Source organism: Hesperophylax consimilis, chromosome 7 (assembly GCF_061612785.1).
Source record: "Hesperophylax consimilis isolate HC1 chromosome 7, BYU_Hcon_1.0, whole genome shotgun sequence".
NCBI classification, from domain to species: Eukaryota; Metazoa; Arthropoda; class Insecta; order Trichoptera; family Limnephilidae; genus Hesperophylax; species Hesperophylax consimilis.
Window position 1 is genome coordinate 6,053,021 of NC_142842.1, and position 144,179 is coordinate 6,197,199.

General features: G+C 34.5%; 1 protein-coding gene across 2 annotated transcripts; it reads right to left on the minus strand.

Moving 5' to 3' along the window:
• Positions 1-4,936: 4,936 nt before the first annotated feature.
• Positions 4,937-108,392, minus strand: LOC149422212 (uncharacterized). 2 transcript variants are annotated; one of them, XM_089633158.1, is made up of 4 exons: positions 108,070-108,392; positions 27,340-27,769; positions 14,427-14,664; positions 4,937-13,950 (listed from the first exon to the last, which is right to left on the minus strand). In XM_089633158.1, the coding sequence occupies exons 2-4, from the start codon at positions 27,759-27,761 to the stop codon at positions 13,588-13,590; spliced, it is 1,023 nt and encodes a 340-aa protein (XP_089489284.1). In that variant the 5' UTR covers positions 27,762-27,769; positions 108,070-108,392; the 3' UTR covers positions 4,937-13,587. The 2 variants fall into 2 exon arrangements, with proteins under 2 accessions (XP_089489284.1, XP_089489283.1); XM_089633157.1 differs by having other exon boundaries at positions 14,427-14,682.
• Between the last annotated feature and the right edge of the window lie 35,787 nt (positions 108,393-144,179).

The following is a 144,179-nucleotide window of genomic DNA, read 5'->3' on the forward strand; positions in this document are numbered from 1 at the left end:
TGTATAGCGCCGTTTTTGTGCAAAATCACCTCAAGGGCGCTATATAAATATATAATACATTTCTACAATGATCTATCTTATAACTACGATTTGACGATTCTGACTCTGAATTGAAAACGAATATAGGATAGTCTATAAAAACTATTATTTTTATTATATGAAATCAAATCTAATTAGGATAAGTACGTTTATTATCTGCCGAAAACAATATAAAAAATAACACTAGATAAAACTCAACTAAGCACAAGGGCGGATCCAGCTTTGGCGCCAGGGGGGGGTCACGTAGTCGTGGTCAAGTTTTTTTTTTTTTAAAGAAAGACAAACATTCCCGGGTTACGAATAACCCAACAATAACTCCTACCACCACCACAGAAAGCCGAAAATGCTTGCTTGTGTTGTGATGGAGGACTTAGGTCCGGTCAGTTACAGTTAACATAAGTTATAATTTAATTTTGATAATAATATATACAAGTAAAAAGTAGGTATTGTTGGATATGGTAACACTAGGTATATCATTAAGATTGTCTTTTGCTCCGCAAGCCCGGGCGGCGTAGGCTCGTGTAATGTCAATTGTCAACCAATACAGTACAGATTACAATTATTAATCGTGTTCTTATTTCACCACAGTATAACATGGTGTCAGGTGTGTCTTCAACATAGTAGGAATCTTGCAACTTTTTGAATTTCCTTTTCCTCGTTGTAGTTATTCGCCATCATATATAAAAGAGTAAATATTTACCTACGACTACCGTTTTTACTACTACAAATTGCCCCTTTAATAACACCTGCTCGCGTCCCCTTTAGAGTTATATCCCAGTTTTCAAGTAGTTTGTGGGCTACGCTAGGTTTGTATAGACTGGTTTGTGATTTAATTCTACCTAATCCAACCTAACCTAACATGTACGGAATATTTTCTCAAACGGTAGTCGTAGGTAAATAATTACCAAAGAAATGATTGCTTAAAACGTTTCCACTCGCCAACCATATCCGTAGCATTCTGCATTTGCAGAATTTGACTTGACATTATTATTGTAACACTTTGCTTGTCACGACAAAATAGACAAATAATAACAGCTTGTTGACCGTTATTTCTTTGTTAAGAAAGACAAAAAGGCCCAAATAAAGTGTTGAAATAGATTTTGGCTTTAATTAAACAATTATCTATGCGCTTTTGTTCCGTCAAAGGCGACAATTAATTTCGTTTTATCCGAATGACAGCTACCTACCTGACATCTGCTGACGGCAACCGGCTTCGTATTCAAAATTTCAAATACGTAAATGTTAAAAACAGAAACATTAGGATTAGAAAGGATTGGACCGATAATAGGCCACATGCATCACATTTAAAAAAAATCCGGTTTAGGCAAATATTCTAAGACGTTCCGTATTTTTTTTTAATCGTATTTTTGAAACCCTGGTGATTTTTTAAAAATTTCAACTCGAAAAATCAGACCATTTTTTATAAACCGGAAAGACGGGACATAATTTTATATGTGCAAAAAAACGGTAATTAACTAGCCGAAAGTCATTTAAAAAAGAACGTTTTCCACACGAATGTCACAAAAATGGCAAGATATTGTACGGAGTTTTGTTCATAACATCTGTCAAAACACCGCCATCTTTAGCAAAAAGCATAAATATACCAAACCACCTACTCATGCAAAAAGTCAAATCAAAGGTTAAGTCATAAATATACCACTCTCTAGATCGATATCTTCCGGCTTTTTGTATCCAACAGAATTATACAGTACTTAACCACAGATATACAAGCAGTACCTACCGTGCGGAGCAGAGCAGTAGACAAGGTAGAGGAAACTCAAGGCCATTTAAAAAAAGATGCGACCATAGACAACATAATTGCTCTCAGCCTACTCTATTCATTCACTAGCCCAAAAAAACTATTATAAAAATAAAAATGTCCTTGAAGCAGAAAAATGTCGAAATGTTTTCCAAGGGCAAGGTTCATCTGACTAAGAAAATAAACTTTTACAGTGCATTTCCTTAAGATGAAACTTGTTAATCTGAGAAGAAGAAACCCAAAATGACAAGAAATTTGCAAAAACACTGAAGAAAATTTCCAAAACATGATTGTCCGACAGTACGACGAAAAATTCCGACATTTGTCAGCCTCATGAACTCATGGTTACATATGTTTAAAAATCTTTAATTTCACCAAAACAATAAGATAATACAGGATAACACTAATCAATAACATGAATAAGTTTATCGATATAATAAATAACATTTATACGTTGTGGAGGACGACATGTAAAGTATGAAGCATTGTTCAAAAAACCGAACGAATAACCTAAAACTGTTAATTCACTTTAAACTTGAACTTACGTACGTAGTTTGAATATAATATGTTTGTAACTCGCTAACACTATACTGGCTTATATTGTATTTTTATCACGAACAACTTTAACACGCAATATTTTCGACGGAAATGATAGTATTTCGGCAGAAAATGACAACCCGCGTGTATAAATAAACCACTCTCAATTTGTTTGAATGATTTGAAACTGTCAAACGGGAAAATTCCGTCATCTCTTTCTGTTACACGAGTCATTATGGTAGAGAGCGAGAGATCAAACCAATCCTTCTGTTCTCACCAATGAGATCTGAGCTTTTAGCCATATTATTCGTTTTCTATAAGAATTTTGAGGTGGGCGTGGCGGTTTCAAATGAGTTTCGAGGCCAAAGCTTAGTTAAATGCCCCTGGGTTAAGTGGTTAAGTTCGCAGAGAACAAACAATAAATCTAGTGAACGCTAAACGTCAAAATCAAAAATTCGCCGGATATCAAAGTGTTGCCGTATAAAAAAAATAATCAGTGTGGAATTTTACAAAATTAAGGGAACATAATCGGAGACGGAACATTTTCATGTAAATCATTCAAAATCCATCATTAAAAATAATACTATACATTTCTAAAAAAAATTACTAACGTTTTCGTAATCTTAGTAAAAAAATCTATCCACACTTTTAGCCTTCATTTTAATTGATTCTGAAAAATTTGTTACAAATATTAAAAATGTGTCCACTTCCGAAGTTATTAATTCATCATCTAGAAAAATAAAATCTGGTACTTACCGCTAAGTCCGCTAACTTTATAGTTATACACGGGTTATAAAGTTTTAAAATCGTTGAACGTAAAATATATTAATTGTAAGGTATTGTTTTATTAATCTAAAATATAAATAACTTGCATCCCTCGTGCGGCATAATTTTCTTTTTTTAAAATTCAATTATAATTTCGCCGAAATAAATTAAAATGTTAGCCTTGGGCAAAACCTCGATGAACGAGGTTGTGTCTCGCCTTAAGAATTGCTTTAGGAAGTATAGGAAGGCTGGTAATTCGCGCGGGCGCGTTAGACCTGTCCAGACTTGTCAAAAAACTTCCGAAAGAATAAGTTCTGTAACTTACTAAAATTACGTTAAGTGACTTTTGGTGTCGTTTACATTGGGAATTTGGCCAAACTCGCCTTCAAGAGCGATTTACAGGAAAAAAACTTACGAGTCTAACCCCAGCCTTAGAACATTAACAAATAAAATTTGAGTTTAAACACACATACACTGGCATAATGAAGAAACTGATTAGATTACTTACCATTTCTTGTAATGAATTGAATTTGCAGCAACAATTTTTAAGAACACTATTACTTATATTGGAACTTATTTTTTTTAACTTAGTAAACAAATAAAAGTAAACACTTTATTAATAAAGTTTAGTCGTTCCGATTGAGGTTAGGTTTTGCTAGACGCTAGACGTTAGTCGAAACAAAGCGCGCGTAAGCGTCACACGTGGTTACACGAAATGTGTCATAATAATATGAAAGGTGGCGGCCGAAGCGCGCGCCGGTGGCGGTGCGCGGTGACGCGGTAACATTCGAATTTTCGATGCGTTCGTTCCCGAATAATGCGTTTGCCGTCAAACAAAGTATTATATTAAATTAATTAAATATTGAAAGTACTTAAATAAAAATTATATTGTGACAAAAAATATATAAAAACATTATGTTTAACAATTTTAATTAGTGGTCCACCTTGGTCCTGGATGGGCCCAGGACCTAGGTAGTCATGACCCCCCCTGGGCTGGGGCCCAGGGGGGGGGTCATGACCACCGTGACCCCCCCCCTGGATCCGCCACTGACTAAGCACTTGGTACCTTTGAAAACGAACATAAACGGAAAGAAAATTTTCCGATTCCAAAAACTGAAGAGATAGATTTTTTTTTCTGAAAATGAGCATCCTTTTTAATTATCGGTCCAATCCTTTCTAATCTCAATGTTTCTGTTTACAACATGACGTATTTGAGTTTGAAGTCGGTTGCTGTCATTCCGATAAAATTAAAGAACTCCATTCAAATCCGCTGTTAACGGAACAAAAGCGCGTGGAGAATTGTTTCTCTCAAGCCAACTTCTCTATTATTTGGGAATTTTCGTATTTATTGACAAAATTGCGTAAATTTGACAGCAGCAAATCGTTGTTGACAAGAAGCCATCTTCTTACCACAAATAAAATTACGATTGTAGCGGTCGCTGTGAGCACTTACGTAAGTTAAACTTCCGAACAACTTCCATTAACATTAACTTTTTAAATGCCAGTAGGTAGAAGTGTAGATGTGCACAGCAGGCCGTGAATTTTTAATCAAAATAAATCATTTTTAAATATTATTTTTATAAATTAAAAACATTACACCTTGAAAGGATATTTAAATGACTTACCAAATTTATTCAATATTCGACGTTTTTGCTTCCCTTCACTTAGATAAATATATTTAAAAAAAAACGGGACATATGTATGATACAGAGGGCTCAAAGAAGAGCGAGTAAACTCGCTATTTTTCTATGGCTGGCCTGCTGGGCACGGCCAAGAATGCGAGTAAACTCGCTCTTGGCACAGAAGCGGTTAATTACCATAGGTCGGATGCATAATTTGTAAATGCTCCTGTGAGTAACTTATCAAAAACTTACGTATGTCGTAAATTTTACTTACGAGTGTAGAGGCAGCCTTATAACCAAAAATTCAACTACCTGTAGACCAGTGGACTGCGGCACCTTTATTGGGTAATTTGTTTTAATGCGAATACCGCGCAAGAGTCCCAACTGCTCCTAACCATCTGGAGCAAGTGAGACTGTAAGGTATGTTGTTATTGAAGTGAAGGTAGCAGGGAGAGGAAGGAGATGGGTAAAGTAGACAACTGTTTTACCTCCGCGGGGTGTTACCCCAAGGTTAGGAACTGTTGCTCTAAAAACTCAAACTTCGAACATACAAGAACATAATAAAATTAAAAGAATGGGCTTCACAGTGAAAAATGAACTCAGTTTAATATTTACATATTATGTTTATTATTGGCTTTCGTATTACATCATTATAGAAAACACCCCTTTGCAATGGCACTCCTCAATTACACCATATCACTATACAGAATATATTATAACATAGATACACTCTATCAGCTCTTGCCTATGTTCCCAGTAAACCCTCAAGACATAGATTCAGATAATTATGTCACAATCTCAAGGCACTTGTTCTGGCCTATTTGGGTTTTGTCATACCATCCCCACATTCCACTCTAGAAAACAATACGTTCTGTGACACATTATCATTATGTTATACAAGAATTTATATATTTAGATCGATAGATTAGATAATAGAAACAACGGAGTAAGCCATGAACCAATATAAGTATGAAACCATTCTAATGCAAATTGCATCTACGCACAGCCTTCGTATATCTATCTGCCTGCACACCAAACGCAGTACTTTCAATGGTTCCGCCGCTTTGGTAGTTGATGCAGTTTGGTTTTAGCTCGGCAACAGTCCATGCCATATCCCCCTTTGTTTCTATTATTATGATTGGGACTGATTGAATCATATCTGAAGACATTGATCTCTTGTTTCAAGTTACAAATCTCAAATAAACATAAATTATCTATTGTATCAGTGACGGTCTGTGAATTTTCAGTTAATATACATTTTTTTACAACCTTACCACTCTAGCTAACTAAAAAGTCACGGACCGTCACTGCTATGTATTTGTAAAACACAATCGATGTAGTTTTTGCATGGCTGTATCGACGTGCGTACAATCGCGTTGTCCTTGCTCCACTTAACCTAACCTAACCCAACAGGTTCGGGATTGGCCGAATGGGGCAATAAAAAAAGAAGGGAAACGCGGTTAGGTCAAGGGCATGTACAATAAGATTTTCAGCATGTCGATACAGTCGGGAAAAACATGCAGTTTTATTTTTGATTTTACGGCACCTCTGTATAACAGTTATCATTTATTAATCATTAAGACTGAGAGGTAAAACACAACAACTGATATCTTCAGGTATGGTTCTATCTGTACAGTAAAAAAAATATGTTAAGTTGGCATGCAAAACTGGAAATGCTAATTTTTTTTAGATAAAAATAAATACACTTATCAAAACAGTGATCTATTATCGGTGGTTGTCTATCGTAAAATTGGGACAATTCAACACACCTTTAAAAAGTGATATAGTCATTAAAAATGAAGAAAAAACTTCACTTTTCATGATATATCATTTTTTTAAAGTGTGTTGAATTGTCACTGTGTTGAGTTATCCAGTTACCCAAATCAACATCTAATTTAGACTCAAATAAATTTTGAAAGCAAATTTCTTTGAGGTTTTGCATGCCAGAAGAAAGCATATTAAGTTGTTTTATATTGAAACTTTTCCTTCAATAAGTGACAGAAATTAGAGTTTAGACGTCAAACATGGAACATGACACATACCTAAACAATGAAAGCACATCTCACAAATACTTCCATACAACTATGTACTGACAATCTCTGACTTTAAGCATTATTTGCAAAAATAATAATATTAATCATTATCACAATTAGAAGGACCGAATGTTTGCAAATATTTTACAAGTGGACGACACTACCCGTCAAGAAAAAATAGTTTTAAATCATTTTCTATCTAAGTTTTGGACCAGAGATGACACATACCAGATGCGATTTGATATCTAAATGTTATTCATTATCTACATTATTTGTTTATCTGATTTGAGAACAGCTAAAGAATGTCTTTAAAATCTCTCTATCTAATTTTAAAACGATTAATGGCCTGCATTATAATCTGTCATACTACGATCTTATTCAATAATCACATCATTGGCATGACTCTTGATTGCAACAGAAGCAGATAGACACCTTTTATAAGAAAACCACCAACAGGATACATTTATTATCCCTTGTTATTCTGCAATAACAAGGGAGTACAAAAGCAGCCCGTCTATTCTAGCTGTTGCCGCAATTGTTGGTCACCGCAGCCATTTTAATTGCTATAAAAAGATGCCATGCTGCTTTTGTAATATTAAACTTCCCTTGTGAATGCGGCCATAATGGAAAATACATACTGACAGATTGATACATTGCATGTTACATCATTGAGAACAATGATTGCACACCAATTTTTATAATACATACATATCTCACAACATGCGGTATGTATCGTAAGTCTTACGACATAAGAAATGCGTATAATTTTAGTATACACGAATTGAAGAGGATTCGTTTGAAGTGTCTATCTAATTGTTACAATAGTTGTCCATTTCAATTGAAGTTCAAAGTTGCTGCAACGTCGTTAGATCTACATAATATGTAGTTTCAATTATGAAACTTTAAAGCAATGTGTTTGTATATTGAGATTGTGGGAAAATTTTTCTAATACAAAAGATGTGATATGAGGTTTTAAGTCCGACGTTTCGGATTGCGTTTGTACTGAGAGTGTTCAATTTGTTAATTTACTTTATAAAACTTTGTAATATTAGTTTTTATACACATAGAATTTTACAATATGCATGACATATTAATGATAAACTATTTATGAAGCACCAAGTTTATAAATCAGAATGTACAAATGAATACCATTTCTGGCAATAACAATTGAGAAGCTGGATGCAATAATAACTTTAACGCAGATAAACTGTTTTTGCTCCCATTGCTTTTCAGGTAGTTAAGGGGTTGAACTCTTCTTTATCTGCTGTGTAAATACTACTTCCATAGGTTTTACACAGATGAAGCTACACGCAAAAAAACTTTTAACGCTTTTTACTCAAAACTACAATTTTCATCATACTAGTAATGAACACATTACAGCAATGTCAAAGTAGTTTTATCAAGCATTATTCCCAGTGGCCAAATGATAGTGAGAAACATTAAAACAATTTTTTTTATGTTGAACTGCCAAGTAAAAGTTGAGTATAAAAATATTGTATTCTTGATTTTAACCTTTACAATGCTGGATCTATCCCATCATGCGGCATGTTTTGATAAGGTTAAAATTTATTGATACAACTGATTGTATTTGGTTGAATTTAAGAACATATAAAAAAAGTTATTTGCAAGGAATGGAGCATGACAGTTTAAACAGATAAAAACTTTAAACCAGGGTTGCAACAACTGGATCCTCACGAGGTATTGTAAATAATCATTTTCAACAGGGCTAACCTGCCACATTTATAGGGAAGCTGTTGATTCTCTGAATACATATCTATCTGTCAACAGGTAATATAAAACATGAACAAAGCCGACAATAATAAAGTAAGATTTATCATTTCTAAATATATAACACTTCCAAGTCGCTATATCTTCTACTCATCACAGCCAAAACAAAATACATATAATATTATGTAATCCAAGTGACAATATACAAAGGTAAGAAATATCATTATACATACATTGTTTTTAAACAAACATTCTAACAAACACGTATGTACACGTCATTATATCAAAAGTTTTAATGTCAAAAAAATTACTATGTAAATGCTCAGATTAACTAACACATAACTTGAATACATTATAAGACATTTATTTTAACATTGTTATGTTTTGCGATGAATTCATCTTAAGTGATATTGATAGCATATCATCTGAATACATAGCGGGCCTTTCTAAGTTATTATATTTCGTCGTTGAGTTAGTAATTTCATCAGTTAAGTGACAATATCTTCGAAACATCTCTGGGAAAAAAGTCATAAGTAAATTATTAACAACCCACCACACTAGTGGTAAAAATCTAAGATTCAATTGAATAACTAAGCTATGGATCGGAAAAAATCTATATTTTTAATTAATATCCGTGTATTAATTTCAGATATTTATTCACTAAATATCGTGTTAAATAAAACATGGAAATTGAAAGGAAAATATATCTTTGCTAAAGGCTTATTCACATATAGGCGATATTCGTTGCCACTGTGGGTAGCGAAAACCGAGTGGTTATGCATTATTCTCACTGTTCAAACTTAGGCAGATTCCGCTTCTGCTATGGGTAGTGAAACATTGACTTTAACCTTTCTAGTCAGTCACATTTGTGCTGTCCATGAATAAATACATACACAGTAATCATGCATGACTAGTGAAAATAGCACTTATTATTGAAATGGATAGCGATAGCGCCTGTTTTGTAAAACAAGCGAAAAGATAGTATGCCTAGCCGAGAAGTATGGTGGAATTGGCGGGGTTCCAGAAATAGTCTAGCTAGGCTTATGCAAATACCCGGCGGAATCCCTCTTGATGTTTTTCGCTACCCACAGCGGCAGCGAATATCGCTTATATCTGAATAGACCTTAATAGCTTAGCGGCATTTTTTATTTTTTGCGAATGAATGAATCTCAGATTTCCCAATATCTCAATAATAATTTGGAGACCAGTGTGGTGGACCATTAATACCACTGTTTGCTGATTTCTGTTAAGTGATAAAGCAACAGCCTTTCAACATTAAAAAAATTCAATTTCTTTAAATCAGTTGGAAAAATGGCTCTTGAACAATTTTATTGACAGTGTCACTTAACATATTATATTATCGGCGAAAAATGTAAAACATTGAAAAACTGAAAGGCCTCGACATCTTCATATATGGTTTTACTCGTAACACAAAATAATGAATACACACTCATTAAGGAAGTTAAAACAGATTACTTATATAAAAATTACTTTCACTCACAGTTAAATCACTCAGTTCTGATAAAATCTTAATTTCATTTATGTAGGTACTAGGTACCTATCATTCAACCTTTATCTTCTAATTGTGTCACACTCAAGTTGAGTTCATTCCCTTTGAACAACATTTGCACATGAATTATACTAATAATAATAATATATCATAGTGAGCCGCATAATGGAAACACAATAATGATGGTTACTGGGAAATGATTTTATCTTATTTTTAGCTAATCCAAATCTTCACTCTCTCTTTTTTCATGTTTCTGCTAAATATTTAAATTTCAATTTATTGAAACAATACCACGGATTTTATAATATTGAAATATAACAAAATGGCTGCATGACATCTCTTTGTTACACTGAGTATTTTGGGGCCGCGAGGAATATTAAAACATTGTTAATTTCACCAAAATAGATTGTATCTATATATTGGTATTGTCAGTGGAGGGATTTCAAATTTCTCTTTATAAAAGTTCTGCAATAATTCATAATTCGCACTCTTATTAACCTGTATTGACATAATTTAGAAAATAAATTATGCAAAAGTGAATAGAAACTACGAACATGAGTTTGTCTGTGACATGACATTGTTAAATCAAACGGCTATTGATAACTTAACCAATATTTTGGTAACTTTATAATGAACCCTTTAATTATTAGGAGACCAAATTTGTCCCAAAACATCATACGAATTTGGGTTCCTGATATTTAAAGGGTGAAAGGAGGTAAGTACCTGCATAATTTCAAATAATTATTTTAAATAAATCTTTAAAATTTGGTTCTTACCCGCCTATCTGCACATTACTATTTTTTATAGATAAAAGTTAACAGCAGTAACAAACCTCGGAGCCCATTGTAATAAATTCAGGTGAGAGACGTGATTACAGTATTGTGTATATCGTATATCGGGTTTAATGTATATCCCTAACGAATGGCAGAATGGAGACATGACTACACAAGGTGGGGGGAATCCTCCCGAGATCTTAGAAAAGCAGTTATGTTAGTCAGTGAGGTACACGGAGATATGATATATCCTGTAGCTCGCAAGCTACTATACCATTTTATGAGATCTTTACTTAAACTCGGATAAACATATCCTAAATGGTTTCACTTGATCCTAACTCAAGTATTTTGTGTATGAAACATCGCTAGTGCAATTGGATGATAAAACAACCAGGTGGACTATGAAAAAATATTTATAATAAAACAAAAACTCATCATTGATATTATAGAACAGGCAACTTTTTACAGCCTCTTGCCAGACCTGAGTGCAACAAATACAGACCGAACTCGAGAGCCAAGAGCACAGAAATTATATCTATATTAAACAAATGCTTACTGATGCAACCCTTGAAAAATCATTTTTTTTGCTCAAATCAAAAGGTTAGTACATAGCAAGAAAAGGTGTAATTTATGACATATTTTTTTAACCTTTAGCGGAGATTGGTACTTTTCATTTCTCTCGAAAAGTAAAGTTACAATGTCTGTGTGCTCTACACAAGCATTCAATGATCAATGTCATTTAAAAAAAAGGGAGGCCAACTAAATGTCATTGTTTATTTTAATAACGCGGAGTGATTACTACAACTATGTAACTCTCATTCAGCATTTTTGATATACACAAAAAAAACCATGCATTTATTTACTCACTTATGCGTCCCACAAACACGTAATAAGGTGTTGTAAAAACACTGATTTCGGAGTTACCAAGTTGTATTAATTACCCCTGGATATTATATCGAAGGTTCTTCATTCAAAAGCATCAGGCTAAACTATTTGGGTATAAAATTATGTTTGGCACGTCGAACTTATAGGTAAACACGGGCAATTAAAAGCTTTTTTATCGAATCCGAAAGACGCATAATTTTCTTTGTTAAGGCAAGTTATTAAAGCTTTATGAGAATAGATTAGTGTATTAGTTGATGTTACTCTGGACAACTACATATTAAATTTATGCTCTTTTCACTATTAGTGATCCCTGTATTGTAAAAGGTATCATTCTAGATTAGACATTCATTCCCTTAAACTGTAGTTTATATCAAACCATGAACCTGAGTAATTATTTATACAAATCATTGGTGTGACAGAGATCATGCTTAAGGCAAATTAACCTTTGCAAATTTAATAAATGTTTTGAATAATAATTATTCGTAAACTTGATTATGACTTATTAACACTTTTAAATTTGAAAGCTTCTAAATATAAGTGGAAAGATATTGAATTAAACCAGATGACAGGTTGTGAAAAATATGATTATGCTTGCTTGATTCTAAGTCGTATCAGCTTATAAAGAGGTATATGAATAACTTTTGTTAAAGAAAGTATGTACTTATTGTCCACAGTGTGAAATAGATCATTTTAGAGATACATAATCAAATAATTAATTACCTTCTGGAATTTTATATTGTTTAAATTGCATGACATAATAAAAATACTATGATTATTTACAGAATAGTTCGGCAACAATTTATTAATAGCCCTAAATTCTTTTTCAATATAAATTTCCATTCTAAAACAACATTCCTTAAGCAAGTAAGTAACAGATTGTATACATTCAAATTATTAATCTTTTTCAGATAATTGATTTATCTACGGTTTCGTAAAGTTTCAATATGTCGTCGCCTTTGCCAACGGGATAAAAATATTTATTAAAAACGGCGATTCGACCGTTCCTAAATTTCACAACATTCATTTTTTATTTTTTTATAAATTTTGTACACCAACACTCTAAATCACAATAATGGTGCCGAAGTGTAAAAAATATGTATATTATATTCACAAAATTTCAACACAACTACTACTTTAATAGAGTAACTAAAGAATTTTAAAATCACAGTTATTTAGTCAAGTCAGCCATAGTATGATACACCTTTAAACCTCCAGTACAAGAATAATATCTCCCCAACTAAGTCACTGGCGAAACTATCCACGAACCAATCCATTGATCGATCACTCGACGGCTGCTGCCTGCTTTAAACTCTTGGCGAGACATTTAGCGAGACTTTTGAGCCGATGTGACGATGCCCAAGCCTTAACTCTCCACTCTCGTATTGCACAGTTGTTAATATTATAATTAATTGGGTAGTGGCGGCATTCGTCTGTTATCCGGAATCCATGAGACTTTTCACAAGAAAGAGAAGCTCTAGTACCTACTACCTCTTTACTTTGGTGTTGTACTTTTCTTTTTCTTTTATGTAGTGGTTATTTTCATCTATTACCAGTACCCTCAACAAAGTATTACTCCTCCCACGGTAATGATTTGATCAGGTACAAATAACGGGACGAAGCGCATGCGGGGAAACTACTTCAATTGTACTCTTGCACTCATCGATATATGAACTCAAACGGGCACTCTCGTCTGTTGGGGCACTCTTTTGGGTAGTATCACCGAGCATGTATAGCAGACACTAACCTCAAAACAAAAAGAAAACCATCACTTAATGACGCAGCAATGTTCTGGGGCACTTGTTATTCTCTTCATTGCAGGCATTAACCTCAAAAAATAAAAGAAAACCGTAACTTAATAACGCAGCAATGTTCTGGGGCACTTGTTATTTTCTCAATTGCAGTCATTAACCTCAAAAAAATTAAAGAAAACCACCACTTAATGACGCAGCAATGTTCTGGGGCACTTGTTGTTATCTTCCGGGCAGATGTCGGGGGCGGACGATCTCCGCTTCCTATCCTCTCTGAGGCTGAGGTTCTCAGGGTACCGCTGGGGCGCCTCAGCGGGGCGTACCGTCATGGCGGTGGTGGTGGCTGTGGTAACCACGGTGTGCGGGTGGGGCAGGGGAGCGGGGGGTGGCGGGAGGGGCACCTCGCGCGGCATGAGTGACACGCACACGTCGCCCACCTGCAGGCGGTTCACGTGCAGGCCGTAGCAATGCATGGTGCGTTCTGGGGAGCACGAGGCCCAGCCCTGGCCGTACACGAAGAATGGGTGCTCCACTGGAGATTCCATGTCCACCTGGAAAATTTTAAATTTCATTTTAGAAGTGGTCACAGGAAAAGACAAGTCCTGAAGGTGATACAAACAATGGTAAGTTAACAAAACAGAATATTGAAGAAAAGCGAAGAAAAATAACAAGCAAAACAAACCGAACCTATTATTATAGCAATATATTCTGGTATTGAACCCTTGACCTCTGTTCTGTATCTAAATTTAAGCATCTTACCGCTCGCTCACGGAAGTCTAGTTGTTTTTTAAGTTAGTGTAAATGGCAAATTCTCAAGGTAGACGGATAAAAGAGAATTCCATTCTGTTTTTTCACTGTTCTGTTTTGTCATGGAACCAATAATAATTCTCCCCAGAGGTGTGATGTGTGATGCACTTTACACACCGTGAACATTTTTTTTATAGCTGGTGGTTGAGAACCCAAAGCGTGTTTCGTAACTTTAGCGAAGAGAGAGTTTGTGCATTAAAACAGCAGCAAAAATACCAACCTGCGCCCTGTTCCTGTTGTAGCTGAGGGTCAGCGTAACGGTGTCGGTATCTGGCCTCCTCAGCAGGCGCACGACCGTGCTGTCAGCCAGCCGGAGCTCGGCACTGCGCTCTGCCGACAACACAAAGTCCTCGGTGCGCATGTCCTCGACGCGACGCAGCTGCCCACCGTCCAGCTGGATGAGCGCACCCCGGGTAAAGCGACCAGCGGCCGGGGCGGGACGCTCACGTGACAGCAGCCTGCGGACATTGTGCAAACTGCTCAGTTGAAAGACGATTTAGTTAGAAGTACATTGTAAATGACAAGCCAGGATAACATTATGCAAACTGCTAGGTTGAAAGACGGTTTAGTTGAAGTACATTGTAAATAACGAGCAACGGTAAAATCGCACAAACTGCTCAGTGGTTTATTTATGTGCTCAGTTGAAAGAGGGTTCAGTTAGAAATACATTGGGGAATGAAGAAGGCTTTCAAGGTGCTCAGATTAAAGTGACAAGCAAAAGGTAATATTGTGTTAACTGCTCAGTTGACTATATTTAGTAGAAGTACATTTAAAAATTGATAAGCGCGGTTCCATGACACATCAGAAATTTGTAAAATTGACAAGCAACTAGTAGTGGCTCGTTACTTTTGAGTGGACTAGACTGCTAATATTGCAAAAATGGCATTATTGATGTTGTTGTATCTGAAAATAATTGGTATTTTTTTTCGAAAGTTCGGTTTTTTGGATGAAGATTTTCAGGAAATCCGTGCCAAACTGAAATTTCCTTAAAATCTTCATACAAAAAATAGAATTTTCGAAGAAAAAAATCTAACTAAACAACACCAATAATGTCGAATTTGTCAAACTTAGCACCCTATCACACTCAAAAATGACGAGCCGCCACTGGAAGCAACCCAACCCAACCCAAATCAAACCTAACCTAACCTATTTTTAACATGTTCTGTCACTGAAACTGAAACCTAACCTAACATATTTTTTATTATGTTCTGTTTTGGCACTGTTATGTTGATGAAAAAGACAGGGAATACTCGGACTGCAACAAGCTGTAGATATTCGAAATATGTAGGTACACGGAGAGCCGTGCTGTTTTTTTTTAAGAACTATGCAGTCATTGTTTGAAGCTGGCGGTTATCGATATCGACTGCTTGAAGCCTTTGACAGCTAGAGCAGTTCGACATAACAACTTGAAGCTGTTGACAAAATATAATATCTTTGAAATTGGCTACTAGCCGGCCCAAGAGATGGTGCAACTAGGGCAAACATTGAAAATAGATGTTATAAATCTGTTATTTTATTTTACTTCTTCGGGAAGACTATTAATACTTTATCAATTTGTAAACATAATTATTCTGCATTTGTTGTGTACAAAATAAACGAGTTTTGATATTATATTTATGCCGTAATGATGCATTTAGTTGTGATTGTAATGAGTTATATTTGAATATTTGTAACATTGATAGAGTCGTCTTCAATTTTAGAACTATAAATGTATCACTTCCAACAACCATTGAAATATATTTTACAGGCAAGTAGTACCTAGTATTATTTATCTGACAGCCATTGACAGGTTATATCAGTTGACGGATTGCGTCTACTCGGCAGAGGTCAACGCAACCAGTAAAAGATATTTAACAACCAGGTAGTACCTATATATATCTAACAAGTGAGATTAAGTGGCACTCGCTTACGGAGATGGGTCGACGCACCTGGCGGGTCGTGCTTAAGATGCATTTACCATTGAATTAACAACCAAGTCGTGACACAGTAAAGTTACTGGGCCCGCCGCTTACCGCAGACTGCCCTAAGGTCTTAGACAGTCAACAGTCGACAGTCAACAATCAACAGTCAGTCGTGCAGCCTTTAATTTGACCATTTTGCATAATAATAAAGTCTGGAATGGAGCAATATTCAAGTGTCCAAGATAATTATTAAGAAACTGATCTAAATACACTAAAATAACCGAAACTGGAGAAATTTTTGGTAGGCCAGAATTCTCAAGAAGAGCTTCAGAATTCAGGAGTAATCGATCACATATTCGTTGTGCAGGTCGGTTATAGGTAAAATGATCCTGAACAAAATGATCGTATACAAAAAGATCGAAAACAAAATGATCGTATACAAACTGATGGTAAACAAAATGATTGTAGTCAAATGATCGCATACAAAAAGATCGTAATATATAATATATAATCGCATACAAAATGATGGTTTACAAAATGATCGTAAACAAAATGATCGTTTACAAAATGATTGTAATCAAATGATCTTATTATTTCTAATGATAAGCTAATGTTGATAATGATGGTATACAAAACAAAAGTAATCAAATGATGGTATACCACAGACATAATATTCATATGTCTATGTGGTATACAAAATAATCGTAATCAAATGATGGTATACAAAATAATCGTAAACAAAATGATCGTTTACAAAATGATCGTAATCAAATGATCTTATTATTTTTAGTGACAAACTAATGTTTAAGAGACGAGGTTTTTATGCATAGCACAAAGGAAAAATATTATTTTTAAGCAATAATTATTAGCCTGAAACGTATACCTATATACATAGAAAAAAATCTGAGAAAAAAATACATGCCGCCGAAAATCAGATTTAAGATAATTTAATCTTAAATCTTAAGATTAATTATCTTAACTCTCAAATGATCGTAAGCAAAATGATCGCAGGCAAAAACTAAACAAATTCTTATTTAAATAATTTAAAGCAAAAATATGATAAAATGTACTTACGATCAAATGTGCTAACGATCAAATGGTCGCATACTCGTATATACCAGACGCATTATCCATTCCGGATATTTTGGCAGCGCTCGGGCGCTCCGTAAATGCCCGACGTCTCATGACGATTTGTCAGCCATTTACCTCTCTCAAGGAGTATTGTTTTGAAGATCAAAGGCCTATTTTCGTCGATTGACCGCAGGTACTTAACAATATTATGAATACAGAAACGCCGCTTACGGTTGCTAAGTTCCATTCTCATGATTAGTGGTTCGGCTTGCGCTTCGGTTGGCAAATGTACTCGTACCATTAGATACTAAAAAACGTAGTTCGTTTAGCAGGTCAATCGACAAACTAAGCTAGAAAAAAAACTAATTTAGAAGAAATCAATGAAGAGACATTTAGACACCCACTATTTATATCAAAACAAGCATCCAAAGCACTGCCAAAATATCTTGAATGGATAACGCGTCTGGTATTTACGGATATACTGCAGGTCGGTTTAAGGTTCAGATTGAGGTAGTAAGCTCAGGATCAATTTTTGATTATTTTTCAGAGAAAATTGTAAAAAAAAGTAGGTACTACATTTGCCACATTATACAACAAAAACTGTAATAACTCTGTTCGAAGTCGAAAACAGACAATTTGAAGGACAAAATTTACTAGATCAGCTAATCAAAGACGTGTACGAATCGTGGTATTTTATTATAAAACAAGAATAATTCCAAGTAATTATTTCAGACGATGAAAGCAAGATCGTGGTTCTCAAAAGTACAGGGTTTTCCAATAAGAGGTGTTATTTTGATAATCAATCGTAAAAGATCAATGGTTTCGTTGCTTGTGTGGCACGTAGCGTCGTCTTGTTGAAAGTAAACGTTGTCCAGATCAATACCATCCAATTCCGGCCATAAAAAATCATTAATCATTCGATAGCGCAATCCATTCACCGTAATTGTTGCTCCAGCCTCATTTTCAAAAAAGTAAGGTCCAATGACTCCGCCGGACCATAAACCGCACCAAACAGTCACACGTTGAGGATAGAGAGGATTTTCAACAATAACTCTTGAGTTTTCCGAGCCCCAGATGCGACAATTTTGCTTGTTGACTAAGCCACCGAGGTGGAAATGGGCCTCATCACTCAAGATGATTTGCATTTGATTCACTCAAGTGATTTTTTATAATTTCAATGCGTTGTTGAAGCGTGTATCGTTCCATTTTTATTAATGGCGTAGTTTCTACTTGTCAAATGTAAAAAAATGACAGCTTCAAAAGTAACATCTACCGAAATAGCGGGCTATTCAAAATAACACCTCTTATTGGAAAACCCTGTATAAGCCGAAAGGTATTCGGGAGCGGATAAGAGAAAATGCTAAAAGGCGACACAAGACTCTAATAACGAGTTATAGTTCTAATAACATTTTAATTAAATTTATCACCAGAAAAAAATGAGTTTTATAAACTCATTGGGAATAATACATTATTACTTTGTTATCATTTTGTAATGTATTATCTTGTAATAAAAAAAAATAAAAAAAAATTTGCAACGAATTCGCAAGGATAATATATATTTTAGACCGATATCTACGGTTGTAAGTTATTTATATTTAAGATTAATAAAAACAGTACCTTATCACTAAAATGTTTTATGTAAAACGATTTGAACATTTTGTAAAACGCTTTTTAACTATGAGATTTCATTTATCTATACGATGAATTAGTAACTTCCGAGGTGTTTTTCTAGAAAAAATCTGAGAGTAATACGTTCATCAGAAATAATAAAAAAAACCCACGGAAATATCAATTTTCTGGGTCTGTTAGAGCAAATTCGACTGTAGGTCCGTCCATTACGCCTGGCCGCGCGCCGAATATTTTTTGACACGACTTCTTCACTTATGTCGTTAAGATTACCATTTTATTTTAGAGATTTGCTAGGGCAAATTCAACCGTAGGCCTGTTCAATACTCCATGGTCGCGTGTCGCATATTCTTGTGCACGGCTTCTTCACTTACTTCGTTAAGGCGATGCACTAAGTCGTGTAATATTTTAAATTGAGCCGCTATCAATAACAGCCCTTACTTACGTAGATGGCGATAAGGTTTAAATTCCCGCTTAACACCATCCGCCTGTTCTGATTTATGTATGAAAAAAACATGGCCAAAAAGTGCCTTTTATTTTATTTTGTGGATGTTCAGGCATAATTTTTTTTTTCGATTATTTTATAAATAACTTAATTTGCCACATTATACAGTAAAATCATAACCGAAAATGGGTATATGAGATTTTGAACTTTAAAGCAGTTTTCATAGGCCTTTACATTATTTTTTTCTGGGCTTATAAAAAGACTTATCTAAAAAATACTCGATTATTTCAAAGGCCAAGAGATGTATTCTACTCGCAGTATTTAATTAAAGCATCTGAAACATTTTTAAGCGACCAAATTTTCAAACCAAAAACACATGATTTTGCATTACTACGTATGGCATCGCCTTACGTTTCCGACATTATTTTAGGGTATTATCCCGTCTTAAGAAGTTTTGGGCATCCGTCAGAAATAGCGCCCGGGTGCATTGTATTAGATATTGCATCCTGGATTCAGATCTGATACTAGAAAATAGTATTAAGGATGGGTTACATCACCTATAAAAATATATGCTTCATTCTACGTTTGCCAACTGCTGCGAATAATCACTCCCTAATTATGAATTAATTACTCCAGGCACGTGTGAGAATGTTTGCTCAACTGGTTACTAGTTTTGTTTGCCGAATTCTGTGCGCAATAATGCTGTATGCTTTCTGCACAATGCTAATATTAATATTGTTTTAAAGGCATACTATTCGTATCAATGCAATCTCATTACAGAATTTTTTACGCAAATGTGTGTTTGAATTCGTTGTTGTGGGCAGAACAGGTGTCACTTTCCAGGCTGATCATACATTCAAATAGTAAAACAATATTGATTAATAAATTACCCATGTTAGGCCGTCGTCCATGGGTCGGTAAAGAATCGACATAAACCGAGTGCTGTAAAAATCTATCCAGAAAAGTCAAGTTTACTAAAGTAGGATAACGGTCTGCAGTTGACCTAACTCTAAATCACTGCGATATCGATGTAAAATAATATATTATACAGGGTGTCCGGGGATAAAGGGTTGTTTTTCATGTTTATTTTAAATATTGAAGAATATTTATTTTCCCATACAAACAATTCATCTTTTTTACCTAAAATCTACCTTAACACATCAGAATTTCGAAAAAAGTATTTCATTTTTTTATATTGATTATAAGTACATTTACTAATATTGTTTTGCATTTACTTTATCAGTATTGTTATTTCATATTTATTTTCGATAGCTCACTAGGTATACTATTCTATTCTTATAATTGATGTAAATAATAGTACTATTATATATAAGTAGTGGATGCTATCAGTATTGCCCAAGTGAAACACGACCATTTGGAATCGAATTGGATTTAGCCATGTTTAATAGCCTACCTATATTTCTGTAACCTTCCTCTTTCTCATCTCCTTCCCCTCACCCTTCCCTTCAGTTTCACGAGATACCTCAATTGGGCATGCATAGTCCCACTGGCCCGGACAATTGGGACTCTTATTCGTCATCTTTCTATACAAAGAAGAGTGTCTGGGAGTGTGTTTGTTTTTTATACAAATCTTCAGTTTTTTTTGGAGATTGATGAAATTTTGCACACTTGACCTTCAATACAAGAGGAAGGTCACTGTCTATGTGAGGTTTAAAAAAAACATCCTATTTTCCTACCCCTCAAAGCAGAATTGATTCTTAACGAATGATACATGAAAGACTTTACAGGGAAACATATGATAATAAATAGGAGGAAAATGAATGTCTACATCTGATTTCGAAAAGTTCAGCGTAAAGACCGGTCAACGCCGGGAACTTCAGTGCCAGACTCGGGTATGAAGTATTTAATGTGCCTTTCCTTTACACCTGTTAGTGTATATTTATAATATTACCAGCAAACAGCACACAGCAAACGGTCGCGGTCTCGTCTGTCTCAAGGCCGGTCATTCTGCCGGCCATTTGACTGGACAAAGTCGTAAAACGTGTTGGATTAATCATGAAATGACGAAGCCGTTGGTAGCAATGCATCTGGTTCCGTGATAAAACAGAACACGATAAAAGAAACAATGTACAGGGTCTTCCAATAAGAGGTGTTATTTTGAATAGCCCGCTATTTCGGTAGATGTTACTTTTGAAGCTGTCATTTTTTGATATTTGACAAGTAGAAACTACGCCATTAATAAAAATGGAACTATACACGCTTCAACAACGCATTGAAATTATTAAAATTCACTATTATCAATTATTAGAATTCCATCGAAAAATCATCTTGAGTGATGAGGTCCATTTCCACCTCGGTGGCTTCGTCTACAAGCGAAATTGTCGCATCTGGGGCTCGGAAAACCCTAGAGTTATTGTTGAAAAGCCTCTCTATCCTCAACGTGTGACTGTTTGGTGCGGTTTATGGTCCGGCGGAGTCATTGGGCCTTACTTTTTCGAAAATGAGGCTGGAGCAACAGTTACGGTGAATGGATCGCTATCGAGAGATGATTAATGATTTTTTATGGCCGGAATTGGTTGGTATCGATCTGGACAACGTTTACTTTCAACAAGACGGCGCTACGTGCCACACAAGCAACGAAACCATTGTTCTTTTACGAGAAAAGTTTCTTTGAATATCAAAATAACAGCTCTTATTGGAAAACCCTGTATGTATATGTACATAATATATAAAGATATGACGTTAGGCTAGGTTAAGGACTGGTTAGGTTCGGTTAGGTTCTTTTCTTCACTGCTCTGTTCTATCATGTTCTGTCTAATAATTTTCTGTTATATCATATAATGTTTTATGATATCCTGTTGCAACATGTTTTGTTGTATCACGTTCTGTTTCATCATGTTCTATTATATTATGTTATTTTTTTAATTGTTTTCTAACTAACTAACTAACCATCACGCCGTTTTCCCGCAGGGGTAGGCAGAGAGGACTCGGTCTTGGCACACACTCCTTGCCTCATTCACATTCATCCATACTCTATTATTCTGACTCTTGACATGGCCCGACTCGAGTATCTGATTAACTTGCCATGTCTTCCTCGGGCGTTCCCGATTTCTGCTACCGTGTTCTATTTTATCATAATCTGTTTTAATCATATTCTTTTTCATCGTATTTTGTGTTTTCATAATCTATTCATCTATTGTATCATGTTCTGTTTTTATTATGTTCTGTTTAATTATGTTCTGTGTTATTATATTTTGTTGAATCATGCTCTGTTATATAGCATTCGATTATACCATGTTCTGTTTTATCACGTTGTTTCGTTGTTTCGTTGTGTTCTGTTTTAATGATATTCTGTTCTGTTTGATCGTCTTTGTCTTATCGTGTTCTGTTTCTCGTGTGCTGCTTTCTCAAGATGTTCTCTTTTCTGTTTTATAATTGTGCTTGTTTATCATGTTCTGTTTGTGCGGGTTACTAATACAACTATATACTACGAGCATCGATGATAAAACTCCTATATACACTTCATAGAGTTTGTCCACCGGCAAAAACAACAATTTTGGTCAATATTTACTCTTGAGTGATAATAATTTGAAGTGCAAATAGCGGCCGTATGAGGTTACATGCGATGACAAACAAAAGTATTTATTGACCAGTATCGATTCTGTCGATTACGTTATGGAAGATGTATTGAATTTCGTTGAGCCAGAAGCGATCCAGACATGATTATTATTGTTAGTCAAACCAGTGACATTTGAGCACTAAGCGACCTTGGTGAAAGCCTCTTTATTGAGTTATTATTAGAATCAGTTATTCAATACGTGCATCGGATTATAACTGTGAATTATAATCGTAATATGTATGAATGGGTAAGAATGGGTTTTGTCGTTTTGGCCAGGAAGGCAGAGTTTTTGGATATCTAATTAAAGAAATGTGTACATTTTGAGATTTCGTAAAAGATATCAAGTTGTAAACCATTTTAAATACAGCAGTCCATTTTAAATAATTGCCCTGTTCATATTTGAAATGAAAAAGGCTCCAAATGTTTTTTTCTAGCGAATTACAGCTGCTGAGAGACCATTGATTAGTGATACTTGAAAACAAACCGGGGAGCTTTTTGGCTTCCAAATTGATTACTTTCATAATAACTTGCAAAATGATGTATTTGTAAATTATATCGTCTTACAAGGCGATGTGTTCGTATATTTATTAATCCCTCAGACTAACTTTTTCGCTTTTGGGAACAGCTCATATAGTCTCACAGAAATCGTTATGTCTCCCTTACTGTCATGGTTAGAAATATGATCTGAACTGTGTTAGAAAGAGAAAACACCACGCTTTATATTCAAATATAAAAATTAACCACAGAAGAATTAAAATGTGCATCTTTATGAAACCAAAGGTTCCGACCGCAATTTGAGAAAAATTTATGAAAATTTGTGATTTTTTTTTATATGAAACGAAAAAGTGAGGTGATGATAATGTTTATAATACATTTGGCTAATAAATAGTGTGTTATTTCGTTATCATTAATTTTAGTGCAGTGGTTAGACGAAAAACGTAAGGAGAATTATTTTTAAAACTTTTTATGTTTGCATTGAAAATATTGATATTAAAAAAAATATATGTTTACTTCTAATAATACAATTTGAAAGAGTGTTTCATTACCTTTCAAAAACCTTTTTTAGTTTTCGGATAGTTCAGACCATTGATGTATTATACATCGTTCAGACTTATGCCATTTATTTGGATTTTATTTCAAAGCGGAAATACTCGACCTTCTGATTACAGGGCCTTGAGGGGTTAAAAATGTATATATCTCTTCTATGTAGTTTCCTTGGGTAGCTATTCCTATTCAGAAAAATGCGCTTCACAAATTTGTAACAATTCACACAGTGAATTATTCAACTTAGCTCATCACAACATCAAACCTAAAAATCAGTTAATAGCATGTGTCACATTACTGTACACACTACACAGATTAGATCTATCCTATTCCCTTTCCTTCTTTCCCACCATCCCAACCCCATAGATTAAACCTACAACTTTTGTATGCATTAATTTAAGACACTTAAGCCCCGCATACCCAATTTCTAACAAGTTTCTGGTTAAATCTTTAAGTTTTTAAGATCTAAAAAAATATATGTTATTTTTAAGATAATATCAATACATTTGTTAGGCTGAAAAGTTAGTTTTAAGAAAATTTCTAAGCTGTATCTAATGTAAAAATGGCAAAGTTAGCTCCGAAAATTATTAAAAACACGATTTGTTATAGACATGAAAAAATTCGTAGTGCATCTTTAAATGCAACTAAAGCGTTTGTCGGGGGATTTTTGCTCTGTTTGCAACGAGTCGTGTTTTATTAAACGTTATCACCATTTTCGTTTAATTATTATCGATTTTTAATATTAGCGCGCTCCCGCTAACATTCGTATTTACATATGGGCCTAAAGTGAAAACCTATTTATTAGTTCATTTTATATTTACCATGAATAAAATTGAATCACATTAAATGAAGTTAAATGAAATTAAATAAAGAGAGATCCAACTCGCAACAGCCTGAAGGTAGTGGGGAGGGAAAGGAGACGGGGAAGAGTAAAGTGGGAAAGTACCTGGCTATTCAGATCTGGTCATCAAACAAAAGCCATTTCAAGCAAAGTTTCAATTCTGAATGGTGTTCATACACCAGGGCGATACTGAGAGTATCTTACACTCTGTAACTTGCCACAAATATACCATAAAATAATAATTTGAACCCCCTACCTCCAGCTTGGTAGTCGAGAGTCTAACCCCTCGACCACGGAGGCCGTCAATGAAATAAAACTAGCCTAGGTTTCAAGGAGGACAATTGGTATTTTGAGTAAGATAAAACTAGCCTAGGTTTCAAGGAGGACAATTGGTATTTTGAGTAAGATAAAACTAGCCTAGGTTTCAAGGAGGACAATTGGTATTTTGAGTAAGATAAAACTAGCCTAGGTTTCAAGGAGGACAATTGGTATTTTGAGTAAGATAAAACTAGCCTAGGTTTCAAGGAGGACAATTGGTATTTTGAGTAAGATAAAACTAGCCTAGGTTTCAAGGAGGACAATTGGTATTTTGAGTAAGATAAAACTAGCCTAGGTTTCAAGGAGGACAATTGGTATTTTGAGTAAGATAAAACTAGCCTAGGTTTCAAGGAGGACAATTGGTATTTTGAGTAAGATAAAACTAGCCTAGGTTTCAAGGAGGACAATTGGTATTTTGAGTAAGATAAAACTAGCCTAGGTTTCAAGGAGGACAATTGGTATTTTGAGTAAGATAAAACTAGCCTAGGTTTCAAGGAGGACAATTGGTATTTTGAGTAAGATAAAACTAGCCTAGGTTTCAAGGAGGACAATTGGTATTTTGAGTAAGATAAAACTAGCCTAGGTTTCAAGGAGGACAATTGGTATTTTGAGTAAGATAAAACTAGCCTAGGTTTCAAGGAGGACAATTGGTATTTTGAGTAAGATAAAACTAGCCTAGGTTTCAAGGAGGACAATTGGTATTTTGAGTAAGATAAAACTAGCCTAGGTTTCAAGGAGGACAATTGGTATTTTGAGGGCAATAAAACTAACCTATGTTTCAAGGAGGACAATTGGTATTTTGAGTTAGATAAAACTAACCTATGTTTCAAGGAGGACAATTGGTATTTAGAGGGCAATAAAACTAACCTATGTTTCAAGGAGGAAAATTGGTATTTTGAGGGCAATAAAACTAACCTATGTTTCAAGGAGGAAAATTGGTATTTTGAGGGCAATAAAACTAACCTATGTTTCAAGGAGGACAATTGGTATTTTGAGGGCAATAAAACTAACCTATGTTTCAAGGAGGACAATTGGTATATTGAGTTAGATAAAACTAACCTATTTTTCAAGGAGGACTATTGGTATTTTGAGGGCAATAAAACTAACCTATGTTTCAAGGAGGACAATTGGTATTTTGAGGGCAATAAAACTAACCTATGTTTCAAGGAGGACAATTGGTATATTGAGTTAGATAAAACTAACCTATTTTTCAAGGAGGACTATTGGTATTTTGAGGGCAATAAAACTAACCTATGTTTCAAGGAGGACAATTGGTATTTTGAGTTAGATAAAACTAACCTATGTTTCAAGGAGGACAATTGGTATTTTGAGGGCAATAAAACTAACCTATGTTTCAAGGAGGACAATTGGTATTTTGAGGGCAATAAAACTAACCTATGTTTCAAGGAGGACAATTGGTATTTTGAGTTAGATAAAACTAACCTATGTTTCAAGGAGGACAATTGGTATTTTGAGGGCAATAAAACTAACCTATGTTTCAAGGAGGACAATTGGTATTTTGAGGGCAATAAAACTAACCTATGTTTCAAGGAGGACAATTGGTATTTTGAGGGCAATAAAACTAACCTATGTTTCAAGGAGGACAATTGGTATTTTGAGGGCAATAAAATTAACCTATGTTTCAAGGAGGACAATTGGTATTTTGAGGGCAATAAAACTAACCTATGTTTCAATGGGGACAATTGGTATTTTGAGGGCAATAAAACTAACCTATGTTTCAAGGGGGACAATTGGTATTTTGAGGGCAATAAAACTAACCTATGTTTCAAGGAGGACAATTGGTATTTAGAGGGCAATAAAACTAACCTATGTTTCAAGGAGGAAAATTGGTATTTTGAGGGCAATAAAACTAACCTATGTTTCAATGGGGACAATTGGTATTTTGAGGGCAATAAAACTAACCTATGTTTTAAGGAGGACAATTTGTGTTTTGAGGGCAATAAAACTAACCTATGTTTCAAGGAGGACAATTGGTATTTTGAGGGCAATAAAACTAACCTATGTTTCAAGGAGGAAAATTGGTATTTTGAGGGCAATAAAACTAACCTATGTTTCAAGGAGGACAATTGATATTTTGAGGGCAATAAAACTAACCTATGTTTCAAGGAGGAAAATTGGTATTTTGAGGGCAATAAAACTAACCTATGTTTCAAGGAGGACAATTGGTATTTTGAGGGCAATAAAACTAACCTATGTTTCAAGGAGGACAATTGGTATTTTGAGGGCAATAAAACTAACCTATGTTTCAAGGAAGACAATTGGTATTCTGAGGAAGGTAATACTAACCTATGTTTCAAGGATCCCTCCTTGCCCCTAGGCGCAGGACGGGACGGTGGCGAGGGCGGAGGCGGCAGGGCTACCGGCTGCGGCAGGTGCTGAGACTGGTGCTGAGACTGGTGCTGCGGCTGGTGGTGCTGATGGTGCTGGTGATGCTGCTGATGGTGCTGCTGCTGCTGTTGATGATGCTGCCCCTGCAGCTGGTGGTAGGCGGCCCCGTACCCGCCATAGAAGGGCGGCAGGAAGCGCGCGTAGGCGCCGGGCACGGGCGGGTAGGCGGGGGCGGCTGAGGGCGCCTCTTCGGGGGAGGGGGCGGGCGCCTGGCGCGCGTAGGGCGGCGCTCGGGGCAGGGGGCGCAGGAACTCGGCGGCGGGGAAGGGCGGGGGCAGGGCGCGTGCTCCGCCCTCCACCGCCACGCTGCCCGAGATCATCTCGTCACCTGGAAAACAAGAAACACAGTCATAAGCCACACCACCAACATAATATACAACATGCTTCCTTCAAACTCCACAGCAACTTACTTCTTGTAATTATTTCAGACCTGATTGTATTAATCATTAACAACTTAATTGACAGGTCTGTCATCGTCGCCACCATTAAATTCCAAGTACCGACTAGGAACACAAGATAAAACACATACACAACCAACTATCAGACACACTCACTAACCAATAGGATGCGTGGTCTAGAATTATTGGTATATTTATAGAATAGCGCAATCTATTCAAGAACTTTGTGGGTAATGTAGTTTTAGTGATTTGTTTTATACATCGGATTTATTATTTTTTTAATTTAATATAAATATAATTTAATAAGGTTATAATTATTAAGTTCTGCAAGTATTTTAGTTTCTTTATTATTTCGATAGCCAGTACAAAGCCATTTTCAAACTGTGGTTAGACCATGTTGCAATGACTTATTTATATGGTTCTATTTACCCCCGCCCAATTTCAATATTCATAGAACCTATTTACTGAGAAAGAAAGGGGTGAAAATAGACAAAAACTTGCAGAACTTAATAATGACATTATTAAATTTGATATTAATAACATAACATTTTTAAGTACTAAAAAAAATTTTTTTATAAGAAAAGGTTTTTATGCATAGCACAAAGCATAATAAATTAATATAAGGAATAATTAGTCGCCTATAATATCAATACAAATTGAAAATAAAATAAATAGTAAAAATAAATGAACCCGCGCCTTCTGATGTCCGGCCAGACGCTTTGGACCACTGAGCCACGTCGGCTTATTTCCAACACGCCAAATAATTCAATATGTATTGGTACTTCAATCAACAATTAGTGGTTATTATATTTTTTTCACCTGCAAACAACCAACTTTATTTTTATAGGAAAGGCTTTGTTAGTGCTAATAGTCTCGATAGATATAATATGTCTCGACGCCATCTAGTGGGAAATTTAGCACTAACAAAGCCTTTCCTACAAAAATAAGTTGTTTACAGGTGAAAAAAAAGACAGACTATATCATCACCAGGACTAGCCCACATTTCAGAACACCTTCGTAACCTCCACTGGCTCAAGTGCTCTGAAAGAATCCAGTACAAACTGTGCTGGATGGTGTTTAAAACTATCAATGAAATGGCCCCACCCTACATCTCTGAACTATGCGTCCCGGAAAACACTGGTCTGAGGCAGTCAACTCTTAGATCAGCAACATCATCAGCTGTAGGCAGACTGATAGAACCTATGCGCAAGCCAAATACTAAGTTTGGTGATCGCGCTTTCGGAGTATCTGGGCCGAAGGCTTGGAATAAATTCCCTCCCGAACTAAGATCCATAACAAGTCCAACAGAATTCAGGTCTAAACTAAAACCTTACCTTTTTAAGCTGTCGTACTCTTAAATTAAATATACCATTCCTAAGAGAAAGTCCAGTTATATTCAATTTTCCAATTATGTCCCAAATCCTGTATCTAAATTTCGCTAATAAAGAATTAGATACTGCTAATTAAGTGTTAATCTCAAGTGACCTACCAGGTAAGTATTGTACTGTATATTATCTCCATAAATAGTTACGTTATAACATAGATCACTGTAGAAATGTATGATAAGTTTGTACAGCGCCCTTGAGGTGATTTTGCACAAAAACGGCGCTATACAAGTCATCGGTAACGGCAGTGCAGGCGGTATTTGACCCCAGGCCCGGAGCCCGCTGGTGATTTACGCTGAGCACGTGACTGCAATCGATAAGGGGGATCAACTGACTATTACGGCATCTAATGTTCATTATCGTACCTCATAACACGAGATAAACCGATATAGCACCATGCAAACAAACTTAATGTGCTTTTATACTATACAGTGCTGCTTTGGGTTATCAAGAATCAAGATACTGAATGATGAAGCTATAAAGGTTAACTATCCACTTAAAACTACGTAGTAAGCGATCAAAAAGAAGAAGGTGGTTTGAAGGGGATATATATAGATAGGAATGTTAGAGGGAGCGCAGAGCCAAAATCTCTTGACATCTCAGAATTTAAAGAAACAGATGTGTTTTTATAGTTTTCTGAGCAAACTTTGAGATTTTTTTGTTGTTGAGGAAATTCTATGTAATTATTTTTAAACTCGGGTTCTCAATAGAGCTTATGTTCAAAAGTAACATTTTTTATGCAGGTTAAAGGTTTAAAACTTCAAATTTTCAAGGGAAGTATGTAATATGTAGATAGAAAATCATAAAACTAAAAATTTAAAATATTTTAAATAAAGTAACAAAATCATTTCGTTGTGTTTATTAGGCATTAACTATGTAACAATTAAATTTCAAATTTATTTAAAAAACAAAATGTCTACAAATTTAAATTAGTTGAGTTCAGGGATAAATGACCGACAAGGTCGCAAACAACGGCGTGGTGAAAAGTTGTTGTAAGATATTGGAGATAATCGAAGCCTTTTAATAGCCGAAGATTTTTTTATAGCCGGACATTTATTAATATCTAAATATTTTTAGAGAAAAAACATTGAAAAAGCAATTTTATGCAAAAATTTGGGATTCAAACCAAACCATTTTCGCTCCAGGAAAATCGTAAAAATTGTAAGAAAAGCCACGGCACGCCCCTGCAGTACAGGAAATCTGCTACAGTGGGGAGGGGGAATGCTCGGAGGCTCCGTAATCAGGGATGCGGAAGAATGATTAAAGGGGTCCCTTTTTCCTTGATTTTAAACAAGTAATATTAAAAATAAATGTTTTCATTATCAGAATTTCCCCCGAAAAAATTGTTCATAAATATAAATGTTCATTTCCCAAACATCACATGCTAATTAAATTGATGATTTAAAGAGAAGTAGGTACGCATTTTTCTATAAACCGATTGCGATGTACAATAGATCAAGTCAAATAAAATATAATTCTTCATTTGAAAATAACATATAATAAAGTACTCGTATATCCCAAGAACAAACACAGACATATAACGTGAGTGATAATACATATAAACAAAATAAACGATTAGTTACGTCATCCCCCGCAAAAAATCTGTTCCCAACGTGCCACAACCCCTCCTACAAATACACGCCACCCACTACCACCCCACAAACACGATATTTTCTTGCAAACAAAGTAATTTAATAATAAACGCCAAGAAATTAACTCGGCAGCCATTAATCCCGTACGTAATAAAATCACCGGAGTCGTTTACGTAATTATGTTCGATTTTCAAGCATAAAAGTTTGCAGTTCGCCAACAACACGGGTTTCAATGTCAAGCTTTCACGTGGTAACTCCAGACCCCTCGCATCCCCACAACCACCCAATCCACCCTGCCCTCCACACTGGGGGGGGCCCTGTCCCCGTCCCCGCGTGACCTTGCCCTTGCTCCCCCCTACCCTCCAGGCAGAATCGATTTCAACCCCCGGACGTACACCTAACTTACTACCTCCCTCTCCCCGGTACTATAGATAGTCCAGATTTCTGTAGGGACTGTTGGCAGCGATTCTATTTTTACTGTGTAGCTCTTTCTCCCAACGACAGCTCGAACCACTTACTCTACACGAATCAAATAAACAAAAACACTTAATATTTAATAGCACGACACAGAAATAACACCGTTTAATTATTAATTATTACGATACACATGTGTTTAGCTGTAGTCTTTGCCTGGATACGAGAAATTAATTTTTCTTGCAGACAAAATTTACGCAATTTAGTGGGGGTGTTTTTTTAAAATTATATTCTGGTAAAGTTGCGAAATGAAGTTTGAAAAAGTTTTTTGCTTATAATATCAAAGTTTCATAATTTTGCATTAAATCTAAAAAGTACTCTAAATGTAAAACGGTTTCCTTGCAGGAGTAAAGTTACAAAGTTTTTTCGTAGCTACGCCATAAATTATATAAAAAATTGACATTTATAATTTTACTCAAAAATATAATTCTTTAAACCTGTATCAAATATTATTATGGAAAGGGGAACAAACCAATCTGCGAGGTGCGCGAGAGGAGGAGTGACCGTCTCCTTTTCTGAGATTTGTAAATAAATGAATCTGACAGTTTACAGGCAACTCGCATTATAATATCACTATTTATTCCCGAAAACAAAATCTGCTTACGAATAGCTAGTCATTTTTACAAAGGTGCGCAAATTGCTGGCCGCGTAAAAACTACGGTAAACAAAAGTTTACGCATGTTTTCAAAATTGAATATTTTGTTACACTATGTAGTTTTACAAATGGGTTATAAATTACCCATCTCACAATTTTTTTAGCGTCACTCCACCAGGCGCGACGGTTCGTTTAAAAAATAATATTCAGATCCTACACATAAAAGTCTCATGATGGACTGCACTGGAAACCTTTGCCTTAATTTACTTTTCAGCGCAAAGTATTTAATACACACCTAATTATTAATAATAATATGCAATCATGAAAATATTGAGTCCGAGAAGCTTTTTGTCACTTTTTCACGTGTTTTTCTTGGTGATCGGATAACACATCAAAATGACAATTCAACACACCTATAAAAACTGTTATAAAGTTATGAAAAGTGATGAAACAAAAACTAGTTTAAATAGGTTACATATGTCGGTTAGGTTAGGAAATAAATATGTACTGGTTAAATAGGTTACATATGTAATTATTTAACCTAGTTTTTGTTTCATTACTTTTAACAACTTTATATCACCTTTTAAATGTTTGTTTAATTGTCATTTTGAGGAGTTATCATGGAATCGTTTTTCTTTTGTATTTACAAGACATTGTCATTACAAAATACGTAGTTTATAATGTATAAGTAATTAATATTATTACAATTGTTGAACAGATACATTAGTATCTAAAAGTGTAGTTTTGCAGATAGATTAGAGTATGAAAGATAAACGTATAATTTTTACCTTAATGGGGGCAAATGGTTTCACCCAAGCGATTATATTTAATAATGAATCAGTTACTTGAAACATTCTGTGATCAATAATATTATAGAATGGGTCGTTCAATTAAAACCATACAAAGGCTTCGTCTTTTTAAAGTTCTAACCAGTAAACCTACACTGAGAAAACTTACTGATATTAAGTATTGCTAATTTATTAAGAATCTTTTCAAATTATTCGTAATCCGGTTAAAAACGGGATTGCAGGCACAAAAGGTTTTCACCTTGGCATTTCGTAATAACGTTCTTCACACATTTCGGAAAAGTGATGGATTCATACAGGAGAAGTCAAGACTTAAATTAATCAATGTTTACACTTGAAGAAGCTACATCCATTTATCATGTCTTTTTTCGTCAGCATTATTCGTTCATTTAACGATAACACACTGAGAAAAATTAGTAATATTGAATATTGCTAATTTATTAAGAATCTCTTCAAATTGTTCGTAATCCTGTTAAAACGGTTTGCAGACCCTCAACGAATGAATTTTTAGGTTTCCTAATAAATTTCTAAGATACGAAAGTATTATCACGATGCCGGAAAACGTTTTTATAAAAAAATCATAATATTTCCGCATTTAGTCATTGTATATTATCAAGGCAAGTGCAGTTGTATGAACACGTATTCCGATATGTTAGGAATTGACCAACAGTTTATCAGGATACGGCCTGCAATCCGCTTTCTAACCAGATTACCAATCATTTAAAGAGATTTTTAAATAAAATAGCAATACTCATTTTTCTCTGTGTAATGCAATATTTAAAAATGTAGGGCTATTATGCATTTTATAGTTGCATAAAACCTTTATTTTATTTTCTGTTATTTTTGTAAAAGTGAACTGCATTTAGGAAATAAGATTGTGACAAAATAGATTGAAAAATGCGCGATTTATCGCTGTAACAGTGCATTTAACAATGTTGAATATAATATTATTAAGTTTGTTGCATTATTATTACAGATTGAATTTTCGCGACATGCCTCGAATCGAGTATTTGGTTAAATTTATCTTGTCTTACTCGGACGACCCCGACTCTTCTACGATTCACGTTCGTGTCATATACGTTAATTCGCCAAACATGCTCAAACCATGTGGTGTCTCTTTCTCAATATTAACTCTTCGACATCATCGACGTTCGTCCTGTTCCTTCTCAAGCGTCTTGTATGAAAACGAAAAGGATAGAAGATACTAGAACGATGACGTCACATCACTCGCTGAGACTGGTATATGTTCTAAACACCCAAATATTTAACTAACTAGCGACAAGCACACGCTCTATGTAAACTTCTCGTGTATGTATTGGCGTCTCCCGCGAAACTACAGGCTACGCGGGAGTGTGGGTGTCGGTAGTAAAGTCAGCTGACGGCACAACTTTGGCTAGGTTTGGGGGTGCGGGGCGGGGCGGAGGGGCCCACCCCACGCGGCAGAAGCATCGAGAACGAGGTGACACGCGTCCCGGATTCCAGATTTTCACTGCCGGGGGCTATACGGAAAACATCAGCTTTTTATACTCTTTTTTACAAAACCATCTCACTTCAAGCCGGGACACTGAATCGAATCGGCCTTTTCACAAAACCTCCTCACGTCAGGCCGGGACACTGAATCGGATAGGCCTTTTCACAAAACCTCCTCACGTCAGGCCGGGACACTGAATCGGATAGGCCTTTAACAAAACCTCCTCACGTCAGGTCGGGATACCGAATCAAATCTGCCTCTTATTTCTATTACTTACTGGTAATAAACATGGAACAGTGGTTCCATGCCAAAATAGAACATTATTAATAGTTTAAATGCAAAGAAAAAAACATACCTTTTCTAACCTAACCTTTTATAACCTTTTCAGCTTTGCCTGTTTCGTCCGGTTACTTTTCTTCCTAAATATTATATAATTACACGGTGTCCGCACAAGCGGTACAAGCGGGAAATTTGTGAATCTGATATATAATAATTATATGGGAGGATCTTGTCGATGGAGGATATTGACTTGTTCCTAGCGCACACATGTGTTAAGTGCAATTTTCAATAAAACAATTACGTGTTTTGTAAAGCATTTATAAATATTACTACTCACTTTGTAAATAGATGTTTCGAGGGTAATTTACATTACTTGTGTCATCTAGAATGAATAAAAAGCGGATTTTCACATTAATTTGGTTGCTTTACATCTCATAATTAACCTCGAGTATTTTTATAAATTAAATTATCAAATTGCAATTAACTAATTTACGCTAGGCCATCGTTGTAGAAATAAGAGGCCGATTTGATTCAATGTCCTGGCCGGATTTGAGGAGGTTTTGCTTTTTGTCGGGTGAAAACCTTTTTAACCGGGCAGTATCAGATACTGCCCGGAATTGCGCGCAATTCTTGTTTTTTGTGAAAAATGATCACTGAACAATTGAAAAATACGGACAATAAATAATACATATTGCGTTAAGTCTAATGGTATTTGACAGTTAAAGTAAAATAATTCAAGGACATCCAAGTAAGACACGATTAAGTGAATGCATGCCATTAAGTTGTGTGGCGGTTCTTCATCTCTCTTTGCCTAGCCCTTCGGGAAACAGCTTAATGGATAGTTAATTAATTAATTGATATTTAAAGATTCCAAAGTTTATGGCGGAACTGCAATTTGAAGTTCGTTGCGTTGGGCCTTGATTTTTTTATGGTAATTATAGCAACGATTTCAGCTATTTTTAGGCAGAAATTTCAAATAAATGCCGTTATAAAAATAGCCAAGTATTAAATCAATAGACATCGTGACAAGTATATTTTAATCGATTAATTTGTTTTATTATTTCACAGTTATTTTTCAATTGAAAATAATACCTATTTAGCATATTTGCGACACGTTCCAGAGTGGTAGATACTTTCAGTATCGCCCTGGTGAAAAACCACAATTCAGAATCGAAACATTCCTTTAAATGGATTTAACCGTGTTTGGTGACCAGATAGGAATAGCCAGATACTTCCCAACCTTCCTCTACCTCATCTCATTCTCCTCCCCGCTACCATCAGATTGAACACACCCCAAGTGGAAATGTCGTAGTCTCACTGGCTCCAGACGGTTGGGAGCAGTTGGGACTATTGTACGGTACTCACATAAAAAAATAATTTTAAAATTATATTAAAATACACGGAGAAAAATGAGTCGGTATTGCTAATTTGTTAAGAATCTCTTCAAATTACTGGTAACCCGGTTAGAAACGGGATCGCAGGCCGTTTCTTCATAAACGTTTACTTTCGTTTGATCGCTACTGCAATCTCGTTTGTAATCGGATTATGAAAAAATTATTTTTCTCCGTGTGTCATCGTTAAATTAACAAATAATGAACAAAGTAGAAAAAAAGAGATGATAAATATTTGCTGTAAAAATCGATTAATTTAAGTCGTGACTTGCCCCTGTTTGATTCCAGATATCACTTTTCCGAAATGCGTGAGGAACGTTATTACGAAATGCCAAGGTGGAAAATCTTTCGGCAACACTTTACACAATTTGTTCTCCCCAGCCTTAATATTAAATTTCCCTGACAGCTTTTAAATTTGTCGAATCCTCCCCTCGCTCGCTCGCTCGCTCCTTCGCTCGGGCCTAAACGGGAAGATTTAATTCAAATTAGAATCGGTGTAGGAACAGCTTTTTCTTTCAGATATCAAACGGTAAAATTTTTTGAAAGGTTTTCAGTCACAATTATAAGATTTTCTTCAGCATGAAGAAGTCAAGACACATCGAAATTATTATTTTTACAGTATGATTTAAGCTTTTTAAAGTCCAAAAGCCTAAAATTGGTTGTTTATTGAGGTGTTTTCTGGGGTTTGTTGTGATGTTGAATGGATCGGGAAAGTGCTAACAACCTTCTGGAGTCAGTAAGGCTATGGCATCCCCAAATGGGTATGTTGTGAGGCTGAAGGTAGTAGGGAGGGGAGATGGGGAGAAGAAGGTTGAGAAGTTTCTGGCTATTCAAATCTGCTCACCAAACACGGCTAAAGCCATTTCAAGCAACGTTTCGATTCTAAATTGTGAACTTTTACCTAGGCAATATTGAGAGTGTCTACCGATACACGGAGAGAAAATGATTTTTGTCCTCATAAGTAACATAAATTAACAGGCCTAAAAACAATTTCAGGTCTTGGAACATCAATTCAAGAATTTTTTTATCCATTTGCTTTGATCATATATCATGACCAGTCCCATGATAACTCAACACAGTGACTATTCAACACACTTTTAAAAAGTGATATAAAGTAATTAGAAACGATGAAAAAAAATATTTTTTAACCTAACCTAACCCAGTTAATAAAGTTTTTGTTTCATCACTTTCCATGACTTAATATAACTTTTTAAAGATATGATGAATTATCATTGTGATGATTTATCCGGTCACCATCATGACCATACAAAGAATTTTCGTTGTAATGTAATGTAACACGTGTTCCGATATCACGATAATATATTCGTAATTTTATAAAAGTTTATCAGGAAACCTGCTATTTCTTTCGTAAGGCCTGCAATCCTACATTTAAACGGAATTACCAATAATTTGATGAGAATCCTGATAAATTAGCAATAGTCATTTTTCTTCGTGCACACGAATAAACGTACAAAACGTATTGCTCTGATGGTGGATACAATGAGACACGGGGAAACGAAACTGCGCACAACAACCCAAAAAAACAACGTAATGTATTGTTTAGCTTATATCAGTCACTGACTTTTTAAAATATTAACGTTCGATTAAACTTTTAACAATACGCATTCGTGAATAGTATTTTTTAGACGTATTATGCTCACATACAACGTATTCGAGTTATTTTATTTGACGGGAAACCAATCGAACTTGTCCCTATCAGGAAGCAAAAAGTTGTATGAGAAAAAACCCATTGTGCCTTTTTCGTGCCGTTCAATAAAAACGAAATGTCTCAAACAAATTCCTCAACTGAATGAATCAATGAATCGGAACGAAATAGGTTCATAATAAATAGTTGACTACCGAAAAAAGCAGATTTCTACGAAGGAGTCGAAAACTGTCAATTATACCTATGCTTTTTAGTAGTTTTTTTATTTATTTTTTTTATTGTGTTTATTTCTTGCTAGAGCAATCCCGATGAGTAACAGAACTCAATTTAGGACAGGAGGAACTTACAATTCATATGTAGGAGGTAGTAGGAACAATTTTCAACGGTATTTTGATATCAAATATAAGTTTCACATTCAATACAGCATAAAAATTAAAAATTAAAATAATGACACGTTAAGTAGAACAAACAACAATAGAAAACAAGTACAGAAAGAAAAAAAAACATGGATAAGATACAACAAGAAATGACAACACAGTTACATATTTTCATTTTTAAATGTAGTTAAAAAATATTCTTTTAAAGCATTGCTTTGCAATTTTTTATTATGGTGGATGTGTTTGTACATATCTGGAAGCGAATTATATAGTGTATAGGCAATATAGTTCAGTGATTTTAACCCATATTTTGTAGTGTGTGTTTGAGGAATGCGGATTTTATTGTTATTTCGAGTATTGTGGTTGTGGATGTCTTGATTGTAAAGTGGCTTGATGTTGGTGTGAGTTGATTTTTGGGTAATTTGTAGGATGGTGCTTGTGATTTCATATTTAGGAAGGATTGTAATTGGAAGGATACCAGAAACTGAATAGATGTCCCTAACATGAGTGTCCCATGGAAGTTCAAACACATTTCTGAGAGCTCGGTTTTGAGCCACCTGCAGGTCAGCTATCAATTTCTTTGAGGCAAAACCCCAGATACAGCAGAGATAGGAAAGGTGTGAATGTACCATGGCATAGTATACTGAAGTTAGTAAAGGAATGGGTAGTAATCCTTGAAGCCTATATAGTACACCAGTTATAGGGGTAATTTTCTCTTTTATATGATTTATATTGAGATCCCACTATTACTAGTTCTTACACTATAATCGATGAATAGCCGAAAACTATATTATAACCTGTTATTAAAATGATTTCTTTGTACACAATAAATATGCTGTACTTTATTTGACTGGATAATTAGTTTCGGTCGTATACGTGCCTTCTCAATTGCAAAATAGCCATTTTTTAACAGATAAAGTGGTTATTAACCCTCCAGGCCTCAGAAGGACATTACTAGCCACACACCTTATATACCATTATAGCCCCTGAAGGACAGATCTGACCGGAGCGTCAATACATTACAAAAATATTTTCATCTTTTTTGGATATGTGACATGTTCGTCATTGGAAAGATAAATAATTATTCTTCACAGTTTGAATCAAATATTCTAAGTCTGAGACAGAGGTATGAAATCGCTGGACAACGACACAATAGAAGATAATGTAATTTTGAATTTTTTTATTCTTAAGGTCAGGAAGAGGCAAAATAGGCTAGGATAAGAAGTCAGCTAGAAGAGATAATAATAGACTAGAAGACGAACCTAAAAGGTTCGAGAAGATGCAGTAAGTGGCATGAATAACTAAGAAGTGACTAGAAGAGACTAAAAGAGACTAGGAGAGATGTGGTGATTTTGCTCAAGAGCGGCGTTATATGGATCATTCAAGTGTTATTATTATTATTATCAATAAAAAACTAGATAAGATGGACTCTTCGAACGTCACAGCGGTGCTGCCAAGGTCTGTTATCTATGTGAGGATAATGTGTCAGCTCTTTATTAGCAGCAGACACATACCTGGACGGATGACGAACCTCGTGCTGGCACTGTTGGTGGACGCGGTGGACTCTCTCGCTGCAGCAGCTGGTCCAGTTTCTTCACCACCTAGGATTCTTGCTGCAGAGTCTCACCTATTCCTGTTCTTCATTTTACTTAACTTAACTTTATTTTTGTAATATTTATATTTTGTGTAATACCTGCATCAACTGAAAATCACTCCTGAGGTGATATCTCACAAAAGCGGCGCTACACAAAATGTCTAATATTATTATTATTATACATTATTCATGGATAAAAATTTTTTAAATTGTCAAAGTGCATGATTTCAAATTTCGGCATTTTTTCATTGACTGTTGTTGAAAGTTAAAAAATTATTAGTATTATTTTATTGTATGCACGATATAAAAAATGAAGTGACTGTTTTATTACTTATTACCTACACCAAAGGAATATATTTTATAAATATCGAATTACTTCAAAATTATGGACGTTCCGAGTCAAAATGTTCTGGTAAGTTTTTTTGTTAACATTTTCATGTTTGATATTAAAAGTTAACTTTTTAGAAAGATCGATGTTTTTTTCAAATGCAAATATTTCAAAGATAATTTTATCTAGTTTCTAAAATAGTATTTCTTTTAACAACAACTTAAAAAATAAGTAACATGTTAGATATCTAGGGAGCATTCCGAAATTCCAAGAAATTTCACCATGTGGTTGGGACTTGTTGGTAAAAATATTTAAAAACCTGAAGGTTTAAGAAGATTTAAAACTATTTACAAATTTAACGTACGAACTACGGATAAATCAAAAGCACACGTGCTAATCATTGAACATTGGATGCATTATCCCCGAGACAAGAATCAGATTCGCTCAACGTCAATTCTGGTTCGTCGCCTCCAAAATGTTCAATGCACTGCAATGCACCCAAATTTTGCTGTTAGTGTTCAGTAGTATAATTGAAAGGGGACGAACCTATTTTAAGTAGTATATGGCATCTCAAAATAGAATTTTTCTAACCATATTGTTTCTTATTTTATTTTGAATATTTTTGTTAAGTATCAAAAATTTTTTACGTTATGATTATTTTATCTTCCGATATGAGTTGGTTTATATTTTTCTTTACCTATGTAACAATCCTCGGACACCATAATACGGGCTGTGCCTAGTTTGGTGACCGAGAAAAAGTAAAATTATTGTAAAGGTAAAATTATCCATTTGGATACCAACCCAAAACAATCCTCCGGAAGGATTAAAAAAACAGCCATCTATCAACAAAACTAATAATACAAATATACGAAGGTCATACACTTGTCAAGGAAATATACCAAAATATCGGTCACATTTAAGTGAAGAAAGGAGTACATCAAGGATGCCTTCTGTAACCAATGTTATTTAACATAAACATATGGCGAATAAATAATTATTTCTTAATGATATTCTTGACGGTCGGGAAGGTTGAATAAACATTGGTTGCCAAAAAAACCTCAAATATCCGTTACGCAGATGACGCTACCCTAATCACATATCCTGAAGAAGAAATGAATCACCTTCTTGTTACTTGTTAGTTAGTGACAAAACATAACATGAACAAAACATATAACTCTACACAGACTAGATCCATCCTCTTCTCTTCCCTTCCACCATTCCATCCCCATATTAATGTCTTTTCTCTTTAATAATCACTAAATTATGACACATTAGTGAAAACCTATTATTGGTTGAATTGAAGTATTTTACCATAAATCATACAATATTATAACTGTTCATTTTCCAAATTCCAATTCCATTTACGGCCTCCGTAGTCTCCGTAGTCAAGGGGTAAGGCTCTCGACTAGCAGGCTGGAGGTCGCGGGTTTAAATCCTGGCGTGCGCAAGTAAAATTTTATTTGATTAATTTGTGTTATTTCACAAATTATTAATTTAAAAAATAATATGTTATATATTTGCGGCACGTTCCAGAGTGAAATATACTCTTGGTATTGCCCTGGTGTAAGACCACAGAATTGAAACGTTGCTAGAAATGGCTTTAGCCGTGTTTGATGACAAGATCTGAATAGCCAGGTACTTCGTCACCTTCCTCTTCCCCATCTCCCATCACCACCACCTTCAGCCTCACAACATACCCCAATTGGGGATGCCATAGTCCTCACTGGCTCGAGACGGTTGGCAGCAGTTGGGACTCTTGTGCGGTTTCACATAAAAATAAATAAAATCAAAATGATAAAACAAGAGGCAGGTTCATGGTTTTTTTCAATTTTCTGTTTTGTCGTGGATATAAAAATACAACCTGATTCTGCTTTTGTTGAAAAGGTAAAAATTATCCGTTTTCCATCAATACACCCTTGAACACCAATACACCCCAGTTCTCGACTCCTACACACTCTAAATTCTACCCACTGAGCAGTAAGCAGTGAATAGTGAGTGAACAGTGTGAGCTTCGGTGCGGTAGAGTTGCGCAGGGATGGGGGGGCTGTGGCTGGGGGCGGCGGGGACGGCGGGGGCGGTGGAGCAAGTGGGCGGCCGGGGGAGAGGTGACCTCGCAAGGCCGCCCGCTGCCGCCCCCCCACAGCCGGGGGGGCGGGACACCCAGAGAAATAAACTACGCTGCACGTTGATTCATGGGTTGGAGAGCTCGGTTCGGCATTCATTCATATTTTACTTGATACGTTACGTATTGCACATTAGAATAATTTTCATATTTTGCCAATTACAAAGCTGCAAATAGAAACTGAGAACTTTTCGTCCCATGATAAAGAACAGGGCGTTGTTGGCAGAATGGGTTAAACTGTTACCAAATAATGTTAACTGACCATAAAGTCTCAAAAGTCGTGTGTCCTAGTAGATTTTTTTTTAAAGAAAGTCAAACATTCCCGGGTTACGAATAACCTGAAAATATTTGAAAATCTCCTACTACCACCACAGTAAGCGGAAAATGTTGCCTGTGTTGTGATGGAGGACTTGGCCAGCCGAGGAATAAAACACACAACACCTGGGTGGGACCCAAACGCGATGTCAACTCAGCCATCGACCGGTCGATCTAGGACAGAATAATCTAATCTGGAATAGTAAATACTCTCAATATTGTTTTGGTAAAAGAACACTATTCAGAAACTAAAAGCTGCTTGAAATGGCTTTAGCCGTGTTTGGTGACCAGGTCTGAATATCCAGGTACTTCCCCACTTTAATCTTCAACATTACCTACCCCTCCCCACTACCTTCAGCCTCACAACATACCCCGATTGGGGATACCATAGCCTCACTTGCTATGGCTCCAGACGGTTCGGAGCAGTTGGGACTATTGTGCAAAAACATCAACAGCATCAAAGGCTGTACTAGTATTTGATTTGACAAAATCCGCCAATTTATTCATGTCAAACTGTATAAAACTTGACGCGACATCTAACGATAAATTTATGAAGATTAGTTGGCGAATGAAGACTCGAAGCTTTAAGCTTTCGGCAGATAAAAAGCCGGAGTTACAGAACGTTGTAACTTTTATGGCACCAGTGTTTGTGCCTTTACTCGAGGCAACGGTAAACACGTTGGGCGTGGGTCCCCCAACGACTAAATAAATAATATTCAAATAGGTACTCTTTGAAGTAATCTCCGTCCTGGGAATTCCCGAGTCACGCCGTCACCGTGAATCATTATGATTATTGTGTCAAAACACTTTTCAGTCTGGGCGGGTAATGATGGACATAAAATATAATGGAGTAACCTTTTGGATGGGTAATTCTGTAGAATTTTGAGCTATGTCTATAATATAAAATACATCTGACTCCACTGTCAAACGTAAATACTCAACCAGGATAAAATCCAAAATATACTGGTTATTCGCAGCTTGAATACGTCATCTTTTGGACAGAGAAATATTAAATTTCATGCTACGAACTATTATAATGCTCATACAATCAAATCATACAAAAAATAACAGATAGGCTGGGAGAATATAGTGATCAATTTGCAAACATTATGAAGACAATGTAAAGACTCAATAGATACAAAACTATAAAAAGTACAGTCGCTTGAGAACAGGAAACCCTAGTGAGGACTGTGACATTATTCGTATACATATTATGATTACATCATGTACAAACTTTGTCACAGAAAGTAAACATATGTATCGTACTAGTGTGAAAGCACTAAATCCTCAGTGCAAATGCTTCCATGTAGATTTTAATTAAAACCAATGTCGCCACAGAGTTAACACTTTTTAGCTCTTGCCCATTTAGAACGCGCTCTGCCTCTCTTACATCGTGTATGACTGACATCATACAGGGTGTCTGGGGTGAAGAGCACAAACTTCGGGACGTGATTTAAAATAATGGTAGAAGTAAAAAAGATAAATAACTTTTTTCGAAATTCCATTGTTTTTTCCACAGAAGAATATTTATTTTTCCATAGAAACAATTCATATTTTTATCTGAAAACTACCCTTAAAGGTTGGAACTGCGTATATCGTCATCCTGTACAAATCTTATAATGATGAAAACATGAAGGCAATGTATCAGTTGTCTGATAAATCAAGTAGTCTAATTTTGAAAATTTTAATTTCATTTTTTCAGATTGCGCTCTAAGTTCAAAGCGTTTTATATAACTCCATATTTCTCGCCATAAAATCACATACAGACCTGTCACACCTAAAAAGATGACGTGTTATAAGTGTGGGCGTGGCGACGATGTGTTCTGTGATCTGCTAGCCAGGCTACATTTGAAAATTATGCAACCCCCTCTCCTATCTACGGCAGGAGAAGGGGTCATATGGTATCTATCAAAGTGATGGATACCATACAAATAAATGATATTCCGTGGCAGTCCCCCAATTAATCTACCCTCTCTCCTAACCAAGATTATAGCGTAGTTTGTCAGTCCAACGTATAATACGTACATGTCACGCCCGATTTATGCGCGCATAATAAATTGAAATGTGTATAAGGCTTGAATTTGAATAATGTTACGCATTACGAAGGAATATTTCACATTACTTACTTACCTATGCACCAACAACCGAAATTAGTATGTTTAATAGTTAATTTTATACCAATGAGGATAGGGGAATAATAATTCGGTTAGCATTATTATATATTATTATATGATATGTTGTGGTTGGGGTATTTAATATTTAGCATCGCGTGCGGCAGGAGACCAGGTCAAAGTGATTTAGGGTGGCCACTGACCAGTGCTCATAAGAGACTAATTATAATCAGGTTTTTAGGGTAGGGAACCTAATTAAACATGTCTTATAATACAAACAATCTGAAAATAGAAGGGAAAAATACAGGATTAAAATATTACATACCAAAAGGCATAGAATACGGAAGAAAAATAGAAGTGCCTTCCATAAACATTTGAATGGAAACAAATGTTCCATTTAGCCCAATAGTCCAGCAATCTGTGTCACTTGCACTCGCTTGACGTCGTGTATATATCAACCCATTTAAATTTCGTAAACACAAATTTGTATTTGGATCACAAAAACTCCCACAAGGCACTTAATGTGTTTCAAATAATTTAGAAATATCACAGAAAAAAAAATGTTAATAATAATTATTTTGATATTTTCCTCTCCTAATGACGATGTAATTTCTTAATTAACTCCCCCCACACCTATCCCTTTCACTTATTTTGTTCGTCCCCCCACCCTCTAACCCCTCTCTCACAAAGTTAATCTATCTATATTCATCTCCACGATTTGTTCAAGATACCACACGGCAGAATACGATCTATTTGAATTTCGATTTTGTTTTCGTGAATGAATAAATCCAAATCTTGAAAGTGGAAATTAACCCACTTCCCGACATCTGATCGAGCTGAAACTCATCAGACAGACTCGTGCATAGTGCACACACTACATTCTATCAACGTAGTGGCAATCACGCATACACACCTGGGCATATAAGCATTTCACTTAAATTGGATGACATTACAGCAGTTAATATATGAAATAAATGTCGGTCCTACCCAATCGGGATTCGGCTCAGTTTTTAGCGTGGTTGACTCTAATCCCTGGGGAGATAGGTTCAACCCTCAGTCAAAAAACCAAATATATGGATATATTAATTTTTCTAAAATTTTCGAAAATCTCGAAATGTTAAGAATGTTAATGTATAAAATCTTGTACTATTTATTTGATTTTTCATGCCTAGCTGGGATTTTACATTTACTTGTAATTGTGTCAGTGGTTTGAAAACTAGTTTGTAAATTAAAACCTTGATCGTTTCAAAGTGATGAGTCAATATTTAAGGTTCTGAAAATCCGATCTATTTATTGGAGGCGTGGAAAAGGTATTTCCCAAGAGAGAATAATATAAGAGAATCAGGGTAGCAGAAAGCAGATAGCGGCGGGGGATTTGGTATGGAAATAAATTGCGTTGCTTTTCTACGAGTGCCCGCGATTACTTCTACCTGTTATAGTTTCCTGGTAGCAATTTCGGGAATTTGCGCGATGGACATTGAAGAAATAACGTAAGAAAGAACAACCTTAGGTCGAAAATGATAATCGTTTTTCGAGTTTGTAAAAAAAAGCGTTACGCCAACTTATTTGTTCCAAAATACCAACAAATCACTTTAGTTACAATTTGCAAAACATTTTATGCGGAAAAATAACATCGCTTTTTTTATAAAATAAAACTATTTCGCCAAAAAAATAGTATATAAATAATAATTTCCGCATTCTAATAATAGAAAAAGTAGCGGTGTAAGTTCTGTAAGAACCCGCCGACCAATCACAGGGCGTTTAAATCTCTTTTTTAAATGACAATTTATCAATTCCTCGTAACTACGGATAGTAAAACTCATGTATTCAAAATCAGCGTATTGTGATTTATATAATATAATATGTATTTAGATTTATTCTAGAATTTAATATTTTCACTTAAGTTCCTTATTTTATTTTAGTTTACCGGGGAATCAAACAGTTTTAGAATTTTATATAAATAATTACTTTTTACGTTTTTGCATTAACCAGTGAAGTTTCCACATAAAAATCATGATACATACAGAATAAAACATAAATAAACGGGAAAACATAAAAAAACACCTTAATGAAAATAACTGAGGTATCTTTGATATCTTACACACCTTAGTTAAAATAACTGAGATATTTTAGATATATTACATAACTTAATGACAATAACTGAGATATTTTAGATATATTACATAACTTAATGACAATAACTAAGGTATCTTAGATATCTTACACACCTTAATTAAAATAACTGAGGTATCTAAGATATCTTACACACCTTAATGAAAATAACTGAGATATCATATATATCTTACACACAGCAGGGGGAGAGGGTACGTAATTAACAATTTGATTTAATTTTCACTAATATTCATTTAGTAAACTGAACTAAGGACAAATGGAAAATATATTATTGTATTTTGTGCATGTCCTTCTGTTAGTTTTTGAGTGTGGGATGTGGAATAGTTGGTTTGACTGTGTGTTTCGAACTGGAATTGTTATTATAATCTCCTGTGTCTATGCTAACGTGTACCCGGTGTTACTCGTAGACTTTTCTTTACTTTCTATAAATTTAACTTAAATGTATTATTCATCTATGCATTAGGCAGCTGGATTCATCCGAATTATGTTGTTTGACAAAATAGGGCACCACTATTCCTGTTTGGTCGATTTAAGACTAAAAGATTAAAATATTTTTGTCACAATAAAGTGACTTTAGAATTACAATGTGTTAATTCTTTTTTATTCTAAATTCTACTCTCTTGAGAGCTTGTCGTGACAGATAATTTCATGGTGCGAATGCAAGTGTTATTGTGCTGATTGCCGTCCGCTGCCGAATTCGGAGATTAAGAAATCGCTGCAAAACTCAATGCGAGTGATATATTCGGTGAGTCTTCTGTTTTTATGTATTTGGTGGCTGGATTGTAATTTGTTACGTTTCTTGCAGAGTGAATTTTGTAATCGACCCATTTTTTCATAGGAAATTAATTATTACCTGATGGTCTGTGTGGCTTACAAGCCAGATCATCACCACTACCAAAAGAAATTCTCTAAATGATAGAGAAAACTCTATTAAAATCCATTGCTCTATTAAAATCCGTGAGTTTAGAAGAACTAAGCGCACAGACAGACGCGGATAGCGATTTTGTTTTATACTAAATCGTACGCTATACAATATTTTCACAGAATAATTCCGTCTCTTACGCAGAATTGTGGGTAAAAAAAATATCTAAGCACATAATTATTTACTAAACATATTCACATCGATCTGTTTACATTTCAGGACTTTAACGAAATCTGAAAATTTCGTTTGTAGTAATTATTATGTTACGAAAATAGCTCGTGTAATTAACTAAATAATGGCATCGCTGAAAACTGAAAGTGTACACAAATTCATGTTTATTTACTTTTGAGAGGCAATTAGCTAATTATGTACTTGAACTCTGAAAGAAAAACAATTTAATGGAGAACTCGCTGGCAGAGTGCTAAAGTCGTTGGCTCTAGGCAAGAGGTTACGGGTTTAAAATACGTTAGCAAGGTTTAGCTTGATCCAGTCCACCGTCATTATTAAATAGAAATATGGGAAACACACACATTACGTACTTAAACGATTTTTACAAATAATACAGAATAATTATTGACAAAATCTTTAATTATAACCCAGATACCATAACGAAAAAAACTATACCAAGAAATGAACTTATTGAAAATTTTACGAACATCACAAACGCCTTTTAATCTTCATAATACAAAATGGGCGTATACACACGAACACAACATTTATAAAAACGTGTACGAACACCTTACAAGACAACATAATTATAGACAGCCGTGATTTAACAAGCCTAATAATCTTCAACATACCAACGAAAATCATTTTTAATTGCAACAACAATATCAGGACTGAGTCATTTAGATACTCACTTATACCTAAATTACATGGAGTTGGCAATACTCTCGCAAAAGTAGTAGATGTGTTCAACTGCATGGAATATAGTTACAAGAAGGATATAGTAACATACCTTAGCATAATGCTATTCTTCTGCATTCTATATACCTAATAGCAAACTTTACTTCTTGATTACAGTTCCATTAATTGTGTATATTATATGTCGTAGAATATACAGGGTGTCCGGAAACTCGTAGTACAAGCGGGAAACTGGTGAATCTACATCACATTTGGAGTCGATTTTGTAATATATATTTTTTTGATTTGAGCTTTCATTATCGAGTAAATCGAGTTAGAAGTTGATTTTATTATTTTTTTTTAATCAAATTCTTATAAATTATTACTGAAGATCAAAGTACCCAACTAATTAAAACTATTTGAAAGTAAAACAAATGAAGAAACTCGGATTTGAAGCATTATTTTGAAATCACCCTTCATTTGATCCGGTGTAATCATAAAATATTTCTGCTCTGCAGGGTTAAAACATCTGTTGTTCAACCCTAAACACTAGAAAAAACTTAAACCCTAAAATAGCCGAAAATATATTTTTTTGTTTTTTTTTTTTTGTGAAAATGCTCAAATCAAAAAATTTTATGTTTATTTGGGTTCCCCATGTGGTGTAGATTCTCCAGTTTCCCGCATGTACTACGAGTTTCCGGACACCGTGTATATAAATAAATACATAAATTATATAGATACTAATAAAGTAAAGACTGAAACTGGTAGAAGCAGCATAGGCCATGAGGGTATACACAATGACAATTTACTTCAGATGGCCTAAAAACGAAGAATCGAATAAATAAATAAAAATTTAAAATTCAATCTTAAGATAAATTAACAAAATAATAATGTACTTCAATGTGGAACAATTTTTAAAATATATATAATTGTTGTATGTTATGTAAAAGTATTATTATTATATATTGTGAGAGAGTGTTATTGTTATATATTGTGTAAAATTATTATTCTTATACGTTGTTTAAAAGTATAATTGTTATATGTTGTGTAAAGGTATTATTGTTATATGTTGTGTAAAAGTATTGTTGTTATATGTTGTGTAAAAGTATTATTATTGTGTGTTGTGTAAAAGTTGAGCAGTTGAGTAAATTGTTATGTGTTGAGTAAAAGTATTATTGTTATGTGTTCTGAAAAATTATTATTGTTATATTTGTGTAAATATTATTGTTGTATGTTGTGTAAAAGTATTATTGTTATAATGTTGTATAGATTAGAATTGTGTAGTTAGAAAGCGAAATATTTATAAATCTTTAACAGTAATAATCATTTAAATAAATAAAACTAACGTAACAGCAAACCAAACTGTTTTTTCATCTTATACAATTTATTAATAATAATCGATTAAAATTCAATTTGAGTTCTAAAATTCTAACACGTAAGATTATTTTTGTGGAGTGTTTTGTGTATTTGATACGATAAAAAAATCGACAAATCGAATTATTAAGAATCAATATTTGAAGGACGCTTATCATAATTACACATTTTGTCCTGTTTCAATAGGAAGGACAACATATCTACAGGTATAATATCGTCTGTGGTTTGATAAGACCATTCAAGCCACAAAATTAAAAATTTACAGGAGACGATAAAAGCGAATATTTTCAAATTCATAAAACTAATTTAAAATCTTGAAGGTTGTTTGAAAGTGTTAAATTGTTTTTCAAAATTTTGATGTAATATTTTGCAATTATTTTTATAATTATGAGAGACTTTGAGGGTTGAATAATTCATTTCACGGTTTTATTGAAATATTTTTTTATGTGAATACCAAATGCTGCCAGTGAGACTATGGCATACCAAATTTGGGTATGATGTGAGGCTGAAGTTAATGGGAAGGTACCTGGCTATTCAGATCTGGTCAACAAACACGGCTAAAGCCATTTCAAGCCATTCAATTCTGAATGGTGGTCTTACACCAGGGCGATACTGAGAGTGTCTTCAACTCTGGAACGTGCCGCAAGTAAACAATATATTCTTAGAAATTGTGAATATTATTTTAAACGAAAAAATATACAATTAAAATTTGAACCTGCGACCTTCGACCCTCGACCAAAAAAAGTTGTACGCATAAATTCAATTTTTAATACCAAAAATGCCTTAATCATCATAAAATATTTATTTTAATAAAAAGACAAATAACTTTGTTTACATCACTTTGTTTGTACACAATCAACATGTTTCGTGAACAATGTTTTTTAATTATTTTTCTTTTTATTAAAATAAATAATGCCATCACAAAGTGAAAACCTTTCCGAAGAAGTTTTCTTCGAAATATTAAAAAATATATATATTTTACTATAATGTACTTTGAAGACTATATTCTATTTAAAACCACTGAAAATAGTAATCCCCAAAATATGTCTTAAAGGGTTTTACTAAAACACAGTCAATATAATATGAATAAGTAAGCTCTGCCCTGACCTAAATCGCCCACTCTGTAGGTTTTCAGGTCTACAACGAATGTGAGTCCAGGTCACTCTGAAACCAGAATTGCTCTCACCTCCCAGACTGGGCATGGCAACGGTTTCTCCTCCTTTCCTCCTTTCCCTTTACAACCTCTCGGATATCGAATTTCACAAGTGCGGGTTCCAGAAACTAACCTGGCAAAGTATTAGGTTTTCAATTAATTACGTTCCTGCTCTATTATTCCAAGACCTTTATTATATGGGGTGGAACGCTGCGAAAGAAATAAAAGCAATTTTTTAAATCCATAATTATGTAGCGTCTAAAATCTCTATGTGACGTGAGATAAAGTGTATAAATTGATCATAGTGTAATGTCTCAAAATCTATACATTTTAGTATAAACTTTCATACCTGTGTGTATCTAGAATTTTTCTATTAAATTTATAAATCCATCATAGTGTAATATCTCAAAATTTCTATATCAAGTTTATAAATCCATCATAGTGTAATGTCTCAAAATTTCTATATTAAGTTTATAAATTCATCATAGTGTAATGTCTCAAAATCTCTATATTAAGTTTATAAATCCATCATAGTGTAATGTCTCAAAATTTCTATATTAAGTTTATAAATCCATCATAGTGTAATGTCTCAAAATCTCTATATTAAGTTTATAAATTCATCATAGTGTAATGTCTCAAAATCTCTATATTAAGTTTATAAATCCATCATAGTGTAATGTCTCAAAATTTCTATATTAAGTTTATAAATCCAACATAGTGTAATGTCTCAAAATCTCTAAATTAAGTTTATAAGTATCTTAATTCAGTAATTCGTCTTTTAAAACAAACTTTGCAACTTCACAAAAGTCTGTTTCAATCATATATCATCAAACATACTAATTTTAGATGTCTGTACTGTGCGTTAGGCCTTGTGAAATCTGGGTCAATGAACTCAAATTTGCTATAAATTTATTTGTCATCTTCAAAATTGGAACTGATTGGGTGAAGAATTCAGACAAGTACCTAACTGTTTTATGGAAAAGATAATCAATAATTACAATTTTCTATATCATATTTGAGATGTGTATTTCTTTCGTTTAAAATTCTTTGGTTTATTCTTGACAAGTTAGAATTCTTGATTTTTCAAGTGTCTAAGCTAGTAGATACTAAAAGCGATTAAACCTTAAATGGTTTATTCTTATTCACATAAAATTCACTCTCGCTGAAAAGTTTGCTGCGAGTTACCGGCTAGTGCAGTGGTCGGCAAAGTGCGGCTCCGGAGCCGCATGCGGCTCTTTGGCTACTTGAGTGCGGCTCTGGCACAAATATCCACGGGCAGTAGGTTTCAGGAGTTTAAAAACAGCAATCCTCTTACTGCTACGGCAACTGAGGTGAAATTTTCTCCTTTTCTTCATGTCTTCCAAAGGAGACATGGAGCTCTAAATTTTAACGTCTTTGTATTGATTTGGAAATATTGGCGAAGAACAAATGTGATCTTAGTTCACGACACAAGTGGTCTGCTTTGAAAGACCTGGAGAAGGAAGACATGATCATTTTCAACGTCTGGAATAGTATTCCTTGCGACTCGCATTTGCTGTTATTTCCCTTTTTGGTTCTACATATTCATGCGAACAATCTTTTTCAAGCATGAACTTTATCAAGAGTAAACTGAGAAGTCGTTTTATTGATGAGAACCTGGAATCATGCCTAAAATTAAAAACGACAACATACAAACCTGGCTTGAATCTTTCCAAGGAGATGCATTAAGTGTTTGTCAGTCATTGTCATGATTTAAATTTAATGATACCTTACTTTCATATTATTGTTTATCAACGAATTAATCTTTACTAAGTGTGAAATCAAGTTTTATTCAGTGTACCCGTAATTTAATGAAGGTCTAAAATTATAATAACGGTTTACTAAATTAAAAAACAGATTTGGCTCTCAGAACTTTTTTTAATCGTTGTAATGTACATATTTGGCTCTTTGGCCAATAAGTTTGCCGACCACTGGGCTAGTGAAACTTAGTGAATTTGAATATTAAATTTGTGCGGACCAATTATTTGAATTATTAACAGAGTTGTGACTTGAATTGATGGAGAGTTGAAAGCATTACCACAGAGTTCTCTCTGGAATACGATTAGATGACACAAGATAGGCCTGACCAAGACCAAAAAAAACATAAAATGCTAATGTTAATTTGTATGGTTGGAAGAAGTTGCCACGTGGCAATGAGCTCGCCTTTACCCCAAGTAGGTACTATCTAAAAATTAAACACGAACCTGACTGGGAACACCCATTTATTTAATGAAAAAAATAAACCCATAAAGAACAACGTTTTTTTGCTATAATATATATATAATACATCTATTTGAGAATTGAAATCTGCTTCCGAGATTAGTATTCATTCATCCATTCCAATAGAGGTATCTAAAAAGAGCTATCCATACATTCTACAACCTCCCGACTTATTGGCGTCTACTTCCAATTTTATTACACCACATTCTATAAGAATCTTCACCTAACGTATTCTATATTAATGCCTTAGAATTAACGGTCGGGCTCAGGGGGTAGTAAAACGAACTACCCTTTCACAAAGTCAGAGGGGTGGGCGCACAGTCAATGGGTGGAGAACTTCCCTTTCCTTTCCCAACGAGCTCGGGACATCTTTAGAGAGCTTAACACGGATCAATGGCCAATTGTTAGCCTTCGTGAGAATACAACAACGGGAAAATGATATAATAAACACGAATTTAACATTGAGCGGGTGATTTGCCTAATATGTAGGGTTGCCATAGGAGTATGATATGCTATATCGAAAAAATGTAACAAAATTCCAAAAAAAAGGGGGTAAAACAGGCGCAACAGCTACCGACGAGCGGGTTAAAAAATTGAATAACGTTATATTTTTTTGCACAAAGTGCATGCACAGTAGCAGAAAACTTTAGTTAATAATAATAATCATATTTGGATGCCTCAAGGGCGTTGTACAAAAATATAATACATTTCTACAATGATCTATTAATGATTATTACTATATAATAGTCAAACTATAATCAATTGTATCTAACAGATTGCATCCACCGCTTAGTCGACCACTAATACAGGGTTTTCCAATAAGAGGTGTTATTTTGATATTCAAAGAAACTTTTCCCGTAAAATATCAATGGTTTCGTTGCTTGTGTGGCACGTAGCGTCATCTTGTTGAAAGTAAACGTTGTCCAGATCAATACAATCCAATTCCGGCCATAAAAAATCATTAATCATCTCTCGATAGCGCAATCCATTCACCGTAACTGTTGCTCCAGCCTCATTTTCGAAAAAGTAAGGTCCAACGACTCCGCCGGACCATAAACCGCACCAAACAGTCACACGTTGAGGATAGAGAGGCTTTTCAACAATAACTCTTGGGTTTTCCGAGCCCCAGATGCGACAATTTTGCTTGTTGACGAAGCCACCGAGGTGGAAATGAGCCTCATCACTCAAGATGATTTTTCGATGGAATTCTAATAATTAATAATAGTGAATTTCAATAATTTCAATGCGTTGTTGAAGCTTATATCGTTCCATTTTTATTAATGGCGTAGTTTCTACTTGTCAAATGTCAAAAAAATGACAGCTTCAAAAGTAACATCTACCGAAATAGCGGGCTATTCAAAATAACACCTCTTATTGGAAGTTACCTGTAGTTAGTTTAATATTTAGTAATTCGTCGATCACTAATTAGTTAGTTTAGTTAAACAGCATTTGGACGATGATGTTTCCATATTTACCCAGTGTTATCAATGAACCATGATGATTTAAATTAACGGGAACTTACCTGTAAACAAAGAAAAATATTTATGAATACATTATAAATATTCAATGAAGTAAAAAATAACACACATCACCTAAGTTGATACAATCTGAATAATTCGTTATTTAAACGAAGTAAACGGTTAAAAACGAAAACAGATAAAAACATACAAAAAACAATGGTTTAAAAAATAACTGTTTACAAGGTTCGCGCCCTTGTAAGGGTTTGTTATTGTTGTTGTCACTGTAATCTGTGTTGTTTAAGTAGGTAGTACATACTTGTTTACACGAATAATAACAAGCAACACAGCGACATATCAAAATATATTCTTGTAAATCGGACCAAAAGCATACAATAAAATCCCTTCACAACTGAAATTGTGTGAATTGTCATCCATTGGTCAAAAATAGCAAACAAGAAAAAGGGTTTATTTTTACATTAACCCTACACAGGAGGCGCTGAGGAAAATAATTTTCCTTAGGGCCCATGTCATCTTTGGGGACGATATGCGGAGGGTCTTTTAAGGAAAGGAGGGAGAGGAAGTTCTGGTAAGGAAAAGGGTATAATGGGTGGGTATTCTAGGGATGTGTCCAGGATTGACGGAGTGAGAGACAATTTGGAGAGATAAAAGGGTCTCTCCAAACCAGTCTCTCAGGATCTGACACGCCACGCGTGGGCAGGCGCATCCTGAACACACCTCATCCAATGAAGGCCGCCTCCTGTGTGGAGTTAATGTTAAAAAAAACAGGCCTGCCATAAGGTTGTAATAGCTAAAAGGTCTAAGTATTGATAGAATCTATGGATTTAGTGCCGCAATTTTCTGCGCCACTATTCATTACAACACGAGTAGTATAAATAAAACGAAACCATTTGATGGTGTCAGATTGGGGATTATTTGTTGCTATAGAAGCATGACCACACCACGTCGAGTTGGCACGCCATGGAAATCATATCGTCTATAATTTGTATACGTGTAAAAGTTATATATTTAAAATCTCACTTAGTAGAGCAGTACATGTATAATAATGTCATTTGGCTGTCCGATAATTATAATGGGTTAAAAATTATTAAAACAGCGCTATATAAATATTATGTCATTATTGCGAGAAAGCAATTAAAAAGATAAATAGTGCCTTGAATACCGTGTCCGAATGGATCTAGCTGAATAAATGAAAACTTGATGTTAATAAGACAAAATACATGAATACAGGTAGAAAAAATACGCACGAGGGTTCAAAAGGTTTATATTAATGAAGACATCATAAAAATAAGTGGAAGTAATGAAATATTTGGGTGTCATTGCAGACTCAAAGCTGAACTAAATAAAGACACATGTTACAATAATATCACAACATTTCAATTGCTGCTTTAGTATTCTTTTTCTCAAAATAAATGCAAAATAAAACAAGGCAAATAATACTCAAACGCAACATGTATACACGGATAAGAGACATATTAAAGGGGCTAAATTTTATGACGGTGAAGCGAACTATAAATTTGAATGTATATGTGTTTGTACATAAAATTAACATGGGGATGATGTCTAAGAAACTTAAAGAAAAGTAAATTACAAAAAATGATACACGGGACGAGAAATACAAAGCAAATTAGATTGCCAACAAGGAAGAAATCAGACACAAAGAAACCTCTTTTGTACCAGACCGTTCAACTTTATAACAAAATCCCTAATGAAATTCAATTAAGAAAATATTTCTACCTCAAATATTGAGGTTTTTTTTGTAATTGAAAATATATTATGATATATTAGGTTTTCCAAAAATGTTAATTTTTATACTAATATGTTTCTAAAATTATTAGCACACACGACGACGTGAGCAAATTTAAGAATAAAACATGAAAAAGATATATTTTTCAAATTTATTGGAATAACTTTTTAAATTTGAAACTTTTGTAGTTTATACCTATCAATGTAATATATTATTGAAGAAGAAGATTGTACTAATAAATCTAAACGAATCATGACGAAACGAAATAGAACAAGACAAAGACAAATAAATAGGTAACGGTCTCAACTGGGAATTGAACCTAGGATCTCTGTCTTACCGGTTACTAGAGTCGAGACCGTCACCTTTTTTAAAATTTATATGTGTCTTATTCTGTTTCGTCTATTAGTATTATCTCCTTCTTCAGTTATATTTAAACGCTTTCCTAGCGTCTTGTATTACTTGTATTCTAAATCACATTGTTATTCTATTATTTTTGTCAAAATGAAACGTGAACAAACAAGTAATGAGCACGCATAACTCCACGTCAGTTTCACGCATACCACTCTAACCGGCCAGCCAGCAGTCAGCAGCCAGCGGGACTTGGATAAGCGTGGCGATATTTCAGGAATGTCCAAATTATATAACATCACGTTAATGTAAAGGTTAAGGTCACGCCTAGGTACGCTGGATTTTTGATTATCGTATTCAGGGTCATTGCCAGGTTAAAAAAAGTATGTAATATAACATGGTGATTTTATTTATATACATTGTTTGTATTTATTTTACGGTTAAATATATGCAATTTTTAAATTATAATTTTTTGTACTTTAAACGATTTATATATTATAGTGTTTCGTGAATATCTCATTAGGAGAACCTGTGTTGAGGTGTTCACGTGATTTTGATACACCTAGTATCGTTGTGAATTGATTGAATTATTATGTTAAAGCAGTTCTCTTTGTTCTTCGAACTTGGTTTAAAACATCATAAAACAGACGATTTTGAAGCACATTGTTATAACTTCGAACTCTCGGTTTACGCGCCTAAGAAAGACAAAAAAATACGATACGATACGAATGGACCACCCCAGTCAGGAGGACTCCTGTCCCGGTGAAACCGGTACATCAGCCGGCACTGATTTGTTAGGACTTGGAACATTTGCTCGGAGGATGGGAGGTTGGAGTTCAATTGACCGGCATACATGGCAATCGTAGTAGCAAATATTGGAATTTAGGATGAACAGGTAAAAAGGAATTGATTGGGCGTAGTTTTTATGTCTCCCTTCTTTTTCCCTACTTTGGCTCTTCATGGTTATTCTTGACTCTTCTTGGCTCGCCTTGACTCTCCCAGAATCTTCTCGCACTTTCTTGTCTCTTCTTGGTTCTTCCTTACACTTCATAACACTTATTTGTTCCTCTTGTCTCTTTTGGTTTTTCTTGACTCTTCTTAGCTCGCCTTGACCTTTCTTGCTTCTTCTTGCATCTGCTCGCCCTTTAATAGCTCATCTAGGCACTTCTTGGAACTGTATGGTTCTCCTTGATTCTTCTTGGTTCTCCTTGTCTCACCTTGACTGCTTTTGTATCTTCTCCCTTGTCTCTTACTTCTTCTTATCTCTTTTTGACTCTTCTAATCTCTTCTCGTCTCTTTTTAGCTTTTCTTGACTCTCCTATATTTTCTTTCGTCATCCTGCCCTCTCTTTGAAGAGAGACAACAAATGGAGATAGTAATAATGCTATTGTGTTATGTTTAATTAAGTTATTGAAAATATCTGTACCCTTTTGTTTTTATCCATGCTCATTATTATTTACATTATCCGTGATTATATGTATCAGTGTGTTCTTTGTGGATTGTTTCAATGATGAAGGTACTTAAAATGTATTCGTCTGTGGGTGGCATTATTTTAAGGATATTAAGGGTGTAGTTTATTGAAGACGTGGTTATTATTGTGATTGGGACTGTAAGGGAATATGGAAATAGGATTTGAAGATATATAGGGATTGCGGAATTAGCATCAAGTTGTCTTAATTTTCATAACGTCTAAAAGCTTGAAAATTTCAGAAGTATGTTTAGTATAGTATCTACTTGAAGAATAATTTTAACCAGTAGTTATGTAAACAGTAGAAGTAAACTATTAATAACTTATTGTAAATAAATTAATTTTACTATAGTATTATTAACTTGGAGATTAAGCAAAATTAATTGGGTTACAAATTAATAATAAAATAAATTGCCAATCAATAATAGAATATGGAATTATTGCTTGGGGAAGAGCAACAAACTCGGCTTTCAATTACATAGAAACCGCACAGAAAACGATCTTAAAGGTAATACTAAAAAAACATAGACTGACTGATACAGACCAAATATTCAACAGCTGTGACGTACTAGATATACGCCAATTATACTTTAAAACACTACTAAACTACATTTTTGACAAAAAAAATAAATTTCAACATACAAAAAATAACACTAACAGACCAGTTAGACAAGCGTACAAAGAAAACATAAAAACTCCGACAGTAAATTCAAGCTTTGGACAAAGACACTACCAATACCATGCTATAAAAGCATTCAACAGTGTAAAACTTAAAATTAAAATTGAGGAAAGTAAAAATAAATTCACACACAAAATTACAAAATGGATTAAAGAACAAAAAATACAATATTACCTAAATTTCATAGCATAAAATAAAAATAAAACCTACACGTAACACACAAAACCAATATAAACACACATCACTCACAAACACACAAGATTATATTTTAAATGTATTATTTTCTCTTTAAATGTATTATGTAGATTATATTTTCATATAATAAAATGAAGGCCTCAGCACGGGCAAGCCACCCAGTGAGGCCAACATTACCGGAAAACTTTAAAATGTAAAAAAAATATTGTACCAAATAAAAAAAAATAAAAAAATAAATAACCTCACAATAGGCATGTGAACATCTCCTACTCAAACTATAAGTTTTATATTGATTTATTTTTAGGGTATTATTCCATGTTGTGCTACCTCCTTCTTTGGCCAACGTTTCGAACAGCATTACAGTGTCCAACATCAGGGCAGATGTGTCTTCATGTGCCCTGATGATGGACACTGTAATGTTGTCCAAAATGTTGGCAAAATAAGTAGTTAGCGCAACACGGCATAATACCGCAAAAATAAATCAATGTTATACTTTTGGCCGTGAAAATCTCAAATCATATCTGACTATAATGTTGTTTGTGCAATGATGGAAAACTTAGCAGGCTAGCAATTGAAACCACGATACCTGAGTAACTTGACGCATTTGTCAACTCAGCCACCACTGATCAATGCAATGGTTCTTACAATAAATATATTTTTAAAATCATGAAAGCAGAACAGATAATAAAATAATGAAACGATTTATGGTTAGTGCTTACAATCGCAATTTTCTTGACGAAATGTTATAATTTATTGTCTGCCAAAATATAATTTTCACTTTATCACAGTGAAGTCACAAATTATATTAAGGCTTGTTTACTATGGAATTATATCGGCAAGAATTAATAATTTTAATTAAATTAATAATTCAATGATATCGGTACTAAATAAATACCGACAAATTTCATTAAAACAATAGCTACGTGTGACATAGGATTAGCTCAAATACCTATGAAGAGTAAGTAACAATGGTATGTTATCGTAATCTGATATTTACGAGTATTATAATCAAATTAGCTGAATAAACAGAGCTCTTTGAAATCAGATCTAGGCATCAATTTTCCTCTTATTTTAAAAATTGTCAAATATGTTAAATTTCATCAAGAATTATCGGCATTCTGTTTTAGGGGTGGGATGGAAAATTTCGTTTTAATAATTAGTTATAATTAGTTTTTTAGTTAAAATCTCTTCAACAAAAAAGTTGTTCTTTTGCCTTTAAGATACAAATTATTTACTATTTGCTACGCGATATAACGCTAGCAAAAATAAATATACCTCGTACGTTAAATTTTAACGAATGACAAAACATTGAAATTTTTATTGGAAAAAACACGAACAAAGAAAATTAAAATTACATGCTGAATAAAATCAATAAATAAAATACTTAACATGGTTTCTTTTAAAAAATACTGAAAGAGGTAACGCTAATTTAGGCGGAAGCAATTTAGCAGCAACCCCTGAGTGAGGAAATAAATTTAAAAAATCTGACGAACTGACACACGCGGGGATGATGACGTTAACCTGCCTGGCCCCCCTAAAACCCACGGCCACCCCCGAGGGTGCGTCGGGGTGGGCCGGGTTGTGGGGGGGACATCGAGCCCCCGGACCGACTATATATAAATACCCGGGAGCTCAGCTGGCGTTACAGATGCTCTACGCAGTACCTACGCTAATATTAATGCGAAACAATATAATATTATACGCAGCAGTTTCAGCGTAGCTATCATTCGTAGCAGTATTTACTGTGGATAACATTTTCTACGCAGCGGCTACGATTTGTCTGCGGCGCTACGCCGATTATTTTATACTCCGGATTCCGAGATGTATCGCAGTCTAGTATTTTGATTATTTTATGAGACGAACATATACAGTATTATATCCATACTATATCTTACATAAAGCTATGCTAGTTTGGGGTATTTTTCTTACAAAACGTAAACATCTACGGTGGCTGTTTCGAGGGGGTTTTTGGGTGGAATTGTTTATTTTTCTTGTTATCTTTTTACACGGCGTAGTAATTTACTTCTGTGTAATATAAAACTTAAATAATACGCACTCCTTTTGAATAATTTATTTATTTACGCTATGAAGGCTTTTACAATAGTACATTACAATAGTAATTACAAAAGAGTACAATAATAATAATGTTTATTTCAGCTGTACAGAGCAATGTGTGCAATGCTCTGTCTGCCATAAAAGTTTACATTTAAGTTAATACATAAAAAATCAATATAGAAATAAATAAAAAATGAATAAATTGATGAACACATTAGGACTTTATGGTGGCTTGAGTGAAATTCTCCATCTCTGGTGTAGAGGCGCTCCCTGCCACTGGGCAACGGCCTGGACAAGAGTGTTGTTCGATCTCTGGTAGCGCTGACTCATCCCGGCTATTCTGTGGCGCATCAAAGCAGCGAACCCATGCACCCTTCCTTCGGTGAACATCTGTGAGGCGCTGCATCGCCAGGGGAGGCCAAATAGGGCTCTGTATGCGTGGTTGTACTGTACTCGGAGTGTTTTCATGACGCCTTGTGTGTATGTTGTCCATAGCTCGCTAGTGTAGAAGCTAATACAGTATGTTTGAAAAAGTAGCTTCTTCACTGGAGGACTGCACTTGTTGAATCTTCTGGCAAGCATGCTATCGCACACTCAGTACTCTTCTTTGGCGTTCTATGTCATTTTTATCATTTAGGGCATCGGTGATGACATGCCCCAAATATTCGATTTCGCTGCAGATTTTCAGGTTAGCCCCGCCGAGACGTATGGGTGAAATGACAGTGGGACCAGTATTTGCTTTAAATATCAGCAGGGATGACTTTTTAGCACTATACATCAGCCCGTGACCATCAACGTAAGCTTCGCATATTGCCAGAAGTTTTCTCATCGCTCTTACCGATGGAGCTAGTATGACAATGTCGTCTGCATAGCTAATATTGTTCATATATACAATAATTCGTATATTACATAGCATAATAGGTCGAGTACGGACAATATAAGCAGGTACAATACTTGTTATCGTTGTACATTCAAGTAACAGCTGTTCAATAAATAAATAAAATAATAATAGTACAAGATAGGTACTTAAGGTACTATGAAAGTAGTAGAGGAACAATATTTAGTAACATTGTTAAGACACTCTCAACACTCCTGGCACTATTGAACAAACTATATAGGAACGCTGGCAAACAAAGAAACAATCATTTTTAGATTGAATATTCATGTTTGAATGACAGTTTGTTGTTATTGTATAATTTTTAACTCTGATGTATTTATTGTAACTGCCTCGTCTGAATGTATTGCGTAAACATGATTACGACGATAGCCCAACGCTGGTAGCGATGTAGTACAATATAGTATAGTTTACAATGTAAACTTTACATTATAGACTAAGGCCGCGGCCGGCTGTCTACCCGAGTTTACCGGCTATGTATGTACACAATACAGTGCACACCTTGTATAATATGTCTAGATACCACGTCTATAGTCTATACAGAGTAATAATACAAACAATGGTTGATAATAATCATCGTTTGCGATGAATGGAACTGTTGTCAAGTGCCGTAGCGCGCTCATTCAGTGTCGGACCTATACTAAGGTAGTGGATTGTGCATGGCATACACGCTGTACTACCAGTCCCCACGGGGCCTGCTGAACGGCTGATGGCAGATAATGTAATGTGTGTTCCGCCTTTATGACATGCTAGCAGTAGTCTGGGTCAGATAGATTGAACGTTTTGGTGAACCCGCCGAAACAGAATTTATTGGCAATATGAAAATTTGAAATAATTGATAGATGCTTTGCAATTGATAATTCATAGTTGGCAATAATTGATAATTATTGGTAATTTATTGGCAATATGATAATTTTAAATTATTGATATTTATAGATTCATTGAAATTGATAGTTGATAATTGGCAATTGACATGACTATTGGTAATTGATAAATGGCAATTAACATGGCTATTGATAATTGGCAAATGCTAACTAGCCATTGATAATTGACGACAATAAAAAAATAACAATTGATAAATGGCAATTGACATGGCTATTGATAATTGGCAAATGCTAACTAGGCATTGATAATTGACAATGAAAAATTAACAAACGATAATTGTCAATTAATTATTAATGTCAATTGATAATTGCTCCTCGACTGTTTTAACTGACTTATGCGATAGTGGATAAATGGAAATCAGTAAAAAAATAAGACCTTGAACTAAGCACAGAAAAATTCTTTCTTAATTTATTTGATTGCCGTATTTACATTCTGCCGCCATTAAACATGATTTTTTTGCATCTACTATATATAACATCTACTTCTTGAAATACAATACTGTTTGATAAACACGGCTTGATATACAAATGAAAACACGACCCAACATGTTCGGCGGCGTTAATTCTAAAAAACAACATAAAATACGCAAAAAAATTTCACGTTTCGAGCGGAATAAACCGAAACTTGCCATGGATATTTAATAATAATAATAGTATTAATATGAATTTCGAAGTACAGCAATATTAGTGTTACGGCCTTCAGTTGTCGATATTATACAACTGTGGACGACAATTAACTTAAAAAATACGAATTAATGTAGATTCCATGCTGGTAGTAAAACCAAATAGAATAAAAAAAATTATAATCTCTCACCCACAAAGTTTGCAAATGCAAATAAAGCAACAGAAATAAAGCTATGTTTATTGAATTGTAATGCTGATTTTAACATAGAATTTTTTGGTGTCATATAATAATTGTAAAAACAATAATATTATTGAAAATCAAAAATATTAATAAACATGAAATAGAATAAGACACAGAAAAAAAGATAACGGTCACAACTAGAAATTGAACACCGGATCTCTTGTCTCACCGGGACAGACGTCTTAAACCACTCGACCATTAGGACCAATTTGTTGAGCGTCATATTTGTCGATTTCATATTTCAAATTCAGAATTAACAATATAATATTAGTTTGGCGTCTGTACGATTCCCCGTTTAAATATTCTTTATTTAAAACACACATTAACCACTAATCAAAAAGGTTAATAAATAAACCTTCGCTAAACAGACTTGTTGTCATTTGTACTCGATATTGCTGAGGCGGCAACCGGCTAGCTGTCGCTGACCCAGCACATCCCACACACCAATGATAAATATACGTTCTACCTAATGTATTTCTGAATTAGTAATTGAAGTAACATTATTGAAATTTTACACAAGAAGCACTAATCGACGTGAATACCAAACAGGAGATCTAACAGCTCCCAACCGTCTGGAGTCAGTAAGAGTATGGCATCCTCAATTGAGGTATGTTGTGGGGCTGAAGAAGAAGGTACCTGGTGATTCAGATCTGGTCACCAAACATTACTTCTGATACCGGCAGATGACTCTGATAGCACTATTAGCTAGTAACATTGAGTCAAGTTTGTCTCTCCTTGAACGTTATCGCGATGTAATTTCGATAATAAAACAATTTCCAGCGATAAAAAAACATAAATGAAACGTAATCATTCATAAAAATAAGCAAGCGTAAAGGCTTTTTGTGCTGTGTTTTTTTATGTAACTTACGTGATTTTGTATTAATAGAGATGTGTTATTTTTTATCAAGCAAACGTAAAACTTTATTCACATTCACGAGTTTTTTAGAGCGATACAAATTGTACATGCATTCTTACGTTAATAACTATTATGCAAACGTAAAGCCTCATACATATTATGCTGAGTTGAACTTATTTGTATTTGATTCGAGTTTTTTCAGCGCGTTACAATTTTTGGCATTTATTTATGTGAGATGAAAATTGACAATCTATGAAACGAACGACACCGCAAATTACTTCAAAATATACACTATCATATATATCAGTTCGGGCCTGACGATAACAAACATCTGATAGGAAATACCACTAAAAGAAGATATTACCTTAAATACAATATATTTACAAAAAATATAAAAATACCGTGTTCCACACTCATAATGTAAAACGTTTGTGATAATTTACAACATGATTCAAACAATATATCCACCTACTGCCAACAAAATCAAACATATCTAAATGTTTCCAAATGGCATCACATTGTCTTTTCGAGAAATAAAAATAAAATATTATTTAATTATTCTTTTAACAACAACAACATTGCAACAGTCTCAGATATTCATGGTCTTGGAATAACCCTTGATAGTTAACTACAATATAACCTTCATATACATCAAATCACAAATGAAATGTTACCTGCTAAAATGTTAGGCTTCATCATAAGAAATGCAAAACATTTTAATAGCATCGATATCATTAAGCAACTCTACTTTGCCTATGTACGAAGTCATCTGGAGTTTGCATCAGTTGTTTGGTCTCCATTATAAAAAATCCACAGAAATAAAATCGAAGTAATTCAAAACAAATTCTTAAAATATCATTGTTACAAGTCATTTGTAAGATTTAATAATTATGCAGAGGCAGCTTCATACTTTAAAATTGATTCACTGAGTGTACGGAGTCATCATAAGGATGCACTATTCCTGTATAAAGTAGTTAACAATAATATTCAATGCCCAGAGTTGCTAAATAAGATTCAATTCAATGTACCTGCGCGTTCAACACGCTCTTCTGTCCTGTTCAGGGTGGATCAATGCAAAACGAACTCTAAGCAGAATTCTTGCCTGAACAGACTATGCAATAATTACAATAGCGTATTATCCTAGGTGGATATTTTCAGTTGCGAACTTACCAAATACAAGAGGTCCATAAAATAATATTTCTCTGATGGTTTGTGAATAATTTTATGTCTCTATTGTTTATATTTCTATTATGATTTGATTCATATCTATAACCTCTCTTCATGGCTATAAATGTTTTGCTTTGTAAATTTTTCGTTTTATATAATCTTTTGTTTTGTATAAATTTTTGAATTCATATTCCTTTCTCACAAATTTAATTTACTTATTCCTTATGATTATGATGCTGTCTCAGTAGAGGTAAAGTCACAAGGAGGAAATCCATAATTTAGTTTTATTTTGGCTATAAAATACTTATGTACAAACTAAAATAAATGTGAACTGTCGATTTCCCGAAAATCAATAAATAAATAAATAATCTAAGAAAGATTACTAATAAACTTTTTTCAATAAAACAATTGTAACTATCAAAAGAAAATTGCGGTAAAAATTATTAGTGTAATCGTAGATTTACTTTTTCGAGTAATGCACGTGTTCGGATAACAAAATGGCCACCCTCACCTTTCAAATCTTAAATAGAACTACTGACCAAGTGGGTAGAAATAATAAGTACAGGGTTTTCCAATAAGAGGTGTTATTTTGATATTCAATCGTAAAAGATCAATGGTTTTGATGCTTGTGTGGCACGTAGCGCCGTCTTGTTGAAAGTAAACGTTGTCCAGATCAATACCATCCAATTCCGGCCATAAAAAAACATTTATCATCTCTCTATAGCGCAATCCATTCACCGTAACTGTTGCTCCAGCCTTATTTTCGAAAAAGTAAGGTCTAATGACTCCGCCGGACAATAAACCGCACCAAACAGTCACACGTTGAGGATAGAGAGGCTTTTCAACAATAACTCTTGGGTTTTCCGAGCCCCAGATGCGACAATTTTGCTTGTTGACGAAGCCACCGAGGTGGAAATGGGCCTCATCACTCAAGATGATTTGCATTTGATTCACTCAAGTGAATTTTAATAATTTCAATGCGTTGTTGAAGCGTGTATCGTTCCATTTTTGTTAATGGCGTAGTTTCTACTTGTCAAATGTCAAAAAATGACAGCTTCAAAAGTAACATCTACCGAAATAGCGGACTATTCAAAATAACACCTCTTATTGGAAAACCCTGGATAAAGATGTGTTTATACCATAGACTAAATCAATGGTTTGTACGAAAGCTTTGTAAACCACACAAAAACAGGACATTTATCGTAACTCTTTTTACTTGGGAAATAATGAAAATAAATAAAAATGTATGCATTTTTATGCAAAGTTTTTCACGTACAAGCGAGCATCCTTTAGTTTCGCAGTATATTCGTGGAACACGGTCTAAGTATATATAACGTAGTTGATTGATAAATTATAATTAATTGTTATCTGTTTGATTATTATTGTTCATAAGATTGATTTCATCATTTCAACTGCAATATTTGTGACATCAATATTATAATCTGACATGAGTTGAATATTCCTTATCTCCGTTGATAGTGTTCCTACCTACATATCGTAAATACTCCTACATAATGCTTCTCACAATAGGTATATTTTATAACAAACAAAATATTAACGTGAAAATATTCCAATCATAATAAAATTTAATTGAAATAAATACGATTGAATATAATTTTATTATTTTTATAAATAAATGTATTGCTTGTAAATGTTCAAATGCTTTGGCCCTAAAGCCATGTTAGTTGGTTGTCAATGAATTTTGCACATCTTTTCTGACTAATGTGATAATAATATTTTATAAAATGTAACGCTTTTACTTGGTAGGTAAATAGGTAATGGTTGTTACCCGCAAAAATTACCGAATGTAACCAAATACTCTAAAATATTAGTAATACGTCCAACTCCAGTAAAATATTGACAGTAGATATTTAATTGTAAAGGCGCTGGCGTAGCATGTAATAATCATGCATAAAATCCATTAAAATGTATGAAAGAAAACCAAGCCTCACAACTCGTGCCGCTAGGAGGCGCTAGTGTAGCATACTGATATCAGAATGTATGGGAAATGTCAGAATTTGGAGATGTTATAAATATTCTGCAGTGCTTGTTGTAACTTTAATTCATCAAAAAATATTATACATTTCAAATATATAATAAAAATAATAATCTTGCAAAAACAGATTGGAAATATATATGAAATTATTGCAATGTCACTCGTGTACTCTTACTAACAGGTAAGTGTGGAGGAATGCAGGGCCATATGTTGATATGTATGACTCCATCACTCGTCTTTATTTGAACTATTTTAAAAATTTGATAAGATTCAATAGTAATTTTTAAAATGTCACACTCGTGTGAAAGAAATTACATATTAAATTGTTAGATTTACCTACACGAACTGTTCTCATCGATGTGTATTAACCTTATTAACAGACTTTCCATTGAAGTCTGTTTTGCACTCATACAAAATAAATAATAATAACAGGTGTTCAAACAGTTTAAGCCATTTATTGGCAGCGACGTACAAATTGTCTAGTGGATAAAAAACATTTATGCAACAATTTTATTAAAATGTCAGTTACTGTAACAACCTGTTATCTAGGAATATATACAGTGATAATGCTATCAATCGATCGTACTGGCAACGTGCGTCTTTTTTCTACAACAGAGAATGATGATTTAAAAAAATATATATGTTATGCTTCACAAGAGTTCTGTCTATTCGGAGTCAGTGGAACTAGGGCATTTTACTTTTCGTAATGCTATGAGAGTGAATGAACTAACTGCTTTAAACTGTTCGATGTTGTTAGGACAATGTCATCTCCAATGAGTCTTCTAAAGCGATGCACTACGTCGTGAAATATTTTAAATTGAGCCGCTATCAATAACAACCCTTACGTAGATGGCGATAAGGTTTAAATTCCCGCTTAGCACCATCCGCCGGTTTTGATTTATGCATGAAAAGAAAATGTCCAAAAAGTGCCTTTTATTTTATTTTGTGGATGTTCAAGCATAAATATTTAATTTTTTTCGATCATTTTATAAATAACTTAATTTTCCACATTATACAATAAAATCATAACCAAAAATGGGTTGGTAAGTAGATTTTGAACTTTAAAGCAGTTTTCATAGGACTTGCACATTATTTTATTCTGGGTTTATAAAAAGACTTATCTGAAAATTACTCGATTATTTCAAAGGCCAAGATGTATTCTACTCGCAGTATTTAAAAAACAACAAAAACACATGATTTTGCATTACTACGTATGGCATCGCCTTAAGAGGAATACACAAGCCAAAAATATGTCTATATATCTTAGTGTGTCTTATATCACCTCAAATATAGGTAATAGGCATAAAAATCGCTTGGCAATCGGAGTATAGAAATGGTTGATTTAAGCGGGAAATTTTGTGAATAATTTTATAAGAAAGAACGAAGTGAATTAACCTCTCCAGCGTTTGAGGGTCATATATGACCGGGCGTCTATATTTTATAGAAGTATTTTTATAATTTTTTCTATTATGCGGAAATACATATTTAGAAAAATAATAATTCTTTCCAGTTTGCCTCAAATATTTATACCGGATGCCATTAATAAAATCCTAAAAATAGCCAAAATGAATAATTATTTTTTCGCACCGCGCGCCATCGTAACAATCGGTTTAAATTTAAAAATTATTTATACTTTTTATTATGTGAATACGATAAAAGTTAAGGTACAGTTTTCTTACAAATTCCCTAAAAAAACTTCTCGCAATGATTTTAGTAATGAAAGTACTGAAGGATTGGGAAACTGTCACAAATAATCATAGTCATAAAACAGTATTTTTTAAAGTTGTTTGTTTATATGCATTAATGATTTTCTAATTAAAAAATACATTATTTAGTGGTTTGCACATATATTTTTTTATAAAGTAATTCAACATTTTATTAATTTTCTTTGTATTTCTTGGTCATTAACTATGTAACAATTTGTAGACATTTTGTTTCGTAGAGTTTTATTTCACGTTTACATTTTTGTTTTCGTTTATGGTTTTGACACATTATCCGTCCATCCGTGTCGTTTACTAGCAATCTTTAAACTTATGCAAATACAGAATGATTAGATTTTATTAGGTGGGGGTATTGGTTGGGGTTATTTTGGAAAAGGGGAGAGGGAGGGAACCATTTCATGCAACGTTTTGATTAAATATGAATGTTGAGGAAGAGTTGGCTAAATAGATGGTCACTAAAAGCTAAAGACATTTCAATCAGGATTGATTCTGAATGATAGTATCTGAAATGAAATACAAAATATTTGTTTGGGCAGAGAATTGAACGCGGGACCTTTGGGTTCAAAAGGAAGGAGTTTATTACTCCGACGCGAAGGTTGTTAAATATTCTTTACGCACCCATTTAAAACCCCAATTCTGGAAAGGTTCCTGAAATATGACCCTGTTTGAGTATTTTATAAGCAAATTGTAACCTGCCCAGTGGCGTATGGATCAGCGTGAGCAGGCCTCCAAAATGCCGATCCTTAATTAATTACCAATACTATTTTTTCTCAGTGTGGTCACAACTGTTCCGATTTCGGATTTCCACAGTAGGTACCGCTGGTGAGGGGTAGTAAAACGCGTTAGGTTGTATATTGTATCATATAAAAAACAAATTACTTACAAAGCAGCTATCACTTGTACGTTTACTAATCTTCGCTGTTACGGGCTGTGGACCCCACTTAAAAGATTGCCCAGGGCTCGAGAGTTTAGGACTACGCTACTGAAAGCATCTACACTATCAACAACACTGTCTGGTGACTTATTATTATTAAGTCACCAGACAGTGTTATTAAGAAAGTTTACTAAGAAAGTTTTGGGACCTTGGAGTACTCCTCAGAATAAAGATGTTTTCTTTTATGCCTAATGTATACACTAGCTGTTGCTGGTTACTACCCGGCGTCGCCCGAGATTTCATTTATCAACACTCTTTTTTTTCATATTGATATATGATACAAAAATTAATTTGAAATAATACAAACGAAGAGTTTCTATTATTTCAAAGCTCCATATCTCATGATGTAAATACCATCATGAGCTGAAAAAGGGTACACTTACTTTGAAAATCAATACAGAACGAGCTGTGCAAATTTAGTGACACTAGAGATCACCTTTCGAAAGTTTTCCGCTTTTCAGTAACATAACAGTAGGTAGGTAAACATTTTAAATAGCTTTTTCGAAATCGTTTGATTTGCCCCTTAGTTCTTGTTAGAAATTACGATTTTTTTTATACTGAAATGCATATACAATACATCAATAGGAAATGTTTACTTTTTATTTATAAAAATCAATTTTGACTCCGTCGTTAATGCAGCTAACCCAAAAAACCCCGAACAACACTGACAGTTTAACGCTTAGCCGTGTTCAAAAACATAGTACTGTCTTAAGATGAACGCTTTATTGCTTTTTTAAAACTTTTAACAGTGGTTTTAAATGTTAATTTTAATTTTAAAAGATTATTATGTATTGTGGTCACGCCGTGTGGTGGAAAAGTTATTTAAAAAAAATAATAAAACACGATAGTGGCAGCAAAATTTCTATATCAAGACAAATGTGAAATTAATCTCACTGCTTTACAGAGAACAACTCGCAATATAAATCAATGGCGGGATTAATACGAAAACATAAAGAATTGCTTCATTATATTTTAAGTGGCAAATTTAATATCAAGGCAAAAGGAAGCAAATCTCAGAATCTAATTTAATCATTAAAAATATAAATAAAAATAATTATAGAAGAGGTCAAAACAAGTTATTTAAAGCACCAAAGGAAAATTAACTAGGGGAGATTCTTGTAAATCTCAAAATGGTTTCTTTTTTTTCATGTCAAATTAATTCTTTTCACGTGTCAATTCTTTGCGGCAAAGCAGTCAAGATGTAGACATCTTAAAAATGAAGCAAAAAAACTACTTGTACGATTTTATAGTGGATTATTTTTGGGGTATTATGCCGTGTTGCGCTACCTCCTTTATACACATCTGCCCTGATGATGGACATTGCAATGCTGTCCGAAGGAAGGAGGCAGCGCAACACGGCATTATACCCCAAAAATAAATAGTAAATTTGGCCGTGAAAATCTTAAAAAATACTGATGTAAATATGATGTTTAAAGCAGCAAAAACTGTCGAGCGAGCTCTGGCATCATGAAATATGCAGAGATATGCATGGTAATTTTTATCACATGTTTTTAAAATATTCTAGTAGACAAGAAACCATAAAAGTGGATATAATAAGTATCTCCCTGGTGAATAACCAAACCACGTTTGGTATCTGGAAATGACTTTAGCCGTGTTTTGTGACCAGATCTGAATATCCAGGTACTTCCCCACCATCCTCTTCCCCACCTCCTTCCCTTCCCCACTACCTTCAGCCTTACAACGTACCCCAATTGGGGATGCGATAGTCTCACTGGTTCCAGACTATTGGGAGCAATTGGAAATCTTATGCGGTACTTATGGCATAAAAAGTAATATTGTTGTTAAGTGTACATTTTTTGGTAATATTTTCTAAAATATTGACGAAAATCGGGCAAAGCCATAAAGTATACATAAAAATAACAAGACCTACTTTTGTCTATTTCATAAACATGGGTTACTCCTTTCGTCGTTTATTTCGCTCGATATGCAAATTAAACAGACAGGCTATTAATAGCATATGATTACATCATGATTAAATGAGAATATTGGCAGTGCCATCTCTGTCTCAACATGGAAGCCTTTCCAACAACATAACACAACATATCACAACATCAGACCGCACAATATTACCATCAGCCGGCGTAACCGCGACATTTTTTATTGGGAACATTTTGTTGTATAACTTATTCAGTCTTACCATTGTGACGTGGGTCACGTAAATGCTTCTATTCGGTATGCAATACCACCACATAACGTTTTCACTAGTAATTATTGATCAAGTACAGGATGCAGCAAAAATAAATCACTATAAAGTGTAACGGGATTATAAAATAGATGCAAAATTATTGTTTACCAGCTAAAGGGTACCCGGCGGTAGAGCAATGCGTTAAAATAGTGTGGTTTAAAACAAAATTATGAGTTTACATTGTAATAATAATAATGGTTTTATAATACAAACTTAATAATACCTACTACTTTATTGATTTCGGCTTAAACAGTTTAATGAAACTTGCTTATATTTGTTTTTCTGTTCTATCTTTTTGTTTTTGATTATATTTTTTTTTGTATCCTTATATGGAATGTGTGGGACTGAACTAACCTCCCCACATACCGGAATAAATACTTTTATTATTATTATTATTATTATACCTACTACTTTAATGATTTCGGCTTAAACAGTTTAATGAAACTTGCTTAACAACACATACTACTTTAATAATGATGGTTTAAACAGTTTAATGAAACTTGTTTAATAATACCTACTACTTTAATGATTTCGGCTTAAACAGTTGAATGAAACTTGGTTAACAATACTTACCACTTTAATAATTCTGGATTGAAAAGTTTAATGAAACTTACTTAAAAATACCTACTACTTTAATAATTTTAGCTTAAACAGTTTAATGAAACTTGCTTAGTAATAACTACTACTTAAATATCTTGTTTCAATTGGAAAATGTAGTATAACAAATAATATTGCATCTGTTACGTTAGAAAAATTATATTAAAGTTCCATGGCGTAATACAGTGGCGTAATAAATCACAAAAAAAAATTGTAAAACCATAGCATTTTAAATTTGTTTCTTTGATGTTAGATTTGTGTCTCACATACATAATTTTAATGCATTTAAACAGAACCGATTTTCATGGAAATATCAGTGAACATGTATTATTTAAATACGACAAAAATTCTAATCGTGAAATAAAACAGTAAATTACACATAAATTTAAGATTAAATTGGTCTTACCTGGCGCCAACTTTCATTGACTGATAAGCGCAAAATGGGTGAAGTTGTCTTATTTCTGCCAGGTATACGTAAATAATTACACTTTGATAAAACGATTCATGCAACTTTTGTTAATTCCCGACGGTTTACTAGATAAATCGATTAGAGCAGTGATTCTCATAGTGGAATATATCGCCCCCTCTTGGCAGGGGGCGCTAAATTAAACAAGTAATGAGAAGACGTCGGGAAGTTTCTTAGCATTTTGGTGGTTTTAGCATACCTATAAATGGTAATATAATAACCAAACACATTGAATAAAGAAAAAATATTATTTTTTTTAATTTTTATTAGTTTTACAAATATACAATATAGAGTCATGCATTGTCGCAAGAATCACACATATAAACCATTTCTGAATGTTTACTGCGCTATTTTTTTAACATTTTAAGTGATCGATTAACGTCCGCAAGTTTTAACAAAAGCAGTTTCTAACAATTTTTGTTTAGTTAAAAATAAACCACTTTGAAATATCATTTTCAAAATGTTTTTCCTCGATGTCAATGTTCCAATTTGTCGAAATTTACGGTTTCCTGAAGTAATAATAATATTTGGCTAATTTATACAGCGCCGTTTTCGTGAAAAATCACCTCAAGGGCGCTGTACAAATATATTTCTTAAATAATTTTTACTAGAACTACTGACTTAAAACTAGTGACTTACATCTAAAACCTATATCTAGTGACTTACGACTAAGGCCTATAACTACTGTCTTACGACTAGGCCTATAACTACTATCTTAATGACACATATATTTACATATGTAGAAACTTACAACTAACATTAACGTTAACAATCTAATTTTACTAGAGCCAGAAGAAGTAGGAAGCTGTTTTTGAGGGCGTTGAGCTGAAAAATTTTGGGACAATTATTATCTAAATTATCAAATTACCGACGTATGCATGAATGTAAAACCGAGTAAATAATTCACAAATTAAAAAAAAAAAAAACATCTATTCTTCGTAAGTTTAGTGAATTAATTTATTTGGATTTTATTGCAAATACTCCAACATTCTGACTGAATATACACGAGGTGTTAAAACTTAAAACCACCATTGAAAGGGGGCGGTGAGCCAAACAGTTTGTGAATCTCTGCTTTCAACAGCGCTTAAGAGCAAGGATGAGGCGCCACTCTAAATAAATACGTAATAATTCTATGTAAATATACTTCCCGATAAGCTAGGTGTATTTTTTAACAGCCTTGGCTCGGCATCCAAACATATCATTAAGTATTTTAATATAATATCGCTTAGACAATTTTCTCTTCCTCGTTTGGAGAATCTTATCGCGATATGTTTTTTTGGCAGTTTTCAGCAGAAATCCGAAATCACGCAAGCCTTGGAGAATCAAACATCCCATTACAGTTAGTGTCATTTAGAATTAACATAAACTGGTTTGACGACAACGCGGGCATTCCTGCGGACCGAATTTGTCGCTTGGAAAGCTTAAATATTGCGAACTTCTTAAATAAAATTACTTTTCTTAAGAAAAATAATATTTTTTCTATTTCTTATAACATCGTAGTTATATTGACTTCGTAAATTTTTTTAGACATTTTGTTTTTGAAGAAACTAAGTACAAACGAACTAATTTTTCTGACCAAATATTAAAAGATCCAACCTTCCCCTCCTCCCTCTCTTCAGCCCCACAACATACCCCCATTGGAGATGACATAGCATTACAGTTTCGGGTAGTTGGGACTATTGTGGGATAAAAATAAACAAACAAATAAGATCAAATCACAAGTAAACAATTATTCCGTAATTTAAGGGAATAAATTTTATTATAACCACACATCAATTCAAAAAGTAATTCCAATAAATTGAATATTCATTCTAGACTAGTAGAAAAGAGAATTGGTGTCCCATTTAAATTTAAAAAAAACCGGATTATATTCGGGTAGAACTTCATACCTACTAAAAAGATAACAGCCAAAAATGGAAATTAATAGAGGATAATGTTGGTTATTCTAAATAACAGCCAATAATGGAAATTAATAGAGGATAATGTTGGTTATTCTAAATAACAGCCAATAATGGAAATTAATAGAGGATAATGTTGGTTATTCTAAATAACAGCCAAAAATGGAAATTAATAGAGGATAATATTGGTTATTCTAAATAAAAGCCAAAAATGGAAATTAATAGAGGATAATGTTGGTTATTCTAAATAACAGACAAAAATGGAAATTAGTAAAGGATAATGTTTGTTATTCTAATATTGAAATACGAAATCGATAAAAAAAACGGAAAATAATCAGACCTCAGAAGCCGATAAGTCAGGGGTAGTGAGTTCGATCTTCAGTTATTGCGAACGTAACCTTTGTTTATTTTATGTGTCTTTTTCTGTATCATGTTTCGTTTAAATTTATTAATAATATCTTCTTCTTCAACCACTGCGTAACTTCACGGGCAATTGAAGGCACTCCTAAATAATATCTCCCAATGTGTGACCATCCGTGTAACTTCTTCCTATATAAATGTGAACCCTTTTGGCTGCTTCAGGCGGATCACATAACCCAGATAGTATTTTCCAAGCCTAGTTCCATTAATACCTTTACTACTTCAGCAAGTTCAACTATAGTACAGGCCTGGGCGAGCGAACACCAAATTACGAAGTAGGTGCTGTCGCTAAGTAAACTTCACTGTACGGTAAAACAGCACATATAAGCAGTCACACAACAACGAGTATCAACATCAATCGCCGTCATTTTCAAACTGCCGTTGCTCGATGGCACTGACTTGACCACGTGACACTTAAAAATCTGACTTGACTGGACTCTAATTGGCCTTTTAGATCAGCGTATGACGTCATTGGCACTCCCAGCGAATCGGCAGTGAGCATGACAGTGCCTGCTCTGATTGACTACTTATCACAGAATTAACGAAGCGATCCATCGTCCACACTATTGCTCCCATCGTTTGAACCCGTCAATGTAACAGAGTAGAAGATACTCTCAGATACTCCTAGAATTTCAGACACCTGGTCTTGGATCATCAACCAAAACACATCAAACGAATTTATTAAATTACTGGATGTACCCCGCCACGCGTTGCTGTAGCTCAGTCTGTCTGTGCCTCTTAGGTATTTTATTTGGCCTGTGCAGATAGAAAAACGAAAAAAGCGTGTGTTGCTTTTACGTCTAACAGATGGCGGTGTTTTTATTTATTTTTTAAATGTCATTTTAAAGATGTCACAGATGACATCTATATAATATAAAGATTTTGAACAAACGAACATTTACATTTCTATTTACATAGACTATAAGCAATATTTATTAGTCTATAACACAAATATAAAAAGAAAAAATAAATGGAATTTATTTTTCTCGGAAATTTTTTTCAATTTATATTTGTTTTTCAGGCTAATAATCATTGCTTATTATAATTTGTTATCCTTTGTGCTTTTTTTTTATTTTTTATTTAACAATTTTTTATATAAGATAATGTGTCCTTACTGGGGTACCCCGTTCTAAGGACACATTGTATATGGTTGTGTGTTTGAAATAGTATAAGTACATATGTTAAAATACTATATAGAAAATTAAAAAACAATATTTGCACAAAACCTTGTCTTGTAAACATATGCACCTTTAATAAATATTAATAGAACCTATTTCTGTGCTAATTGTGTTGTTATATTAAATGTACTATTGTGTATTTTCATTTTTGTTGTAAAATGCTCATATTATAAACTGCGCCTGCTCTCAACATAGGAGTTCCTACTGAAACAGGCACAATGCAAATTAATTTATAAAGATGAATAAAATGGAAAATAAAAATATTATTTTATTGAAAATTTTAAAACCTTTATAATAAATGTTGTTTTGTGTTCCCGATAAATTAGTTTCCCTGGTGAACCAGAAAAGTTTGTGAGACAATGTATGAACGTGGATGAAACGAAAGGTTTGTGCCGGGCAATCCTCTTTGGCTATTCTCGCGGAAACAAGACGGAAAAATATCTAAAATAAAAGAAGAAAAAAATAGTGAAACCGCACAAAAGTCCCAATGCTCCCAACAGTCTAGAGCCAGTGAGATTATGGCATCACCAATTGGGGCTGAAGGTAATGGGAAGGGAAAAGAGATGGGAAAGATGATGTTAGGGAAGTACCTGGCTCTTCAGATGTAGTCAACAAACACGGCCAAAGCCATTTCAAGCAACTCTGTTTCAATTCTGAATGTTGGTCTTACATCAAAGCGATAATAAAAAGGAGGCCGTCAAAATGTTAGCAGTGAAAATGGTAATTGTTTATATTGACGCGCCGATTGTTTGTTTATAAAATAGACCACCAGAGAATCCGCCTATCCGTAGATTAAGTTGGTTTCTATCAATCATTGTTTACAATAATGCGATGAATAAACGATGTCATTCCAAGAACTGAGACTAGAACAGCGATGTACAACCTTTTAAAACTAGGTATTTATCAAGTTTTCAAGGGCCGCTAAAGATACGGCCACAATTGTGGTTCCTTCAAAAACTGAACTTCTAGGAAAAACCAACAAAAACAGTTGTGATAGCGTTAAATTAAATTATATTACAAAGTGTATCTGTGAGTATCACGAAAATATTAAAAAATATCACTAATAATTTATGAGCAATTTTCTCACCTTGTAAAAATTATTAATTCATAACTTTTTTTTCATAATTTTAAAACCATTTATAAAACAACTACAATGCTTAAAAGAACGCAGTTTTAAGTGATTTTTGGTAGAGAACTGAAAAATATGTACAAAACCTATCGTTTGTCACACTACACACTGAATCAAACTGCTAAAAACGTGAGTAAAATGAATAATTTAAATTTGTAACAGTTAGTATATAACATTATATTTGTCTCATAATAATCAAGCCTTGATACAATTCTACAGGCAGAATTGAATTTTTAATTAAAATTATAATCTAACCAAATAATTTTTAACTGCTGAAAGGACAATAAATAGTAATTTATTCATTTATTTAGAATTACCGGCAGAAGTGCCATTTATTTATTTATTACATTAGATACATGTAAATAGCAAAAATTACAAGATGATAACATTGCAATAACTGTATAAGTATATTAAAAATAAGTACAAGTGTTTTTATGAATTGTAGGTCGATATTAATTCCTAGCTAGAAGGAACCAAATGCTGTTAATTGCTAAAAATTTATTCTGTAAAATTAAAGTAATATATATATATAAGTTTTTGTTAAATGATTCATTTATAGACAGTCATAGAATAATATAAAAAAATCATCAGTAGGTATTGATCAGGTGGTTACTTAGCTCAGTGACCAGAAAGTAAAAATAATTTTTAAAAAAGCCACTAAAGACCAAAATTAAAATAATGTCAGTGTACCGGACGTACCTCCACCGACTTAAATTAATTTTAATAAATCTGAATTTACGCAGAGGCAGTTCCTTTACAAACTCACCTCTGCGCATATTCGAATTTAGGCAACAAAATTCTCTCTATAAAAATCTGTAATCTTATCTGCACTTGTGTAAAACTATAAATCTTATCTGCTGATTAATAAATAAAACCACGGGGTCAAGCAGTCATCATTATAGACAAAAAACAAAGGCTTGACCCCCCAACACCCTCTTATAAATTAAATACCTATCATCTGTACAAAACATGGAAGATTTGCATGAAATTTTGAAATTGTGCAAACGCAGTTTCCTTTACAAAACTTGCCGTTTGCACAAAATTGAATATTGTGCAAATCTTCCCCTTTTAAATACCAACTCCCTTTAATTAAATTTGCATGAAAATTTGAAATTGTGCAAACGCAGTTTCCTTTACAAAACTTGCCGTTTGCACAAAATTGAATATTGTGCAAAGCTTCCCCTTTAAATATATGTTTTCTCTCTTTAATATGTAAATTTGCACAAATTAAATATTGTGCAAAGCTGCCTTGTAAAAAATATTTTCTCTCTGTAATATGTGCAAACTCACAAAATGTAATTGAATAAAAATGACACGGGCAAAGTGGTTTGAAGAACAGTCAGGACCTAGTCAAAATCGTCCCCTTCCAAGTTACGCAACAACGGCGCTCTCTCCTGTGACAAATTCCGGGAACCCAAAAATAATTCTCGGAATTTGTCGCTAACAAAGGGAGAGCTAGGCCCGTTGGTCCTTTAAAAGGCGGACAACTTGTGCAATTCGGCAGAGAGCCAGCAACCATCGAACGATCAACACCTCTCCTGGACTGCCCTGACTGCCTTCAAGCCTCTTCTGCCCTGGACCTTCACTGCAACCTGGCCTTCTTCTTTCTCCCGGCTCCCTGGTGTTCATCAAGAAGAAACTGTCACAATAGTCGAAGCGTCCCTAGTCAGGGCGCAGGTTCCCCCCTACCTTCCTCCCCCCTGCCTTATACCTTTCTCCCACATTTTCCCCATTTCTCCCTTCCCTATATTTTTTCCCATTTTTCCCCAACATTTTTCCCTTTCATAATTTTTCCCCATTTTTTCAACATTCTCCCTACTTTTTCCCGACCTTCCCTTCCAAGGCGTCGAAGCGGCCAGCCGGCCACTCCCGCTATATCGTCTGTGCGGCCGGCGACTACAGTGCCGTCCCGTACAGTCAGTAATCACTTGTTAAATAAAGAAAGTCACGTACGTTCCTTAACACCCTATATGTGAACTCGTATAAAATTATAATATTAGAATTAATATTTACAGCGCCCTTGAGGTGTTTTTGCACAAAAACGGCGCTATACAAGTCATCCAAGTATTATTATTATTATTATTAGAAGTTCCCTAGATAGATTTAGAAAATAATGATGTACAAGGGCCGCTGGTTGAGTAACATTGGACCGCCGTGTTTATATGGTTTCTTAGTTTCTCCATTATCGCGTGGTGGCTCCTTATCATCTCTCTTGCAATATTTAAATTACCATTTATCTCGACCACAACGGCACAAAGGCGTAAATCATGTGTCTCCGCTTTTATAGTAATGTGTTTATTTATAAAGTGCCGGTTAAAAAACACTGGGTCAGTTGATAAGCAAAAATGTACTGCTGATAACTCGGCTGTAACCTAACCTCTCTCTCACATAAACTCCCTCTTTCACGTAAACGATAATTGTAACAGAAAGAGTACGTTACAAGAGAGTTCTCAGCGACAGGACATAATATTATAACTTCGCATTTGCCCTGCTTACTCTCAGTGCTTACGTTTAAAGCTAGAACTACGTCCTTTGATGTACACATACTCGTAATATACAGAATTAAACCCACGACACCTGCCCTTTTTCCGATCAGCTACTAACCGGTAAATCATGTTTTACGCATAACTAGTAGTAACATTACAAATCACACTTTTAGCCCCTGGTGGAAATGGTGTTACGTGGTAAAAATAGTAGTCTTTATTGGTCAGACCGAAAAAGACTTTATTTTATGATTTAGATTTACCAGTTTCCCGCTTGTACTACAAGTTTCCGGACACCGTGTATTGTATCTCACTATACATAAATCATGTTTTTCTAAGCCTGAATTGAGGATAACAATTTACATTTGAGTGAAGCAAACATAGAGTTATCACAAACATAAAGTAATACTACATACAAACACAAAATATTCCAAAATTAAAGAAAAAAAATCTATGCCATCGAACCTAACCTAAACCTATCAAGATTTTTCCAGAAAGAAAAGAGGTTATAATGTTTATAACGCAGGCAATTTTCAACATTTTTCAGCACCAACACTTTTAAACATATTAGAATGAACTAAATGAGTATGATGGAAATAACATTGCGGGCTGAAAATAGTTGAGTTTGCTTGTAAATTCTATACGGAAGAATATGTACAAATTTCATGACGCCACAGCCGACCTTTCGAGAGTTTTGATGCTTCTCCTTCCCACGCATTTCGAGTTTCCTGTTTAAAATAATCAAATCGTTTATATATAAATATGGAATGTATTGCATTGCACTACCCCTGCATACATTCTGGAATAAAATTATTATTATTATTATACCTTAGTGTACTAATTCTTTTCTTTAAATTAACGTCCGTCATCTGATTAAATTCTCAACTGTCAAAGTCGCCATCTCGATATCTAAATAACAATTATATACAATTTCCAAGACAATTTATGTGCGTATTTATCTACCCAGTCAACCGTAAGGCCAACTCTCATGTAATTACTATTAACAGTTCACGAAGTTACTTCAAAGAGTCGCCGACGTTTCTTCGAAGTTCTGCGGGTAAATGATAAAAAAAACACATTCAAATTACGTTAAATTAAATTAATGAATTTTCCTCTTCAAAGCTGGAGTTTCTTTGTGCAAAGTACAGAGTGCGACAAAACAGACAGTGCAGTTTGAATAAAAAATATTTTTTTTTAAATGGCGCAACTTATATAAATGGTGTTTATTTTATTTTATTTGGTACATCATGCCGTTTCGGCCACATTTTGGCACGGGTATTTGGCACACAAAAATATTTTCCTTCAGGCCCTGGTGTTTCCGTACCAAACCATGGTAACGACTGAAAACGGCACGACCCTCCCGATACAATGAGACCACTCCCGGGTTCCTACCCCTACCACACGGGATGTACCAGCCCTTCAAAACTGTACTGTCTTTTTTTGCGGTTCCATGATAACTCAACACAGTGACAATTCAACACACTTTTAAAAAGTGATATAAAGTCATTAGAAACGATGAAAAAAAATGTACACCTAACCTAACCTAACCTACTTAACCCAGTTAATAAAGTTTTCGTTTCATCACTTTCCATGACTTTATATAACTTTTTAAAGATGTGATGAATTATCATTTTGATTAGTTACCCGGTCACCCTTTTTTGCTACACCCTGTACCTACACTACCTACCACAAATTTTATCACAATTGCTTCCACAAATCAAACTCCGTAAGTCAGAAATATTGTGACAGGTTTCATAAATATTTTTTTGTTTAGTTCGTGTATTACGAATTAAATGGACTTTGTGGAAAACTATGCGATATGTTTAATAATATCAATTATAATTACCGCTGAAGGTCATGTATATATCAATATGTCTAGTTTAATTTTGCTAGAAACTAGATTAATGTCCTAAAGTAAAGTTGATCCACAGAATTGGGCGTTTTACACGATGTTTTTTTTCATACCGATCTCCGTATGGAAACTATATCGGGACCTACCCGCAATGCTTCATTATTGCTAATGCCTTTCTCTTGTGTCTTGGACTTCTTCCACCATTCGCGACTGTATACCACAATGTCACTCTTAAAAAACTACTTTACATCGAATTTAATTCGATTCCATAACTTATTCAGGTGCAGAAATATTGCGTTAAGGCGATGCACTACGTCGGTCGTGTAATATTTTAAATTGAGCCGCTATCAATAACAACATTTACGTAGATGGCGATATGGTTTAAATTCCCGCTTAACACCATCCGCTTGTTTTGATTTATGCAAGAAAAAAACATGGCCAAAAAGTGCCTTTTATTTTATTTTGTGGATGTTCAGGCATAAATATTTAATTATTTTTCGATCATTTTATAAATAACTTAATTTGCCACATTATACAATAAAATCATAACCGAAAATGAATGATTTTGAACTTTAAAGCAGTTTTCATAGGCCTATACATTATTTTTTTCTGGGCTTATAAAAAGAGTTATCTAAAAATACTCGATTATTTCAAAGGCCAAGATGTATTCTCATGATTTTGCATTACTGCGTATTAAGGCGATGCCATACGTAGTAATGCAAAATCATGTGTTTTTGGTTTGAAAATTTGGTCGCCTAGAAATGTTTCAGATGCTTCAATTAAATACTGCCAGTAGAATACATCTTGGCCTTTGAAATAATCGAGCATTTTATAGATAAGTCTTATTATAAGCCGAGAAAAAAATAATGTAAATGCCTATGAAAACTGCTTTAAAGTTCAAAATCTTCTACTTACGAACCCATTTTCGGTTATGATTTTATTGTATAATGTGGCAAAGTAAGTTATTTATTAAATGATTGAAAAAAAATAACTATTTATGCCTGAACATCCACAAAATAAAATAAAAGGCACTTTTTGGCCATGCATGAATTCTTGCATAAATCAAAACAGGCGGATGGTGTTAAGCGGGAATTCAAACCTTATCGCCATCTACGTAAGGGTTGTTATTGATAGCGGCTCAATTTAAAATATTACACGACGTAGTGCATCGCCTTAAGTATTACTCCGTTAAAAGGTTTTTTATTATATTATGTATAAATATCAACGCGTTCAAATAGTGTTCAAATGTGCGTCACCAAATAGACCTGGCTATATAATATTTTTCAAATTTAGCCTTTGAACAAATGAAATTTTCCATAGAATTTTCAAAGATCAATATTAATTTTAGTAAGTGTTCAAGACATGATACAGGCTTCGTTTTATTAATCATATTCATAATTAGAACCAGAGCAAATACTGGAACAAGCGTGGGTTTGTTAATTATATGCAACAGCTGACAACGTAATAAGTACACATATGCTTCAGTGTTGCATAAATACACGGAAATGCATTACCAAACCGATAATTACAATAAGTTACATTTACATACCCGTTCAATCAGATGACAGACGTTAATTTAAGACAAGAAATATTATACTAAATTAATACGAGTTGATTATTTTAATCAGAGTAGCAGAAATGTGTGGGCAGGACAAACAGCAAAAAACTATTGAACGGTCATACTCATTTAGTTAATGTTTTCCATATTTACCCAGTGTTACCAATGAACCACGATGTTTTAAATTAACAGCAACTTACCTGTAAACAAAGAAAAATATATGTTAATACATTGTCATGATAAATAAACTAATTTCACATTTTAATGTGAAATATTCCTGCGTAGTGCTTAACACTATCCAAGTTCAACGAACTTTAAAATTTCAAAATTGGAACTAATTATCATAATGTCAGACAAGCGATAATGTAGTTACAATTTGTTTTTATGAATTAATATTTCTTCAAAATACGTATTTGTTTTCTGAAAATGCTTGACAGATGCAATGAATTAATAGAGTAAAGATGCGTGAGATACTAAGATACTGAGTCAACAAGCGTTGCTTCACAGAACTCGGTCCAGTGGACATACTTTAGCGGCCCGTTCAAAAACGTATTCTCTGAATGGTTACCATTTCTTTAACGGTTACATTTTTGTTCGATTAGTATCTAGTATTTTTATAATGTCATTGGTCTCGTAATTTTTCACGTTTACTGACATTTAACAGGTAAATGTCTTATTTTGAAATGGAGTGATCGTGACAAATATTTTTTTTCAGCTTCGCAAATCCTACAATTATAATATCCCGTGATTTTTCACGGATCTGCGCAATCAAAATAATAAGAATCACTAAGCATATCTTATTACGAAAAAGGATCAAATCGGTAATTAGTTATCGATACGGTATTTATTTTTATGCATAAAATTAACATAGGGATGATGTTTAAGGAACTCAAAAGAAAAATAAATTACAATCACGAGATACGCGGACACGGGACGAGAAATACAAATCAAATTAGAAGGCCAACAAGGAAAAAATAAAGCACCCAGAAATCACTAGTTATTGTTGTTTAAAATATGCTTAATTTTAAAAATGCATAAGAAAATATATCTGCCAATGTCATTGATTTGAATGTGATTGAAATTACTTGAATTTAAAAATATATGTTTGCCAAATAATGTCAATGCCGAGATTTGAACCAGCGACCGCCGAATTCGTAGCCAAATTTCGTAACCACAATGTAGAGGACGTAAATTTTATGAACATTTCTTTATAATTATTTGAAGTGGCAACAATAAATAAACTAGACTTGCTGACTCGACCACTTTGCATTTCGTCTGTCTGTGAATTTGTTTGTGTGTTCACTATACGCTCAATCCTGTCAAGATGGTAGCCGTGTTTGATAGTACCTTTATTCGTTTGGAGTTTTGCGAGTAGTGAAGTCGAAGTAATAAACATTACGCTAAGTCTACTTTTCGCAGAAGTACTACAGGGTTTTCCAATAAGAGGTGTTATTTTGATATTCAATCGTAAAAGATCAATGGTTTCGTTGTTTGTGTGGCACGTAGCGCCGTTTTGTTGAAAGTAAACGTTGTCCAGATCAATACCATCTAATTTCGGCCATAAAAAACAGTCACACGTTGAGGATAGAGAGGCTTTTCAACAATAACTCTTGGGTTTTCCGAGCCCCAGATGCGACAATTTTGCTTGTTGACGAAGCCACCGAGGTGGAAATGGGCCTCATCACTCAAGATGATTTGCATTTGATTCGCTCAAGTGAATTTTAATAATTTAAATGCGTTGTTGAAGCGTGTATCGTTAAATTTTTTTAATGGTGTAGTTTCTACTTGTCAAATGTCAAAAAATGACAGCTTCAAAAGTAACATCTACCGAAATAGCGGGCTATTCAAAATGACACCTCTTATTGGAAAACCCTGTAGTTTATTGTTTATTTTCATCGTCTTGTTTACACCGGCAAGTAGCAGACTTGTGCCAGCCAAGCGAGAAGTCCATCCTCCCAGTTAGACTGTAGGCAGGTTGGGACATAGGATAGCTTGTAGTGGAGTGAAGTTGAGCGTAAAGCTTAGCGTGGCGTGTGGCGGCCTGACAATGTCAAGCAACTCGTAATTCGGAGGCGCGTTCAACTCGTTCCACTCAACCTTGGCGCATCACCAACACACATCAACCGCTTATTATTATTTATTTTTATTACCATTGTTACATTGCTTGAATGTCATCCACAATCCGCATTGCTATTTAATCACTTGTTTGTAACCAGGCGTCCGTGCATTTAATACACATAGATAGAGAATCTAATCTAACGACTAGTTGTTGCACAAAATTTGAACAATTCATCAAATTTGACAATAGAGATTGAGTCACAGCAGGTGGCGGGGTACAGCTAGTACAAAATATAAGCGTAAACTAGTAAATAATGTTTCTGGTGAAAGACGAGAATTCAAAATCGAAGCGTTGCTCGAAATGGTTTTAGCTGGCTTTAGAGACCAGATCTGAAGAACCAGGTACTTCCCAAACTTATTATGCTAGCAGTCCACAGTAGAGTGCTGGTACCTACCCTGATGGAACTAGCACAAGCAGAATGTAAGTATAATGAAAGCAGTAGAAGTGTGGTCCCTGATGAATGTTGAGATTCGCAAATAATGCAAGGCTGATGTAAGTAATGGGTAAGATGAAGAAAGGAGAATTAAGCATTTGAAGAAATAGCACTTCTAACTAATTTAAAAAATAATGAAAACAAAATACACAACACAAGAACAAGAAACAAACAACAAGGAAACAAGTTGCAACTTGCAACAGGTATCGTTGGAAACATCAAATCCAACCGCATTTTTACAGTCGAAGTCGAAACGGCTACTGTACAATAATACATTTGCTACTGTTTGGACATAACCAGTTACCAGTTTGACCACCAAACAACCACTCCTACCCTTTCTTCAACAACTGCAGTGTGTGTACCAACTGTCATTTTAATATTTTAAACGCACTCTGGAAAAGCAAAAACATCGTTTCAGGGTTAATTGGTTTTCCGTTTCATTGAAAAACTCGTTGGCTAAACTTGTAAAAAAACACACTCGTATCGAGAGCGTTACTTGATCTCGAGAAGTGTTGATTTTTTACTCGTGAAAATACAGCAGAAAATTTTTTGTGAGCATTCCACTTCTTAACAATCTTGTAAGCTCAATGATTTATTTTCGACAATAGTAAATGAAAATTTATAGGTACTACCACTTTCTTACACTTATTCAAAACAGCTTAAGGGTACCTACATCTTGACGCACTTAAAAATTTGCAGACGGCCAATCATTTTTCAAAATCTCTGGGTCGGCCGACTAGAGTTCAGGCCTGGGCGCGCGACAGCTAAATTTCGAAGTCAGTGATGTTGCTAAGTAAAATTCGTTATTTAAAATAGTCTAATCGTCTGTTTATTCAATAATATACACTTGCGGTAAAACAACACACATATTAGAAGTTCTTAACAGTATCAAAAACAATCGCACCCATATTCAAACTGTCATTGCGCGATGGCACTGACTTGATCACGTGACACTTCGCATGAAGGCCTACACTGTAGTCGGCTGATAAAAATTTAAACTGGGAACAATACACAAGACACGAACTGAAATGAATTACATGAAAATCCGCTGTGACGACGAATAATAATAACGCCTATCTTGAAGTGGTCAAGTACGAGTAGAGTCCAAATAAAATATAGCCGGGTGGGTGTAAATGAGTTGCGAGATCAACGAACGGAGTCTGAATGCGGATCTCATTGGCGCCATTGGTTTCAACACCTCTCTATTACTCGAATCTTCATCAGCACGAGCGCCCGAATTCCTCGACAGATGCTGCGGACTGTGGACAGCCAAATTCCCGTGTAGATTAATCTCTGTGTATACAAAACCCGGTAACTTGGCTCTATTCATCGGGTGGACAGTGTCAAAACAACGCGTAGGCGAGACCAGCTTGAATCATTAACATCACATTCATTCCCAAACAGAAAAACCAAACGGTATTGGTCAAACTTTTTGTTGATTTGATTCATTTGACGCAAGTGCATGTAGATTCATTTCAAACAAGACTCGCTGCGGTCAAATACGTAATTGAACAAAATATTATAATAAAATACTAACTTGCTGATTTGCACAGGGGGTGACATAACATCCGGCTAAAATCCGCAATAAAGGCGGTCGACGCATAAATTAAATACGATCATCATGCACACGCATCAGAATAAAATAATAAAGAGGGAACAATCAGATCAACGCCAAGCATGGACAATTTATTAGCAACTGTGAACTGGACAAAGTAAAAAACGATAAAGATGCCCACTATGGTTGATGGGATACCAGAAGAATTGATGACTAGTACGTTACAAAGGCTACAACAAAAATACGTGGACACTTTGTTGTAAGGTCCAGTTTAAAACATTGTAAAATTTCTTGGTTTGGTTGATGGTTGGTCCATTTTTGTTCTCTCACCGTTTTCAGTGATGTTCTACGTTTACTATAAATTACTGGTACATTCAGGATGCTACAAAGACAACAGCAAACTTTGCCGGAAAGTCCAGATTGTACCAATGCAAATTCCTCTTGGTATGGTTGACAATTGGCCCATTTTTGTTGGATTCCTCTATTTGTTGAGTCATTTTATTATGTGACATAAAGACTTACAGACAAAGCTGGTTGATACATTTCAGGATGATTTTTAAGGCAAACATATTTGAATGCTTTGTTGATAGGTCCAGTTTGTAAACATTGAAAATTCTTCTTGATTTGGTTGATAGTTGGTCCATTTTTGTTCCGTTCCTCTCTCTGTTTTCAGTGATATAACTACGCGTTTCGTCAGTTTGGTTTGCGGTTCAGCTCTGATGGAACGATATGCCGTGAATCATTGAATTGGAGTACTAAAGGGGAGCCTTCTGTTAAGTATTGAAGGAAAATGACCCACTGATAGGTTTTTCGGGCAACGTTATATTGGATCGTTTAACAATATTACGTATTGAACAATAAAAAGGTATGGAAGGTAATATGGCACTTTGTTTCATTTGACAGTTAAATGCATATTTAAAAGCTGTAGACCTGAAAGTTTAGTCTTATGCTAAAAATTAATAAAATAACTCCGTGGGCTGAATGTGACTGAGTCGACTTACAAATAATATAACTTAGTAGGCTGAATGGGACTGCGTCGACTTAAAAATAATATAATTCCGTGGGCTGAATATGACTGCGTCGACTTACAAATAATATAACTCGTGGGCTGAATATGACTGCGTCGACTCACAAATAATATAACTCCGTAGGCTGAATATGACTGCGTCGACTTACAAATTTTAGAAAGAAAAAGCTGTTCAAAATTCATGACGCCAAATTCACTCAATTTTTGCATCTTTAGTCAAACTATAAACTATTTCTTACCTTTTTTACAGGAAAGGCCTGACTTCTGTAGACGGTAGTTTTATCTTCGTTGTATGGTGTCATTTTCGGTGCTAAAACGACCGTTTAGCAAGTTAAAAATCGCTGGCACCGTACGTAGTAAATCAAACAAGTATGGGAGAAAGAGAATGAACCAGCACGCTGTCCCATTGTATGCAAATGATATCAGAAATAATATCTCAAGACCGGTTTGGGACACAGGGTCAGGCAAGGGTACGCCCGTACCTGCTTACTGCTGGCGAATGGTTCTGCCGCCGAGAGCTACGTTGGAAGGTGTATCCACTATTTCTGTTACCTGTTTTGTTTAGAGAGAAAGAGGGAAGTTTTGACGGAGCTATCAGCGGTGTTGCTGTAAGTCGGGCGACTGCTAGAACTGTGGAGAAAAGAGATTTGGCGAAGAAGGGATAACAGTCAGTCCTAGTTTCAAAAGATTTTTTTTAAGTTAGTCTTTGAGGAGGAGAGTTCAATCCTCTTTAAAAATTTTCTTTTTTAAGGGTTGATTTTTGAGAGATTTTTAGTTTCACGAAGCTATCAAGGTATAACGTAACGGCCTACAATAATATTAAGTTCGTTTTATTCGAGGAAGGTAGGTAAAACTAATCTTGCTTATCTGTTATTTATCAGCAGTCTGCACATATTTGGTTAACAGATAATCTATGTATATTTTATATGCCCAAAGATACCGGGTGCGTTGTGAAATTCATAAATTATTATATTATTTATTAAAACAAATAATAATTTAATTTCTCAAGTAAGTACCTACTTATAGAAGAAAAACCGTTAAAAAATAATTTACTTTATTATGGCCACATTATATATTATTGTTTATTTTTACTCTTTGTTTATTGGGTTAACTGTTAGAAATAGGTTGATCCTACTCGTAGAAAAATGAGTATTGCTGATTTATAAAAAACGGGATTGCAGTCCGTTTCTTATGGAACTTTTAGTACATTCCTAATATATCGAAACACGTGTTCATGCATCTGCATTTGTTCTGATAATATATAATGACGAAATGAGAAAATATAAGAATTTAACGTGTGTTCCAAAATCGCGATAACACATTCGTGTTTTACTGAAAGTTTATTAGAAAACGTATCAATCCATTCGTAAAAGGCCTACAATCCCGTTTTTAACCGCATCACGATAATTTGAAGAAATTCTTAATAAATTTACAATATTTTATGTCAGTAAATTTTCTCCGTGTATAAGCCATACCTTTTGACAAAGGGCCTTAATACTTTAAATTATATTTGTAAAAGGTTTTTTTAACTTTGAATTTGCAGGTGAAAAAATGTATTTTTTAATCTTGCCAGTACACCACCTGCAAAACCAAATGTCTCTTTACCTGTACGTAGATTTGACTATTAAAGAATTCCCCAAACTTATCAATCTCTAGGTGAGTTTTTGGTATATAACTTCATTTCGCCGTATGACGTTCTGTGGATAATAGTATATTTTTACGATAAAGATTAATAAATTGGAAACTTTTATCATCCGGATGTATTAAATAAATAATTCGATAAGCCGTGATATTTGTAAGAGATTAGCGTTATTCCTTATCGTAAATTCATTCATTTCCATCTGCAGTAGATATATTTATAATTATTATTTGGTTATCAACTTATCAGTCATCCAGGAAGCGGTATCACGATTTATGGCCCTCCACAAGGGCGAACAATAATATAAATTAATCTAGTTTCGAAGTTATAAACTATAAATCGCAAAAAAACACTGGTTTGAACTCCTGTGCGGTATTCAGAAGAAAAAAATCGAACGGATCTTAGGTTGGTTGCATAGACATGCAAATTGATAGACCAGCCTATGAGGAAAAGAGGAACAAACCAAGTTGCGCAGAGCGCGGGAAGCGGCGATACCGACTCCCTTTCTGTGATTTGTCAATAAATTAATCTGACAGTTTACAGGCATTAACTAGGCATTGTGATATCACTATTCAGTTCTCGAAAATAATATCTGTTTATAATTAAATTTATAGTCCTTTTTTACAATGGCGCGCAAAATTGCAGGCTGCATAAAAAACTTAACTACAAATCCCCAATCGGATAACAAAAGAGTGCGGCTTGTTTCCAAAATTGATTATTGTGTTATACTATTTCGTTAAACACTTTGACGAATGTGCTATAATTTACTCACCTCGCTCATTTTTGGCGTCGCTACGCCAGGCGGTTCGCTTAAAAACGAACATTCAGATCCTGCGTAGAAAAGTTTCACAACAATTTGCCTTACTTTAAGGAACTTTTCTGAGCATGGTTTGGTTATTTGAACGAACGCTCTTCGGCGATCAATGTACGATTGATGTCTTAGTTTATTTAGAACATTCTCGAAGCCAAACATATGGTCACGTAGTTTGCCTCCAGCTCGTTGAAATGATACCCAGATTTCATGTTAGGGCAAGTCTATTAACTTAGATGTCTATGATCTTAATAATATTGGCGCATTTAAACAAATAAATAATTAAAATTATATGAAAGGCGTACAATTTATTTTGGGGCGTCAATGTCTAATCAAATTTTGTAAAAATATTAAACGGGCGAGAATCTGCGTTTAGGGAACCGTTCAAATGTCAAAAAATAAAAATTGTGCTGATTGTCGATTTGATCAGCAATCAAATGAGACAGACATTTAAATAATTTTTTACCCAACCTAAAATTTTGAAAAAAATATATTTTTGAATTATGTCGCTAGTATGGAGGGTTAAATCAAATATTTGATAAGAAATGGGGGAAATTGCAGAAGGTCATTAAATAATCTGGCAGACGATAAGAGTATGTTTGCCGCTTATAGCCGATAATGCAAAATTTCCGCAATTCATTTGATATGTCACCTTTGACCCGATATCTCCACTGTCACATTTATTGCGTTAAAGATGGCCAGTGACAGCTGTCAGCGGAAAATATTTATAAATTATATTTGACAGTACTTACATTATAATATTACATAATTATCTTCCTAATTGCATGACCTGAACAGTGAACATGTCACCGTCTATCTAACAAAGGAATAGAATGTCTAAACATCTTGATAAACAGCCTCGTGTATTTAGAAAAAAAAGTGCTAATTTCATTAGCTATAAACTAATATGTTGTCATGGTAACTAGAAGTATTTGAACTAAAAATGATGTAATCGCTTTATTATTATTTCTTTCTTTATTTCTTCTCTTTCTCTGTACTGTATACTTACCATGTTATATTATTGCTTATTATTCATTTCTTTATTTCTTCTCTTTCTCTGTACTGTATACTTACCATGTTATATTATTGCTTATTATTCATTTCTTTCTTTCTTCTCTTTCTCTGTACTGTATACTATTAATTTATCCTCAGGTCAATTTCCTAAATGCATATTGGAATTTTTTTTAAAGATATTAATGATATTTTCAATATGTTGTTTTTCATTCTGTATTTTGTTTATCTTCTATCAAGCCTTATCTAAAATTGCCTTCCCTCCATTCAACATCTCATCTCTTCTCAAGTCTGAACTCGACTCCAATTTTCGTAATAATTTTGAAATTTGCCTTTTTAAATAAAATTACTATTTAAATTCACCTTTCATTTCTCCATAATTTTAAATAATGGCCAAGAGCACCCTTGAAGGGTGAAAGTTAAAAATAATGAAAAAAAACATAATTTTTTTATGTAAGTATGTATTATTTTTATAAAGGTATTTAATTTACATTATCTATGAATATACTTTTAATTTAGATTTTTTTTAGATTTACCATTTCTGTCAACTCCACTTTATTTAATTCTGTAATAATTTATGTTTTTTTCTGTATATAATATTTATGCGGTAATACACATGTAATTGTGTCAATAAAATATGTATAACCGTTTTTTCCCTAATACTAAAATGAACTAAAAAAATATTAAATTAGTACGTATGCATTCTTTTAATTCAAATAACAAATAGATATGCTAACCTCAAATTCTTAAATATTATTGTTTGAAAAGTGATTAAAAAACAATATGTTGGTCCTACGAATTAGACGAAATGGGGATCCGCCACTGAAAATTCGCTAGGAAAATAATATATTGATGTATTTTATAGCAGTCTGCAAAACTAATTAGCAATTTATTAAATATTACAGTTCAAGTCAAAGCCCGAATAACAGAGAGGAATGGAATAACATTCGATGATAAAACTATTAATAGATTCGCTACTATTTCAATATTTAGTACACACACAATATGTCACGGTAACAATATTATGTAAGTACCTACTACTCCAAACGATCCTACAATATTGTAATGAATTTGGGTAGGTACTTTGTTTTCAGTTTGTACCGTTTTTGAAGTGTTCGAAACAAAAGCAAGGGAGTTGGTTTTGACAGGTCGATTATTGGAGGGAAAACAGTTTAGGCGGAAAAATCAGTATTGAAGAGTGACAGTTTTTGAGATAGGTTTGAGGTTAGGTTCACGCTTTTCAATATCATATGTAAATGTTCTCCGGGCGAGTGAAAACGCTGGCGGCTATGAATAGAAAATCCATCTTAAAAATGACACTTTATATTTTATTTATTCATTGGCTTTGAATGAGTTTAGACACTGTAAGAAACGGTTTAGCTCAATATTTATTAGAAGAAGAAAAAACCAAAACGCCCAAGCGAAAAATAGGAAAAAAAAAATTAAAGCGAAAGAAGCACTGCTGTTTTAGAAATGATAACAAGGCATAACACCTATTATTATTCTTCTGGTTTAGCCTAAGTTTCGGACAGCGTTACAGTGTCCAACATCAGGGCAAATGTGTAGATTATGTGAGTAGAAGTGATGATGTTTTGCAAGCGTTAATCCTCTTTGGGACAGTATATAGTGATATTAGCCGAAAACCATATGAAGTTATGTGTGGTTTTCGGCGTTTGGTTCTGGTGTGACCGGATACCAAGAGCTATTTAAGCTTAATTACACTGTAACGTAATCAGAAATATTGGCTAAAGAATGAATAAGTGCAACGCGGCATAATAACCCAAAAAATAATCACGTTAATATTTGTGGCCGTTAAAATCTCATATCATATCTCACTTACATTGCTTATTTTAATATAATATCGACGGCCTTAATGGTACATTCCTCTTCCCCATCTTCTTTCCCTCCCCACTACCTGCAGCCTCACAACATACCGCAAATGGGGATGCCATAGTCTCACTGGCTCCAGACGGTTGGGAATAGTTGGGACTGTTGTGCGGTTTCACATAAAAAATCAATGATATGTTTTTTCCTCAATAATAGGTTATTTTTATTAATAGAGTTTTTTTTCTGATCCCGATCATCATATGTACTAAACATTAGTAATTTTAATATTTGCATTAATGATTATTGATTTTAAAACGATCTAAAACCACACATTCCTTAACGGTTAGAACTGGCACGTTGTACGTGATCATAACGTAAATAACGTTACTAGCTGGCATGACGTCGAATACGAAATATGCACGCACATGTTGTTTTGGCGGCAAATAAAAAATACACATTTTAAATGGATATAGAAAATGTATTCGTCACCATAAAAATACACATTTTAAATGGTTATAGAAAATGTATTCGTCACCATAAAAATACACATTTTTAATGGTTATAGAAAATGTATTCGTCACCATAAAAAATAGACATTTTAAATGGTTATAGAAAATGTATTCGTCACCATAAAAAATACACATTTTAAATGGTTATTGAAAATGTATTCGTCACCATAAAAAAATACACATTTTAAATGGTTATAGAAAATGTATTCGTTACCATAAAAAATACACATTTTAGATGGTTATGGAAAATGTATTCGTCACCATAAAAATAAAATAAATATGCTACCAATATTGTATGGTTAATTCTGCGTAAATACCCTATTATAGAATGATGACATAAAAATATAGCAATGGTTATCAGACGGATTACAAATAAAATAACACATAAATGCCGTAACACGAGGTTTATCTCAATAATTTTAAGATTAAGAAGAAAGGAAGATCCGCCCCTGCGCCCGGCGGCTGGTACGGATATCTCCGGCGACCACGTGACCAGTGGGATTGGGTGGAGTGAGAGTGGGGAAGGAGGTAAGGGGGTTATGCAATTCATCCCAACTGATTCTCCTCGGCCGGATTCATTCTCGCCGAATCTCGGGATCTGATTGGGGTGATCGAAGATGACGTCAACCTGTCATTACTGAATCAATTCATTTGACTGTTTATGAATTATGATTCATCTGGAATAGAGTTCCTTCAACTCTTGTTATGATACAAAATAAGGCAGAATTAAACGCGTAAAATTACTCTTAAATTGTTAAGGAATCATGTACTCCTCGCGCTGATGGCGATGAGGTTGAAATTGCCCGTTTCAAAATAATCAACAAAAACGAAAACTGCCAAAAATCGTGGTTTGTTTAACTTTGCGAAGCCGTGAACCAAATTTTGAAATGTTTTCAAATCAAAATTATATATCTTTTTAAAGATTAACATTCTCGGGTTACGCATTAGCTAACAATTTGAAAATTTCTAACAGTAGTAAGCGGAAAATGTTGCTTGTGTCGTGATGGAGGGATTAGCCAACTGAGGAATTAAACTGAAGCATGGTGGGAAGTGGAACCCAGACGGGATGACAACTTAGTCACTGACCGTTCAAATATTATTAATACATATGATATAATCATATATAAGGTATATGTAATTTTTTTTGTCAAGATTATAATGAGATAAACCTACCTACCTACGTAGATACTTACCCATTTACTTTTAAACGCGGTGTAAATATTACGCGGTGCGTAATATCAGAACAATTACAAACTTGACTTATTACCGTGGCGTTGGTTTGGTTAACGGTCTTAAATCAGGTTCAAGGCCGGCTTTACAGCACCAACGTCGAATGGGCGTGTAAGAATCTAATTAGTAAGACCGTTAATAAATATTAAAAAATTTCGTTAATAGTTGGCTAAGATTTACTTGTGGTATTTTATTTATATATTTTATTGATAAAATTTATTACTAAATAATCATGATATTTACGATAAAATGCGTTGAACGCTGTGGAGATTATACAAAAATCATACCTCCAAATATTGATAAGAAAACAGATAAAATGTTGACTGTCATGTAAAGGCAATAAATTTACCTATATCGTAATTTATCATTGGTTTGTAAAAAAAATAATAATTAAATCCATAAACGCGTGAAATTCGTCTGATTGTTATCAAAAATGGTACTTATTACAGGAAATTTCGCGAACAAAATTCAATGGAACTAAAAACAAGGTTTAAAATATATATTTATAATAACACTAGTGGGCACAGGCAGACGTTGTCCTGCCACAGACCGCCTTTTATGTAGGGAAGTTAAAAATGTATGGTTTTATGTATATTTATTGATGAAAAATCTGAAAAAAAGGGCTTAAAAAACAAAATCATTTAAAAAATCTTAACTTCTTTTCAATATTTTATAATAAGCCATATTCTAAAACTTCTTATTGTACCTTTTAACATGTCTGCTCAGAAGATTCTCATTTCTGAGCACAAACTGTCTCATGTTTTATATTATGTTTTTAGTTTTAATATTCTTGTTTTGTCCTGTCCAGCTGTTATTTGTTATTCAAAGTTTTGTCATCACTTTGTTATAAACAGTATATTTAGTGTTATAATATTAGATCTGTATTGGGTGAGGCACACTGTAGGAATAATTTTAAGAACATGACCACTAATACTGAATTACCGGTTTTAAGTTTGTTATAGTTAAGCGCACTTGAAGTGAAATGACACTAAACTGGACTATATAAATTACATGTTATTATTATTAATTATTATTATTATTTGGAGATTAGAGATACATATAGATTAGATGACCACATTCTAAAGATTTTTTTATTCTTGCTATTATAACAGATTTGCTGCTTGTGCCAGATGTTATCGCTTTGTTTACGACAGTCTCCCTGTCCGTGAAATATCATATTGTTTAGTTGGTGTATTTTTTGCTGAAGGTTCAAGACCAACGTTTATAAGTGGTGGACGTCTCTTTACTAGCCTGGTTGTTTTTACGGCCATCGTAAAACCATGTGGGTATATCCTCAAATTTACCAGAATGGCCAAAACCCAACTAATATCTCACAACATGATTTCTTTGGCAATTGTTTTTATTGACTCAAACTTGTCAAGGATTTACGAAACTGGACAGAAGTATAGTCATAAACTAACTAACCATCACGCCGATTCCCCGCAGGGGTAGGCAGGGCGGACGGACCGCCACACAACTCGGTCTTGACACACGCTCCTTGCCTCATTCACATTCACACTTTTCTATTAATCCGACTTTTGACATGACATGGCCCGTATCTTATTCAGTCGTGCCATGTCTTCCTCGGGCGTCCCCGATTTCTGCTACCATTCACATTTGCATCAAATATTCTCCTTGCACACCTTTCTGCGCTCATTTGTTCTACATGTCCAAACCACCTAAGAGTCCCTTTCTTAATCTTAATCTTACTTATTACGATTACATTATTTGCGGATTTCCACATTTCAGCATTCAGTCTACTTTCATCCTTCCCATGCCAGTTATAAAAAATCTAGGTATATGAATAACGGGCAAGAGTCCCAACTGTTTGGAGCCATTTTGGACTACGGAATCATCAATTGGGGTATGTTGCGAGGCTGGAGGGAGTGGGGAGAGGAATGAGATGTAGAAAAGGAAGGTGGGGAAGTACCTGTCTATTCAGATCTCGTCACTGGTGGTCTTTCACCATGGTGGATACTACAATATCGCAATGAAAAGTGGCAGGCTCACTATTCAAGGCTTTTTAGTGTGAGACAAAAACAGATTTTCTGCCATTTTCATATAATATTATTGGGTCAACTGTCTAAAATTCTAAGATAAGGCTACATATTATACACGGTGTCCGGAAACTCGTATTAAAAGCGCGTTTTTTTCATTTGAGCTTTCGTTTTCGAGTAAATCTAGTCCAAAGTTGAAAGTTTTCGGTCAAATTTGAATAAAATCGGTGAGTATGGGGTTAGTATTAGGTGTGTAATGTCTTTTAAAATTTTTTATTTTTTTTGGGCTCTCCGTGTAATGTACATTTACAAGTTTCCCGATTGTACTACGCGTTTCCGAACACTGTGTATAGTAATATAAATAAAGGTCTCGTAATATAGATAATTTTTTGTAAAGCAAAATAATCCATACTCACAGTACATTGCGTGCCATGTGCCGTCACCAGATTTCGCACAATAGTAAATATAATTCTTCTATATGCAGACCACGTGTCTGCCAAATGTTTGTCGGCTCCCACGGAACCGCGTGCATACACACAAATGCACACACTACGCAGAATGCAATGCAATGCAAGCGCACCAGTGCAAGAGACTCAGTCCGTGCTGATCGGAATCTGAATTCCAGGCATATTTTAACTGTCACGAATATATTACACAACAATTGAGATAATACCATATTATAAAATATTAGAAGAACGGTTAAGACCCCGTATTCCAAATTACTGCCGACAAATAACAAACATTCTTCCCTTGAACATTTTGTAAGTAGTTAAGCCCCCGCATTCCGAATTTCTAGCGATTTATAACATTTTTCTCTTGAACTATTTAAGTTTTTTAAGTCCCTAAAATATATATGTTGTTTATGAAGACAATATCTATAGATTTGTATAGCGGAAACGGTAATTTTATGAAATTCCCTTGATAGAAAAAAAATCTATTAAAAACACATTTTGTTCTGTTATTTAACATGTTATAGGTATGAAAAAAATCGCAGTGTATCTTTAAAAGCAACTTAAGCATTTGTCTAGAGATTCGCAGTGTACCTTTAAAAGCATCTTAAACATTAGTCCAAAGATTCGCAGTGTATCTTTAAAAGCAACTTAAATATAAGCAGATCTTTCTTGAAATATATTATATGTATATTTGTACAGTGTCTTTGAGGTGATTTTGCACACAAGGGCGCTACACAAATCATTTAAATATTAGTATTATTTGTCTAGATATTCACAGTGTATCTTTAAAAGCAACATAAACATAAGAAGATCGTTGTTGAAATATATTATATATTTGTACAGTGTCTTTGAGGTGATTTTGCACACAACGGCGCTATACAAATCATTCAAATATTAGTATTATTTGTCTAGAGATTTACAGTGTATCTTTAAAAGCAACTTAAGCATTTGTATAGAGATTTTTGCTCTATTTCAAATGAGTCGGGTTTTATTAAATATTTTTACACAAGGGCGACTCCTTTAACATTTGTATTTACATATCTTCCTTTCAAACCATCTTCTTCTTCGTTTAGAATGCTTACAACGGGGCCTTAAGCTCTTAAAAAACATTTGTTTTTTAAAAGATAATTTCTGTTCAAATGCAGAGTTGAAAAAGTAATTGAATGAAATTCGCTCGATAGAAAAAAATCGCAAAGTTAGCTCCGAAAATTATAAAAAACATAGTTCTGTTATACACGTTTTTTAAGAGATTTTTTTGCTCTATTTCAAATAAGTCGTGTTTTATTAAATATTTTCACAACACTTGCTTACGCTTATTAATTAAATAAGTTTTTTTTATATTTATTATTTGTATTCACACATTTCTCTCACTTTCAAACCATCTTCAGCAAGTAGCTTCTTCTCTATTAAGGTTTATAACGACCCTTTGACTTCCCCAACAGGACTTCCTCGACCTATCGCCTTGCGCCACAATAGGAGAAATGGATCCATACGTCCGTCACTACTGGATACACTAACCTACAGATTCCTACCCACCCCTCATACCTGTTTCCTTTCAAGAACTTCATCTCCTTTATGGAAATAAAATCCTTAAAAAATCTATTTTTTTTAAATTCCTTATTATTTCCATAATAAGGATTAAAAAAACCCTCAACACAGTAATCCTTAAAGATGATTAGGGCCTCCTGTGTAAAGTTATTGTAAAACAAATAACGAAGCCTTAAGGTTCTCGACGCAGATCCAAAGGTCGCCGGTTTTAATACATTATAAGGAAACTTATTTCGTTGATACCCCACCAGTCTCAACCGCTCCCAACTGTTCCAAGCCAGTGCCACTGTGGTATTTATCATACATGTATGGCAATAGGGTATCTTTAAAGGAAGAGGGGAATGGGGAGGGAAAGAAAATACATAAGAGGAAGGTTAAGGCGAAGCTTAATGCCAAATCACTATTTTGATTAATCTTTATAACGAATCGGTGTACATTATGAATACCAAAAAATATGCTTTAGATAAATTGAAGGTTTTCCTATCGCTTTGCTCGAGTAAAATAGAAATAAAAAATAAATTACTCAATAAAAAATTTAAATGCAAACTACTAAAAAAATATTTTTTCAATAGAAATGTATGAACGCAAAAAAGAAAAAAACAACTAAAAAATACAGTATTATGGCTAAGATTATCTGTGATAGTTTCACTTGTTATTTTTTGCTTTCTTATAAAATTATTTACAAAATAAATAAAAACCAGTTTTTTGCTTGAAATCGAACGTTACTAGACTCCGTTTGTCAGGCGATTTTAATGCCTATTACCTACGATATAAGGTATACCAAGAATATACACATTTTTGGCTTTTAGCTTCCTCTTAAGAAGTACCTACCTGGCATTCAGTCTGGAATTGATTGATATTCTTTCACCAGGACAATACTGAGATTACCTACCACTCTGGGATATACAGATAATGCCTAGTTTACTTGCTACACGTTCCAGAGAGTTGCTTTAATTTTTATTTGCGATCTATTTGATTTTATTTGATAAGTGGGTACCTTCCTACATAATACTTTTTTGCAAAAATTTGAAAGCTATTGCGAATGGTCGTTAAAATAGCGACAAAGGCATCTGGTTGCCAGATTTCTAGCGGAAAAAATCAGATATTTTAAAAGAGTTGACCTATTAAATCAATGTAGGATGTTGTGCTATTTCTAGTTTGTGGAGAGGATGACAGACGAAGTAACGTTATTTTCATTTCAAAGTCACCCACGCGAATGTACTTCAATAAATACTCCTTAGAAATAAAGCAGACCGCAAGAAAACATTCAAGAGTAATCATCATGTAAACAAGATTGGCCTTATTTTAATCGTAATAGATTAATGATTATTACTGCAACGGCATTTATGCCAGCCTTCCAAAATATCAAATTGACAAACTTCAATCAGTGTTTAATGCAGCAGCACGGCATATTATTCATAAATATTCGCACATCTCAGAACACCTTCGTAACCTTCACTGACTCAAGTGCCCTGAAAGAATCCAGTACAAACTGTGATGGATAGTGTTTAAATCCATCAATGAAATGGCCCCACCCTACATCTCTGAACTATGCGTCCCGGAAAACACTGGTCTGAGGCAGTCAACTCTTAGGCCCTGTCCGCACAGCGTTTTAAATTCGCGCGTTTTAAATTCGCGCGAATTATATTCCGCGATCGGAATTACAACTAGTACGCACTGCGAATAAAATTTCGTGCGATTTTTGACAGTATAATATAGTTCTCGGCTAAGACGCACGTGTAAATGGATAACAGAACTAAAATTTTAATGTATCTAATTCTACGGCGGCGGCGTAACAGAAAAAGATGTCACGAACATTGGATTCACCCATTTACAGCATTGAGACCTATGAAAGGATTTTTCTTTATAAAACATCAATAGCTGCGAAAATACAATAAAAAGTTTTTTGGGTATTACAGAATGACAAAAAAATCATTTGATAATTTACTACTACTAGTTGGTCCGGCTATTACCCATCAAGATTCGAATTGGAGAAAAGCAATTTCAGCTGAAGAGAGACTCTCGATAACTCTAAGGTAAGATATTCATATTACGTACAGTCAACAGCACATCAGGCTACCAAAAAATGACAATTTTTCTCAATCGACTATGTGCCTTACTACAAACAAGTTAATACAATCGATGTGAAACGCGCGAATTTTATTCCGCAGTGCGGCCATGGCCATACTATTTCATACTGCACAAAATATTCGCGCGGAAATAAATCCGCACCGCATCGCGTTCAATTTGCAGCAAACCACAGAATTTTTATCCGCGCGTTTTTTTTACCGCCAGTGCTGATAGCCCTATAAGATCCCATGTGTCACAGAATTTGCGAAAAAAAAACGCGCGGTGAAAAACCGCTGTGCGGACAGGCCCTTAGATCAGCAACATCAGCAGCTGTAGGCAGACTGATAGAACCTAAGCGCAAGCCAAATACTATGTTTGGTGATCGCGCTTTCGGAGTATCTGGGCCGAAGGCTTGGAATAATCTCCCTCCGGAACTAAGATCCATAACAAGTCCAACAGAATTCAGGTCTAAACTAAAAATTTACCTTTTTAAGCTGTCGTACCCTTAAATTGACGGCCGGCATAGTCCAGTGGTAACGCATTGGACTGCCATTCCGAAGGTCGCGGGTTCGAACCCGGCGTGCGCAAATAAATTTTATTTGATTAATTTGTGTTATTTCACAATTAATTAATTAAAATAATATATAGTATATTTGCGGCACGTTCCAGAGTGGAAGATACTACCAGTATCGCCCTGGTGTAAGACCACCATTCAGAATTGAAACGTTGCTCCAAATGGCTTTAGCCGTGTTTAGTGACTAGATCTGAATAGCCAGGTACTTCCCCACCTTCCTCTTTCCCTTCCCCACTTACCTTCAGCCTCACAACATCCCCCAATTGGGGATGCCATAGTCTCACTGGCTCCAGACGGGAGCAGTTGGGACTCTTGTGAGGTATTCACTATAAAAAAAAAATTAAATATACTATTCCTAAGAGTAAGTCCAGTTATATTCAATTTTCCAATTATGTCCTAAATCCTGTATCTAAATTTCGCTAATAAACAATTAGATGAAGTGTTTATCTCAAGTGACCTACCAGGTAAGTATTGTACTGTATATTATCTCCATAAATAGTTGAGTAATAACATAGATCACTGTAGAAATGTATTATAAGTTTGTACAGCGCCCTTGAGGTGATTTTGCACAAAACGGCGCTATACAAGTCATCCAATTATTATTATTGAATGACTTGTATCTTAATTTTTTTTTTAAATCTTAAATCTTCCCCATAAGAAAAACTAAACCCTTCCACACACTTTTCCACAAATGATCATCTATTCAATCAACATTATGCAAGTGCATTATATAAGCAAAATAAATACAAAACAATACAAGAACAACACGTCAACTCACCAGAGATCAAATGGGAAAATAATTCACCGACTCCAGATATTTTCATATCGGAGGGTTCGGCTCGGTAGAACTTCTAATTGGACCTATAAATCCTACTGATTTCTCAACATAAATATTTATAAAATCTTTCGTTAATGTATTCAAAATGACCGACTTTTGCATCTTTATTTATATAAATTTTTTGATAGATCTAATACATAAATTTTTAATGAGAGGGCTAGGTATAATGCCAGTAGCCGAAATAAGGAATGGTAATATTTTTATAGTCTGAGAATGCCAAATTCTTTTTATTTCATTTCCTAAATCTGTGTACATTCTTATTTTTTCATTAACACATTTTTGAATATTACAGGAATTATTAATATTATTATTATGATTTTATTTTAAGGAGTGCAACTTCTTCGAATATAATATACATCCTATTTCTCTAATATTAAATATAAATTTTTAAACGTTTTCTTAACCAATGATGAGTTAACCTTCTCTTCAATTATGCACATGAATACTTATAATATGTTATATACAGCGGCAAGTCATTCTACAAATACAAACAGTGGTCGCTTGGCGTGGTTGCGATCAGAGGCGGCTCTAGGGATTCAGTCGTGGTAGGTCATTTGAAAAAAATGTGTGACTAATCTTTATTTGATATTGTGAAAAATGCCCATATATTATTAACTATATCAATTTGTTATAGAGTTTTAGAGTCGCGGACTCTAAATAAATATTATGTTAATATAATAAATTGGAAATAAATACACAATCCATGTACTTACGGCAAATTATTTTTAAGATATTAAGTTTTAATGTAGTTGTCCACAACATTAAAATAAATAAAATCAGTGTTTGATTCTATTTGACAATGATTTTTGACGTTTTTTGTTTTGTTTCATTCTAAATCGATAACAACATAAATAATTATTCTAATCCTTTCCCGAACTATGCAATTGAAAAACAACCATTGTTCCACACACTACAAGCGTGTAAAATGAAAAAACGACATTTGTTTATGTCACCATCTCTGTAAAACATATAATATTCACCGTGTTGTCTCCCCCACGGTCATGACCTAAGCGTCCCTAAACTTTCTTCGGAAGCTAATTTTTACTTCGACGAAAAATATAGTGCCATCTCGTTTATTCTATGGCGCGCGTAGGGACAGAAGATGCCAAATTGGACATTCTTTAAATTGACCCAGCGAATCGTGTGGACTTGTGAATGAAAGCTTCTATTAGAGACAACAGATGTCACTGCTAGTCACTCGCCGCCGCCGCTGTTTCGCGTTACATTTTAAATGTTTTGATGCACATAATTGATTATTATATTTATTATTGTTGTCTTATAATTTTGCGGGGTCAAACACCAATTGACCTAAGGGAAGAACCGCCACTGGTTGCGATATAGTTGGATAGTCAGGCAAAATCTCCCACCCACTGACTGGCAGGCTGACTGCTGGCTGCTGGCGAGGCCTGGTTCCGGGTTCGATAACCGGCGAGGGCGGCCCAACGAGAGTGGATTCTATTATTACAACCGATTCAAGCAAAAATGCCAGGGAATTCAGGTGATAATTATTAATTAACGCCGTCGAAAGCACGCTCGGATTTAGGTAGGGACTAGGAACATAGCTTCTATCCTCTGTGGGTAGGAACTAGCAACGTAGTTTATTTTCTCCATGGGTAGGAACTAAAAACGTAGTTTATTTTCTCCATGGGTAGGAACTAGGAACGTAGTTTCTTTTCTCTATAGGTAGGAACTAGGAACGTAGTTTATTTTCTCTATGGATAGGAACTAGGAACGTAGTTTATTTTATCTATGGGTAGGAACTAGGAACGTAGTTTATTTTCTCTATAGGTAGGAAATAGGAACGTAGTTTATTTTCTCTATGGATAGGAACTAGGAACGTAGTTTATTTTATCTATGGGTAGGAACTAGGAACGTAGTTTATTTTCTCTATAGGTAGGAACTAGGAACGTAGTTTATTTTCTCTATGGGTAGGAACTAGGAACGTAGTTTATTTTATCTATGGGTAGGAACTAAGAACGTAGTTTCTTTTCTCTATGGGTAGGAACTAGGAACGTAGTTTCTTTTCTCTAAGGGTAGAAACTAGGAAAGTAGTTTATTTTATCAATGTGTGGGAACTAGGAACGTAGTTTATTTTATCTATGGGTAGGAACTAGGAACGTAGTTTATTTTCTCTATGGGTAGGAACTAGGAACGTAGTTTATTTTATCTATGGTTAAGAACTAGGAACGTAGTTTCTTTACTCTGTGTTTTAAATAACGCATGTAACAGCTATTTCGTTAAAAAATATATAAATTGGCGTCTTTTCTTCACGCCATGTTTTGACATAATAATATATATATAAATTTAAACCCAAACTGAGAACCTGTTTTGGTTATGAAGTTCATAATATGAGCAAAATAAATTTGGGAAAAAAACTAACTTTAACATCAATAACAACAGCCGCCAAGCGAACAATCGATTTTATTTTTAATGAAATAACTATTAATATACATTTTTCTTTTTCGGAAACTGAAACTAACTTATGAGAGAAGTGTTCGTTATCAAATGAATAGTTCCCAGGGCGGCGGTAACCATAACTACCTCTGATTAGGGTCATATAGAGAGGGAATGCTGGGTATGTAAATGGAAAACAACTTTATAACTAAAAAATGACAGTCATTATTTATAGATTGGCCCTTGAAAAATCACCTCAAGAACGCCGAATAAACAAATAGAAAATAAATTTTTTAAAAACCAAATCCAAGTGGAATCAAACAGGATTTATTGACAAATAAATCAATTAAAAAGAGCAGACTATTTAATTTTTTAATTTTAAAAGAAAGACAAACATTCCCGGGTTACGAATAACCTGACAATATTTTAAAATCTTCTACTAATACTACAGTAAGCGATAAAGTGATGGAGGACTTAGCCATGAGGGAATTAAACAAACTACGCCTGGATGGGACCCAAACGCGATGTCAACTCAGCCACCGACCGCACTAAATAATACCCAACTCTTTACCACGACATTATGAACCGCTTTGAATATAGCTAATTTATTTATAATTAATTAATATATTTTTGAATACCTACATACCTATAACTAGGTTGTAAAACCTAACATATTAAGAAAGATAATTCTTGCAATTTTTTGCTTTTATGTGAACAATTTTTGATTGATGCACAACAATGAATGGACCTTTCGAGAAATTAAATTAAATTTAAATCCATAGATAAATGTGAATTTATATCCAATTTCCTTGAGTAAGCGTTGTAAGACGTGAAAGTAATTCTTGGAAAAACACAGCGGTGAATAAAATTTAAATTTACTCATATTGCCTCACTACAATCTAAATACCACTCGGTTCTAAAGAGATAAGGTTATTTTCGCTATAAATAATATTATACAAAACATGTTTAAATAGCTGACGGATAAAATTTGATAAGAAAGTGGACAATATATAAAGATAATGACGTTTAAATCCACTTGTTAATTAAAATTATTGAATAAATTGATAAAAATTCTATCAGGGGATATGATGGAATTCAGAAAGATAAATTAATTAATTACTCGAGTATCTACGTAGATAATATCATGAGATATTATTCGTATTTGTGCCAGGGTACCTACCTACTCGAACAATCGATATTAATTCATAAATTAATGATGTATGAAAGTGAATGAATGAATAAGTGTATGCAAGATTTAAAAAAATGAGAAATCGCAAAAGAGTCCCAACTGCTCCCAACCGCCTGGAGCCATTGAGACTATGGCATCCCCGATGCAAAGGATATGAGGAGGGGAAGTTAGGGAAGTACCTGGCTGTTCAGATCTGGTCAGCAAACACGACCAAAGCCATTTCAAGCACCAGGGCGGTACTGAGAGTATCTTCCACTCTGGAACGTGCAGCAAATATACTACATATTATTTTAAATTAGTAAATTGTGAAATATCACAAATTTATCAATTAATATTTGTGACCTTCGGATTGCTAGTCGAAATCCTTACCCCTCGAAAACGGAACGGCTTTGATAAAACGACGTGATTCTGAAAATATCAACTGAATTCCTGAAAGACTAAAAAAAATAATGGTTATCACGTTAATTAACGTTGTTCACGTTATAGAATCAATCTGTGATAGCTGTATCTAAAAAATAATAAATACATTTCATTGATAGGATGCAAAACGCGTTGATTGTATTCAATGAATACAAACTTCACACTTCTTTCCGTGTATCGTTACCTAACAATTTCACTATCGGCGAATACAAACACACGCAAAAGCGACAACACATACGTAAAAACCGACACACAGCTGAATTTGAACGCATCAACGATAAATAATTATGTACGTATAAAAAAAGAAATACACATATACAATACTATCATAAATGTTACTTACAAAATACACGTCGTCAGAATCGTAAAAAGAAACCATTTGTCACTTCACCAAAGTATAATCAAAATTATTGCTAATTTTCAATGAATGTTTTTATTTTAAAAAAGCAACGAATTGATAAAATAAAACACTTATTTATTAATTAAAACACTTTTTATGTTACACTGTCCCCGTATTGGCACTTTGATATCCATTCGCGCAACAAGGATGTAAGGACCGGCGGCGCCTGTTACCAGGAGCGAATAAACGCGCAGGGTAATATTTTTACTGGTGGGTTACTTCGTCCACAGGACAGCGGTTTACAAAGATACGGCTACTCGCGTCCGTCGCCGCGCGAGAACTAGTGATGGTCTGCCGCGGCGCTGGCGTCGGGCGCGGGAGGGGGACACACAAACATACGCCAGTGGGGGCGTTTCAGGAAATACTATTTAAGTCTTTCAGAATTTTGATTAAAATATAAGTATTTCAAAAAAAATATTTCTTAGTGTTTTAAATTATTCAGGGAGAAGGTTTATTGAGCCCTTATGCGTTGTTGAATGAACGATGTATTTGTGCAGAGTAATGCATAAATAAAACCCACATAGTCGATTTCTTGTTTTTGATCCAGTTATTTTAACTGCCTTGTTTATTATCTGATAGTGTTACATTTATATTGTCCCTTACTAAAGTTCTCACTTAAGAGATTATTGATTTTCTTACAATATTTCTTTTTCTTTTTGTCGTTTCTTGAACCATCAAAAATAAGTGTTACAAGGTTATTCTGAAAATAAATAGTTACGCTACTTAAGTCACCTCTGATTAGATAATAATGGTTATTTATGGGTTTGTGCAGATTGGCATCACTGGAAAATAATTTATTATATTTCATTAAGACGTCATTCAATCTTATTTTTATATTTTCATACACTTAATACTTCGTACTGTATACCTGTGTTAATGGCTCATGTTATGACATATGTTTTTTTTAAATAAATAAATAGATCCATTCAAATTACGTTTCACACATCCGTCAAAAATCGTTTTAAAATCTCAACAACAAATGGCGGTGCAAGGCCAATGGTGAAAACTTACGACAAAATTTATTAAATTACAATTATTTACACAACTTAAAATTACAATTTATAAAAATAATAGATATTTTTTATTACACTATTTGTTTTTTTTTACATTATTATTTATGAATTTCAATTGTGCCCATTACAGTCAAACGAAATGTTTTACAGCAGTCAACATCTCAGAACTCATTTTTTATTAAAAAAAATTAGAATGTTTTTAGTTTTAGTATCATTTTGCCTTATTTTTGTGAGCTAGGTTGAAAATTATGTTTATCAATTATTATTTTATTTACTTTCTGGGGTAGTTTTCGAGAGCCGTTCTAGGGATAACCTTTTTGTTCTAACGGATGTTGGTTTAAAAACCTACAGTAACATTTTCTATGGGAGTAAATTCAGCTGGGTAAGAAGAGCGCTATGTAATAATATGTGTAATATTTTTTCATGAATAATTTTTAAATATTTGTATTACTTACATTGTATTACTAATGTTTTGGGAAATATTTAATAAAAAGAGGACTGCTGGATGAATACAATTACAGTCAGCGTTGGTTAATGATTTTGTTGTAAATATATTGTTTCCGTCGGATCTGAGTAAGCATATAAGAAAAAACCCACGCTTAAGGGTAAGTTAGTAAGAAATTAAATTATTAAAGTTTTCCAGAACTCAAATCAAAAGATTGCTGGCTGGTCAGAGACCTCTAACTTTTTCGTTAGTATATTTTTACAGTATCTCCACACAGGAGATATTATTTTCCTTTCTCATTTCATATTTGGGGGTGCCGTGTGGAGGGTCTGTTAAAAGAACGTAAGGAGTGCATGTTTAGGGAAAGACACGAGGGGTGGGTAGGAATCGGGAGTCAGCGGGTCCAGGAGTGACGAACGTATGAATCCATCCCTCCCACTGCTGTGCGAGATGGACTGAGAGAGTCCGACAGGAGAGATTAAAAAGGTCATCATCAACCAGTCGCTCCGATTCCGCCCCACCGCGCAGTTAGTGTTTAGACGCATCCGCCGCCAAAACCTAGAAAAACCTCACATCATAAACCCGGTCACCCATGCTAAGTCACCAAACGTAGCTAACCACTTGGGGCAACCTATGTCAGAGGTGATGGTTATCCAACAAATGGTTTGCTTCCCATATATTTTTATTTTTGAATTATTTTTATCCAACATCACACCGTGAATTCTCGTGAACTTTACAATTTACAAGCTATCTACGTAATATGGTCCATTTTAAAAGTGGCCAAAAATCTGATACTCGTGCTTTTTAGCACTCATCAGACAAAACTTCTCTTCTTAATTAACGTTCACGTCTCTACAAATCGTGTATAAAAAGCTGTAAAAACGCATCCTATAGCCCTTTCCTTAGCCCGCCTCACAATAGTACATTCTGACTAAACAGAGTTTAGACGTCCGTTGTTGTGAGGTTCACAAAACAAACCACACAATTGCACCACACAAAGAAAGGATGAATCTGTTTCCTCTACAGTTCTAAATTATAATAGTATTAAACTGTCAATATCTTTGTGAGTTTTTATTGGGTGTTCTATCACGTACAGCCACTGCCCGGCGGCGGCCTTCACGCTACTATAACAGCGTACCCGTCAGGTGTACGGGCGGCGACTGGCGAGCACTAGGCACCCGGAGCCGGTAGGTACCCGCACAGACTACACCTCTACGCTCTACAGACACAGAGTACGCCAATACAGAATACAGGCTATTATAGCCGTGTAGCGTACAGCCACTCCGGTCTGGGTACCGGGTCTACCTTCCCACACCGCGCTCTGCTCAGGTAAAGTTCACGGACAATGCCACACAGCGCACGGCGCACGGCACAAGGCATGCTGCGTGCTACAGCGCTCGACCGCGGTACTAATACGTCCAATCACTTGCATCTTGGATCTGCTGTGTACATCTCCCCTCGTGAGGATCAGCGGTGAGTTGGAGCATTGGCGAGAGGGATAAGTCAATAGTTACAAGTCTTAGCTGTGAGTCACTAGCTTTAATTCTAAGATGTAAGTCACTAGTTATAAATCTTAGTTGTAAGTAATTAGTTATAAATATTAGCTCTAAGTTATTAAGATAGGTATATATGTCTAAGTGATAAGTTAAATAAATTAAGTTGTAGAGTGCACTTCAGGTGATTTTCCCTTGAAAACGGTGCTGTATAAATAATTATTAAGGCGATGCACTACGTCGTGTAATATTTTAAATTGAGCCGCTATCAATAACAGCCTTACGTAGATGGCGATAAGGTTTAAATTCCCGCTTAACACCATCCACCTGTTTTGATTTATGCAAGAAAAAAACATGGCCAAAAAGTGCCTTTTATTTTATTTTGTGGATGTTCAGGCATAAATATTTAATTTTTTTTCGATCATTTTATAAATAACTTAATTTTCCACATTATACAATAAAATCATAACCGAAAATGGGTTCGTAAGTAGGTGATTTTGAACTTTAAAGCAATTTTCATAGGCCTTTACACTATTTTTTTCTAGGCTTATAAAAAGACTTATCTAAAAAATACTGGATTATTTCAAAGGCCAAGATGTATTCTACTCGCAGTATTTAATTAAAGCATCTGAAACATTTCTAGGCGACCAAATATTCAAACCAAAAACACATGATTTTGCATGGCATCGCCTTAATCCACCTCTGTCAGCCATCGACTAAATTCTAAACAACGTCTCAAGTGAGTTCAGGAGAAGCCCGAAGAGATTCCTTGAACCTGGCTACGGCTAATTAGCAAATTGTTTTCCGCCAACAAGGGAACTTTCGAGAACTTTATTCGTCAGTTTTTGAGGTAAAGGTTTATTTTGTTTCTATTATGTTCCAGTGTTATCTTCATTATGCCCGAAGGATTATAATCAACTTAATTAGAAGTGGAGCGCAAAATGCATGTTTATAAATAATGGTGAATTGGATTATCAACTGATGGGAGGGATATATTTTACGTTTGTCACTCCTGCATACACTTATCCCTAGATTCCTACCAAACCCTCATACCTTTTACCTTCTCAGTGCTTCCTCTCCTCCCTTTCATTAAAAAAGACCCTCCACACAGCATTCTCGAAGACGACATAGGCCCTGAGGGAAAATATTTTCCTTGGGTCTTCCTATGTGGGTTTAGTGTAAAATAAAATCATGTCTATTGCGCCGTTTTCGTAAGAAATTCACCTGAAGGGCGCTTTACAACTTAATTTATTTATCCTATAACTTCTACGACTTATAATCAATAACTTACAGCTAAGATTTATAACTAGTGACTTATAACTAAGATTTATAGTGACAACTAAAACTTATAGCTAACAACTACCTTACTACTGAGACGTATAACTAGAGAGTTGCAACTAAGATTTATAACTAGTGACTTACAATTAAAACGTATAGCTAGCAACTACCTAACTACTGAAACTTATAACTAGTGTCTTACAACGAATACATATTTATGACTGGGGGTAGTACATAATATTGCTAATCAGTTAAGATTAACTAGACTAACTATGACGCTATTCACCCGCAGGGCAGGCAAATAAGTTAGTTTCACAGACTTTCCTCGCTTCATTCACGTTTATACATCCTATCATATATCTGTTGTTTTCACAAGCAAGCTTATTTGTCCACCCACTTACATGTAGTATAATTGTTCATACATTACCTTCATTCTCCATTCTCTTACAAACCATACTGTTACCTACACAGACAACCTGCAATGACCAGATTCAAGAATATGATTCACTAGAACTGGCCGTGTCTTTACATAACTACACAAGAGTCCCAACTGCTCCCAAAAATCTAGAGGTAGTGTTGCCATGGCATCCCCAATTAGGGTATGTTGCGAGGCTGGAGGTAGAGGGAAATGGGGACGAGGAAGGAGGGGAAGTACCTGGCTATTCAGATCTGGTCACCAAACACGGCCAAAGCCATTTCAATCAAGGTTTCAATTCTTTCACCAGGACGAACCTGAGAGTATCTTCCACTCTGAAACGTGACACAAATATGCATATTTTTTAATGAATTAATAATTGTAAATCGACACAAATTACTTCAATAAAATATTCTTGCTTATGTCAGGTTTTTAACTTACACTAGACCACGGAGGCCTCAAAAATACGGTAAGTCATATGCTTACACTTACCTAATGTAGATACGTAATACATGTACAAATTTTAAAGAATATTTTTGAAGGCGGCCAAAATATGAGCTAACGAATATGTGACCATTATCTACAGGAGCGACGCACAGTGGGCTGAAAATCGCCTTTCATAGACATAGAGACTTGAATTTTCAAGGGTCTTTTTTTGGCTAGAAATGGATTCTGCTGATCATAACTATGCTATAAAATTTCGTATGAAGCAATTGCGTGTACAAATGAAGGAGTTTTTACGAAAAATTTGTATGGCACTGACATTAAAAATGAGGCTATCTCTGGAATCATTAGATTGGCCATTATATCCTTACATACAGATATACTACTATTTATTTGTATTTTTTACGCCCCCGACTGCACAGATAAACTACTACAACTAGTACCGTCTTCACAACACGACTTTGAGGTAATATAAATATATGTGTGCATATAACTATAACATGTAAATAGGTAGTTGCTTTAGTTAGACAGCTATAAGTAACAGACACGACGGAAAGCAGGTCGTCATCAAACATCAGACAACATAATCAGTAAATTTAATATGAACATAATGTGGACATATTAAACCAGAAGTAAATAGCACCACGATAACTGACTTTACGCAAGCGGAAGCGTTCTTGTCCGTATTCCGGAGTATGAATTGCATTAAAGGTACCTAACAACGTAACAACCAACAACCTCCTAATGTAGCCATTTATTACTCGGCTGGTACGAGTATATCCAGTAGCCAGTAGCGTATACAGAGTAAAACACTTCTTATAGCACGTAATATTACACTATGCCAGTGGCTTAACTACTATGTGGGTCGAAAATTTGAGTAAATAAATTAGACACACGAATTATCGCAATTTTTTTAAAACACATCTATATAAAATATATATACCAGGTCACAAAACCACATTCAGACAAAACAATTACATTTATTTTTCGAAAAAACTCCACAACATCCTTCTCCCTGATATAAAGCGAATAGAAAAATTGAATGATTACAAATCAAGAATAAAAATCTGGTTAAAAGAGATTAATGAAAAAGAAAATAAAAACGATAGAACAGAAATGAATAACTTAAAAAGTCCACCTCAGTACATTTCACCCTAGTGAGGAGGACTAAGAAATACAATTTGCTATACTATATATTACTATAATATTCACTATCATATTTTGTAAGTACAATGTTCAAATAGTCAATGAAATTTTCAATTCAGATGAAATTTTGGTTTATTAAATAAGAGAAAATTAGAGATATACATTTATGGTAGTGAGGTCTACTATAGTGGTTTAGTTTTGGGGTATTATGCCGTGTTGCGCTATCTCCTTCTTTAGCCAAGGCCAGATGAGTAAAGTTTGCACATCTGCCCCGATGATGGACATTTTAATATCATACTGTAAAGTTTAAACATCTGCCCTGATTGTGGACACTGTAATATCACGTATCTGCCCTGATGATGAACACTGCAATGCTGTCCGAAACGTTGGCTAAAGAACAAAATTACAGTTTTAGATTCATCTGCAGAAGCATTTAAGAAGGAAATCATTCTCGTGTTTGAAGTGCAATTTTAAAATTCTAGTTGCAGACTATGTGCTGCAAAAATCGATGAAAACCATTTTTGTGTTCTGGGTGTAGTTTTAATTAAAGTTGAGGACTTGCACAAGGATTCACTCTTAAATTTAAACCAGTTTTGTGTTTAGATTGTAAAGATAAAAGTTCAGTTGTCGATTCATCTGCAGACGCATTTCGATTGAAATCATTCTCGTACTTGAAGTGCAATCATAAATTATATGAATACATGTTTTTATTCTGGATGTAGTTTTAATCAAAGTTGGGAACTCCTATTTGAATTAACTCTTAAGTTAAAACCAGTTTAGTGTTCAGAATGTATAATGATAAATTTCCAGTTGTGGATTCATCTGCTGGCTGAGACTGTTTGTCGCAATAATCGAAGTAATCCCTTCGCATTCAAGAATATTCATTTCCCGAGTGGAGTTTAAGCTCTAGTTTTACACCATAGGCTGCAAAATTCAAAGGAAAACCTTTTGACTTTTAAGTTTAATCCATTCTAACATTGAACGCAATTTATAATTCAACTTGCGGACTCATCAGTAGACGCAATTCAAGGGAAACCATTCTCGCTTTCAGAATGCAGTTACACATTTCTAGTAATACACTCATTAGTGAAGATGACATTTGGTCACGCGTTTTCCATTTTTTATTCGAAAAATTCTTTTCAGGTGTTATACAAAAATAAAATCAAATTAGTACTTGGTAAAATGAGGTTAAAATAATATATCTCAGTATAAATATAAAAGCTTAGTGCGGCTCGTGGGTGATAGTATAAACATCTAACTTGTTCTGGAAAGGAGTAATTCGGTGCGTGATGTAAATATCGAGTTCGATCCGTTCTCGCGCGAGCCGAGCTTCCTACCTACCGAGATATCAACGACCTCATTGGAAAATTGCTTTTCTCGTGCGCCTAATTATATTTTGCGGAGGGTATAAGTTACGCCCCTGCCGAGTACAGAAATATAGTTTACAGCGTATCCGCCACCGCCCGGTTTAATTTTCATCGAGTAATTCCGCTTGTGAATAGTAAACTTTCGTTTTTACGGCACGCGGTGCTCTGGGAGGACTGACCGTTCGCCATTGTTTCTTTGTTAATATCGCTTATAACTCTGCTCATGCTGCCTGTAGTTCAAGCTGGCTGTTGTAGTTCATTCTGTTTGAATAGCTCCATTGTAATGTGGACCCGCGGATCTGAGGATTAATTTAGTTGCCGTTGAGCTTAGATTTTATAGCACATTTAAAAGGCGAGGACTCTTAACACGTTCTCAGGCGTCTTTGAGTTGAGAGTCTCTTGGGTTAGTAGTTCGGGTGGATAAATACGTCGGATTAAAAATGAGCAGTTCGCTTGATAGATTCCTTACTTAACAAAAGGATTGAAATCTTTAGAGCAGAGGCTTTAGCTGGCAATGCTGCCCTTGCAGATGCTCCGAGGAACTGGCATCATTGATCCTTTCTGCACCGGTGCGTAGTCAGGAAAAACGCCAAACTCCCGATAAAAATGGGAACTTGCCGTTTTCTTAACTGATTAATTAACTTATAATAAAAACACATAAATTTGTTTTTGACCACGAGGTCAAAAACAAATTTATGTGTTTTTATTATAAATTATGATGAGCCACAAAGTGAATGCTTTTTACAATTACGATTAATTAACTCTTAACTGATAAATTCCTAATATATCGGAACACATGTTAATGCACGTGAATTTGTCTTGATTAGCAATACTCAATTTTCTCCATACATTCCGTTTTTCTTCACTCCTAAATGGTCTATGGTTCACTCCTTCCTCTCGTCAAAAAGACCCTCGACACGGTGACACAGACTCTGATAAAAATTATTCTCGTCGGGGCCTCCTGTTAGAGTTAATGCAAAAAAAATGGAAAAGGTTCCTAATTCCGACTCGGGCATCAAAACAATATATGTATATACTGGTGTCCGGGGGTAAAGGGCACAAATTGCATAAACATTGGTGTCCTGGGGTAAGTGCACAAACTTCGGTAATGATTCTATATGATGGTAGAAGTAAAAAAGATGAATATCTTTTTTAGAAATTCCGGACACCCTGTATATATGGAGTGTTGAAGCTCGGGCGATGCCGGCTACTGAATATTGCTGTTATTATTAGCTTAGGTAATGATATCAAAATATCAATACTCGATTTCGATTGAATGAAGACGGGACCTTTTGAAATGAAATAAATTGGTTCGGACGCAAAACAATCAACGCCAACGGATGTAAATATACCTTGGGACTGTATTACAATACAATACCTGGTTATTGTAGTACACATGTGAGACCATGGTATAGTATCATATTGTAGCAGAGACTAGTAGTAGATTGTGATATTACAAATAATCGTGAGCAATAGCGAAGCTATCAAATAAGTTGTTGAAATTTTGTTTTATTTATTTTTACGACCAGCCCAGCTTTTTACCAACAGCCCAATGGCTTTTACATATATTATAAGAACAGAATATACCTATTGAGCTATCGAAAAATATATAACATTAATCTGATGAATACTAAAGAATATTGGTAAAACATGAAACAGTAACATAAAATAAAATAGAAACAACTGGATGAACATATAAGACAAATCACTACAACTACATTACCAACGCTACTACCATTTGTAGGATTCAACAACGTGCTGGTGTGGATTATGCTCAATTCTTTAAATGGTGTCAATAAATATATCATTAGTACCCACAAACCTGTTGAATGAAATCTTTGGGAGCAATACTGGACACTAAACTGACGTGTTTTTATCAAAATAGCAAAATATTTAAAAATTGCTAAAGATTGCTCACAATTATGAAAGATGAAAAGATTTCTAAGCAATTTGTACCCATCTGTTTGTACAGAGCTATGGAAACTTTATTGAAGCGAAATCTCGTAGACGTACGAAAGACGAAGAAATCTTGAGATCACAATATTTGAGTGTACAAATTGATCAATGGCCACAGATCGTCAAATATTTGAGAAGGCTTAGGAGGGGTTGTTTTGGAGAATTTGAACAATTCATCAAACTTCAACGTTAATTTTCGTGTTCTGTGAAAGTCCTATTCAAGTTGAGTTATTATATCATTATAGAATAGTTGCTTGACAGAACTGAAATAATAACAGAACTTGAAAAAATCGTTCACAGAACTTGAAAATTAACTTTGAAATTTGAAGAATTGTTCAAATTTTCCGAAACAACTCGACCTTAGATAACCATAAAAATTTAAACAAGGAATTGAGTAAAAATAAGCCTAACGTATAGAAAAAATCATAAATAACAAATGGTGCGGAAATGGGTGAAATAGGAGGAGAGACTGTGGCAGTAGACGATATAGTATTACAGTCTGTGGTAGTAGAAGTAGACGATGTTATAGCAGAGATTATGGTAGTAGACGATATGTCCAGTAGAGACTGTGATAGTAGACGATATAGTATTACAGACTGTGGTAGTATAAGTAGCCGATGTAATAGCAGAGATTATGGTAGTAGACGATATATCCAGTTGAGACTGTGGTAGTAGACGATATAGTATTACAGTCTGTGGTAGTAGAAGTAGACGATGTAAAAGCAGAGATTATGGTAGTAGACGATATATCCAGTTGAGACTGTGGTAGTAGACGATATAGTATTACAGTCTGTGGTAGTAGAAGTAGACGATGTAAAAGCAGAGATTATGGTAGTAGACGATATATCCAGTTGAGACTGTGGTAGTAGACGATATAGTATTACAGTCTGTGGTAGTAGAAGTAGACGATGTAAAAGCAGAGATTATGGTAGTAGACGATATATCCAGTAGAGACTGTGGTAGTAGACGATATAGTATTACAGTCTGTGGTAGTAGAAGTAGACGATGTAATAGCAGAGATTATCGTAGTAGACGATATATCCAGTAGAGACTGTGGTAGTAGACGATATAGTATTACAGACTATGGTAGTATAAGTAGACGATGTAATAGCAGAGATTATGGTAGTAGACGTTATATCTAATAGACTACTTTAGTAGACGATATAGTATTAAAGACTGTGGTAGTATAAATATACGATATACGATATGTAGTAGTAGAGATTAACACTAATATTTTTACAACAATTTTTTTGGTACCAATGGAAATGTCTTCATTTTGTGTAACAGCCAACTTGAAATCGTATTTTTGTGTGAAAAACTGTGGAATTTGTCTAATTCTGATACGTTGGACTAAAAAAACTTGGAACAATAAATATGAAAATTGTGACTTCTCGGAATCTGAGCTGAGTTTGATTCTCGCCGTCACATATAGTAGTAGCAGAGACTGTGGAAGTAGACACTATTATAGTAGATACTGCAATAGTATGCTATAGTAATAGAGATCGTGATTGTGTGAAGAGTTGTAGAGTAGAGATTGTAGTGTGTAGTGTAGTTTGAGTGAAGCCGCGGCTATTCTCGTCCGGTGCATTCCTTCCCGGTGGATGGACTGCGGCCAAGATATGCCAATAAGACAGTATGGGTAGAGCGAATGGACTGGGAGCACGGGTCACACCACACTCGGCGGAGGTATTTCACCGAACAGTAATGAACACTGAGCGAGACACGTAATATTAGTACATAATAGTATAGCCAAATGAATACGGCGTATCGGTAAGCGATAAACAAGCGAGCTGCCAGAGAAAGTGGAAAATAGTATTGAAAGATATGTTCATTGTAAACAGCGACAATCTTAAACTATCGTAGAGAGATTTTAATAGATTGTGACTAAGAATGAACACTCGATTTGCACGATTGTCGTTACCAATAATCAAACCTATCGGTCCATAAGTTATCTTTTGATTCGCAAATGTCGCCCTTCATTATTTTGCTTAAAATATCCATAGGAACTGTATTTTTTTTCAAATCTTTCTGGCTTTCACCCTTCAAGCATCTTCTAGGCCATAATTTCAATTTATAGAGAGAGGCAATTAATATATTCATTTTGTTTAAATTGGCAAATTTGTACATTATATGGAAGATTGGAGTCAAGTAAAAGAGATGAGATGTTGAATGGAGGGGAGGCAATTTTAGATAAGGCTTGATAGAAGGGAGGATGTTTGTTTAGAGAGGGACGGCAAAAAAATATGTTATTTAAAGTTCCCACTTCTAGACCACACAATGTACAATCTGGGGAGTCAAGAACTAGAATTATGTAAAGGTGAGAAGGAACGGAACGATGTCCAATTCTCATTCGAATAAGTGAGGAGATTTATTTATTTTTAAATGGGAGAGTTGTTGAAACGACGGTTTTGATGGGATAGTTCTTTGTATCAAAGCATAGTAGGCTCCCTTGGATTGACTAACAATGTGCCAGTACTCTGCCCAAACATTGCGAGATCTATCTTTGAGGATGGAAAAATGTCAGCTAGGGGAATTTGGTTTACGGGGATAACCACAGGGTTAAATGCTACATGTTTTCATTTTTCACGACGCCAACATATCCAGGAATCCAAATCAGAGTTACGTTTTTTAGAGCTTCAATAATAATAATAACAATAGCCTATTCCAGAATTAGAATGAAGGCTATCAGCTTAACTAATCTATATTCTAAGAAGAGAACCGGATTTATGTTTTAATATTGGTCAATTATATTTAAAACTAATAATTAACTATGCTCATTATATTTTAACTAAAATAATATTTTTATCTTAACCTTATAGAATATAATGATATTTACAAAATTCTGACACCGTCAGGTGGTCTACCCTTCATACAAAAGAAATAATTTTCATATAAAAGTGTATCAAATGTTTTAATTTATACCTTTCCTACATTCATTATTGTTTTATATAAGACTAGCGAAGAACCGAGAAAAATCGCAGGAAAATAAATACAAAATGTTTTTTAAATAAAAGCAAAAATAAAAAAATATATATTTTAAAATCTGAAGTTATTTTGATAAGCGAAACAAAAAAAAGACAAACAGATTAGTAATATCATATTGCGAGGTGGAATGGGTATGTTGTAAACTTGGAGGAAAAAGTTCGAAACAAACTGAGCTCAATGGCCCTAACCGTCACATTGACGGCGGCGGTCTGTGTTTTTTTCATCGTAGTCGTTAAATCAAGAATCAAATTAATACAATAAACTTTAAGCAAAATTTATTTTATTTATACTAACAGTATAATGAATCTTTGACTGTCCAACTGGGAAGGTGTCCCATTTCAGGACAATCACATTGATAGGTTTAGTTCATATGAAGTAGGTAATTTAACACAAATACATAACGATAAATTCATATCATTGGAGAAATTACTTTTTACACAACATTAAATTCATAACATTGTGGAAATTACTTTCATGTTTACAATATAAGAGATAATTTAGGTATGGAGTGAAAACGAATCACACACAGGCAATAGCGTCTCTGTATGAGGGAAGTTTTGCATGTCTTAAGGTGAACCGTGGTTTTGCGGGTTGGTTTGATATCACAAAAGGTGTTAAACAAGGCTGGATAATGACACCATGGTTATTCAATACATGCATGGATGTATGCAAGAATTTAAAGTGGTGGAATTGGGCGCGAATTTGGGTAATCTGAAAGTATGTTGTATGCTGATGATGCAGTGCTGATTGCTAACAGGATGGAAGATCTACAGTTTTTCGTGTCTAGGAAGAACGAAGTATGTATGAAGAATGAGTTAATGATGAATGTAAGTAAGTCTAAAGTCATGGTGTTTGAAAGAGAGAGTACGAAAACAGTGTGCAATATAGTTGTGAGTGAGGAATACTTGGAGCAAGTGGATGACTTTACTGTGTATTTAGGGAGTATGTTTACGAGAGATGGGAAGGCTGACAGAGATATTGAAAAAGGGTAAATGCAGGTAACTCCATCAATGATTATAATAGCATTTGGTGCTAGCAAAATTGTCCGAAGAAACGAAGCTAGCAGCCCACAATGGAGTGCTGGTACCAACCCTGATGTATGGAAGTGAGGCAGAGTAAGGATGAAAATAGACTGAATGCTGTAGAAATGAGATCCCTGAGGCGTATGTATGGTAAAACCATATATGATCGTGTGAGAAATGTAGAGATCCGCGAAGAGTGCAAGGTTTTTTTTTTTTATTATTTATTGAGTTAGTTTATACATTTGAATATAAACTAATATAAACAAGATCATATTTCATTTTGTAATTTTACATATTTTTACAGTAAATATAACATTTATTTTTAAATACATTCATTCTTCCTTCATTCTTCAGACTTTCAGGCATTTCATCATACATTTTTAGTCCTTTGTACATTAGGCAGTTCTGTGATTTTGTTTTTTTCATATGTGGCAATCTAATCCTATTTACAACACATTATATAATAGTCTCTTTTTTATAGAAATCCAATTTAGCTGTTCTCTCATTTGATCTATGCTTGTGTATTTTCCTTTTCCTAGTATACATCTCATAGCTCTATTCTGTATAACATCTAGCTTGTTCAAGTTTCCTTCATTGGCCAAATACAACATAGTAGAGCAATAATCTAAATGTGGAGCAACTATAGTTTTATAAATCAGCTCTGTAGTGTTTCCATTTAGTTTATTTCTTAATCTTCTAAGAAAATTGACTTTTTTAGATACCTTCTTTAGCACATATTCAAAATTTGCTGCGAAAGTTAGTTTTGAATCTAGTATCACACCTAGGTACTTAATTTCATTTACTTTTTCAATTTTTTCGTCATTAATTGTCAATTTTAACTCTGTGTTATGCGTTTTGTTGCCTATTTCCATATATTTTGTTTTGTTGACATTCAGTTTTAATTTGTTTAATTTCAGCCATTTCGCTATATTTTGTAGGTCTTCATTTAATTTATTGATTGCATCTATGTACTCTTTACATGAAATATAGATTAATGTATCGTCTGCAAATAATCTAATTTTGCAATGTTTTATGGTTTTAATTATATCATTAATGTAAATAATGAATAGAATTGGACCTAATACCGACCCTTGTGGAACACCGAGGTTGTTTTCTATCGGTTCTGATTCTGAGCTTTCCACTTTTGTTACCTGTTTTCTTTCATGGAGATATTCTTTGAAAAGATTTAGAGCTACTTCAGAAAGACCTATATCTTCTAATTTTTCCAAAAGTTTTTTCCTGTAAGGTTGATGTAAGCGTATTGAGTAAGATCAAGAAAGAGACTCTTGGATGAATAAGGAGAATATATGATGCAAATTTAAATGGTAGCAGAAGTCGGGGACGCCCTAGGAAGACATGGCACGACCCAGTGAATGAGATACTTGAGTCGGGCCATGTCAAGAGTCAGAATAATAGAAGAGTATGTATGAGACAATGTACGAATGTGAATGAGGCAAGGAGTGTGTACCAAGACCGAGTTGTTTGGCGGTCTGTCCTCTCTGCCTTCCACTGCAGTAGTGACACTGCTATAGTCAGATTGCACCAGGCAGCCGTCAATAAGACGGCTACCGTCTTTCTAGTGTTAATAATTACATCGGAGTAGTTTTCTTTTATATAAGGTGGATGCATTATTCAGTTTCCCATTTTAGGTCCTGCGTCATTATTTGAAAACGAGATAAAGGAGAAATGCGTCCACGGAGCGCATATTTGAGTGGTAGTAAGTAGTATGTAATGACGAGTAAAATGTAAAAAAAACATTCCTCTCAACATCATAGCTTACCGCTTACTCATGTCACCACAGATTGGACTGATTCATCAGAGTTCTGGTGAAACCCAAGCGTCATCATCACACATTCCCTAAGCAGGCCGATTAGCATCTCCGCTTTTGATGATTTTACTACAATTAATAATAGAGATATTACCGGTTAACATTGGCGTGAATTTGATGAGATGTTTAAATCAACAGGTGAAACGTATTAATTATATTTAGCACTTCCCAGTACAATCTAAACGAATACTGCCAAATTTACGAAGCAATTAATTCAAATTTAGTATTTGGTGTTCGTAGGTAATTACCTATATGGCCGGCCCTGTGCCAAACGGCGCCTAGCGCTAATAATAACCTCAAGGGCTCTGTATTAGGTGTTAGGTATTATCAGCGCCTTGGCTAGTTGGTGCCTTGGCGCCCTGAGCGGACTGCTCCAATTGCGACTCCACAGGGCCGGCCCTGCCTACCTCTATCACTAGATTATTGCCTGATATCGCCATCAATTGTATAGATTCGTTCAATGGAGGATGCTTCGAGGAACTGGCGTCATTGATCCTTTCGGCGCCGGTGGATAGTCATTTTGTACACGGTTGACATTTGTCACGTGAGAACGGGTCGTTTCTACGGCTCGTTCTTGAGTTACACGGAGCGGCTGTGGGACGATTTGCCGGCTTCTGGATTTCTCCACACAGCGTCCCCAAAGATGACATAGGCTGTAAAGGAAAGTATTTGCCTCAAGGCCTCCTGTGTGGATTTATGGTTAAATATATATTCGACAGTTAAAGGGTTGGACAAAAAACTATTGGGGCCGGCTCTATGCTTCAAAGCATTTTAAAAGACGTTAAACATCTGATATTAACCTCCTAGCTAACGTTAAACAACTGATATTAACCCCATAGCTAACGTGTACCTAACATCTCATATTAAACCCCTAACTAACGTTAAACATCTGATATTAACCCCATAGCTAACGTTAAACATCTGATATTAACCCCTCAGCTAACGATTAAAAAAAACCTTCAAAATTTCTACTTCGGACTCGATTTACTCAGAAATGAAAGCTCAAATTAAAAAAAATTATGAGTGTGCACTTTACCCTTGGACACCCTGTATAAAGATGTATATTTATTAATATAACGTTTATATTAATAGTTATGACTTATTTTACAATTAAGAAATGGGCATATTCTTATATTATTCCAATGCTGACGATATGACACTGAAAGTAAAATAAATTAAGGTATTAATATTTCATACTTATAAAACAATGATTATTCTAAACGATATTTATATCTCTGTAGCACGGGGAAAATTTTTGTGCAAAATAAAATGTTTCCAAGACTTACAAGTAATAGGAAAACCTTTAACAAATATTATGTGATATCTGTGAATCCCAGATATTAATAACGGACTATATAAATTTATAACAAGCTGACATGTATTATCCATCAATTATATTTATAACTGGATGACGTGTACCCGGCGTTCCTTGGGGGCATAGACATGAATATATGAATATTCTTGGGGCATGAATGTTTCGAAGTAAAGTTCTGAGATTGTTAATTCTAGTGTACCTGAAAACTGGGTACTTTTCAAAGATGAAACGAGCACTTCCGAACCGGTCGCGTAAACGGGCGAGCGTGCGCGGCGCTCGCCAGAAGGAAAACCACCCGATGGCGAGCCCACGTTACCAAACCACGATTGTACAGCTCGGTTGAAAATAGCATTTATCGTAATAAATCTGTAAAAGAACCATCAGAGTTTCAATCATCTAACGAGCCTAGAGCTTCAATATAAAGTGTAGTAAACAACAGAAACACTACAGTTATGGAACAATCTTTTGGCTTCATTAACTTTCTTAAGACTGGTCTATTTCATCGCTATACGTGGTTCACAATTAATTTTCCAGCCTTCTCGTCTGCATCAGCCTTCACCTGCTCTGTGTAAGCTACGTTTCCCATGAAACAATGCCGTATTGTTCTGTAGATGGGAGTGTGTGGTGTGTGGTGTGTTGTGTGTTGCCGGGTTGGTTCGGTCAGTGCCCGTCACGATGAATGAACCGCGGCTATTTACGCGACTGCACCGGGACCGGGCCACAGAGCCGGCCAATGAGTACTCCTGCCCAACAAACTGTCCACATATTATTTGGCCTAACGCGAACACTACCGACTTGCGCACCGCGGTTTTCCAATAAGAGGTGTTATTTTGATATTCAATCGTAAAAGATCAATGGTTTCGTTGCTTGTGTCACACGTAGCGTCGTCTTGTTGAAAGTAAACGTTGTCCAGATCAATACCATCCAATCCCGGCCATAAAAAATCAATAATCATTTCTCGATAGCGCAATCCATTCACCGTAACTGTTGCTCTAGCCTCATTTTAGAAAAAAGTAAGGTCCAATGACTCCGACGGACCATAAAACGCACCAAACAGTTACACATTGAGGAAAGAGAGGCTTTTCAACAAAAACTCTTGGGTTTTCCGAGCCCCAGATGCGACAATTTTGCTTGTTGACGAAGCCACCGAGGTGGAAATGGGCCTCATCACTCAAGATGATTTGCATTTGATTCACTCAAGTGAATTTTAATAATTTCAATGCATTGTTGAAGCGTGTATCGTTCCATTTTTATTAATGGCGTAGTTTTTACTTGACAAATATCAAAAAATTACAGCTTCAAAAGTAACATCTACCGAAATAGCGGGCTATTCAAAATATCACCTCTTATTGGAAAACCCTGTATAAATGATCAGATTGATCTATTATTTTTAGGAGTTTTTACTTGTGAATAGTAAAAATGAAATATTAATACAGTACCTACGAATTTATTGCCTCGGTACCAATCTTCTGTATATGTTAAGTGATAAATTACAAATGTACGTTGAAAGCTGTTAATTCTTAATTAATAAAATAAAACTCTAGTTAACTAGTAATTTGGCCACCAAGTCAAATAACTTGTCCAGAACTTACCAGTGGAACAATTCCGAATTGTTTCATGAGAAATGCGGCTTGGACAGAGAAGGTGGAGGCTGGTGCAGACAAAAAAGAAAATCTGATAAGGAAGATTAGAACATTCTTACATCACGGAGATAAAAGTATTGCCAATTTATTTATAATCTACTCAAATAATTGGTAATCCCGTTAAAAGCGGGATTGCAGGCTGTTCGCTGAAAACCTTTTAGTAAATTCCTAATATATCGGAACAAGTGTTCATACACCTGCATTCGCCTAGATAATGACGAAATGCGAACATCGTGTTCCGACATCGTGATAAAATATTCGTATTTTACAAAAAGTTTATAAGGACTGTGGTCCTGACCCACCCCATAGTCTTGACTTGATTCGACTTGTCACTTTATTTTCTTATATTATATCTGCCTTATGTCTTTGCTTTCATCTATACTTCTGTCTACTACTGTATTTTTCATTTTACTGTATTCGTGTTATTATTTTGTAATTTGCACGATGTCCGTTAATAAACAAATAAATAAATAAGGAAACCTTTTAGTTCATTCGTCAAGGGTCTGAAATCCCATTTTTAACCGGATTACCAATAATTTGCAGAGATTCAGCATTATAAGGGCTACAATCATTGGAGAGTCCTAGTCATCTTTAGACGTTTAAACGTCTCCACCCCTGCAGGATTTCTTATATCTCATTTGCTAAGCCGCGATATTCGCCTGAACGCCACTCAGCCACCTACATATTGAGCCTCCCAACAGTCCCAACATCCAACATCCTTTCGTCTTGCAGGCGTACTATAAAGAACCCTCTTTGGTGATCGACTGCCTTCCATTTATGCACTGTCCCACCTAGTAAAACTGAGCCAGTTTTATAAACCTCGCAATTGACGTCAATTTGGATAAAATACCTCAATGTGTACGTAATCCGTCAGACATAATTTGATTGAATGGTTCTTAAGAATCGTCTTTGAATTTCCTTCTAATATGCCCAATTTTCAAAATAATTTACGACAAAGATTCGTCTTAAGTCATGAACAGAATAAAGGCAGTTATTAAGAAGACTATAATAGAATCTGGACCAAAATAAAGGTCAATTGTAAATGGCAGAAATAGGGTTCGATAAGACAAAATAATGCATTGAAGGAACTGTACGCTTTTTCTAGAATAAACATTTGATCAGAAGAATGTATCGAGTTTCAATAAGTACAATAATGAGAATCATTGGAAGTTAGAAACCGAAAACATTTTGTTATATTTTTAGAACTGGATAAAACTATGTTGTACACTAGCTCAAATAAAGATAGGTTTCCAAGAAGCAGATTTAAAAAAAAGATAACTATATTCCAGACCGAATTCAGGTTGCGCCATTAAACATTTTTGAAGAGCACAAATCGAAGTCCAGGTCAAAAGGCGACTGGTGAAGACTAAAAATACGATTCTACTGAACAACTGGTTTAACCCCTAGTGTACCAAGAAATCCACCGTGGATTTGCTAGTTGCTCACCGCAGTTATGGTATTAAGAACCTTATAAAAATGGTTTGCCAAGAAATCCACGGTGGATTTGCTGGTAGCTCGCCGCAATTTGCTCGAGTTTATAGTATTTAGAACCTTAAAAAACTGGTTTAACCAACTGGTTTGTCAAGAAATCCACCGTGGATTTGCTAGTAGCTCACAGCAGTTGGCTCGAGTTTATGGTATCTAGAACTTTAGAATACTGATTTAGCCAATAAATCTTGCTCAAAAGATCAAATGGTTTGCCAAGAAATCCACCGTGGATTTGCTATTAGCTCACTAGTGGCTCGAATTTATGGTATTTAGAATTTTAAAATTTTGTACCAAGGAATTGATGTATCTAAAATACTAGCTTCTCGTTTCGTCACTTGCAAATATGTTTATTTTATCTGTAAAAAGACAAAATTCATAAATTCGCAAAATTCTTTATCAAATTTAATTTTTTCGATTTTTATTGTGAAGAACGCTAATTTAGCTGTAAAATATAATAAAACTTAAAATTATTTTCGTATATTTTCATTACATAATATTATTTTTATATCAGGGGAATACCTGAGGAAATTATATGAAATAGATTTTTTTATATATATAAACATCAAACATGGTGATAAATAATTTTGCAAATTACTTGTTAAATAAAGTACAAGTTATTACGAAAATATTATCAGCCGGCGCACGGCGGACGATTGGAATCTTACCCCTGGCATTCCAAGGGTTAATTAAGTCTAATACAACCATCATTCTTTACAACAAAAAAGCCACGACAAAACAAATTTATGAAAACCCGAAGTACTTACGAGTATGTACGATGTTTCTAAATATGAATGTTAATTGATTCCGCGAGCCATTGTATATTGTATCGGGAACTCCGGTATCGCGTGCTGTTTGTTATAATGATGCTTCTTTGTAAATTGTGAAGATAATTGCCAACACAAAAGGAAGAAAAGTATGAATGATTTTAAGAAACACAACAAATTTTACGTGACGATGAAGACGGCGAAGCTGAAAATTTGAATAAGTTATTTATGTATGAATACATTAAATGTTAAAACCTGTGTAAATCCGTGGAAAATAAACTAAATTCTATAGAACTGAATATCATATCTATAAAGGTATAGTATCGACTGTGTTTTGGTAAAAATTCTTCAAGCCACATTTTTGGAAATGATACTTTTCAATGAATTCTAATACTTAATTAAACATTTTTTTAATGCTTTCAATTTATTTAGGATTTTCAAGAAATTACTGAACCCTCAAATTTCTCATAATCTATATAATTAAAAATTTAAATGTTCGTTTGTTCAAAATCTTAAATCTCTGATAGTTCTTGACCGATTGCTTTAAAATTTCGACACATCGTTGCATTCAAATACCCGTGTGTTGCACCTGTGACAGGTAAAAACTTGAAAAAAAACAGCACCATCTGTTGGACGTAAAAGCAACACGCGCTATTGTTTCCCTATCTGCACAAACAGACTGATCCACGGCAACGCGTGGCGGGGTACAGCTAGTTATAAATAGAATTGCATTATTTTACATCCAAATTTTGAAAAACATAGAACCACTTTCAAATATAGGTACTCCATGATTTTTGATTAGCTTAACGAGTTTGGAATTATTATCAGTTCACAGTGGACTGCTGGTATCTCTCCTGATCCTGATGAATGGCAGTGAGGCATGGAAGAAGAAACTAGAACTGAACTGGAAGAAGTGAAGCTAGCAGTTCACAGTGGACTGCTGGTATCTCTCCTGATCCTGATGAATGGCAGTGAGGCATGGAAGAAGAAACTAGAACTGAACTGGAAGAAGTGAAGCTAGCAGTTCACAGTGGACTGCTGGAATCTCTCCTGATCCTGATGAATGGCAGTGAGGCATGGAAGAAGAAACTAGAACTGAACTGGAAGAAGTGAAGCTAGCAGTTCACAGTGGACTGCTGGTATCTCTCCTGATCCTGATGAATGGCAGTGAGGCATGGAAGAAGAAACTAGAACTGAACTGGAAGAAGTGAAGCTAGCAGTTCACAGTGGACTGCTGGTATCTCTCCTGATCCTGATGAATGGCAGTGAGGCATGGAAGAAGAAACTAGAACTGAACTGGAAGAAGTGAAGCTAGCAGTTCACAGTGGACTGCTGGTATCTCTCCTGATCCTGATGAATGGCAGTGAGGCATGGAAGAAGAAACTAGAACTGAACTGGAAGAAGTGAAGCTAGCAGTTCACAGTGGACTGCTGGTATCTCTCCTGATCCTGATGAATGGCAGTGAGGCATGGAACTAGAAACTAGAACCGAACTGAAGAAGCAAAGCTAGCAGTTCACAGTGGTTGCTGGTAGATCTCTCCTGATCTGATGTTTGGCAGTGACGCAAGGAACTAGAAACCATAACTGAACTGGAAGAAGCGAAGCTGGCAGTTTACAGTGGAGTACTGGTAGATCTCTAATGATCCTGGTGTATGGCAGTGAGGCATGGAACTAGAAACTAGAACCGAACTGAAGAAGCAAAGCTAGCAGTTCACAGTGGATGCTGGTAGATCTCTCCTGATCCTGATGTTTGGCAGTGATGCATGGAACCTGAAACTAGAACTGAAAAATAGCAGTTAACATCTCTCCTGATCCTGATGTATGGCAGTGAGGCATGGAACTCGAAACTAGAACTGAACTGGAAGAAGCGAAGCTGGCAGTTCACAGTGGACTGCTGGTAGTTCTCTCCTGATCCTGATGAATGGCAGTGAGGCATGGAACTAGAAACTAGAACTAAACTGGAGAAATAATGGATCTAGAAGTATGAAAGTAGACTAAATGCTGTATAAATGTGAAGATTCGCGAATAATGCAAAGCTTATGTAAGCGTAATAAGATTAAAAGGGGCCATGTTAACAGTAATAATAATAATAATAATTGATTTTGGAAATATAGATGATGATATCGTCACTGGGATCTCCCGTGCTAAAGATTTCATTAACACACTATTAAAATTGAGTTATTTGGAAAATTTGTAGTAATTATTTAGAGTTTTTTTCTGAAATAATTATAAATATATTAAGTAGGTACCTAAATGGTGTATTTCATTTCAGGTGAGTGGTTTCAGTTTCAGCCTGTATTTGGTGTCTATTATCTATTTCTGATCTCCCTATGATTTGCATCCAGCTTTTAGCTACAAATTTAAATGTTAAAATATTGTTGTGAGTTTTAAATTTAATATAATGTAAAAGTTTTGTTGTAGAGTTTAGTCCCATACTATAAGAAGCTTTTTTGTCTAAATGTTGTATTTGTAGTTGCTTGTTGGATAAGTTTTTGTCTAAATGTTGTATTTGTAGTTGCTTGTTGGATAAGTTTTTGTCTAAATGTTGTATTTGTAGTTGCTTGTTGGATAAGTTTTTGTCTAAATGTTGTATTTGTAGTTGCTTGTTGGATAAGTTTTTGTCTAAATGTTGTATTTGTAGTTGCTTGTTGGATAAGTTTTTGACCCTGAGTAGTTGGAATTTCTTATGTTTTATATTTATGAATACAAAGAAGCATTGGTTTAGAAAGAGATTTATTATTGTTTAATTTATTATTTAATTTATTTTAATTTATTTTAATTTATTTATTTATTTAGTTTATTATTGTTTAATTTATCATTGTTTTAAGAAGACTTGTTTAATTGACATGAGTTAAATATTGTTGAAGATTTCGTCATTGCTAGTTCTTACAGGGACATATAACGAAAGGATATTTTATAGAATATAGTTTAATGTTGTCATTTATTTTATGAATTTTGATACTAATTTACCCGTACTACAATAGACATCCAATTGATAGAATTTCCCTAACATGAGGCGTACATAAACGTAATCATTTCTACGAACCGGAGGCAAACCACGAGACCATATTTAGGCACCAGGAGGGTTCGAGAATGCTTTAAATAAACCACGACATCAGTCGCACATTGACCGCCGAAGAGCGCACATTGAAATAACCAAACCCTGCGCAGAAAAGTAAAGTTCGCTAAAGTAAGGCAAATGTTTGCAGCCAAGTACATTGTGGAACTTTTCTACGCATATCTGAATGTTCGTTTATATACGAACCGCCTAGCGTAGCGTTGCTAAAATCAGGGTGCTGGGTAAATTGTAACATATTTGTATTAAGTGTCTAACTAAATAGTATAACAAAATATTCCATTCTCGAAACAAGCCCAAACTTTTGCTTACCCGATGTAGGATTGTAATTTGTAATAAGTTTTTAACACAGCCAGAAATTTACGCGGCATTGTAAAGCAGATTTTATTTTCTAGGACTGGATAATGATAATACATTGCGAGTTTGCTAATACAGATTTCAGATTCATTTATTGACAAATCACAGAAAGAAAAACGATCACGCCGCCTCCCGCGCTTCGCGCAACATGGTTTGTTCCTCTCTCCCTGGTTGGATGATCTATTAATTTGAATATTTAAGTGTACTACATTTTAAAATGTATCTTCTTACAATTTTCACAACAATAATAGACCGACGTGTCTCTTTACTCTATCTGTGATGCCGGGAGTGATACCGGGTTGTCGCTTGTTGCCAAAGTCTAAATCTGTTTGCAATCCTCTACAACTACTACTGAACTAGAATGATATACACACCAGAGTTCTGTCCATTGACAGGCGACAGACAGGCAGTGCATAAAGCAGGGATTGAGGCAGTGAATGATGACCACTGCCGAGACCGGAATAGCCATCCGCTCACCTCGGCCGTTCAATCACCGCACTTCTTTTGCAAATTACTCCGAGTGGGCTAAACGACGCGACGATCATTTCGCTCGCGTACACTTCTAACCTATAACTAACTCTACAGCAGTCATGCACAACCCGCGGCATAGTTTCTCGATGCCATTACCATTAGGGTTGGTAGGTAGGTAGGTTCTCTTAATTGTGAACTGTTATTATTAATACATAATCAACTCAAAAAAAATAATAAAACTCTATCACCCGTATAAAATGTTGCCAATTTATTGAAAATCTGGTCAAATTTTTCACATTCCCTATAAAAACGGGACTGCAGGCTTTTAATGGACGAATTGACAGATAAAAAACTATTAGTGAAACACGAATGTGCCAAAAAGCCAAATTGAAATTTCCTGAAAAACTTCTTACAAAAAAACGAATTTAGAAAAAAAATAAAAAATCGTTTTCACCACAACAACACCAATAATTCCATTTTTGTAATATTAGCAATCTAGTACACCCAAAAGCCACTGTTCGGAACACTCGTTCATAAAAATTCAAATATTTTTGCATTTCGTCATTATATTTATTAGGATAAGTGCAGCTGCAAGAAGACGTCTTCCGATAAATTCAGAATTTAATGATATTTTGTTGGGAAATGGCGTGCCATCATGTTTTGAACAGAATTTTAATAAATTTAACAGTACCTATTAATTTTAATTTCACTTTGGGAAAATCGAATTCGGGAGGCAATCACCGCTATACCCGTCGAGATGTGCCAAAATGCGGCCGAATACTTCAAAAATCGCCTTCATCAATGCAATGCTACTGGGGGCACATTCAGGACTTGATGTATAAAACGGTATGATGTACCAAATAAAATAAAATATACCGCTATAGCCCTTCAAAACTGCAATAAGTAAATCCAACCCAGTGTCAAACAAATTAAAAGAAAATAACTTGTAAATAAATTCTCATAAAAAATCTAATTTAATTGCCTTTCTTCACAACTTTTCATTTAACCCTGCAGGCCTCGGAAGGACATTACTAGCCACAAACATCATATTCCATTATAGCCTTTGAAGGACATATCTGACCGGGTGTCAATACATTATAAAAGTTTTTTTAATCTTTTTTCTATAATACATAGAAAGGTCATTTGTTCGTCATTTGAAAGGTAAATAATTTTTCTTCTCAGTTTGTATCTAATATTTATACATAATTACATGGATAAAATAAATAAAAATTGTCAAAGTGTACAATTTTTTTTAAATGACATTTGAAATTAAAATATTATTTTAATTTTATAAACGGCTTAAAAAGTGAAGTTATAGTTTTGTCACTAATTACCCACACAAAAGGAATATGTTTTATAAATATCGAATTCTTATAAAATTATGGACGTTTCGAATCAAAATGTCTCGGTAAGTTGTTTTGTTAACATTTTCATGTTTGATATTGAAAAATATTTTTTATAACTATCAATGTTTATTTTAAATACAAACATTGCAATGGTAATTTTATCTAGTTTCTAAAATAGTATTTATTTTAACGACAACTTCAAAAATAAGCAATATGTAGCACATTTTAGATACATCGGGACCATTTCGAAATTTCAAGAAATTTCACCATGTCTGGTAAAAATATTTTAAAACCTAAAAGGTTAGAACTCTCAAAAATTGCCTGTTTATTGAATTTTAAATACGAAATGCAATGCTAACTGCTAGGCTCACAACGCTGCCAACCGGGAGGCGAAATAACCCCCCCTTGACTGTACTGACAGGGGGCGCTCTTGTGAGATGTTACATAAATTTACTTTATTCAGTGTGTTTGGTATTACATTTGATGGGTATAAGACCACCAAGCTAGGCACATGCCCGTCTTGTGGTGGTTGATTATATATACAGTACATTCAAATAATAAAGAAAAAAAATAATTGTTGATATTTTATATGTGCGAGTTAGTGTGTATGTGAAATACATTTAAAAAAATCTGAAAGAATATAATCAAAAGATTAAAATATGAAAAAAATTTAGAGAATTTAAAAAGAATAAAAAAAAGTGTAGAATATAAGACATAGTAAAAAGTAACGAATTTAAAGAAAATATTAGAGAAGTTATTAAAAGCATATCCATATAGAATCAAAGTGAGTGTTTAATACTTGGTACGCAAATGTAAAAATATGGTAAAACTGTTGATAAGTATGTGCGAGTTACAGTGACATATGTGTATACATTATTCCATTCTTGTCTGAACTCTTCTAATATTACTGAAATAGTTTATTTATAAACAAATTCTACTGTTTGATTAAAATAAAGCTTGACAGCTGTTTCGCCTCCAGACGGCATTACAAATTGTCAAAAAAAATCGTAACTGGTTTGGTTTTTTTCATTTTTTCTGAAAACTAGAATATTGTTGGATACAAAGTTATTCCGTGGAAATTGTTTTCACATTACGTATGTTTTAAACGTTTGGCTTAGCACAATTAAATGCGAAAATTATTAATAATTTTTCATTTTTAATAATGTTCATTGTGCACTACTGCTCTTATATTACGCGGCCAGCGGTGGCAAACAAATACACCAGAGGTAAACAGGGGTACCGTAGGAATCGTAGGCATTTCCGCTGGCTATTTCGAGGGGCATTCCGCATTTTGTAGTTTTGTTAATGTATATTTGAATTATGCATGTTTCTTTGCATCTTCTGGGAAATATCAAATATTTACTACACGCTTTAAAAAAAGCAACATTTTCTATTTTTATTTCTTGCTAGAGTAATCCCGATGAGTTAAAAAACTCATTGTGGGACGATAGGAACTTACAATACATAGGTGGGAGTTAATAGGTACAATTTTACATTGGTATTTTGATATCAACATTATAAGTTTCACATACGAAACAGTAAAAAAATATCATAATTACACGTTTCACATACAAACAGTACACAAATAGAAAAAGGGAGGTTAAGTAGAAAACATAAAAAGAAACAGACAGGGATATAAACACGAGCACAGATCCAAGGTAGAAATTTAGAACAAGGTACTTACCAACTAACACATTGGTAAAAATAGATTATGCTCGATGACAAATTACACGAGATAGAAAAGGAGAGAGAAAGAAACAAAACAAAGAACAACACAACAAGAATTACGTATTTTCGTTTTTATATGTTTTTAAAAAATATTCTTAAGGCCTTACTTTGAAATTTTCGATTATGCTGACTCTTTTTATACATATCTGGAATAAAGATATATAGAGTGTGTAGGCAATTTAAATAAGAGATTTTATTCCATATTTCGTAGTGATACTAATTTTTTGTTGAACAATCCAAAGATTGAAATGAAAAAGTAGGTAAGTAGGAAATACATCTAATTTAATACTAGAAAATTATAATAACCTACAGTAAATGTTTAAAAAAATACCAAGAAAAATCATTATAACATAGACCCGCCCTTGAACCACTGCAATCAAAACAACGTGTTTTTATTTACTGATTAAAATTCGATATAAAAATATTGAAATACTTATGCCTACTTTTAAAGCGCTAACAAATTAACTTAATTTTAGCAAAATAAAAACGAGACAGAAGCAAAATGCAATAAATTTTTATTGCTTAACTTTTATCCTAAAAGAGAAAAGTTTTTCCAGAATTTGGTAAACCATAACAATTCTTCCGAATGTGGCAACCATAACAATTCTCCCGAATGTGGTCAACCATAACAATTCTCCCGAATTCGATAAACCATAACAATTCTCACGAATATGGTCAACCGTAACAATTCTCCCGTATGTGGTCAACCATAACAATTCTCCCGAATGTGGTCAACTATAACAATTTCATTTGAAACAACCTGTTAATAATTCACCAATATACAAACTGATAAAAATCACAGAATGGATAAAAATGAAAGGTACACAATTTTTCCGACTAGGAAGCTGGAGGTCGCGGGTTCAAATTAAATCAAAGTAAATTTTATTTAATTAATTTGTGTTTTTTAACTCATTTACTAATTTGTGTTAGTTCACTATTTACTCATTAAAAATAATATACAGTATATTTGCGGCACGTTCCAGAGTGGGGAATACTCTCAGTATCACCCTGGTGTAAGACCACCATTCAGAATTGAATCTTTGCTTGAAATGGCTTCAGCTGTGTTTGGTGACCAGATCTCAATAGCCAGGTATTTACCCACCTTCCTCTTCCCCATCGCCTTATTCTTCCCACAACCTTCAGCCTCACAACATACCTCAATTGGGGATGCCATAGCCTCACTGGCTCCAGATGATTGAGAGCAGTTGAGACTGTTGTGCGGTTTCACATAAAAAATGATTCTACATTGTGTCTATGGAATATTATGATGTAGTTTAACTGCTACTGAACTAAAATGTATACAATACTGCCTGTATTGGTGGAACTACAGTTGATTGAGAATATTAAGGACGATGCTGTGTTTTTACTTATGATGGCATAATAACGGCATTTACCTAATTTTTTCTTTGTCAGCAAAGGTTCTCCTAGTGAGGTGTTCACAAAGCATTTCTACTAACCCGTACAGATACTGATTGTTAAAGAAATACATAAAATTAGTAAAATTGTGGTAAAATAAATAAAAATGTGGGAAAATAAATTAAAATGTGGTAAAATAAAATAAAATGTGGTAAAATAAATTAAAGTGTGGTAAAATAAATTAAAATGTGGTAAAATAAATCAAAATATGGTAAAATAAATTAAAATGTGGTAAAATAAATAAAAAATATGGCGGTTAGATCTGTATTGGGTAAGGCACACTGTAGGAATAATTTTAAGAACAGGACCACTAATACTGAATTACCGTTTTTAAGTTTGTCATAGTAAAGCGCACTTGAAGTGAAATGACACTAAACTGCGCTATATAAATACCATGTGATTATTACTATTATTATTATTATTAAAAACAAATACGATCTTATTATTTTTTTATTAACATTAAAATATGCCTTCGTTTTCACTATAAAGAAATGTCAAGACAATATTTGCCTGTCGTTTGACATATTATCATGAACAGTTCGGAGGGAAGAAAATTAGGAAGTTATAAAAGTGCATGAAAGTGAATAGTAACATCATCATAATGATTCCGTTGACATTCTCGAGGAAGAGACAAACAACATTTACAGTCATAGAAATGATTTTCCGGTTGTTGATTTATTACAATTAATGTAACTGCCGTACCAGAAAAGCTGTGATAAGATTGAATACGGGCATTAGGATATGACAAATGTAATAAAAACCTATATTTAGCTTCTTCGTGTTGCTGCATAACAATTTCATTGAAAACTCGAAATGGCATCTGCTCTGATGATGGACGTTGACTAGATGAGAAGGAAGCTCAACATGGCAGAATACTCCAAAAATCAAAAGAAACCTAAAGTCAGTAAAGATGTCGGAAATTTTTAGTGATTTTTCTGTTGATTAATTAAAATTAATTAAGCCCACCGGATAAACTGCCGCTGTGATCAGATTGAAGATGGCTATCACATCAGAGGATTCGACGATTAGACCACGCGGTTCAGAGGTAGACAGGAATCCCATTTGCGGTGGCGAGCGAATCACTTCAAAGGACGGCATTTCAATTAGTGTTGACGTTGGCTCGCCTCCAGAGCGGCACAGAGTTACTACGGTCCAGTGACCAGTGGCAGCTCACGCACGCAGGAATTGCACACAATAAAAACACCTGATTCAGAAGCCGATGCGAACCGCAAGAGATCCAACAGACAGGCTAAAGGAAGAACAAGAATTACTTAAAGTAATCAGGTATTTAACTAACAACAGCACACATCTCATTATTGTGAGCCGCTCAAATACTCAAGGATTGCAACAATAAAACGACCCAATGCAAAAGCGTATAGTAATTGCAACGGACGCTACAGACATGTTACAAAAAGAGCAACCATGACAGAAAATAATTAGTTTTTTTTAACTAACGATCATAAGAACAAGGATCTGAGAAAGGATGGAACATCCAACATACCCCATTCCTTGAGCTGCTCCACGCACACAGTTGCAACAATAAAAAACAATACCTAATTCATAAGGGACCGCAACAGACAGGAAGAACAAGAATGACGGATAAGCAGTAGGTAGTTAACTAACTAAGGAACAAACGTTTATTTGAGAGGGTGGTGATGGTGATTGGCAGAGAAGATGGTGCATCAACAGAGCTCTTTCTGTATCCTGGCACAGGCTCCTTATTTCAATTAGTCTCACATTTTTACCAAACGGGGTAAAATTAAAGGCGCCGTTGTTTATCATTACAACTCTTGACAAAACCTGACTGAATGAAAACTAGCCGTCAACAACAATCTTCAACGAGGCATTTTATTATTTATTTTCAAAAAATTGTTGTATTCTATCATAATTTTACATTCTACCATAATTATCCTACCTACCATTAATGTTGTCTTTTATTTTAATACACAGCTATGGTTGACTGCTTTTGTCTTATCTGGGATGTATGATTTAATAAACCTTTTCTTTTGAATTTGGAAAATTCTTGACTCGGTTAAATCCCCATGGGGAAAACATTTTTTTGTTGTACTATAAAGAATGATATACTTGTAGGTAAGCGCTTCATAACGATATAAAAATACATTAATATTATTGGTATTATGCATTGATGTATTATATGTAGCTCTATGGTATTATGTACAAGTCGTGTCTAAAGGCAGCAGCAGCCAGAAAATATAAGAATAAAATATTGCATTCTAGAATTCGACACACCGAGATGAACGAAGATGCAGTAGCACCTATGATTCAAAGCGTTAAAGCTTTAGAATTATTTATCAAAGGCAGACCAGTCGGAATACCTAACCAAAGGTCATTCCTCTCAACCGTCACTAAAGCATGCGCTCCGGGTATTATTACATCGCCACACACTGTTGGACTGCTCCAAACCATTGTCAGATTGTATAAATTCAATTCTATTGACTTTTTGAATGGTCCGATTTGCATTGATGCTCTTGATAGGCACCACGGCAGCATGTATTTTGCCAGGAAACGTACATTATCTCTGTGACTACACAATCTGTTATTTTGAATTCACATTCTGCGATGAAAATATTACGTCCATCGCTTAATTGTGTCAACGCAGCGTGTGATCTTCACGTGTGTTTTTTTCCATGCCAGCACGTTGCCAGATTTTTCTATCAATGCTCGTCGGTTCTTTCTTAGAGTCCCGTAAATAGTGTGAGCTGTCATGTGGATCTATTCCTGATGCTACTAGAGTCAGACATACACCAGGCCTTCCTGGCTTTCTGATCTCCTGGCCTCCCACCTGTCTCATTCTAGGAACTAGCACATGCTCTATCCCAGACTGACGTACGAACTTATGAACGTCTTAGTCCATTGCGAATGCGAAGGTGATATAAGCAGAATGTTTATGAATTGGAGCCAATTTCGGGGAGTGATTTATGGCGTTTAACGTACTGTTAATATTACACGGCTTAAGTAATTATCTTTACCTAATTTAAAACATAGTCAGTCGAGTTGAGAGGTAGTAAGAAAGCTACATAACAATAAATATTTCTGAAAGAATTAATAATATTTCATTGATGAAAACTGAGGGAGAACGAAGTATAAAGTATACTCATAGAACAAATGGCTTTTCATAACTTTGGCAAACTTCACCGGATAAATGCCACATGGGTAAATCATTCAGTTTATTATATAAATATATATTTTTTTAAATTTATCATGTAGAAGCAAAAAATAATTCTTGTGAGCCTTTTAAATTTAAAAATTTAAAAAAAGACGATAATGATATTTTCTGTTATTTTACTGGTAAAATATTGCAATTCTGAACAATGAATCATCTGTGCCCAGTGCCCACGCGCTCGTATAAATTTATCAGTAAAAATAAATGTGTTTTATGCAAATTTTTATGGATTGTTGATGTGGGAACTAAACTGTTGTTTATGGGTCATTAGTCATTATTCGTTATTAACAAAGCAGCTTCTGTATTTTTGTATGGCTATGAATAACCTGCAAGTACGTATAGATAGATTGACGGACATTACGAGTTAGCATCCGAAAAGATAAATATTTTAGCCACCTCATTAAAGAGTATGCAAAATACGAATGCTACAAATTACTGAATTCGAAGCCTTTATTACAGCAACTCCAACTTAAGGTATTCAACATTCAGACAAATCAAACAACAGTATTTGAAAAGCCCAATTAATCCTGACGCAAAGCGGACAGGCGTACCAGAAATTGTTTACGTTCCTTCATCGCCATAGGATCACGGAGGTGGAACTCATTCATAATCTATTTATTCAATAGGTATTTCCAACATTCAATAGACGCAGACGTACTGGTATTTCTGGGGTTTAAAAAAAGATCATCGGTGTGTAAATGAAATAAACATCGCGAAGAATCCACGAAACTCTCGCGGGCGCTGGAAGTCTGCCAAAATCCATTCAAAATCAAAATAGGCGCTTCGATAATATTATTATTTCATAATTTTTATTGCGTATTCGAGCACAATAACTCTTGTAACAACTTGGAAACGTTTAGCAGATTACTTTCGCTGGCTTTGTGACTTGTGACTGCTTTCTATATCCATTCGACTCAGTCATTACAAAAACAGAATCATTCATAAGAAATGTTATTATTTTATAATGGAAATTATATAATATTGTGGAAACATGTTCAGCAGGTGAATAGTTTGAATTGTCAGATAAAAGTGTTTGATTTGTATGCATGGAGTTAAAATGAGATCTCAAAGGCTTATGCAATCATTACTGCAGTCTTTAAACGTGAAAAATATTTACGAGAAACATATAAATTAGCGACTATGTCTAATTACACCACATTGCATATTATACGAAGTTAATACACGGAGAAATGATACAACATAGGATAATAAAAGGAAAAAGTACAGCTAAGACAAAAATAGGACAAAACAGGAAAACACTTGCATAATGACTAACGATTGACAAAAACTGACTTGAGTTGACAAGTCTGGCCATTCCGGGTGAGACTCTCGATTAGTAAGCCGAAGGTCTCCAGCCGGTCGGGAGCAGTTGGGACTCTTGTGGGGTATTCACTTATTTTTTTTTAATCTGGACATTGGTGAATGATGTCCATAATTTGTGGAGTGCTGATTGAGAAAAGCAATTCATTTGTTATAACTCCATTTAGCCGATTTTTTTATAAATTTCTTCAAATAATTCAAATCTTTCACTCCATTTGTAAACATTCAATATCTTTCACCGGTCGTTGCCCGTGATTGTAAAACGGTTGTCAGCAGGATATATTAAGAGCAAGTGATTAAAAGAAGAATTCGGGAATGTCCTAGGAAGACATTCGGAACATTAAGGAACATTCTAGTGAATCGGGTCTCGCAAAGGACAAAACAAGTAGGTACTTATCGGAATATGCACGAATTTGAGTGAAGCAAAAAGTATCTTCCAAGATCAAAGTGTGTGGTCGTCTTGTGAAATGACGTGATGATAAGTTGTATATTGACCAAAGTTTCTAGCCAGTTATCTGTTTTTAATCCAACAACTAAGATTTGACTGTGATTGTGTGATTAGGACAAACTGGTTTTTCAGCCAGTTACGGTGATTTAAATATATACAGATTCAGCAACTCGGCGCCAGCGATTATAAATTAAAATGAACAAACCACTTTTACATACATTACAGTTTATCGAGATGCTCGTGAATCTATTGCTTTCAATTTCAAATGCAAAATCGTCGTGAAGAAATTAGCATTTTCGTGAAGGACAGTTTGTCTGGAAAATCCACTGCCGATAATGTTGATATGGTGTCCTCCACTTCTGTTGTTCTCCTTCTGTCTCCCTTCAGTTCCTTATGCCCAAGAATCTCTGTTTGTTTTCACATTGTCCAGCCTCCAAAGTCAAGGTCTCCTGTCTCACCTTTCTCCAGGAGGCTTATTATAATAAAACTCTATTTTGTTGGTCGCCTATCTTTCATTCTTGCAACATGCCATTTCCGTGGGTGGCTCTTCGTCATAATATGATGGCGTTTGTTGATTTAGTTTAGAAGCACCATAAAATACAATAATTGTAATAAAAATAAAATAATTACGACCTTACGTGGGTTTTCATGTACGCTAGCTACTTCTGATATATAATTGACACACACAGTTCAAATGTACGTAGCATTTCGTGTGATGGGTATTTTCCGAATAAATTAACATTAACCACAGGCTTGTTTATATAAACCAAAGTTTCCCTCACTTCACTGAATAATGACAAATTATTGGTACCATCGATATAATTACTTTAATAATAATAACATGGCATTTATATAGCACAGCTTAGTGATATTTCACTTCAAGTGCGCTTAACCACAAAGTTTTGACTGGAAAAACCGGTTTGCACAAAAAATACTAAAATACCTTACTCCGAATAACCTTTTGTAAATCAAATGTTATTGCATATTTGCATATTTATCTATTAGACCGCGCCGGAGAGAGTTTTCTTGATATTATTTTTTTAAATATATATTATAGACCCCAAAATTGATAAAGCATTGTGAATTTTTACTGATCTAGACAGGTAACTTTGCTAATCATTTTGTGACAAATGGTTATTTTCAGCTGCCTAATTTTTTAAAATACACAATACATACAAATGCGGAGCTAGAGTTTAAAAAAATATCTGTGATTCATTAAAATACACCATTTGAATCGATCGATCCCTTGAAAATTATCAGACGTAATCACTTCAGGAATTATAAAATCAAAAATCCAAGCTTGCCATGTCATCGGTGCGGTTAGAAAAATTTGAATACATGCTATTAACAAAATGAAGATCTCCAGGTGGATTAGGAGGCCGATAATAATAATAATGGCCCCTTTGTTCTGGCGAGCAGAAATGCTGACGCATGGAGAATTTGACACGCTGGATTTCTCGGCGGGAGGCAGGAATCAGAAGAGGTATCTTAAAATAAAATGAGGTGGGTTTCGTACAATATACCTACTTTGAAATTCACACACCTAGTTTGAAGACAACACTGGATTCAAATTCAATTTGACATTGTATTGCCCTTTTGAAGGGGGTCAGTATTAAACTGCTGATTAGCGTATTTAATCTGCTTCACCTGCTACACGTCAAGTAAACGTCTAATTTTAACACCATAATTAGTTACTTGATGAGTAGTAGCTGAACAGTACTCGGAGGTGGTGAAATACCCCTTCAATTTAACTTCAGATAGAGAATATACAGTTTTTCATAGATATATTACTTTAGCCCGACTTCGTCCAGGTTTTTTTTCTTAAGTCCATTTACTTAATTAATCTCTTTTCTCATTGAATAGTTGAAGACAATTATACGAGATGGTCTTTTTTTGGTAGTTAAATGGATAAACGTAAGTCCCATAAAATAGTTGCGATACTCTTGAAATTTAATATTATCACTGATCGAGGACACATTGAAGTTAAAGAATAATGGTCCAGGTATTAAAAATAAAATTAGCTATCACTGTCCATTATAAATTTTTAAACAATATTTCTATAGTGTAAATCATACCTACTTGTCACAATATGTAAACAAACTACC

Excerpts from the sequence above, each read along its gene's own strand:
- LOC149422212 (XM_089633157.1), bottom strand. The coding sequence starts at position 27,761 with ATGATCTCGGGCAGCGTGGCGGTGGAGGGCGGAGCACGCGCCCTGCCC. Across the intron at positions 14,683-27,339 it reads GAGGGATCCTTGAAACATAG|TTTGCACAATGTCCGCAGGC; the intron begins GTTAGTATTACC and ends TCAACTGAGCAG. Across the intron at positions 13,951-14,426 it reads ACAACAGGAACAGGGCGCAG|GTGGACATGGAATCTCCAGT; the intron begins GTTGGTATTTTT and ends AAAATTTTCCAG.